This window comes from Brassica napus, chromosome C2 (genome assembly GCF_020379485.1).
Source record: "Brassica napus cultivar Da-Ae chromosome C2, Da-Ae, whole genome shotgun sequence".
Classification (NCBI taxonomy): Eukaryota; Viridiplantae; Streptophyta; class Magnoliopsida; order Brassicales; family Brassicaceae; genus Brassica; species Brassica napus.
In genome coordinates, this window is record NC_063445.1 from 18,837,267 (window position 1) to 18,981,445 (window position 144,179).

The 144,179-nt window shown below is 37.6% G+C and overlaps 9 protein-coding genes, 1 long non-coding RNA gene and 3 pseudogenes across 10 annotated transcripts; 7 read left to right on the forward strand and 6 right to left on the reverse strand.

The window, feature by feature from the left end:
* Positions 1 to 948: 948 nt before the first annotated feature.
* On the forward strand, positions 949 to 1,324 carry LOC106356114. Its single transcript, XR_001271976.3, has 3 exons — positions 949 to 987; positions 1,062 to 1,146; positions 1,223 to 1,324. It is a non-coding gene; the product is annotated as an uncharacterized LOC106356114 (long non-coding RNA).
* Positions 1,325 to 1,471: 147 nt separating this feature from the next.
* On the forward strand, positions 1,472 to 3,960 carry LOC106354932 (annotated as a pseudogene).
* A 4,166-nt stretch (positions 3,961 to 8,126) lies between these two features.
* LOC106354930 (glutathione S-transferase T2-like) lies at positions 8,127 to 8,996 on the reverse strand. The gene is made up of 2 exons (XM_013794969.2): positions 8,464 to 8,996; positions 8,127 to 8,373 (listed from the first exon to the last, which is right to left on the reverse strand). The coding sequence occupies exons 1-2, from the start codon at positions 8,994 to 8,996 to the stop codon at positions 8,127 to 8,129; spliced, it is 780 nt and encodes a 259-aa protein (XP_013650423.2).
* A 15,066-nt stretch (positions 8,997 to 24,062) lies between these two features.
* Positions 24,063 to 25,820, forward strand: LOC106356113 (protein SOB FIVE-LIKE 2-like). Its single transcript, XM_013795944.3, has one exon. It carries the CDS (start codon positions 25,165 to 25,167, stop codon positions 25,594 to 25,596), a length of 432 nt encoding a protein of 143 aa, XP_013651398.1. The 5' UTR covers positions 24,063 to 25,164; the 3' UTR covers positions 25,597 to 25,820.
* Positions 25,821 to 44,158: 18,338 nt separating this feature from the next.
* BNAC02G18670D lies at positions 44,159 to 44,772 on the forward strand. Its single transcript, XM_013891587.3, has one exon. It carries the CDS (start codon positions 44,174 to 44,176, stop codon positions 44,612 to 44,614), a length of 441 nt encoding a protein of 146 aa, XP_013747041.1. The 5' UTR covers positions 44,159 to 44,173; the 3' UTR covers positions 44,615 to 44,772.
* LOC111205418 (phenylacetaldehyde reductase-like) lies at positions 44,765 to 47,720 on the reverse strand. The gene is made up of 4 exons (XM_048748805.1): positions 47,696 to 47,720; positions 47,081 to 47,435; positions 45,909 to 46,951; positions 44,765 to 44,975 (listed from the first exon to the last, which is right to left on the reverse strand). Exons 1-3 carry the CDS (start codon positions 47,718 to 47,720, stop codon positions 46,810 to 46,812), a joined length of 522 nt encoding a protein of 173 aa, XP_048604762.1. The 3' UTR covers positions 44,765 to 44,975; positions 45,909 to 46,809.
* LOC106420444 (phenylacetaldehyde reductase-like) lies at positions 44,765 to 66,293 on the reverse strand. Its single transcript, XM_022701199.2, has 7 exons — positions 66,118 to 66,293; positions 65,779 to 65,948; positions 65,414 to 65,605; positions 64,980 to 65,335; positions 63,810 to 64,852; positions 45,909 to 46,951; positions 44,765 to 44,975 (listed from the first exon to the last, which is right to left on the reverse strand). Exons 1-5 carry the CDS (start codon positions 66,233 to 66,235, stop codon positions 64,711 to 64,713), a joined length of 978 nt encoding a protein of 325 aa, XP_022556920.1. The 5' UTR covers positions 66,236 to 66,293; the 3' UTR covers positions 44,765 to 44,975; positions 45,909 to 46,951; positions 63,810 to 64,710.
* On the forward strand, positions 47,854 to 49,433 carry LOC111205776. The gene is made up of 2 exons (XM_022701979.1): positions 47,854 to 48,688; positions 48,772 to 49,433. Exons 1-2 carry the CDS (start codon positions 47,854 to 47,856, stop codon positions 49,431 to 49,433), a joined length of 1,497 nt encoding a protein of 498 aa, XP_022557700.1.
* A 12,217-nt stretch (positions 66,294 to 78,510) lies between the features above and the next one.
* On the reverse strand, positions 78,511 to 81,869 carry LOC111205209. The gene is made up of 3 exons (XM_048749272.1): positions 81,813 to 81,869; positions 81,431 to 81,528; positions 78,511 to 81,280 (listed from the first exon to the last, which is right to left on the reverse strand). Exon 3 carries the CDS (start codon positions 79,517 to 79,519, stop codon positions 78,950 to 78,952), a length of 570 nt encoding a protein of 189 aa, XP_048605229.1. The 5' UTR covers positions 79,520 to 81,280; positions 81,431 to 81,528; positions 81,813 to 81,869; the 3' UTR covers positions 78,511 to 78,949.
* Positions 81,870 to 95,502: 13,633 nt separating this feature from the next.
* Positions 95,503 to 96,003, forward strand: LOC106410168 (basic leucine zipper 8). Its single transcript, XM_013850658.3, has one exon. It carries the CDS (start codon positions 95,539 to 95,541, stop codon positions 95,899 to 95,901), a length of 363 nt encoding a protein of 120 aa, XP_013706112.2. The 5' UTR covers positions 95,503 to 95,538; the 3' UTR covers positions 95,902 to 96,003.
* A 20,403-nt stretch (positions 96,004 to 116,406) lies between these two features.
* Positions 116,407 to 125,754, forward strand: LOC106428528 (annotated as a pseudogene).
* Positions 125,755 to 125,895: 141 nt separating this feature from the next.
* LOC106428526 (putative defensin-like protein 263) lies at positions 125,896 to 127,512 on the reverse strand. Its single transcript, XM_013869281.3, has 2 exons — positions 126,331 to 127,512; positions 125,896 to 126,243 (listed from the first exon to the last, which is right to left on the reverse strand). The coding sequence occupies exons 1-2, from the start codon at positions 126,479 to 126,481 to the stop codon at positions 126,029 to 126,031; spliced, it is 366 nt and encodes a 121-aa protein (XP_013724735.2). The 5' UTR covers positions 126,482 to 127,512; the 3' UTR covers positions 125,896 to 126,028.
* A 216-nt stretch (positions 127,513 to 127,728) lies between these two features.
* Positions 127,729 to 131,731, reverse strand: LOC106428476 (annotated as a pseudogene).
* Positions 131,732 to 144,179: the final 12,448 nt, after the last annotated feature.

The following is a 144,179-nucleotide window of genomic DNA, read 5'->3' on the forward strand; positions in this document are numbered from 1 at the left end:
AAACATAATATCTTCAATGTCGTATCTTTAATGTACCTATTAAATATATAAACTGTAACCATAATTACACTAATTATAAGAATAGATTTGATTCCAACCAATTGATCAATTACTTCGGTAATTGATTTGCTTGCAGAAGAGGAAACAATAAATTTAAAATTTATAAGAATATAAAGATATAGAGATTCCAACCAATTGCCTATATTTGCGTATGATTTTCGCATAATAAGCTTCAAATTGAACATTAAAAAAGATAGAGAGATTTTTTTTAATCTTTTACCGACACAAACTTAAACAAAACAAAGAGTTAAATGTAATTTTTTTTGTTACACTTCCCGGAAAAAAACGGTTACAACGTGGGCTTTCATAATATGGCCTTTTAACATATTAATGTTATCGACATTTAATAATTATCTTGACGAAAAACAAAGACTATAAATAATTTATTATTAATAAAATTATGAAATTATTTACAATTTGATGACTAATTCATCGCCTTTTTTATATGTTAAAATTTTCATAGAAGTTTAAAAATCATTTTATTTTCTTTAAACATGTATAACTAATTTATAATCTTTTATGCCATACTAAGTCATAATATAATATTTCTTCATATTTTACATTAATAACCATTGTTTTTATATATCGTCTACAATTCTCTAATTACGTTAATTTGTTCAATTTTTTATATGATATCAAATATTCATCGTAAATAGATGGTTTAAGATGCCAAAAAAATTATTTACTTGGTGAATAAATACATCAAATATTACAAATACATTATTTAGTTAAATAAATAACCAAAAACCGAAAATTCAAATCCGCGCTGGCGCGCGGATCAGGGTCTATTTCATTATTAAAAAATCGAGACTTTGATTCTGTTTTTGCAGTTAATTTGTATTTACACCCCTGTGGTGGTTGTGTCATGCTGTTATTTCGCCATGTAGATGCTCGTTGCCTACTCCACCAATGCCTCATGATGAGAATGTATGATTATTACTCTCTTACTCTTTGTTTGGCAGGGCTGCTTGTAACCTGTTTAAGTTCTGGTCTTGTTGCAGTGGACTCCTTTTCAATATGTCATGGCAACGCCACTGCTTGTTGCTTTTGAGATCCTTCTCTTTCTACATCTTGAAGATAAATATGGTATTTTTTCCCACCATTTTACTAATACTCTTTAATCAAAGGGTGTATAAGAATGGTTTGTTTCCCTCTGTTGCAGATGACTTAAAGTTTGTCTTCTTACCCTTGCTTGCATTCGAGGTAGCTATCTTGGTATATAACGTCAGGTAAATCATCAAAGTTTTTAGGTTTTGGATTGTTCACTCTTCTTCCTATTCTTGATTGTTTTCATTTTTACCATTGTTGGCTTTGTTTACTTTTTTCCCTTTTAGTGATAACTGACATGCAACTTTTCCTGCAGAAAGTGCTTGACTTCCATGCCTAGAGATGAGGAATTTATGATTGATGAACCACTTCTCGTAAGTTGGTTATTCTCTAGAGATGAGGAAACTATGGGTGATGAACCACTTCTCGTAAGTTGGTTGTTCTCTATGAGCATTTTAAATATGATCACTTAATCGGATTCTGTCTACAAAATGTGGTTTCATTAGTTCTTTAACCTTTGTTAATTTGCTTCTTACATTGTTTATTTATTTTTGTAGTACACATGGGTTTCCATATGGATGGTTTCCTTCATTGCTGCCATAACCTTCACTCTTGTTAAATCACGTGGTATGTTGCACATTTTACTTCACTATTTAATTAGTTTATGATCTTCTAGCCTCCAAACGATACCCTGGAAGTGTTGCTGACGTTGCAATGTCTATAATTTTGTATACTTTTTCTTTATTTTGCAAAACAGATTGTTTTGTTTGTCATCTTTCTATCATGATATTACTGCCTAGTCTCAGTCTGTTTTTTTTTTCTGAATCTGTTATGTCCCGAGCTTTGTATAGGTGATCTAGTTGCGTTGGAATTGTGGGACTTATCTATAAACTTTGGGTAAACTAATTTTTTTCTTCTTGAAGTCTTTCTGAACTATCATCTTCTAGTAGTATGAACAATCTTCTTTCTTCTCAATCTACAGCATAGCAGAGTTATTTGGATTTCCTGTCACAAAATGGAGGAATCAGTCGATCCATAGGGATTCACATATACTTTTCTCATCGTCAGTGGGAGTAAGATATCGAAATGAGGACAGCAACAGAGAATGCGACATCCTTGATATTGGTGGATATGTAATGAAAATCCCATTCATTACCTTTCAAATCATCCTTTTCATGAGCTTAAAGGTACACATTTACAGAAACAAGTCCGTATCTTTTTGCACGTGTTTGAGCTAATTATCTTTTATCTAATTGCCCGGGAACATCCGCTTCTCCCAAGAACATTCCGATTGTAGTTCTGTTTGTACCTCTTTTTCTGCTACAAGGAGCTACGGTGCTTTTTGTTACATATACTTCGGTGGTGAAGTCTGTCTTGTGGATTTATAATGTTGGTGGTCCTTATGGAAGATATTTAGCGAGATCATTGGCTCGTGTATTCCTGAGATTCTTTCAACATTGTAAAAGGTAAAACAAACTGAGCAATGGGAATCTCTGGTGACAACAAGAAAAAAAAACTAATCATTCTCATTTGATAAATAACAGATTACTTGGCTGGTGGTCTATCGATAAAGAAAGTAAGGACTCCTTACTAAGGAGGAACAAGTTAGTCTCCACAGTGGAAAAGCTACCGGGTAAAGCTCTCATCATTTGGTAACATAACAGCTGGCTCCTTTCATGTGTACACTATGTTTTGCTATATATGTTTTCAGATGCAACACATTATCACCAGAGGCTGTGAAGAAAATGCCAAAGTCTCATCTTGTTGAAGAGGTAAACTGCACATTCTAAGTCACCGCCGTCTAATAGCACGTGCAAGTGGTGGAGCGGTGCCGAATCTAAATATTAAGAATTTTTCGAAAATAAATACATAAATTTGGACTAAATTTTTAGATACTCTTAAATTTATAGTTTATAATTTTAAAAAGAAGCCTCAAATATATATAGAAAACCAAATAACTTTTTAAAACTATTTTATTAGATTATTAAATGTATCGTTAGTATTTTTTAAACAAGGCCTAAAGATAATTTGAGACGGCTCTGTTCTAAGTCATGTCATTTTAAACATTCTGAAACCAAGCAAGATCTGGAATAAACTCCTCTCACCAGGTATGTAGACTAAAAGCTGCATTGAGTGAGCAAACAGATAGCAGCCAGCAGGAAAAGAATATTTGCAAAGTTTGCTTTGAGGATCCGGTCAACGTGGTTCTATTCCCATGTAGACATCACGTCCTCTGCAGGTAAACCAACATTCCTTATGTTTGCTTTCTTTTTCTCTGCCTCGCTTAAACCGCATTGTTTGCTCTTGGAAAATATCTTAAATGACATGTTTCAGTTATTTTATTTTTGTGAGAAAGGGTATGACATGTTTCAGTTATTGTCATTCCGAAAAGTTGTTTATCAAAATATCACTTGTTCAAACATGATTTTGTGTCGATATATTTTGTTATTTTTTATGCAAAATAACATGCATTATGCGGTTTGAACCGGGATTGTGACACAAACTAGCACATACCACCAATACTTTTAATGTATCCATTAGTCTTAAATAGTATTTTAATAATTATAAAAGTGTAGAGATTGTGATTTGCTAGATTTGCTATTTTACTTATCTTTTAACCATTTGTGTTTTCTTGAAATACCATCTTGTAAAATGTTCATGTCGTTTTTGTGTGTTTCAGCACGTGCTGCAGGAAATGCACGACATGTCCGATATGTCGTGTATTGATTACGCATCGTGTGCCTGTATACGATGTGTAGAGATTTCAGACGACCGTGATGAACATGTATAATACTTTCTTATGTCGTTTTTTGATTAAGCATCTTGTAATAATGATACGCCAACACATGATTACATCTAGCAAAAAATTAATGTGTTTCTTACTACATCAGTGAAATGATTGACATATATCAACTAAATATGGTTATGTAAGTAACATCACAGCCACATATTTTTGTCACATAAACTACATATTGAAACAGTGTATCAAACCAATGTACTGAACCGTGAACCCAGTTGCGCAATTTGTTCGACACACCTATCTAATTAATCGTGAACCTAATCTATAATCAAGCAAAAAAAAAAAGTTCTTCAAGACACTTCGATAAGCTAGAAGCATGGGGGGACAGAGGGGAAGAAGCTGACATCGAAGTCTAAACACATGTGAAGTACCTTCTTCCGCATGCACAGAATCTGAAAGATGAGATAAATTCTGTGGTAGTAAAACTCTTCTGTGTATTGACAGAATCTCGTGAAACCATTTTCGTTGTGAACATGAACATGTAGTTGTCGAGATCAATGAAAATATGAAAAATGAAAGATTTGGAGATATACTGAAGAGCAAGATGTGTATCTTGCGGACCAAACCATTGAAATCCAATTAGAAGTGAAGCTCGTGAAGTCTGTGAAAACCAAACCGAAGAATATTATATAAATTCCATTGCGACAAGGATTAGATTATTTAGATATATATCATAAGATTTAGATAAGTTCTATTGATACTTGAAATAAGTCTAAGTCTTGTGTTTATATGCAACTTCTTTTGTAAGTCATTAAAACATAACACACTGATAATATTCCTATTCTCTTTTTTTTTTTGGGTCAAACCCATGGATACCGAAGGCGTCCTTGGGGTGACCTCGTAGTTCCTAATAATATTCCTATTCTCCAAATTTACAAATCACCGTTGCTGAATTAAAAAGCTCAATTACTCATTTGATCAAAACAAAGGATAAGATTGAAGAAGATGAAGTTTTTTTTTTTTTTCTGTAACACGAAGAAGATGAAGTTATACTTCTGTCCACATGTGTAATCTCTACATGTTATAATTTTTTAACATGTCACATCTACACAGCTACACAACAACCAGCAGATATAATAAGCTATCAATTGTATTCCAAGACCTAAGCTTAATAGAGCAAAGACTTAGAGCAACTTTGTTGGAGGTTTATTGCTCTTAGGTTCTTAAAATACATTTATGTGTATATATATATTATATATGCATATATAATTGCGGAGTTTTAAGATTCGGTTGGGTTTTCCGTAAAGCTTAGAACCCCACAATTACATACGCATATATAATATATACATACACATAAATGTATTTTAAGAATCTAGGAACAAGAAACCTTCAATGAGGTTGCTCTTAGATCATAATTAACTCGGATTTCTTAGAGTGGAGTTTTTAACGGAAGTTAAAAAACTGTTTCTTAACTTCTATTAAAAACCCGATCCTAAAAACCTCGGGTTAATCTTACTCTTACATCTACTCGTTTATGCTACGATAGATTCATTGTAAGTTAAACCATGGAATGTCCATCACGGGCGCGGCTGCTCACTTTGCAAATAATCTTTTATATATGTAGATTTTATAAGACAATAAATCTGAAAAGCCTCTTTTTGTAGTTTAATAGTCAAATAATTGTGTTTCTGTCTTTTGATGTATATGTATAAAATAATAACCATACGCAAATTAATATCTCTTTCTTTCACTTTCTATCCAATTCCAACTAATTCTGTGGGAGCCCAAAATTGATCTATTAAATTAAATTAAGTTGGTTCTGATCATGGCCTAAATATTTAGAGCAGCATTATCAATGCCAACTCTTATCAAACATCTTAGAATATTTAATTAGTATTTTTAGTCTAAAAAGTTTTCTAAGATACTTAAGTAAAATACAACATTATCAATGAAACTTTTTAAAGGTTCTTAGGTATAAAATATTTTTTTTTATTAATAAGTAGTAATTAAGATGTATCTATTTATATTCAATACATTAAAAAGAGGAAAAAAAATTCATTTAATTAAAATTACAAACATTTTATTACATTCCATACATAAAAAAAAAAATTCATAAATCACACATTTTATTCAATTCATAAAAACTTTAAAATCATTGGTTATTTGGAAGATGTCGAAATTTAGCCCAAATATTTTCAATTAAATCGAATTTTAATTGTTCATGAGCTTGTCTGTTACGGACGCTCGATCGACGATCCATTGCAGTGCCGAGATTTGAATTCGGAGTAACGGTGAATGTATTCTCTTCCTCGCTTTCTTGAAATTCTCTCACGTTATACTGAGTGTATGTTGATCGTTCATCCTCGACAATCATATTATGGAGTATGATGCATGCTTTCATAATATTTGTTATTTTGTCTTTATCCCATAACTTGGATGGATTTTTCACTACGGCAAATCTAGATTGCAGATCTCCGAAGGCACGCTCGACATCTTTTCGAACAGCTTCTTGGGTTTTAGGAAATAACGAATGTTTCTCACTTTGTGGAAGTCGGATAGATTGAATAAAATTCGCCCATTTAGGATAAATACCATCAGTGAGATAATATGCCAAATGATATGGATTACCATTAACATAGAAGTTCACTTCTGGCGCAATTCCGTTAATAATGTCATCAAAAACGGGGGATCGATCAAGAATATTAAGATCGTTCATAGTACCTGGAGCTCCAAAAAACGCGTGCCATATCCAGAGGTCACTTGAAGCTACCGCCTCCAAAACAATTGTTGGTTTTTCGGTTCCTCGGGAATACATTCCTTTCCAAGCAGTGGGGCAATTCTTCCACTCCCAATGCATACAGTCGATGCTACCAATCATCCCCAGAAACCCACGTTGTTCTCCGATATAGAGAAGTCTTTGCAGATCCTCTTGTGTGGGTTGGCGTAGGTATTCATCACCAAATAAGCCGATTATTCCGGCGGTAAATTTGTGCAAAGATTTCCGAGCTGTCGTTTCAGCAAGTCGGACATACTCATCAAGTGAATCAGCTGCACCGCCATATGCTAACTGTCGTATTGCTGCAGTACATTTTTGTAGAGGTGTTAGACTAGACCGTCCGGTACAATCTGTTCCTTGTTGAAAATACGGTATGTTGGTTTCGAGAGGTTGCACAATACGCAGGAACAAAGATTTGTTCATTCGGAACCGTCGGCGGAATAACTCGGGATTGTAAGTTGGAGTCTCGCTAAAGTAATCATTTTAGAGCTTCTGGTGGCCGTCTTCTCGGAACCTCTCCATATAAATACGTTGCTTACGCTCTTTTGGTTCTTGAATAACATCAAAGTTTCCAACAAAATCTTCAACTAAGGAATCAATTTCATCATCATCATCATTGTGGTAGTGATAATGAGAAGAAGATGCCATAAGATTTTTTGTTTAAAATGAAATGTTGATGAAAGAGGAGAAGATTTTGATAAGAGAAAGGATGTCTTGAAATTTCAAACGATCTATCATATTTATAGGATCAAATAAGTGTATCTTGTGAATGTTATTCACGAGCATTGATGTGTGTCTTGTTCTCTTACACATCTGAATGTTATTCACGAGCATTGATAAGTGTATCTTGTGTCTTGTTTTCAACTTCACGGACCAAGCAGTGAAGTTGGTTTTGTTTTCAAGCTTCACGGATCCCATTGGAATTTTGTTTTGTTTTTTGAATTTTGTTTTGTTTATAAAAACATTAAGTTTAGACACTATGGTACATTTTGAGATTCATTTCAAGTTATAAATATGATCATCACCAGTTATTACAACACATAAGAAGAAACAAACTTGGGGGAATCCAAACTCCACCTCCGGTTGTGGAGGGTACGGTGCCGTGTCACCATATTTCAAACTCAACTCTTGTTGGTCAAGACGAATGAGGTCTTCAGCCTCGCTGAACTCAGAAGCATTATTACTAGAGTACTCCCCACCATACTCTGACGAACACGAAGGCTGGCTGTAACTATATCTCCCCATTTTTAAATAAACCTGCCAAGAATATTCATTTAAATACATTAGTCCTCTAAATTTTTGAAGGAAACATTCAAAGAAACAGAAAAACAATAATGCAAGCAGAAACATGTTTTTCATTACTACGAAACTGGAATACATTTGACATGGAAGCAGCAGAAATACAAGGTATTCATCAAAGTAGCAAGCAGAAACAGCAGAAACACAAGTTAAAACACAGAACATTTTTAGGAAACGGATACTTAATAATTTTAAAAGACATTTTCAGAAAAGCTGAGCGAGCAGCTTGTTCTTCACAACTTCCTCAGCCTCACTTAGTGTTCCTGGCTTAGTTAGGAGTGTGTCTAGAATGGCAAGCTTCGACAAATTCTCCTTCCTCATGAGATCATCCTTCTTCAACTCCATTACGGTTTTAATCTCATCAATGGATTTTAGTCCTTGAGTGTTATTCTTTCTAGCTTTAGCAGCCTTGCTACCCTCTGGACGCACCTCTTGATCACCAACAGTGGCGCTTGATGTTTACGAACATTCCTCTCCAGCCTTTCGCTTTCCACTCCCACTAGGTTTAGGAGTGTTAAGACTGAGCCACTTCTCCTCAAACCTTAACAAACACAACGCATGCTCCAGATTGAATTTCCTTTGATGATTAGCGAAGTAAATATCATAAGCCGCCTTGAGGACATCAGTCTCGCTCTGACCAGAACTGATGTGTCTCTCTGCAGCCGCGTAAGCACCACAGAATTTGTTGGTGTAGTCATTAATCTTCTGCCACCTCTGCTTAAGATTGAGCCACTCTCTAGGTTCACCACTCGCTTTCGCATGTGGGCTAGATGCATAAAACTCCGCTACACGTTTCCAGAACGTCCCAGATTTTTGTTCATTTCCAACTACAACATCCTTAGATGTGTTGAGCCACGCACTTATTACAATCTCGTCATCAGCTGGAGTCCATTGCCTTCTCTCCTTAGAGGCAACTGATGCGTTTTCACGTTGAGCTGGAGCCTCTGGTGCTTGTGAACTAAAAGGAGGCATCTCCGATCCTCCTCCAAAGTTTTGACTCGGACGATAACTTCCATACTGGAAGTTTTGACTAGGGGAGTCACTATATGGATTCGAAGGATTCTTTGAATCCATAGCGAGGAGAATGAGAGGATTATAAAAGACAGAAAGAGAAACAAGAGAGAAATAAGAGATAAAGAGATTACTATGACAAGAATTATAGCTTCTTGCCGTTATATAAAGAAAAAAGAGAGAAAGAGATCATAAAGAGCTTTAAAGAAAGACCTAACCATCAATTACTATGGTCTAATCAATAGTTATTACAACACTTAAAAGCCATCAAAACAATAAATCATCTGACTAAATATTTTCATTTGGTTAGAAACAAAATACACTCAAGTTACAATGAGCAAACAATAAACTTATATACTCCTTACAGACTGGTTACTCGTTCGAAACTAACTACAACAGTTATAACAACGTCTCCCTTAAATGTCCACACCAGTTTTTTCTAAAATTTCCACACTCGTAAATTCAATGATGAAGACAATGTAATTTAAACAACATGTTATGCCAGCTTTTACCGAATACACTTCACTAATCAATCAAGTATACATTCACAATGTTAAACAAACACAGATCCATCGAGTTTAAATCCAAAATTTATTCTAAAATACACGCATCAATGGACTTTACAATCAGACACAGATCAGGTCACAATCAAATTCCTCGCCAACCAATCCATCACAACCTATACAGACAATCATTCAGAAACTCTATACACACGAACTATACAACCAAACATTCAGAAACAAACCAATCAATTCGAACAAACCAAGTAAATCGTTTCCTCTAATTCGCAGACCTTAACATAGAGACAGATGATTAACAGATATAGAAGACAAACCTGGTATCGTTCGATTCGGAAGACGACGGCGAGATCCTTCTGGAATCGGTGAGAATAGACGACGGTGGCCGAAAACTACCGGCGAGAGAGAGAGAGAATAGTGAGACGATGCAAACCCAGATCAAATACCACGCATGCAAAAGGGAATCGAACCAAAAAAAAATTAGATCCACAAAACAAACCGATAATTGAAAAAAAAACCCAGAGAAGGAACACGAACCTGCTGGATATTCGATGCGGTGGTAGAGCTTTGGATTGAACGGTGAATCCGTGTGGTTTGCGACGCGGCTTCACTCCTCGTGTAATCGCCTTCGACGGAGAGAGAGAGAGAGAGAGAGAGAGAGAGAGAGAGAGAGAGAGAGAGAGAGAGAGAGAGAGAGAGAGAGAGAGAGAGAGAGAGAGAGAGAGAGAGAGAGAGAGAGAGAGAGAGAGAGAGAGAGAGAGAGAGAGAGAGAAGAGAGAGAGAGAGAGAGAGAGAGAGAGAGAGAGAGAGAGAGAGAATGGTTCGAGACCGAATGACCTCTTCTCTCTACCGCTTCGTATCTCCTATCACAACTCGCCACGTGACACAAGCACCACCACCAAAAACTTCTTACGTAAAAATCGATTCCACTAATTAACTCATTTTTTGATTTAAATTTGGCCCAAATAAATTATAAGAATTGGGCTAAGAAGCCCGATAATGATGCTCTTAATTAAGTGAGTTCTTATGGCCTAAACTAAGACACGATATTCACTATTCCACCAGATTTGAATTGAATTAATTAGTCAAATCTGAATGTCCCCGAAGATGTAAATGGAAAATGCTGATAATTACATCTCCTACCAAAACTGTAGATCTCAGCGATGGAAGATAATAATCCAAAATCAACGGTTGAGATGAAATTAGAATTAGTAAAGTTGGGATGAGATGAGGTTTGGGTCCATGCTTAGCCAGTGACACTGATGGAGGGCTGACCTTTCTTCGTTTTTTTAATCGCGAGTCTTCTTCCAATTTGCATTTCATCTCCAAATTGTTGAAAGCGCTACGTTAAAGACGCCCTACCCCGGACGATGTTTTTCTATGTGCATGGACCTTTTCTTATTCTGCAAATAATTAAAAAAAAAAGTTCGTGTAAATATTAAATTTTATACCAAAATTTTAAACTTTTAACAACAGTTACAGAGAATACTAGTAGCAGAAAACATCCAAAAAAAAAACATTAGAGGATCAAAGGACATAACATTAACATTTAAATACAAGCACACAAAACACTCGCAGAAGGATAGTCTGGTCGAGACCGTAGCATTGCCTAATAGGTTCGGAGCCTTTGATAAAATATAGACCACGCTAGGTAGAAATCGGCTTGCACAAACCGCTACTCCAAAAGATTGACACTGACCCCACGCAGCTTTGCATAGACCGGCCGAGGAAACCGATCCATCAACCACCACCGGTAGAGGAGACTGAGACACGAGCTAAGAACTTCCACTTGCATCGAGCACACTAGAGTGCCAATCCGGCCTGATGCCACTGACCACCAAAGTCACACTTATTACGCTCGACTTCAAAACATAATGCCCGTAGATGCAAGAAGACATGGAGCGATGAGAGCAACATCCTGAGCTGTTCGCCCAAACCTACAATATAGAGATAAGATCAGTCCTCCACTGGAGACCAAGTGATCCGACAATGGAGCTGGGATGACCAACCAACACACGAGTCTCCTTCAAGGAAACACAGCTTCGAGACTCAAACGGAGGTCTGACACCTTGCCTCGAGCTCACATCGAGAACCGATGGAAGCTCTACAAAGCCTCGTGAGAGAGACAACAACAGAGGAGAACTCTAAGAACTCCGAAGAGCCGGAAAGGAAGAGGCACCACACCAAGCAGACGCCATGCAACAAAACAAGAGCGGCGAGAAACATGAAGACAAAGCATTAGCGACTACCGAAGAGTTCTAGGCGCAAGTCATAGACGGCCAAGCCCAGAAACAACCCGACGACCGCACACAACAACTGCCGCGGGACGAAAACCAGAACAAGCGCGCTTCAAGAAAGAGCTCCAAAGTACCACTTAGCCGGATGAAGAAGGATGAGAGCCTCACTGGACCCAAAGCGAAGACAGAGCTCTGACGACACCGGACCGCTCCTGTCCAAATCAATAGCTTGAACGGCAAGACCACCAGATCTGAAAGGAGGAGCCTTGCAACCACGTTCACGCGCTGTTACTGCCGGTCGGGGACCAGATCGAGAAAACTGAAAACCTTATCCAATCACCGCCCTAAAAACCAACTCCGTTCATCCACATCCTACCCCACTCGCCAACACACTAGAACGGAACCCACCAACCGCAGACACAATGAACCGTGCCGGAGAACCTAACCAGAACATCAAGCAAGAGGACGGAGAAAAATAAGATAAAAGAAACATAGAATAATACAAAGAGGAAAAAGATAGGAGAGGGGTTCCGGCGACCACGCACACCACCGCCAGTCGCGGAAGCTGGAGGAGACGTCAACGAGAAAGGAGCTTTGAGAAAAGAGGATGGAGAAAAGTTTCAAGAAAGAGAGAGCAACATGCTCTAAATAATTAAATTCATTTGTTCAATTATTATTTTTTTCTTTTTGAAAAGGCTTTATTTGTTCAATTATTGTCGTTCCCTAATTTCTAACGACTTTTATAAAAACTTTTTCAGTGTTTATTGTTTTTTTGTATTTTCTTTCGCTTATACAAAAAAAACTATTATATTTTGAAGTGTCAAAAATAGTTAAAACAAATATAATGCCTTTGATCAAATATAATGCTTATCTTAAGAAAATATACACTGAAGTAATTAATTTATCAAATTTATAGGGAGATCATGTGACCCTAGTTCAATCTTGCTTATTCCCATTTTATATATAGTAGATTGTGATGGGTACGTAACCGAAATATTTAGCTCTATATATATATATAAAGGTGATATTAGAGAACTACACATGAATAGACATTAATGGTTTTGTTTATACACATTAGGACCCATGTAGACTAAAATGTCCTTGCTTTCGGTCCTTGCTTTCAGATGAAAGCTTCAGTGTTCTACACTGACACAAACATGGAAAAATAAAGTGTGACAGGTTTGTGGAAGCGTGATCTAGGTTGTGAGAGACTTACATGTGAAGACACATTTTGTCTTTTCTTTACTCACAAAGACACATTGCGTCTTTAACACACTTTATGTGTAGGGCCTTCCCATTTTGAGACAAAAATGCCCCTTCTTGAAGCTAACGAGAAATTTGTTTGTTTTAAAAAAATAAACCAAACATAACTTGGACATTTCTTGTTGTTTGCAATAAATGAACATTAATTTCACGGATAATCTATTGGTGGATATATGTTTTGGTAGACAAAAATCATGTGGATGTGTTTATGGTGGACAAATTGTGGTGGATAGGAAAATCATGTTAGAGTTCAGATTTAATGTGGATACGTTATCGTGGACATCGTATATTGGATTTACGAGCCTAAGTATCATGTACAAAATATTGAACAAATTGATATGGAAAAATGTTCTCCCAACACAATGTGCCTCTAAAGGTAATTGGTAACGTAGACAGTGTCTTAGGGGGTAAAATTTTCTATGATTTTGATTATTTTGTTTCTTAAGTGCAGATGGCTGAGATGTGTTTGGTGATATGTAGAGAATGAGTCTGTAGTTCCTGAGGTAAATGGAAGTTCATTGTGGACAAAAAAAACGATGCGTGGATGGGAGATGCGTGGATGGGAGATGCGTGGACGGGAGATGCGTGGACGGGAGACGCGTGGACATGAGATGCGTGGACGGGAGACGCGTGGACATGAGATACGTGGACGGGAGACGCGTGGAGCCACTTACACCACCACCGTAACTACCTTCACGTCTTACCCCACAACCTCCATAACCACCACCGCCTCCACTGCGGTATCCATCGCTTCCTCCACCGTATCCACCACCATCTCCTCCACTCGAGTAGCCACCTACACCAACCACCACCATTGTATCCACACTCACGTTACATACAGACAGAATCAAGTGGTTTAAGAAACGGGAGCTAACCTTCCATTTGGATTTTATCTGTCCAGATTTCCGAGGCTTGGATACAGAGATCGCTCACGATGGAAACGCGAAAACCCAAATACAGATTCGTAGAACAGGTGAGCAATGGAAGAGACGTGGGTTCCGAAAGTCGATATTTGGATCCAATTTCACGTTTTGATTTTTGGATCTAGAAACAATCGAGGGAGAAAGAAATTAGGGTTCATCTCACCGGCGATGGATTTGTGAAGAAAGAAGAAGAGATAAGGTTTTGTAAAAAAGTTAAAAAGTTATTGATTTTGTAAAAAGATAAAAATCAGATTTCGGTTTTGGTTAGGAATCTCTTTGGTTAGTTGAGTTGGGTAACGAATTTGGTTAGTAGGATGAGATGTCTAGTTATTTGAAGTCTCTCCTTGGTTGAAGGTCATCTTAGTAAAACTAACATGATAAAGTGTGCCCGGTAAACAATGTGTCCTTTAGTGATATTGTAAATGAACTTGTGTATCCGAGGGTAAATATTTCCAAATTCTTACTACAACACCCCACCTCCATACCCGTTTTTAATGTTATATATGCTTTCTCCCACTTGATTTTGCTTAGTTGTAACTCAGTGTTCTTTTAATTATATAAAAAGAATTCCAAATGAGTGTAAAAAGTGAACGCCAACCCATCACATAAACAAGAAATTGAAACTAATTTACTATCTCTGGTTTTTCTTTTACTTTAAGAATAAAAGGTTTTAAATGACAATCAATAAATCCTGTTACCTTACCTTGAATGCAAAAGAAAACAACTCTCTCTACTTTGGGAGAGAGAGGAGACTGGAGAGCCAAAAGGCTGCAACACTTTTTATGACCAAGACAGGACTGAGAAGTGAGAAGGAAGACGAGTATTAAAGGAATGAGGAAGAGGAACAGCTCCCAGCCTGATTAAGAAAATGAGTTCCATATTCCTTCTTGTAATTGTTGAGTGGCTCTCATCTTATTTCCACCTCAAAAAGCTGAATTTTTTTTTATTGTGGGATAGATTGCAGCTCAGTGAATTAACCAAAGAGAGAGAGAGGAGTAAAAACTAGTAAATGTATGTGTGACACCCGTCACTTTCGAAATAGTAAAAATACTTCGATAAATACAAATATCTTAAATATCCATATCTAAATATTTGAAAGTCCACATCCACGCATGAATTCCATAATATAAAATAAAATCCGAAACATAAGGTACGACATAAACCGAGAATCCAAAATACGAAATACCATAACGATAAAAGTCCAAAGGCCTAGAGGCCCGATAACGATAAAATCAATAAAATGATAGAAGCCCAAAAGCCCAATAGCACCGGTCCGAAAAATCACTCCTGCTCATCGGTCTCACCTGAAAGGGGGAAATAAGGAGGGGTGAGCGACAGGGGAATCGCCCAGTGAGGTATGGGATGCTAAACCGCAAACCACTGACTCAGTTCATAGCACTACAACTATGTAGGCCTAGCTCTAGCATGAGACAATCACGGTGCCTATTACACCACACAGAACAATCACATATGTCTAGTGGACTAGACATGATACAACCAATGCGATAATAGCATATCACATTTCCTCATAAGGATAAAAATATATATAACTCTACAGGCGTCGCTAGCACAGTAGTCCACACTGCACCCCGCAAATCTCTAAGGCGTCGTAAGTACAAACGTCTCTGTACCCCCGCAAATCTCCACAAACATGGCAGCCAGTGCAAACGTCTCTGCACCCCGCAAAACTCCTCAAACATAGGCAGCCAGTGCAAACGTCTCTGCACCCCGCAAATCTCCAAAACATGGACTCGCATATATATACATATATATAACAATTCTTAACATCAATCATTTCAATCAACCGTTGAATCCTCTATTATCCTATTTCCGGTTTAACAATCAATAATAATAATAAACAAGCAAGACTCTCAAACAGACTCGATTCACAGAGACGGATCATGTTTCGAAACTAAACTTTCCATAACGGTAGTACTAAACTAGCTCGGGATTTAACGGAGTAGCCCTCACCTTAGCAATGAAGAGAAGTGGTATATATGAACTCCAGCTGCTCAAATGGACTCCAAATCTGAAATCAGATCGAAATTTCGAGTCAGAACGCCTTTCGAACGGTTTAAAACGGGTATTTACGGAAAAGTCAACCCGCTGGTCAAAGATTAATTATTTAATTAATTAATTAATTAATTAATTAATTATTTAATTAATTAATCCGGTTTATCCTAACCGATTTCCAATTGATTTAAACCGACCGGTTTAGCCTAACCGAATTGAAATCAATTCAAACCGGCTAACCAACCGGTTAACCGAGTCAACCGAGTTGACTCACCGGGTCGACTCGGCCGAGTTAGCGAGTCGCCGGCGAGTCACCGGTGTCGGTCACCGGCGGCGACGGCGGAGATCCGGCGGTGGCTTACCGGAAAGTTGGCCGGCGGCGACGGCGGAGCTGCGGCGGAGAACGGTGGTCCGGCGGCGGCGCTGCGGCGGAGGACGGTGGTCCGACGGCGGCGCGTGGAACTCACGCGCGCAGAGGCGAATCTTCGGGGGGCGCGTACGGCTTCGTCCAGGCTCCGATCGCGACGCGGTTGGTGTCTACGGCTTCGTCTTGACGAGAGGAACACGATGATGGCCTTGGATGCACGAGATTCACTACGGTTAGAAAGTTATGATCGATTTACTAAAACGACCGAAACATAACTCAAAACATGGCGGTTTCCGGTTACCTCGAGCTGCGGTTGATGGTGATGACGAGCTTGATGACGTCCTGGCGTGCGGTGGCTCCGGCGAGGACTCTTGGTGAGCTTCTTCCTTCCTCTCTCTCTCTCTCTCTCTCTCTCTCTCTCTCTCTCTCTCTCTCTCTCTCTCTCTCTCTCTCTCTCTCTCTTTAAAGAAAAATGACTTGACCCTTGGGCAAAGCCTAGGGTTGGGGTCATTACAATTCTCCCCTACTTACAAGGAATTCGTCCCCGAATTCAATTCATAAGTTGTCATGTCCAATGTCAACCCGGAAAAGCTCCGGATAATCAATCCTCATCTGGGGCTCGGACTCCCAAGTTTCTTCCTGAATACCATCTCTCTCCCAACGAACTTTGACCAACATAGTCATCATACCATCATCTGCTTTCACTTGGCGATCCAATAGCTCTACTGGCTGACACGGCGCACGCAAATTCCTACCAAGGTCACTGGGCGGCTGCTGCAAAATGAGCTCTGGTTCTCTCACGACTTTCCTCAAAACCGAAACATGAAACACGTCATGGAAATCTGATAACTCTTCGGATAAATCCAATCGGTAAGCAACTGCTCCAATTCGCTCCAAAATGGGATATGGTCCCATATATCTCGGTTTAAGCTTCTTCAGCTTCCGAGTCTTAGATCCTCCCTGAAATGTCCTCATTTTCAGGTATACCAGGTCGCCAACCTGGAACTCCAAATCTTTACGCCGCTTATCTGCATAACTCTTCTGACGGTCATGGGCTTCCCTAAGCCGCATCTTAAGCATCTCAACCTGCTCAACTGTCTCTTGAACCATTGCAGGTTCTATCTCACGTCGCTCCCCCACTTCGGTCCAACAAAGCGGTGTGCGACAAGGCCTACCATAAAGAGCCTCATATGGTGCCATCTTAATGCTCGAGTGATAACTATTATTGTAGGCGAACTCCGTTAGGGGTAGGTACTTTGCCCAACTCCCTTCCCAATCCAAAACACAAGCTCTAAGCATATCCTCCAAAGTCTGAATCGTCCTCTCTGACTGACCGTCTGTCTGCGGGTGATAAGCCGTACTCATATGCACTTTCGTCCCAAGCGCCTTCTGGAAGGCTCTCCAAAATTCGGACGTAAACTTTGTATCTCGATCTGATACAATGCTGACAGGAACTCCATGCAATCTCACAATCTCGCTGATGTAAGTCTGTGCTAACTGATCAGCTTGTCCGTCTTCTTAATAGCTAGAAAATGGGCTGACTTGGTAAGTCTATCCACGATTACCCAGATGGCATTCTTTCCTCCTAAGGTGGTTGGCAACCCCGTCACAAAATCCATAGTTACCATGTCCCATTTCCACTCTGGCAATGGCAGGTTCTGCAATAACCCGCTAGGCACCTGATGCTCGGCCTTGACCATCTGACACGTCTGACACTGCGATATAAATGAAGCAACATCCCTCTTCATGCCAAGCCAATGATAATAACGCTTGAGATCCTTGTACATCTTGGTGTTTCCTGGATGAATAGAGAAACGCGAGTGGTGTGCCTGCTGCAAGATTTCCTTTTTTAACAACTCATCATTAGGCACACAAACCCGGTTCCGATACATGAACATCCCACTCGAAGCTGTATGATATCCAATACTCTCAATCTCGATCTGCTTACACAAAGCCTTATCAGCATCCTGAGCCTTACGCACTTTCCATAACAAATCTGCTTGCTCCACAGCCTCGAGGCCAACTGCCTCACCTTCCACGGTAGTGGCACACAATTTGAGACTAGCAAGTGTCCTAGTAAACTCTTGAACCTCCTTGGTTCCTGAAACATCGCTCCTGCGCCTGCTCAAGGCATCTGCTACTTGATTAGCTTTTCCCGGATGATAAGCAATATCCAGGTTGTAGTCTGCTAACAACTCGACCCACCTACGCTGCCTCAAATTCAAATCCGCCTGAGTGAAGATATATTTCAAACTCTTATGGTCCGTGAAGATCTTCACCTTCTCCCCATATAAATATGATCTCCAGATCTTCAGTGCAAATACAACTGCTGCTAACTCTAAATCATGCGTAGGATAGTTGACCTCGTGAGGCCTCAACTGACGTGATGCATATGCAATGACCTGACCTTCCTGCATCAATACACATCCTAAACCAGTGCCTGACGCATCAGTGTAAACCTCATATGGTATCCCTGGCCTCGGGAGTACCAAAACGGGCGCATGGGTCAGCTGTCGCTTTAACTCAGTGAAACTCCTCGAGCAATCGTCTGACCAATCAAACTTGACGTCTTTGCCCGTCAGCTTCGTCATTGGCTTTGCAATGCTAGCAAAACTCTTGACGTACTTCCTGTAGTACCCCGCCAAACCGAGAAAACTGCGGATCTCCGTAGCATTCTTTGGCGTCGGCCACTCTGAAATGGCGGTAATCTTCTCCTGATCTACGGCAACTCCTGCTTCTGAAATCACATGGCCCAAAAATCCAATCTTCCTCTGCCAAAAGCTACACTTACTCAGCTTGGCAAACAACTGGTGTTCCCGAAGCTTATCCAGCACAACCCTCAAATGCTCAGCATGCTCTTCTCTACTCCGAGAATAAACCAAAATGTCGTCGATGAAAACGATCACACACTTATCCAAGTGCTCCCGAAACACATCATTCATAAGCTTCATGAACGCTGCCGGTGCGTTCGTCAATCCAAATGGCATCACCACAAACTCATAATGCCCATAGCGTGTACGGAAGGCCGTCTTCCGCACATCTCCATCAGCTATCGCAATCTGGTGGTATCCCGATGCCAAGTCAATCTTAGAGAACCAAGAAGCTCCCTGCAACTGGTCCAACAACTCGTCAATACGCGGAAGCGGATACTTATTCTTGATGGTCACTTTGTTCAGACCTCTATAGTCGATACAAAGTCTGAAACTCCCATCTTTCTTTTTCACGAACAACACTGGTGCTCCCCACGGTGAAGTACTCGGCCTGATAAATCCCTTATCTGATAACTCTTCCAACTGTTTCTTCAATTCCGCCATCTCAGCTGGTGCAAGGCGGTATGGGGCTCGTGAAACTGGTGTTGCTCCTGGCTCCACCTCGATCGCAAGAACGTCTGCTCTAGCTGGTGGCGGCCCTTTTAAAGCCTCAAAAACGTCTTCGTACTCGAAAACCACTGGAATGTCATGCAGCTCCTGCTGACCATCCTCCTTAACCATCGAAATGGTCGCCAAAAATCCTTCTGCTCCTCTCTCCAGTAGCTCATCTGCGCGCAACATGGAGACAATGGAAATTCCATGGTGCGTCTTAATCCCCTGGAATATGATCTTCCCTTCTGCTCTGGGGATATGGACTCTCGCTCTCGGACAATCCAGTACTACTTGATGTCGTGACAACCAATCCATTCCAAGTATAACATCGTAGCAGCTCATCTCCAGTTCCGTCAAATCTCCGAGCAACTCAACTCCTCCAAGAATAACTGGTACATTGCGATGGACGCCGACTGCTCCCAATCTCTCCGTGCCGGCAGTCTGAATCTTCTTAGCCTTCGGTTCGAATACACCCCGAAAAGGCCAAGACTGGGCTAAGCGTGGACTCACAAAACTATGAGAGGCTCCCGTGTCGAATAAGGTGTGAGCTGACTTTCCTCCAACCAAAACCGATCCTACACAAGATTTTGCTAACTACACATGGCATCCACAAACCAAATTACTCAAACACAACAAGTATGAAAAAGTCACATACCCGCTATCGGCTCAGCTCCCTGGGGATCTCCAACTGCAAAGACACGTGGAGCGATGGCTAGACGCTTCGGTGGTGGTGGAAGTGCCGCATTGCCTCTCCTCGGACAATCTCTGTAGATGTGACCCGGCTGGTTGCAGCCGTAACAGTTCCTCGTTGCCACTGCTGGTGCTACTGCTGCTGCTGGTGTTGCAACCTGAGTTCGTGGTGGCTTCCTACAGTTCTTCGCAAGATGCCCAAACTGATCGCAATTATAGCACTGGAAACATTCCCCAAAATGGTGGCGACGACAACGCCCACAACGGGGTGCTCCAGTCTGCTCCCAAGGCCTCTTCTGCGACCCCGAAGCCCCTCCTGCCTTAGGCTGAACTGCTTTGGAGAACTTCTGCTCCTCACCCATACATTTCTCCTGCACAGCCGCCTTCTCTACCAGATCCTCCAAACTGGTGTAGGTAACCACACTGCACCTACCACGAAGCTCTACTCGCATCCCATCTAAGAACCTCCTGATCAGATCCTCCTCATCTATGTTGTTACCCACAAATCTGCGGAGCTGGTTAAACTCCCGCTCATACTCCCTGACAGACTTTGCACCCTGTCTCAAATGCTCGAAATCATTCTTCTTCTCATGCAAAGCTTCCCTCGGAAAATACTTCTTGTTGAACGCGTAAAGAAAATCATCATATGTCAGCTCGCCACGGTGCATCAATCTCACTCCATCCCACCAGATTGATGCATCTCCGCGCAAATACAACTCAGCGATGTTTAGCTTGAGCCTTGGTGGGCACGAGATGGTCTTCAAACACTTATCCAAATTGTGCTTCCAATCGTGAGCAACTGTAGGTTCCGTCGTTCCAGTGAAATGCTCCAAGCTCACATACTTCATCTGTCCCAACACCCTGATAAATGTCTCATCAACCTCGGGCACCTGAACTGGGAAAGCAGGTGGCGGCGGTGGAACCTGAAAAACTCCTGGAACCGGCTGAACAGGAACCTGAGGGTACTGCTGGACTGGAGCCGGCTGATGTGGAACCTGATGATAATGCTGAACCTGAACTGGTGGAGCCTGCTGCATGCGAATCTGCGGACCCTGCTGTACTGCAGCCATCTGTCTGGCAACCTCCTGAGCAGCTATTCGGGCAGCCTCCTGGGCAGCTTGCTGGACTGTCTCCTGTGCAGCCTGCCTAGCCGCATCCTGAACCATCTGTCTCAAAGCATCCTGATCAATAGGCGGAGCCGCCTGCTGCGGAACTGCGGGCTGGACATGCTCATCCTCAGCCTCTCTAGCAACTCTGGCAGTCTGAGTACGAACAACTCTCTTCCTGGGCGCCATCTGAAAGAAAAGCGAAAAAATTAACTTATGCCGATCTGTGGATACCAACATTTAAGAAGGAGTGATACCGAACGGAAAGGTGCTATTTATTTTTATTTTCAAAGTTCCCAGATCCCTGAAAATATTTTGAAATCGTTTAAAACCGTCAAAACCGAATAAAACCAGGTCTCCAAAAATCGCCATCCCGGGTCGGAGCCGGGACGGAACCCGCTCTGATACCAAATTGTGACACCCGTCACTTTCGAAATAGTAAAAATACTTCGATAAATACAAATATCTTAAATATCCATATATAAATATTTGAAAGTCCACATCCACGCATGAATTCCATAATATAAAATAAAATCCGAAACATAAGGTACGACATAAACCGAGAATCCAAAATACGAAATACCATAACGATAAAAGTCCAAAGGCCTAGAGGCCCGATAACGATAAAATCGATAAAACGATAGAAGCCCAAAAGCCCAATAGCACCGGTCCGAAAAATCACTCCTGCTCATCGGTCTCACCTGAAAGGGGGAAATAAGGAGGGGTGAGCGACAGGGGAATCGCCCAGTGAGGTATGGGATGCTAAACCGCAAACCACTGACTCAGTTCATAGCACTACAACTATGTAGGCCTAGCTCTAGCATGAGACAATCACGGTGCCTATTACACCACACAGAACAATCACATATGTCTAGTGGACTAGACATGATACAACCAATGCGATAATAGCATATCACATTTCCTCATAAGGATAAAAATATATATAACTCTACAGGCGTCGCTAGCACAGTAGTCCACACTGCACCCCGCAAATCTCTAAGGCGTCGTAAGTACAAACGTCTCTGTACCCCCGCAAATCTCCACAAACATGGCAGCCAGTGCAAACGTCTCTGCACCCCGCAAAACTCCTCAAACATAGGCAGCCAGTGCAAACGTCTCTGCACCCCGCAAATCTCCAAAACATGGACTCGCATATATATACATATATATAACAATTCTTAACATCAATCATTTCAATCAACCGTTGAATCCTCTATTATCCTATTTCCGGTTTAACAATCAATAATAATAATAAACAAGCAAGACTCTCAAACAGACTCGATTCACAGAGACGGATCATGTTTCGAAACTAAACTTTCCATAACGGTAGTACTAAACTAGCTCGGGATTTAACGGAGTAGCCCTCACCTTAGCAATGAAGAGAAGTGGTATATATGAACTCCAGCTGCTCAAATGGACTCCAAATCTGAAATCAGATCGAAATTTCGAGTCAGAACGCCTTTCGAACGGTTTAAAACGGGTATTTACGGAAAAGTCAACCCGCTGGTCAAAGATTAATTATTTAATTAATTAATTAATTAATTAATTAATTATTTAATTAATTAATCCGGTTTATCCTAACCGATTTCCAATTGATTTAAACCGACCGGTTTAGCCTAACCGAATTGAAATCAATTCAAACCGGCTAACCAACCGGTTAACCGAGTCAACCGAGTTGACTCACCGGGTCGACTCGGCCGAGTTAGCGAGTCGCCGGCGAGTCACCGGTGTCGGTCACCGGCGGCGACGGCGGAGATCCGGCGGTGGCCTACCGGAAAGTTGGCCGGCGGCGATGGCGGAGCTGCGGCGGAGAACGGTGGTCCGGCGGCGGCGCTGCGGCGGAGGACGGTGGTCCGACGGCGGCGCGTGGAACTCACGCGCGCGCAGAGGCGAATCTTCGGGGGGCGCGTACGGCTTCGTCCAGGCTCCGATCGCGACGCGGTTGGTGTCTACGGCTTCGTCTTGACGAGAGGAACACGATGATGGCCTTGGATGCACGAGATTCACTACGGTTAGAAAGTTATGATCGATTTACTAAAACGACCGAAACATAACTCAAAACATGGCGGTTTCCGGTTACCTCGAGCTGCGGTTGATGGTGATGACGAGCTTGATGACGTCCTGGCGTGCGGTGGCTCCGGCGAGGACTCTTGGTGAGCTTCTTCCTTCCCTCTCTCTCTCTCTCTCTCTCTCTCTCTCTCTCTCTCTCTCTCTCTCTTTAAAGAAAAATGACTTGACCCTTGGGCAAAGCCTAGGGTTGGGGTCATTACAGTATGTCTATCTTATCATGTGGTTATCAGCAATAAAAAGAACATAAGAGACAAAAAAAGGCGAGTGTTAACCAATGAGCATTCTTACACAATACTTAATGAGAGAGCTCAGAACAAATTACTCTGGTTTGGTGGGAATTGATGTTTTCTATCTCATCTACGGTCAGTGTACGTTCGAAACGTGTTTTGGGAACTATACGATTCGATTCCCGATAGATATCTCTATAAATAAAAGTTGTAAAGCGAATTAAATTTTTATAGAAAGTGTACCATTTTTTATTTCAAGAACTCGCTTACTAACCTTTCTCCTTCGTATATACTCCCTCCGTTCCGTTTCTAAATGTAAGTAGCTTTAGCAAAAAAAATTTGTTTCACAATATAAGTAGTTTACATATTTCAATGCATCTTTTTCATTTATTGGATATTGTGTAACCAATGAAATAATGTTAGTTTTTTAATAATTGGTTGAATTAATTGGTTAAATGATATATTCTTTTAAATAACAATTTTCTAAATATTCGTGCGTTTAAACAAAACTACTTACATTTAGAAACAGAGGGAGTATATATGTACTAGGTGTTTTCCGAAATTTTTTAAATCTAACTTATATTTAAAAATAAATTTTATTAAATATTATAGATTTTACTATTTTATTATTAATATTTAATATATATTTGATATATATTAAATAAATTTGTATAAAACTAATAAAAATGATATAACATTGTATAATTATCAAAAATTTAGCATAAACAATATTTATAAAATTTGTATATAAAAAACTAATGATCTTACGATTAGATATTTAAATTTTTAAAAAATTGTATAAATTTTTGAAAGCTTTAGTAATACAAATTGTATAATTATACAAAAATAATAATATTTCAAAATTTGAAATGAGATATATGAATATATTTATTTTATAGATGATGTATGAGCTATTACCATATTTAAAAAAAGTTTACCAAAAAGAAATATCAATATTAAATGTAATATATGAATTATTACCATATTCTAATAAATTTGCCAAAAATATAAATCAACATTAAATGAAATTATACATGTCATATTTTTCCGGAAGCCATGTCATCAATTTCAGTAGTCATGTCATATTTGTTTTGTAAAATTGATTGTAGAGAGGACATGTGGCAAAATCACTTCGCAAATATAGTCTAGGGGATCTTAAAATGGCTTGTCTTGTAGTTCTTCAATTGAGAGAAAACAATGGTGTTAGAATTGCCATGTGGTGATACTCACTCCTCGTATTCAATTATATGAGTGATTCAATAGGCTCCAGCTTTTCTTGATTCTGAAACACAAGAAAGGGAAAAAAATCATACGCAAAACATTATTTATTGATGATTAAATGCAAAGCTAAAGACAGCAAGAGACACAAGGGTTATACCAGAGGGTAAAGAGATTGAAACAGGCTGAGGTACGTAAGTTTTATAAAAAAAAAGAAGAAGCTAAGTTTAACTTTTTATGTTGGCTATGGAGTCTCCAAGAATCCATGAAGGAGTTGCTGAGGAGAAGAGTAGTTGTGAATCAGGATGGACTATGTACATAGAAGACACCATCCATGGAAACCATCACTCTGAATTTGTCTATGAAGAATATGATGATGATGGTAATCATTTCTGTGTAAAAGATGTCGATGATGATAGTAGTGAAAATGGGAGCGATGACTCGATGACTTCTGATGCATCTTCATGGCCTAGCACTCAGCTTCCAAGGAAGACAAAGAATCATGCAGCTGCAAAGAAGAGTTATGCCAAACAAGTCAATCATCACACAAAGAATAAAGCTCGTGAAAAATCCACCGACCAAGAAGAAGAATCTGAGTTCAACGGTAGAACAAGAACCATTGCAGCTAGTCGTGTTCAAAGTAAAGGCAAGGTGAGAAAAAACAAATAAGACTCTAAATACTGGTTTTAAACTTCTATTGCTATATCCAATATTCTCTTTGGCTCAAGGGATATAACAATCTAGACCATGTAATTGTTACCTTCATTTGAAATTTATGTGTAATAGCCTTGTGTTCTATAACAGGATTATGTTTTTGGCTTAAAGCAAATCCCGTTCCTGTAACTTTATTTGCCTTGGAGCTATGCATGCTAATAATATCTACTTTTTCTGCACATACTCCGTTTTAACACTAACGAGAACAATTCAAGAATCAGTAGCCATTGAAAAGAAAATTATGTATACACATTACTCATCATTCAAACAGATTCAGATCCAAAAGATTGAGTTTCGCACTACAAGAAAACAGCGATATTCTGACGGACATTCCGACGGAAAATGAAATCCTCGGAATATATCGAGGAATTTCCGAGGAAATTCCGAGGAAACACAAAATTGGGTTTCCTCGGAATTTCCTCGGAATATACCGACGGGATTCCGAGGAAACTACAGTCCGTCGGAATATTCCGAGGAAATTCCGAGGAAAACTCTGTTCCTCGGAAAAAACCGATGAATTCCGAGGAAATATTATAGCCGTTGGAGAGCCGTTGGGGGATTTTACAAAATTCCGAGGAAATTCCGACGAACTAGTTTTGTCCGTCGGAATTCCGTCGGAATTTCCTCGGTATGTCGGCAGGATTTAAACTATAAATACAAGCACTCCTCTTCCTCTTCATTCACTTCATATCTTCATCCTCCCTCTTACTCTATTTACACACGAATTTGATTCATAAAAAATATGTCTTCTTCAAATTATTTTCGTTCTTGGATCGATCGACCTCATTTGGATCCGAACACGAGATTGCTTACGGAAGAATACCAACGAGGTATAACTGAATTCATGGGGTTAGTTCACCGACAACCGGAAGCAAAAACAGGTATGTTAAGATGTCCTTGCTCTAATTGTAAAAATAGAAAGGTTATTAAAGAGTGGGATGTTTGGACTCATCTATATTTGAGTGGGTTTACACGAAGTTACAAAATTTGGTATCATCATGGGGAAACTGATTATGAACATGGTAGTACTAGTGAACCTCAGCCAGCGGTTAGATTAGAAGAACCAATTAGAACGGATGTAGATTATGGTGTAGGTACTGAGCAGATGGTAAATGATCATTTTAGAGGGGAAGATTTACCCAATGCAGAAGCTAGGAGATTTTATGATATGTTGGATGCTGGAAAGCAACCATTGTACGAAGGTTGCAGAGATGGTCATTCAGCTTTATCATCTGCTACAAGATTGATGGGCATTAAAACAGATTATAATTTGGCTGAAGACTGTGTGGATGCGATTGCTGATTTTGTAAAAGGTATTCTACCCGAGGATAATGTAGCTCCTGGTTCATACTACGAGGTTCAGAAACTCGTAGCTGGTCTTGGTTTATCGTATCAGGTAATAGATGTATGCAGCGACAACTGCATGATTTATTGGAGGGTGGATGAACAGCGGGTTACATGCAAATTTTGTGGAAAGCCTCGTTATAAAGATACAATTGGAAGAGTTCCAGTGCCATATAAAAGGATGTGGTATTTACCTTTGACGGAAAGGTTGCAGAGGTTGTATCTGTCTGAACGCACAGCGCAACCAATGAGATGGCATGCGGAGCACTCAACAGATGGTGAGATCAGACATCCTTCAGATGCAAAAGCGTGGAAGCATTTCCAATCAAAGTATCCCGACTTTGCGTATGAGAGAAGAAATGTCTACCTTGGATTATGTACTGATGGTTTCAGTCCGTTTGGCAAGAGTGGAAGACAGTATTCTCTATGGCCCGTCATTCTTACACCATACAACCTCCCCCCAAACTTGTGCTTGCGACGAGAGTTTTTGTTTCTCTCGATTCTCGTTCCCGGACCAGAGCATCCTAAGAGATCACTTGATGTGTTTCTTCAGCCACTAATATATGAGTTGCAACAACTATGGGCTCAAGGTGCTGAAACATACGATGTTTCGTGTAAAGAAAACTTTCAAATGCGGGCAGTACTAATGTGGACAATAAGTGATTTTCCAGCATATGGTATGTTGTCTGGATGGACAACGCATGGAAGGCTATCATGTCCATATTGTCAAGATAACACTGATGCTTTCCAACTAAAGCACGGAAGGAAAACGTGTTGGTTTGACTGTCACAGGAGATTCCTACCACCTGATCATCCATATCGTAGGAGTAGGAATTTGTTTACGAAGAACAAGAGGGTGTTTGACAGTCCACCTCCGGAAATTTGTGGGAAAGATTTGAAGATACAACTAAGAGATTTTGGTGCAGAAAGGACGCCAGAAGTCGGTGGACATGAGCGTTTTCCGGTAGATGCTGTTGGAGAACTACATAACTGGCACAAAAAAAGTATTTTCTGGGATCTGCCATACTGGGAGGATCATCTGCTAAGGCATAATTTAGATGTCATGCATATTGAGAAGAACTTTTTTGACAATCTCATGAACACGATCCTTAATGTTCAAGGTAAAACAAAGGATAATTTGAAGTCAAGACTGGATTTAGTCGATATATGTGCTCGTTCAGAACTTCATGTTGATGAGAATGGTAGGGCTCCTTTTCCCATATACCGACTTGATGCAGCGGGAAAAGATGCGTTCTTTGATTGGATTTCAAACGATGTGGAATTTCCAGACGGTTACGCATCAAATTTGCGTAACTGTATCGACAGAAAGGAAGGAAAGTTTACTGGCTTGAAAAGCCACGATTGCCATGTAATGATGCAGCGCCTCCTTCCGTTCGCCTTCAAGGAAATATTACCACGAAATGTTCATGAAGCAATTGCAGGGATAAGTGGTTTCTTCCGCGATTTATGCACGAGATCAGTGACTCTTGAAGGTATTGAAAATTTGAAGACTAACATAGCCGTGATTCAGTGCAACCTTGAGAAGATATTTCCTCCCTCATTTTTTGATGTTATGGAGCATCTTGTTATTCACCTGGCAAGAGAATTGGAACTTGGTGGTCCTGTGCAGTATAGATGGATGTATCTGTATGAGCGGTATATGTTCCATTTGAAGAAGATGGTGAAAAATTTAAGTAGGGTGGAAGGTTCTATAGTCGCACAGATGATCAATGAAGAAACTTCAAACTTTGCCGAGTACTACTTTCCAGCAGAAGTTCAGACCAAAAACAGAAGACCTGCTCGGCATGATGATAGAGGCGAACGGGCAACATATCATGTTACGGTTCCAGACATTTTCACAGACGTTGGACGACTTAGCGGAAAACCAAAGGACCGTCGACTTACTGAGCAGGAGCGCAGTCATTTGCAAACATATTTGCTCACCAACTGCGAAGACGTTCTTCAATATGAGAGGTAAATAAATGAGCTTACAAATTTTATTTTAACAAGTTGAAATTTAAATCTTAATTAATTACATTATTGTCATCATATACAGGATTTTCATGGCAGAAAAGCGGTTCGAGTATAGATACGCCACAGAGGACGAACTAGAAGAAATGAAGCAGAGAGAATTTACTGGATGGATGTTTACTTATGTGAGTGCTTTAAACAAATTAAAATATATTTTATCACATATTTATACTAATTCACATTTATTGATATAATATATATATATGTGCTATTAATAGGTGTCTGCTGGTTTGGCCAGAGGTGAAACATTTGACGATTGGATACGTGAGATGGTCGTTGGACCAAACTTTGTTGTGAAGTCATATCCGAGATTTTGTACTCGAGGATATGCATTCACAACTCAGAAGAGGAGACGTTCGAGTACGACTTATGATGCTGGCGTTTGTTCTGCATCAGGAGATGATGTATACTACGGACACATACATGAGATTTTGGAAATCAAGTATTTGGGCATGGTTGGATTGCGCTGTACTGTTTTCTATTGTGATTGGCACGACAACACCCCAGATCGAGGTGTGAGAACAGATGCATTTGGTGTTACATCAGTAAATTCGAGGCGAAAGCTGCAATATTATGATCCTTTCATTCTTGCTTCCCAGGCCGATCAGGTAATTAAATGTTAATTATTCAGAATGATTCATCATCATGTGTATTAATTTATAATTTTTCTAAATGTTACAGGTTTGTTATATCAAGTACCCCCGGGTAAGGAACAGAGATGATCCATGGGTTACTGTTACAAGACTCAACCCGAGAGGCCGAGTTCAGGGAAGTTCTGAGCTGGAAGACCCACTACAACCAAGCACATCCGGCAACTGTAGTGCAGCAGAAGATTTAGCTGGAGTTGGCCTTGTAGTCGATTTAACCGACTTTGGAGAGGAAGCCGTCGTTCACGTAGAGGATGAACCAGTAATTGGAGAGTTTCACCAAGATCCAGATTCAGATTCATCTGGTGATGATGACTCGGAAACAGACTACCATTGAACTTATTTTTTTTTTTTTTTTAAGAAATACCGAGGAAATTTCGAGGAACACTTGATATAACCTCTTTCCTTGGATAATAGTTATTTGGTTTATCTAGCAAGGCAAAGCTGAATACGAATTAAAAGCTACACAAAACACAACCAAATAAAACAAAGAAACCATGTAAAAGAAATACGAACTCATAATTAAGAAACCTAAAAAAAAACTCAGTTCAAAATTAACAGAAAATAAGACCATAAAACGTTAGAATAGAAAAGAAAATAAAATAGCCGGTGATAGCTCCTACTCCTCGTCTCCTGCTCCAGATGTTCCTGCATCGTTGGGTCTCTTGGACCTCTTTCTTACCCTGTGTGTACCACTCGAACCCGAACCAGAGCTGGATGGAGAGTTGTCCCGATGAACTACATCATCCTTTTGGCAACGACACGGCCTGATACGTGAAATGGCAGCCCAGATCTTGTGTAGCATGTCGTTGTTTGTCTTTATGCTCTGATCTCTCCAATGTTGTTGCTGGCGCGAAGTGGCGTTCGGTGGAAGCTCTTGCAGCTTGTACTGGCTGGAGTCTGATGGGAGTAGCTGATGGGGTTGTGAATCATCTGGAATGGCTTGTGCAGCCTCATCTTGTCCTTCTTCATCAACCACGCCCTTGCCTTTGGTCTGATATTTTGGCGTGAAGAAGGATGGCTTGTCTACTAGTGCGGTAGCAGGGGGTAGAAACTCAACTGCAGCCTCTGAAAGTAGAGCAGTCAGGCCGATCTGAGGCAGGTGGCAGTAGAGTGTTTTCTTCGCTCGGTCCTGGAATACGTAGACGTAAGGACCATCCCGATCGATCCTCGAGTGGGGACCAGCTATGAACTCCTTACTTACTAGAGAAATGACATCCAGGTAGTTCCAAGCAATGTTGTTCGATCTGTCCAGTGCTACCTGGTGGTTCTCACAGTCTACACCCACATGTCTAAGGATCCGAGTAATCACTGCACCAAATCCACATGCATTGCTCTTGGATTTGGTTACTTTCCCCTTGTATCCTGCTAAGTTTGCGGCCAGCACCGCTCCCATGTTGAAGGCAGTAGCAGGTGGGAATGTAGAGTTTCCAAATGCCGGTAGCAAATGCCTCACACCTTGGTACAGGAGGCACAACTCCCATTGCGTGACTGATGCGGCTGTGGTTGTCCCGTATAGCAATGAGCCAATGAGGCGTGTCGCATATCTCAGTACTGGGCTCCGGATAAGTGACTCCTTTGCCTGAGAAGATCTATAAACCCCTGTGCCAATCGTTTCCCAGAAGTTCAACAGCTCTGAAGTCCAATAAAGACCATATGTCCTCTCCCCCGCACTCAATCCAAATAGTCCGCAGAGGTCTGTGAAAGATACCTCATAGTATACTTTCTGCACTACGAATGCCAGAAAACCTTCCTGATGGCTATCATCGGGACGGGTGACGTATGCGGATGCTATGAACTGGCGTACCAACTCCGGATAAGTGGGTTCCTTGAGGTTGCATAGTTGGCCTAGACCCATGTTCTGGAACAGTCCTTCAATGTCTGCTTTGATTCCCAATATTGTCATCGTCTCAGGACATGCTAGTTGTGTAGCCGGAACGGCTACCTTCTTCATGTTGTTGTAGTGGGTGGTATCAGACTTATCCCACTTCTTTGGCCTTTGCTTCTCCAGCTGTGACGAACCCGCTTCTTGTGTGTTTTTCTTTGCTGATGTTTTCGTGCGCTTCATTCTCTACAAAATAGAATCATTGCTCTCAACATGGTTATAATCAATTAAGAAGGCAAAGCTGAACATGAAAATGAAAAGCAAAATCGAGTTGTGATAAAAAAAAACGAAATTGAAAAAAATTCTCTATCCCTAAATCATCTCAAATCATGTTCCAAACTCGTTGATCACAGACAATTGTGTTCTATTCCATGTTTAAACATCTGTTTCATGCATATTTGATCAAGGAATCAACACGGAAATAAGAAATTCACAAAACCCAAAAAATTGCTCAAGAACACGATTTCAGAATGTGGAGATTCGCGGAGTATACCTGTCTTAGGGTGAAGACGAGTGTAGGAATCAGGTAGAGCTCGAAAAATCAAGTGGAATAGAGCCCAAAATTGTTCAAATCGGATGATTATAGAGAGAGAAAGGGGGGGGCGAATTATAGGGGAAATCGGAGGGGATGAGAGTTCTAAGGTTTAGATCCAAAAAAGGTCGGGTTTTGCCTTATAATTCTGTTTTCCGAACACGCATCGATCGATGCGTTTTGTTTCTATAACGCATCGATCGATCACATTCTTACGGCCCGGGCCATCTTGGTAATCGATCGATGCGTTTTTGTTCTATAACGCATCGATCGATGCGTTTTTAAAAAACATACAAGATTTTCCGAGGAAATTCCGAGGAACAATTCAGATTGTCGATCGATCGATGGGATACTCTCATCGATCGATCACAATCTTACGGCCCGGTCCATCCTAGTAATCGATCGATGCGTTTGTGTTCTATAACGCATCGATCGATGCATTTTTAAAAAAACATACAAGATTTTCCGACGAAATTCCGAGGAACAATTCAGATTGTCGATAGATCGATGGGTTACTCTCATCGATCGATCACAATCTTACGGCCCGTAAATCCTAGTAATCGATCGATGCGTTTTTGTTCTATAACGCATCGATCGATGCATTTTTAAAAAAACATACAAGATTTTCCGATGAAATTCCGAGGAACAATTCAGATTGTCGATAGATCGATGGGTTAATCTCATCGATCGATCACAATCTTACGGCCCGGTCCATCCTAGTAATCGATCGATGCGTTTTTGTTCTATAACGCATCGATCGATGCATTTTTAAAAAAACATACAAGATTTTCCGAGGAAATTCCGAGGAACAATTCAGATTGTCGATAGATCGATGGGATACTCTCATCGATCGATCACAATCTTACGGCCCGGGCCATCTTAGTAATCGATCGATTTGTTTTTGTTCAAAAACGCATCGATCGATGCGTTTTTTTAAAAAAAATTACGTTTTGAAACCCCAAACACTAGTTCGTCGGAATTTCCTCGGAATATTCCGAGGAAATTTCGAGGAAGAAGAGGGTTTCCTCGGAGTTCCCTCGGAATAATCCGAGGAAATTCCGAGGAAATAGGGTTTTTAAACCGAAAACAACGTTTTGCCGTTTGAATAACACCTATATAACCCTTATTAAGTGTCTTACGTTCATTATGAAGTCAAAAATTTGTTCCTTACCGTATAATTAACACTTTTCCGATTGTATGAACGAAATCTCGCAACATAAGAGAAACACTTATACCTTTTAACGAACGGTAAAGGGAATACTTTCAATTAGTTTTGAAATTTGTTATTTCATGGTTTATGCTCATGTATACAAAGAATCCTCAATGGTATGCATTACAATTGTATAAGAAATGAAATACGGCAAAAAAAATTGATGTTTTGAAACCCCAAACACTAGTTCCTCGGTATTTCCTCGGAATATTCCGAGGAAATTCCGACGGATATTTTACTATCTGTCGGAATTTCCTCGGAATATTTTCATTTTACCGGGCAAATATTTCGCGAAAATTGAAATTAGAATTCCGACGGAATTCCGACGGATAATGTCCGTCGGACCCTAGGTTTTATAACCACGAGCCCCTTCTTCTTCCCCATTTCTCTCTTCTTCCTCTGCGCGACTCCTCTCTTTCTCTCCGGCGATTTCCCCCTGAAATCCGACGATATCTCCGGCGATCTCCCTCTTCTCTTACACAAATCATGTAAGGACCCTATCCCACTCTCTTAGGTTCTATTTGTTAGGTTTTTGTGTAGTTTTGATAGATTTTTGTTAGGGTGATTGGTTAGGATTGTGATTTGGTTGTATAATAGGTTTAGAATTGTGATTTGGTTGAATAATTTGTTTTGTTGAATTGATTTAGAATTTTTTTTAATTTTTTTATTTTTTGTATTTATAAAATCATTTTTGTATATAAAATCGATTTTTGTATTTTACAAAACGATTTTTCTATATAAATTCGATTTTTTGGATTTTACAAAAAAAATTTCTATATAAATTCGATTTTTTGGATTTTACAAAACATTTAATTATTAAACAATTTTTATTTATTAAAACTATTTTTGTTTATTAGAACTATTTTTATATATTTATTAAAAAATTTAATATATATAAATCTTTTTCTGTGATTAAATTATTTGGGATTTTTTTTAATAAAAAAATTAATTTATATATTTCTGTATTTATTAAAATATTTTTTTTAATTTACAGGTCTCATGATGATCAGACCCGGCCTCGACAGCGTCGTGGTCGTGGTGGTACGGGGAGCCAGTCTCGGGATTCCAGCCATTTTCAGGATTCCCCTTCGCCCCACAGCTCCAACCATACATCTCCCTCTGCTGCACCCGCTCATGCTCCTCTCGCTCCCGCTGCTGCATCCGCTCCTGTTCCTCCGGGTCCTCCGGGAGTGATGAGGGTTGCGGAGTTGGTTCAACAGCCCGGTCGTGACCATCTTCCGTATCTCACTCCGTATCCACATGGACGGGGTCAAACATGGTAATTAAACATTTTTTTTCTTTAAATTTGGATTCATTATTAACCGTTTGTTCTTTTAATAAGGTTCAACCGATCCGGGAACGGGATCAGCGCATGGATCAACCGTATGATGTACTCGGCCCTCGACAGTGGACATCCGACTTTCACTCACTTCCCAACCGACAAGCAGGTTCTGTGGTTTCGTCAGTTTGCGGTAAGTATTCTAATTTTTTACTTATATTTTTAATCTTTAATATAAATTTTCTACTAATTGTGTTTTTTTTTCAGCAAGAGTTCAACTGGAATTCCGATGAGACGCTCTTTATCTATCACCACTTCGTCCATAAAGTAATGGACAACTATGGGAAGCAGATCCACGAGTGGAAGAAGAAGTGGGAAATCAATAAGGTTCGATTTAATTTATTAAACAATTTTTTAATTTATTAAACTATTTTTTAATTTATTAAACTTTTTCTTTTTTTTTTAATTAAAAGGTCCCAAAGTCGATGAACGATACGGTCTGGAAGGAGTTGTGTGCGCATTGGGATAAGGAGGAGACGAAAGAAACTTCTTCCACCAACTCCACCAACCGCAGGAGCGACCGTAAAGGGAAGGGCATCTACAAGCATAACTTGGGTGCTCAATCTATTGCCACTCTCGGAGATCGCATGGTAAGTTCAACCGCTTTTTCTTCAATTATTTGAGTTTCAGAATTTAAATTTATTGTGCATTTCTTCTAATTTCTAATGTTTCTTTAATTTTATGTTTTTTTTCAAGGCGGAAGAAAATGATGGCGAGCCGGTCGATGATCTCGCCCTAATGAGGAGGGCGTATACCAACAAGAAGACCGGCCAGATTGATGACGGTCTTGTGAGGGACGTGGTCGACCTGGTCCAAACTCAGGTGGTAGACGAAGTGTCTCAGCTTCAAACCGAGGATGACGCTTCGACGGCTTCGACCAACTTGTCCCGGTTTCGAATCAACGAAATCGTTGAATCCGTAAGTTTTTTTTTTTTTAAGTTCAATTCATTTATTTCTTGGTTTAAATTTCTAAATTTGGCTTTTTTCTATTCAGTCGGTTCCAAAGAAGAAGGGACGTTTGTTCGGTTTGGGTCGTCGCACCCGGTCGGTTCCTCCTTCTTCTGCACCACCGCCCTTTGTTGATCCAGAAGTACTTACGGCTCAGTTGAAGGACAAAGATGATCGAATATCTTTGTTGGAGACCCAGATGGCGGCTCAACAGGCGGGCTATGAGGCACAGAGGAGGCTGAACCAGCAAATGATGGAGATGATGCAGAGGATGTGCCCGAACGAGGTGTTCCCGGACGTGCCAGACCCGTAGTTTTTTTTTCCCCAATCTCGGAATGTTTTATTTTTATTTGTGAAACTTTGAATATTAATTAGTATGATTTCAATTTTACTTTTAATTTCATATTTTCGAATTTAAATTTCAGAAATTTTATTTTTTCAAAAAAATTAATATTTTTTACATTTCGAGGAAATTAATTATATTTTTCACTACATCGATCGATGCGTTTTTGAACAAAAACGCATCGATCGATCCGTTTTTTTTAAAAATATTGCGAGGGACATTTCCCTCGGAGTTTTCCGAGGGACAACTCCCTCGGAAAATTCCGAGGAACGGATCCCTCGGAATATACCGAGGGAACAGTTCCTCGGAATAAACCGAGGAAAAAGTCCGTCGGTATACTCCTATCGATCGATGTATATATGTCCAAACACGCATCGATCGATGAACTTCCGAGGAATTATCCCGACGAAGTTCTACCTCGGTATATTCCGAGGACTTTTCCGACAAACAAGGGATCCTCGGAATTTCCTCGGAAATTTATTTCCTCGGAATTCCGTCGGAAAATTCCGAGGGATTTCAGAAGAAAAAAGAAATTCCGAGGAATTATTTCCGACGACGTATTTCGTCGGAATTGCGTCGGAATAACGATATTCCGACGAAATTCCGACGATTTTTTCCCTCAGAATCCTTGATGTTTTATTGTAGTGTCGGATAAAACAAAGAGTTTGATGACAAAACAGGAGTTTTTAAGGTTTTTACCATTTTGTTCAATAGTTGTGGCCCCAAAGTTAGCTAATACACCATAGCTTTGCCTGTTAACAGAGAGTTGCTGCTTTCAATGCCTTCACATGATTCTTTTTTTTAAGAGCAAATTTCAATCATTCAAGATATGTCATTATCTACTTTTATAAAACTTTTCATAACCAAAAATTCATATAATACTATTTCACATCAGGAAAAAAGTTAGACAAAATGAAAACTGTTTGTGATATTCTTCTCCAGCTTTTCAGCACAGTAAGAACCATGTAGCTTCTGCCTGTTCACAACAATGAATAGAAATTGCATCTATCAGGGAAAGAATCTCCAAGAAAAAAGATGATGAAGAATTACTACATCATAGATTTAACTGAGAGCCAAAAGATCAATAACTTGAGATAACGTAGTACATCATGGAAAGTCAAAGTTGGTAACATGTATCAGTATACAGTTAGTCTACGAAAATGACTGAAAATATTTTAACTTATTGAGGGAGATTGAACTGGGAGCAGAAAACAACAAAGATTTTAGCTGGCAGCTTGCTAGGAGAGGACCGCCTTCACGTAGATGTGATTCTCAGGTCACTTTCGACGTTGTAATCTCAAATCCACCATGCACGTGCAGAAGCAATAAACAGGTAGATGATAATGAAATAAGGGTCGTCCAATCTAATTCTATGACCCACAAAATTGTGAGAGAATATGACTCAGTAAATGCACAACACGTTGGACCTGGTCTACCAATTTCAATTTGAGGAAGACGGTATAACAAAACGAGCAAAGGCCAAGAACCAAGCATTTCTGCTAAACACATGGCCTATGCACACGTTCCATTCGTAATCGAAAATGACATTCAAGGATCATTAAGAAGAGCTTCAGTGACATACCGCATTGGGTGGAAAAATAACATGAAAAAACTAAAATTAACTGTTGATATGCTTTTGATCTGATATTATTCCCTTGCAGTAGCCGGAGTTTCACTGACGGCATGTTCGTTTGTCCAGATGATGGATAGAGATGAGAATTGTGTTTATTTGGTGTTAAAATGGATATCATCCAAATCATCAATCCAGATGAATTTTAAAACTTTAGTCTAAAATAAGACTCATTCAAATTGTTCATTTAGATGAATTTAATTGGTACATGGACGGAGATAAACATGTCCACAATAATAAATGACTAATATACCATTTTGTATCCAAGTTCAAAAGATTTATAGTATTCTATCAAAATCGTAAAATACCCATTTTCGTCAAAACACACAAAAATACATTTTTTTGTCAAAACCACAAAAACATATTTTCTGCCAACATCATAAAAACGCAATTTTTTGGTAAAATCACAAAAATACATTTTTCTACCAAAACATATTTTTCCGCCAAACCATAAAAACATATTTTTTGCCAAAATCGCAAAAACACATTTTACGCTAAAAATCGCAAAAACGCATTTCCCGCCAAAACCGAAAAATACACTTTTCTGGCAAAACCACAATAACATATCTTCTGCCAAAATCGAAAAACACATTTTTCGCTAAAATCTCAAAACGCATTTTCTGCCAAAACCACAAAATGCACTTTTCCGCTAAACCCGCAAAAATATATTATCCCGCCAAAACCGTTAAAATGCATTTTTCAAAAGGCATTTTTCCGCCATTCGCAAAACCGCACTTTCCCGCCAAAATCGCAAAAAAAAATATTTTTTCCACCAAAATCGCAAAAACACATTTTCTTGGCAAAACCGTAAAAACATGTTTTCATGCAAAAAACCACATTCCCGTATTTTCCCGCCAAAACTGCAAAATTCATTTTCCAACAAAACCACAAAATAACTTTTTCGTTAAAATCGCAAAATCAAATTTCTCGAGTTAAATCGTGAATATGTATTTTTCGCTAAAACCACAAAATTATGTTTTCCACCAAAAGCATATTTTAAAATAATTATGTTTTAGACAATTAATAAAAATTGAAACGATCAGCCCCTAACTATGCCGTGATTTTCAGTTGAACTAGTTTAATCATTTTTACTATAGATCTGCGAATATTAGCTTTAAGTTTGTTGAATCGAGATATTCGTATATATCTTGTGTTTATCGTTGAATAATGCCTTGAATCTGTTGGGCCTTAGTCTTTTGAGGCCCACTAGTGCTAGGGTTTTCTGGGACACAACTATATATATCTTGTGCCTCCTCTAAACCTAGTTAGCAGCCGTAGAGAAACTATATCTGATCTTCTTGTAGACAGATCTCTGTAATTCCTCCATCAATAAAATCTCTCTTTGCCCGTGGACGTAGCCGTTAGGGATGAACCACGTTAAATCTCTGTGTCTTTCTTTATTGTTTATCCATATTTTAATCTCTATCTACTCACATCCGTCACAACAAACTGGAATCAGAGCTTCGGGTTGAATCTGGTGAGAAGATGTCTGGGATGAATATGAAGATCGACAAGTTTACTGGAAGGAACTGTTTCAGTCTCTGGCAAATCAAGATGAAGGCGTTGATGAAGCAACAAGGTCTTTGGGCACCGTTGTCAGGGAAGAAGGTTGAACCTGTTACTACTGAGATGGAGGTTACTGAAGAGAAGGCGTATTCAACAATTTTGTTGTGTCTGGCAGATGAGATCATCATCGAAGTTTCCGGTGTTGATGTTGCAGCTGATTTGTGGTCGAAGTTAGAGAGTCTATACTTGACGAAGTCTCTGACTAAGAAGCTACTTCTGAAACAACGTCTTTTCGCTCTGAGGATGCAAGAAGGTACACAACTCCAAGATCATCTTGACAGTCTAAATTCCATCTTGTTGGATCTGAGGAATATTGATGTTAAGGTGGAAGATGAGGATGCATCACTGATTTTGTTGGTATCACTACCAAACTCCTATGAGAACTTTGTTCAGTCATTCATAGGGAGTAAGGATACAGTGAGTTTGGAGGAAGTCAAGCCAGCACTTCATAGCAGGGAGTTGTGACACAAGGCATCCGGTTCTGGTACAGACGATCAAGCTTCTGGGTTGTTTGTAGGTGGTGGAAAGAACTTTGGAAAATGCAAGAAGTCGAAAGACAAAAGGTCATTTTCAAAGGGTCCCAAACCAATTGATATTTGTAATTACTGCAAAGAGAAAGGACATTGGAAATCTGATTGTCCTAAGAAGAAGAAGTAGACTGGTTCCGCTGCGGTAGCCGAGAATGAGGCTAAATCTGATGAAGATATTGCGCTGGTTGCTCATGGAAAAACACATCCTAGAGATGTGTGGGTCCTGGACACAGGCGCATCTTATCATATGTGTCCAAGGAGAGAATGGTTCTCAGAGTATGAGGCAGTGACTGATGGCAAGATCAAGATGGCGAATGACTTTGCTTGCGATATTGCAGGAATCAGTTCTATTAAGCTCAGGACACATGATGATAGAGTCTGCACGTTGACTGGAGTTAGACATGTTCCATCAATGTCCAAGAACTTGATCTCAGCTAGTCTTTTGGATAGCAGAGGTTTCAAGTATTCAGGTGGAGATGGAGTTCTGAGTGTCTACAGGGGTTTAGATGTGATTCTCAGAGGTTTCATTCATGGTACTTTGTATTTGCTGGAAGGTTCTACGGTTTCAAGTTCAGCAAATGTTGCATCTCTAGAGGTTCGCAAGGAAGATATGGATAAGTTGTGGCATATGAGGCTTGGACATATGGGCGAGCGTGGGATGCAGATTCTGTCAAAGCAGGATCTTCTTTGTTGTCATAAGACCAAGAACCTTGAGTTCTGTGAGCACTGTGTGTTTGGGAAGCTGCACAGAAAGAAGTTTCCTAAGGTTGTTCATAAAACAAAAGGCACGCTGGATTACATCCATTCAGATTGTTGGGGTCCCTCCAAGGTGGAGTCGCTGAAGGGTCACAGGTATTTTGTGTCCATGATTGATGACTATTCGTGGATAACATTCATGAAGCACAAAAGTGAAGCTTTCAACAGCTTCAAGGAGTGGAAGATACTGGTGGAGAATCAAACTGAGAAGAAGATTAAGAGGCTTCGTACTGATAATGGTCTGGTATTCTATTCAACAAAGTTCAATCTGTTTTGTAAGGATGCAGAGATTGCTAGGCATCATACAATCAGGTATACACCACAACAGAATGGTGTAGCAGAGAGAATGAACCAGACATTGCTGGAGAGAGCGAGGTGCATGCTTTCTAATGCTGGTTTAGAGAAGAGGTTTTGGGCTGAGGCAGTGAAAACGGCTTGTTATTTGATCAATCTTGGACTGCATACAGGGATCGAGTGTCGAATACCTAATGAGGTATGGTCAGGCAGATCTGCTGATTATTCTATTCTGAGAGTTTTTGGTTGCACGGTTTACTATCATGTTAATGAAGGAAAGCTGGAACCAAGAGCGAAGAAGGGAGTGTTTATGGGCTATGGAGATGGTGTAAAGGGATACAGAGTTTGGTCTCCATCTGAGAAACGGGTTGTTATGAACAGGAACGTTGTGTTTGATGAGAGTTCTATGTTCAAAGTTTCAGCTGAGTCCATTTCAGAAGCAGAGCAGGAGGATGTTGACAAGCAGGTGGAGCTGTAGAAAGTGCAGTCAGACTACCCAGGATCAACCGATCTAGTGTCAGGGAGCGATCGATCTACGCCATACACAGGATTGGGCGATGGTAGAGATCTCCGATCGATGTCCGACAACACGAGATCGATCGATCCTCAGGAAGAGAGCGAGCGATCGATGTCTGATGAGAAGCCTCAATCTTCCAATTCTGGAAATCAATGTATTGGGTCTGAAAAACGCAGTATTGCTAAAGACAGACCAAGAAGAGTTGATGTTAGGCCACCAGAGAGATATCGGTTTGAAGATATGGTGGGTTATGCACTACAAGTTGCAGAGGAAGTGGACACTTACGAGCCGTCTACTTACAGAGAAGCCATTTCAAGTTATGCATCTGAGAAATGGTATGCTTCAATGGGAAATGAGATGGAATCTCATGAAAAGAATCACACATGGGATCTGGTCACACTACCACCTGGGAGAAAAGTTGTGACTTGCAAGTGGATTTATAAGCTAAAAGAAGGTCATTCACCAGAAGAGGGAGTCAAGTATAAATCTCGAGTTGTTGCTAGAGGTTTCAGTCAAAGAGAAGGCGTGGACTACAATGAGATATTCTCACCCAAGGCCAGACACACCTCTATCAGAGTGCTATTGGCGATAGTAGCACGTCGGGATCTGGAGTTGGAGCAACTTGATGTGAAGACTGCTTTTCTTCATGGAGAGCTTGAGGAAGAGATCTATATGACTCAGCCTGAGGGTTTTCTATTTTCTTGTAAAGAAGATCATGTGTGCAAGTTGAGGAAGTCGCTGTATGGACTTAAGCAGTCTCCTAGACAGTGGTACAAGAGGTTTGACAGCTATATGGTCAAGTTGGGCTACGACATGAGTCCTTATGACTGTTGTGTCTACATGAGCAAGGTGGAAGATGAGTCGTATATCTACCTGGTGCTGTATGTAGACGACATGCTGATAGCTGCCAAGAAGAAGTGTTATGTTCAGAAGCTGAAAGAACTACTGAGTTCTGAGTTTGAGATGAAAGATTTGGGTGTTGCGAGGAAGATTCTAGGAATGGAGATCTTCAGGGATAGGACGAAGAAGAAACTGTTCTTGTCACAAAAGGCCTACATTGAAAAGGCCTTGACAAGATTCGGGATGCTTAATGTTAAGCCTATCGATACTCCATGTGTTGCAAATTTTCATCCTACCATGAGTGATGAAATATTTGAAGGGAAAATCGATTATATGTCACGTGTTCCTTATGCTAGTGCTGTATGAAGTTTGACGTATGCTATGGTTTGTACAAGGCCAGATCTTGCACACGCAGTCAGTGTTGTGAGTAGGTTCATGGTTCAGCCGCGAAAGGAGCATTGGATCGCTGTGAAGAGGATATTCCAGTACCCTAAGGGTACATCTGATATTGGTCTTGTCTATGGAGACAAGGATCCGAGACTGGTTACTGGGTATTCTGATTCGGATTATGCAGGAGATGTGGACAACAGGAGATCTATGACTGGTTACGTATTTACTTTGGGTGGTTCTGTTGTGAGCTGGAAGGCGACTTTGCAGTCAGCAGTGACTTTGTCTACAACTGAGGCAGAGTATATGGCATTGACAGAAGCTGCTAAGGAGGCAATATGGTTGAGAGGATTGGTCAGTGATCTTGGTCTTCATCATGATCAGGCTACTGTGTTCTGTTATAGCTTAAGTGCTATCTGCTTAGCCAAGGATCAGGTTCATAATGAGAGAACCAAGCATATCGATGTAAGATACCATTTTCTGAGAGATGAGAAGATTGAAGTGAAGAAGGTAGGAACAACTGATAATCCTGCGGATATGTTCACTAAGCCGGTTCCTCATAGCAAGTTCAAGCATTGTCTTGATTTGCTAAACAACTCAAGCTGTTAAATCTGGCCCTGGTGGGCGTTTGGCCCTGAGGGGCATCTGGCTCGAAGAGAGCATCTGGCCCAAGTTAGAGCATTTGGCTCTGATGAGCATCTGGTCCGACGGGACATCTGACATCTGAGTTCGACGGAACATCTGAGCAAAGAGAGAGTCTGGTACATTTGTATTCTGAGCACGGAGAAGTGCATTCTGGTACATCTGATTATGCAGGATTCAAGTCAAGGTGGAGATTTGTTGAATAATGCCTTGAATCTGTTGGGCTTTAGTCTTTTGAGGTCCACTAGTGCTAGGGTTTTCTGGGACACAACTATATATATCTTGTGCCTCTTCTAAACCTAGTTAGTAGCCGACACCATTGATCATGGTGTCTAATAAGTTATACCTACTATTGGATTTGAACCAATGTAGAGAAACTAGATCTGATCTTTTTGTAGATATATCTCTGTAATTCCTCCATCAATAAAATTTTTCTTTGTCCGTGGACGTAACCGTTAGGGGTAAACCACGTTAAATCTCTGTGTCTTTCTTTATTGTTTATCCATCTGTTAATCTCTGTCTTTTGACGTCCGTCACAACATTTATATAATCATAATGCATCCGAACATTCAGCTCTCAATTAATAAAATCTAACATAGCCTATATCGATGAACTAATATGAATGGCTATACTCTTGTTTATTTAATTGCTCCCGCCCTATTTTTTTATTTTCCAGCATCATTAATAAGACTAACCTTCTTTCTTTTTTTAAATAAAAACTATTGTATGTTCGAGAATTCTATAATCATAAGAGAAGAGTTATGAAGCCCATTTTACATAGATCTACACTGGATACATGAACAAACTTCTCCTCACTATTCAACATATGTGTTTTCTCGTGAACAAGACCAAAGGAATTCATTGAGTCTCGAACACTAATAACTATAAATTTTATAAATATAAGATATAAAAATTTGAAGACAATTCAGTATGCCAAATATCCTTAGTTTCCTTCCAAAACAAGCTCCGTTGCCCAGATTTTCGGCTCCTTTCACTGCCTAATGACAAAAGCATGACACAGCATATTGACAAGTCTATATAAAAGCCACTGATCCTTTTCAGCCTACAAACTATCAACACAGAAAGCCAAAATGGCAGAACTCAAATGGATGTGTCTTTCCTTCTCAGTATCTCTTTTGCTGAGCTTAGCAGTTGGATCCCATGACATAGACTCTCAGAAATGGTCTGTTGGAAATCACTTTGGTTACGATGGAGGCTTTTGTCTTCCTGGTCTCTGCATTAGAGGAGCCGGTGGCAGCAGAGTCAATTTTGGCCGTGGTGGTCGCGGCAGAATTCGATACAATGGTAGCAGGGACAGGACTGGTTTCAGAGAGACCATGTACTGCAAACCGCTGACTTGCTGGTCTGGATCATGCGATGCACTCCATTTGCATTTAGACAAAGGGCTGTATGAATCTCTCGTAAACAAGAACGCAGCTGTTGATTACAACATCCCCGAGACGTTCAAACACAATAACGTCAACAATAATTATGATGTGCAAGAAGCTGCAATGACACCACAATCTAACTAGCTAATGAAGTTTTTAGTCTTTTGTCGTTTGGTTTTGTAATAATTAACATAATTAATCTCAATAAATCTCATCAGACTGAGATGTTGTTATCACAGTGGAATAGTTTACTCGTGTAAACAGAAAGAAATAATAAACTAGTAGAAAACAAAATTTACTCATCAAGTTTTATTTATTTAATTACGTAAATCACACGTTACATTTCTAGAGATGTTCTAACTTAGTAATTGTCGAAAAAAAACTTATTTGTAATTTTTATTTATAATTTGGATTACAATTTTTGTTCTGCATTTCACGTACAAGCAGAACTAGAGAAGAAGCTTCTGTGCAAATTTCTTCTTTTCTCCCCTTTCAATCTGGTTTTCTGAAAATGCAGAGAATAATAATCAAACGTTGCTATTGTTATTTTTAATTAAGTATGTGAATTTTCATTATACAATAACTATTGATTTACGAATCTTTTAATTCTTGTAGGACAATGAAAAATAATTACTCACAAAAGAACAATTTCCAATGAATGCAGCAGTTGTTTGAGAGAGCTAAGCCTAGGCATTTCGGGTATCGGTTCGGTTCGGTTCGGTTCGGGTATTTCGGGTTTCGGATAGTTCAGATAGAGGCTAGAAGATCCATTTAGTACTTGATTTGTTTTCGGTTCGGTTCGGATAGTAAATGTAGGAACCGGAAAATATTCAAAAAAGTTCGGTTCTCATTTGGATCCGGTTCGGGTTCGGATAGTTCGGGTAATTCGGATAATTTGGATACAATATCGGTTATTTAGGGTAAAATATCAAATAATTAGAATGATTTAGATAAAATATTTGGATTTTCTGGACTACTTTGGATATTTCAGATAAAACTATCCGGATAGTTTCAGATACTTTCCGATAGTTTGGATACTTTATAATAATTTAGTTATCCTCAACTATTTTCAGAAAATTTTAATAGAATTTTAAATTAAAAATATATATTTAGTGATGTTATATGTATATATAATTAATATTTTTATATATTCGGGTACCCGTTCGGTTTTCGGTTCGGTTCCGGTTCGGTTATTTCGGATATAAAAATATAGGAACCATTCGGGTATTTGAGTGTATTGGTCCGGTTCCGATTTTGGGTATTTCGGTTCGGTTCTTCGGTTCCGGTTATTTTGTCCAGGCCTAGAGAGAGCTATTTTTTTTTGAACTTAGGCCTAGAGAGAGCTATTACAATACTTAAATTACATAAGCAGTTCTTTTATTGTATTAACAACTGGAAAAGCATGGAAGGAAGGGTGTATAAAAGGAATATCTCTTACGTATGTTTATCCCCGGCGAGAACTTAAAAGGGAGGGGTTAGAAGGAGCCTCTCTGACATGGTGGATGAAAACGACAGAGCAGAGGACAGAGGCGATGATAGCAAAGATACCAAATCCAATCATCAGAGAGAAACCAGCGACGATCAGATCCATCGCTGTCTGAATGCTTATTATCCCCATCAACTTTAGACTCCCAGCTGCGAATAGTTTTCTTACAAGTTTGAAATGGTATGGATCTTGAAAAAGAAACCAGAAGAGAGGGTTGAAACTTCAAACAGAATGTATTGCATTGCCTTGGGAACGGCGAAACTCGCATTTGCCACGTTACTTGATAACCTCGAGCTCACGACACCTCAACAATTTATTCAATTAAAATAAGAGCAAAACAAGTGCCTTCATCCAATAAGATCTAAAATGTAATAAACACGAAAAATACAAGAAAAGAATTATATAAAATAGATTAATTAAAATTCGGATAGAGATCACGACACAAAAAATTAGAATAGCAAAAACAGAAACTCTAATAAGAGTGTCATTAAGTTTTCCAAATTTAAATGGAGTATTAATTTTTAAATATGGGTACAAACAATTTATTAATATTTTATTGGTATTTTGAAAAATTGGAAAACTTACTAAAGTCTCTTCTTTTAGAAAATTTAATATTAATTTTAATAATTAATTTATTAAAAATATTAATAAAAATATTGACATATATTTTTTAAAATACAGTTTTGTGTTGAGAAGTTCGGATTAAAAAGATTGGGGATGGCACAAGACACGAGTAAATAACATAGTTTTGGGGCAATACGATTGTTTATATCTTTATTTTTAAGACAAATTACTTATTCATGTCACTGTAATAGTGAAATCAATAATAAGTACAATAAAACAACAAAGAGAATCACAGAAGACATTTCTCCTTCAGACTGAAAACAGTGTCTCTAAGGCTTGTTTCTGTAGGAGTGAATTCAATTCCCAAACTCCTCACTTTCTCAACAGACACCTTGTATGTCACTAAATCAAGGTCAATGTCTTCATTGTTCCTAAAATAAAAAAAATAAAAAATATTAATTGTTGATTTGTAGAATTTTAAAACATAATTGTACTTATTGAGATGTTCAAAAAAAAAAATTGTACTTATTGAGTAAGAGTTAAAAGCAAAGCAAACTCACTTATCATCACCAATGCACAAATAAGGAACGAACTCGCGCAAAATTTTCTCAATGTCTTTTAATGTCGCAATGACCGGACCATCAATGATATATCTACCATTGGCTGATGGAGTCTCAAGTGCCTTGATATGAGCTAAAGAAACATCTCTCACGTCCACAAACCTATAACTTTTGCTCATAAAAGGATCCTTACCCTTTGTTAGTTCAACAACCACGCCTACAGAGAAATTAAGAGTTGGCTGCAAGATTGGTCCTATTACAATTCCTGGATTCATTACGATTAAGTCCATTTCATTGGCATTGGCAAACTTACATGCTTCATCTTCATCCCCATAATCAGTGTTTTTGCACTCCCCTTAAAATAAGGTCTCTATATTGTATTTCATAGATTGTTCCCTATAGGCGATTTCCGGTGAAGCCCAAGGGGCCGGTTATTTCTTTTTTTAAAAAAACTTCTCCTTCCCTCGCTTAGAGTGGATCTCCAATTACCAGCCTTAGTGACGGTCTCTTCTTTTGGGAAGTCTCAATTTGCCATTATTTCGTTACCCTTTTTCCCCTTTCCTCTGATTCTAGTTTCCTTAAAATTTCCAGAAAATTACCTTTCTCAATTCCTACCTCCCCGAGCTTTTCCTTTTAGCATGATTTCTCAGAAAATTATGGCCGAATTTTGTGGTATTAGAGGCACATTCGCCTTAATTACTCTCGACCTATTACCAAAAGTTTCGCAACTCTAGTTATCTACCGGCGCCAGAATTTCCAACTTTCGTGAAGAAATGGCTGATCTTTTGCAGAAAGCTATCCAGACTATGTCCTTGGATGAGGAGGAGCCTTTGACCCTGCCTGATAGCCCAAGATACCGAGCTTTTGATGAAAACGAGACAAGCTTACTGGGAAGATTACTGAAACCTGACTGCCAATCGATGGCAAAGATGATAGAGTACATGCCGACGGCGTGGAGGGTGTATGGACGAGTCCGTGGAATTGCTCTGTCGCGGGATAGGTTCCAGTTCATTTTCCAACGAGAAGAAGATCTGGTTACGGTGTTGAATGATAGGCCATGGTCTTATAATCACTGGGCGATGGTTTTGGAGCGTTGGATAGCAAACCCACCTGGGGATTTCTTGCAGTCTATGTTTCTCTGGATTCATATCAAGCACATACCGGTTAATTTCTTCACGGTTGAGACTATGCACAAGCTCGCATCTGTGGTGGGGAAAGTAGAGAAGGTGGCCTATGACCCTAAGGTATCCCATACAACGGATTACATAAGGGCGCTAGTCTTGTTTGATACAAAGAACCCAACGAAATCTGCACGAAAGCTCACTGTCAAAGGAGGGACAGTGACCATTGAATTTGAGTATGAGAAGATCCACAAGCGCTGCTTTCACTATCTTCGCTTAACTCATGAGAAAATCAAATGTCCTTTTATACAAAAGGGAACCAACGGAGTGCAGAAAGTAGTAGAGGCTCCGAGGATGGAACAGAGGGGTCCAATTGTATCGGACCCGTTGAGTGGACCTCCTGGTTTCCCAGTGATGTTCCCAGAGCTTTCTGGTGAAGACCGTAAGATGGCGATGCTTTATATATCCCATGCTGACCCGACTGAGCGTATGGCCAGGATCGAACGTGTCAAACAAGGAATTGAAGAGAATCTAGCTTCTTCATCTTCCACCTCACCCGCATCACAAAAGAACTTGATAAGGGCAAGGGACATGCTCTCTCATACACTGAGATGCTTTATATATCCCATGCTGACCCGACTGAGCGTATGGCCAGGATCGAACGTGTCAAACAAGGAATTGAAGAGAATCTAGCTTCTTCATCTGTTCACCTCACCCGCATCACAAAAGAACTTGATAAGGGCAAGGGACATGCTCTCTCATACACTGAGCTGCTAGAAGCACATCATTGCAACAAAACCCTCCAAATTGCTGCTCCAGCAACATACATAGGTGATACGAATGAGGAAGTATCGGAGTCCTCTGGCTCGATGCTCTCTGCTTACTCTTCTCCCATTAACCCCTCGGGTTTTCAGCTTGGCCCTTCTACGGAAGGGAGTGTCACCGGAAATGTTGGAGTAACCATGTCACAAAGGAGACGTCCACACTCCTGGAAGCAAAGGGCTGCAGGCAAACCTCTGAAATTGACTGCCCCCCAAGTTTCTCCAGACGAACCCGAGCTGATGTCAAGCTCAAAACGGAAGGCTATCTCATCCTTATCTTCTACAGAGAACAGAAACAAAAAACTTTCAGAACCTACGGTGGCTTCCAGTCTGAAGCCGCTGCCTCCCCAATTAGCATCTGGAGCTGGAAATGTCAAGGGGCTGGTAGCCCGGAGAGAGTTCAACGGTTGAGGAATATTCGGAGAAAATATTTCCCTGACCTTTTGTTTTTGATGGAAACGAAACAAAAATTTAAGTTTATGGATGATCTTCGTCTGGAGTTGGGTTATGATAAGATGGTGACAGTGGAACCAGTGGGACGTAGTGGTGGTTTGGCTCTACTATGGAAGAATTGTTATGAGGTCGAAATCCTATCAAGTAGTAGCAGGATTATCGACGCTAGAGTAAAGGTGGGATCGTTGTCTTTCTATGTCTCTTGCGTATATGGAGACCCGATCAGAGAGAAGCGAAAGTTGGTGTGGGACAGCTGGATGTCCATTGGGATCACGAGGAACGATCCTTGGTTACTTCTTGGTGATTTTAACGAACTGATGAGTAATGCTGAGAAGGAAGGTGGTGCAACAAGACCGGAGGCTACTTTTTGGGACTTTCGTAACTTTGCTCTCTCTTGCAAAGTTTGAGAAGTGAGAAGTTCAGGTAACTCACTTTCCTGGGCGGGCTGGAGGGAAAAGACCAATGGTGTGGGTCAGAAAGACAAAGTCTGGGTCCAATGCCGACTTGATAGAAGCTTTGGGAATGATGGGTGGTTTAAATTATTTCCAAAAGCTAACACAGAGTATATGCGCATGTATGCTTCAGACCACATACCTATTAATGTCAGATTTGCTCTGGAAGGGGAGGATCGCGGCTGTGGAAGGTTCTATTTTGATCAGAGAATGATTGGGAAGGAGGGTTTTGAAGAAGCTGTCATAAGAGGTTGGAACATGGCAAACCTGACTGGAGAAACCCACATAATGGACCGCATTGCTAGCTGCAGGAGGGAACTAGCTAGATGGAAACGAGGTCCCAACACTAATGCCCGCAGCAACGTTGAGATTGCTAAGCGTTTTCCCGATCACCTTACTATGAAGAATCTTAAGGATGAGTTAGCTGAAGCTCACCGACAAAAAGAGCTGTTTTAGCGTCAAAAAAGTCGTGAGCTGTGGTTGAAAGAAGGAGGCAAGAATACGACTTTTTTCCACAACAGCGTCAAAGTGCGTCGAATTCATAATAAAGTTCTCATGCTTCAGGACGATGATGGAACGACATTCTTCTCAGAAGGATCTAAAGGACATCTTGCTGCAGAGTACTTTACGGAACTTTTCATGAGCTCTAACCCCCACGATCTGGAGTCCTTATTTGATGGCTTTGAGGGCAGAGTTTCTACGGAGATGAATGAGATGCTTACGAAAGAAGTTACTGAGGAGGAAATCAGAGTGGATGCTTTCAATGTTAGGGGATCTAGTGCCCTCGGGGAAGATGGCTTAACAGGAACCTTTTACAAAATATTCTGGCATGTGGTTGGTCCCTTTGTAGTAGCAGAAGTCCGTAGTTTCTTTTATTCTGCACTGTTACCAGCCGGTTGAAACCATACTCAGCTCTGCTTACTGCCAAAGGTCTAGAAACCAACAAGGATGTCTGATATGAGATCCATCAGTCTATGCTCTGTTCAGTACAAAATTGTTTCGAAGATTCAGTGCCATCGTTTGAAAACTGTAATGCCAGAGATCATCTCAGAGACACAAGGCGCCTTCGTATCTGGACGTCGCATCTCAGATAATATCACTGTGGCACATGAGATGGTTCACGGACTCAGTGTGGGAACCGAAATTCACACTGTCGATTTCCGTTTAAATAAGGAAAGTTAGGAAAACCCTAATTTCCCAGAGGTCCCGGATATCTGTTAAACCACACGCCAAGCAATCAGAACACGCAATTAAAGACGAAAAGAAATAAGAAATCGTAAAAGAGAGCAAAAAAAGTTTTATTCCGAATCCGCGTATGAGCGTTACAACAAGGTAGAAGCCTTGGCCACGAGAGTTGTCGGCGAGATTCCTAGTTCTAACAACCTAAGATTGCAAAACCTACTTGAGTCGCAGCTCAAAATAACAAAAACGGAAAGTTGCATAATTGCTCTAAGTGCTAAGTTTTCTCTCCAAAATTCCCTCCCCATGCCTCTCGCCTAGGACCCCTTATATACTGGCTCCAAGGTCGGTTTACGCCTTTCCTCTTCTGCCCTTAAGCCGCCATAGCATAAAAATGGAGATATTCCATTTTTTCCGATCTTCGTAATTATCTTCAATATTTCGTATTTATCCGCGGAAACTTGACATTTATCTTCCCTTGTGGACCAAGCGTAAACCGACATGCGGTTTACGGGATGTTGGTTAAGAAATCATACGTTGGGCCTCGAGTCGTGTCTTAGGTCCCTTTGGGCCGTCTTTCGACTCGAAGCGTTTATTACGGCTTCTTTCGATAAAGAATGAACTTTTTGCGGTTTTTACGGTAAAGTTTGATTGATAACTTAGAAATGGCGGGGAACGTGAGATGGGTTCGCTACGGTATTCGGGAGATAGCATCGAAGGGTAGACGAGAATGCATGGACTGATATCGTATCGATGTTTCGGAAGAGCTTGGTCACTACTTAGCGACCGAGCTTGTGGTTCGAGCTCAATCGCTACGTAGCGACCGAGCTCCGGATCGAGCTCGGTCGTGGGCTTTTGGCTGTTATGTAGTGACTGAGCTTTGGCTCGAACTTTGTTGCTACGTAGCGACCCAGCGGAGCACGCGTTTGGTCACTGCGTAACGATCCTTTTCGAGTTCTTGTCCGATGATTCGCGTTTCTTCCGAAAAGGTTTTTCGTAAAGAAGAATCTATTTCGAAAGTATACTTGTCGAAGAATTTTTCTATGTTTTTTCTTCTTCGGAAATTTGGACGTTAACTTCGTCGTAACTGTTTTCGACCCCAACACTCAGAACGAATGAGGCTATTGGGAAGAAATACATGGCCTTAAAGACTGATATGTCAAAGGCTTATGATAGGGTGGAATGGTCCTTCTTGGAGATGCTACTGGAAAAGATTGGTTTTAACAGAAAGTGAGTTAGCTGGGTGATGTCTTGCGTCAGCACTGTCTCTTATACGGTTCTGTTCAACGGTCAGACACATGGGTTCATCAAGCCTGAAAGAGGGATTCGCCAAGGTGATCCCATGTCTCCATTCCTCTTTATACTGTGTTCTGAGGCCTTAGTACATGTCCTCAACCAATCCTAGATGAAGGGTGATCTACATGGTATTAAGCTTGGACCACAAGGACCAGCAGTCCATCATCTTTTATTTGCGGATGATAGCCTTCTGATGTGTAAGGCTTCTAAAGAGGAGAGTGCAGTCATTGTAGATTGCCTTAGGCGCTGTGGTGAAGCTTCTGGACAGGTGATAAATAAGCTGAAATCATTTATCATCTTTGGTGCAAAGATACCAGAACAAGACCGGGCTGAGATCAAGCAAATCTTGGAGATAGACAAAGAGGGAGGAGATGGAACCTATCTAGGACTACCTGAATGCTTTCAAGGGTCAAAGATCGAGCTGCTGAACTTTATACGAGAAAAGCTTCATGGGAGATTGAATGGTGGGTATGCAAAAGCTCTCTCGCAAGGAGGAAAGGAAATCCTAATAAAATCCATTGCACTAGCTCTCCCGGTTTATGCCATGTCTGTATTCAAACTGCCTAAAGATCTCTGTGATAGACTAACAAGCGCGATGGTTGAATATTGGTGGAGCAGTGGTTCAAACCGAAAGAAAATCTCATGGGTAGCTTGGCAGAAACTTTGTAAAAGTAAAGAGGAAGGAGGCTTAAGTTTTCATGATATCAGCAGATTCAATCAGTCCTTACTTGCTAAACATGCATGGCGCATTCGTATGAATCCTGATTCGCTTGTTGCCAAAGTTTTAAAAAGCAAATATTTGAAGAATGGATCCTTCATGGAGTGTGGACTAGGGTCACGACCCTCCTTTGCTTGGAGAAGCATTCTCCACGGACGAGAATTGCTAGAGAAGGGTTTGATTAAAAGAGTAGGAGATGCCACTACCACACAGGTCTGGACAGAAAACTGGATCATGGGTCCGCTCCCAAGACCACCAATGTACCGTATGGATGCTACAGTTGATCTCACACTTAGGGTATCGAACCTCCTTATTCCGAATAAAAATCTTTGGGATACGTCCAAGGTGAGGAGATTTTTTGTTGAAGAGGACGCCAACATCATTGTACACATGAGAGTGGAAAGGTTTCAACCTGATGCTGTGTCGTGGGGGCTTACAAGTCATGGTAATTATTCCTCCCAATCTGGTTACAAACTTACAAAGACTATCATCAACCTGAACTCTCCACACCCCACCGGCTTACCTCCTATGGAAAAAACTGCTGTGGAGAAGTATATGGAAGCTCCAGACTACACCTAAGATAAGACACTTTGTGTGGAGGGCTCTGGCTGGAGCATTAGCCGTCTCTGATCAGTTACGTTCACGTGGATTACAAGTTGATGCTACATGTAAGGTATGCGGTGTGGGACGTGAAACAATATGCCACACTCTTTTCTCTTGCACAGCAGCTCAAGACGTTTGGAGAACAGCAAACCTTCCTATGCCTCCTCTTGGCTTGTCTACGAACTCTGTGTTTCTATACCTGCATCACCTGGTTGCTTGCACGAAGAACAAGGACACGCCATCAAAGCTCAAGCAGAGCATACCATGGATCTTGTGGCATATCTGGAAAGCAAGAAATGGTCTATTATTTGAGAAAATCCGTCTCTCTCCATTTTCTATTGTCAACAAGGCTGAGGAGGAAGCTTGTTCCTGGTTCACTGCTAACCACTCAGATCAGAATGCACCACAAAACCATCACTTCGATACCCCTCACCCTATCGTATGGCAAGCTCCTCCATCAGGTATGATCAAATGCAATATTGGTGTATTGTGGGTGAATGGGTCAGTGAATTGCGGAGTCTCCTGGATCACTCGTGACACAAGAGGAAGGGTTCTCATGCACAGCCGACGTTCATACTCTGACATACACTCACGTGAAGAGGCTGAGCTATATGCTATCTTATGGGCAGTAGAGAGTATGCAATCATTACGACTAGAGAATATAATTTTCGAGGCGTCTTTTAATTACGCTAGACACTGCTTATTTCGTGGGGATGGTCAGGTATATTGTGGGAACCGAAATTCGCACTGTCGATTTCCGTTTAAATTAGGAAAGTTAAGAAAACCCTAATTTTCCAGAGGTCTCGGATATCTGTTAAACCACACGCCAAGCAATCAGAACACACGATTAAAGACCGAAAGAAATAAGAAATCGTAAAAGAGAGCAAAAGGAGTTTTATTCCGAATCCGCGTATGAGCGTTACAACAAGGTAGAAGCCCTGGCTACGAGAGCTGTCGGCGAGATTCCTAGTTCTAACAACCTAAGACTGCAAAACCTAGTTGAGTCGCAGCTCGAAATAACAAAAACGGAAAGTTGCCTAATTGCTCTAAGTGCTAAGTTTGTTCTGAGAAAAATTCTCTCCCATGCCTCTCGCCTAGGACCCCTTATATACTTGCTCGCCTAGGACCCCTTATATACTGGCTCCAAGGTCGGTTTACGCCTTTCCTCTTCTGTCCTTAAGCCGCCATAGCATAAAAATGGAGATATTCCATTTTTTCCAATCTTCGTAATTATCTTCAAAATTTCGTATTTATCTGCGGAAACTTGACATTTATCTTCCCTTGCGGACCAAGCGTAAACCGACATGCGGTTTTCGGGCTGTTGGTTAAGAAATCGTAAGTTGGGCCTCGAGTCGTGTCTTAGGTCCCTTTGGGCCGTCTTTCGACTCGAAGCGTTTATTACGGCTCATTCCGATAAAGAATGATCTTTCCGCGGTTTTACGGTAAAGTTTGATTGATAACTTAGAAATGGCGGAGAACGTGAGATGGGTTCGCTATGGTATTCGGGAGATAGCATCGAAGGATAGACGAGAATGCATGGACTGATGTCGTATTGACGTTTCGGAAGAGCTCGGTCGCTAAGTAGCGACCGAACTTTGGTTCGAGCTCGGTCGCTACGTAGCGACCGAGCGGAATGGGCGTTTGGTCGCTATGTAGCGACTGAGCTTTGGCTCGAACTCGGTCGCTACGTAGCGACCGAGCGGAGTACGCGTTTGGTTGCTGCGTAACGATCCTTCTCGAGCTCTTGTCCGATGATTCGCGTTTCTTCCGCAAAGGTTTTTCGTAAAGAAGAATCTATTTCGAAAAAATATTTGTCGAAGAATTTTTCTACGTTTTTCTTCTTCAGGGATTTGGACGTTAACTTCGTCGTAACCGTTTTTGACCCCAACAGTTAGCCCCTCAGCACATTGGGAACGTGGATTTCGAGCGAGGTCCCAATGCGTGGTATGGCGAGTTGGGACGAGATTGGTGTATTTGAGCGAAGTTCGTGTCCAAAAATCCGCAAGTAAATAGTAATTCCTCATCCCTATAAGAAGGGAGGTAACTTCTTCATAACCTTCACACTTACTCATTCTCATAGAGAGGTTTTTCTTGAAAAGTTCTTTCTCTTTCTCTCTGTCATTTCCTCCTTGATTTTAAAGAAAAAAAAACACGAGATGTCGAGTAAGAAGAGGAGTTCGAAGAAAGGGTCTTTGCCCGCGAATGTTTCTAAAGAGCTTCGAGTGCCGAAGATGGAATTCGTTCCTCATTCGGTAGACCCTGCCGAGAACGAGGCATGGTGGGTGGCGTGTTACGGTTCGATCACGCCTCCCATAGAAAAATCGTTCCCGGTCATGAACCATCGCCCGGTGGAGGCAAGTGCGCCGAGTAGGAGCACTAGCGGATTTCTCGAGGTCATGCGGTCGTTCTACCATATTTCGGACGCGGTGGAATTCAGGGTTCCTTGTCAAGGAGAGTGCGCTAGTAGTCCCCCGGAGGGCTTCTTTACTTGTTACGAGGCATTTGTAGTGCATTGCTGTTTATGGTTTCCGATCCCCGAGATTATCGTCCGTGTGTTAGATCGCTTCGGGGTGGCGATAAGCCAACTGAATCCTCTTGGCATCCAGCACCTCATAGGGATCCTAGTCCTGAGCTACGAGCATGGTCTTTTGCTCACCGTTGATCACTTCGAAGCGCTTCTTCGATTACAGATCATCAGGGAAACAGACACATACAGGCTGGTTCCTCGGAACTTCATGTCAGTGGTAAAGGGGTTCACTTCTACCTTCAACTCGTGGAGGAAGTTTTTCTTCTTCGTTCGTGTAGACACAGCGTCCGTTGAGGAGAGTTGTATCCCACTGTTTCGGAGGTTGCCGAACGATCGTCCCTTTATCAACCATCTTGCTCCATTTCCTGAGGACATTATTGCGATGAGGGATCTGCTCAGGAATGGTCCTTTTTTATGGACTTCTTTTACGCCGAAGAGAGTTCGAAAGACGTTGAGGTTTGTGCATCTTGGTTCTGCTTTGGGCGGAGAAACAAGGAGTGATTCTGAGCCTGAAGACCAAGGTCCCAACGCTGGTCCCAACGCCGCTCCCACTGTTGTGTCGGTCTTCGAAGGGGAAAGATATTGATATCGGCGACCTGGAGTTTTCAGTGGATGATTGCATGCTTCCAGGATGGGATCCGAACCTTGCTTTTGGCGATGAAAGTGGTACGAGCGAGGTCCCTATTCGGGACTTCGATGATTTCTTCGCTGGTCTTCCGTCGGGCTTTGACGCTCCCCAGGCCACGAGCGAGTCAGGGAGGCCGAAAGTTGTTGCGGAAGGATCTCGCATCATTAACGGGGTATAAATTTTAAGAATGCTGACGATCGTAATTATTATTTTTTTCTTATAACGTGTCAATCGGTTTTACAGTGTTTGAACTTGCTCGGATCGGCCATTGAGGCGAGCCATAGAGAGGCCATGATCTATCGCTTTAAAGCGGAGAAGGCGGAAAAGGATCTTGCTCGCATGCGAGACGAGATGTTGGCGCGAGACGCCCAACTCGTTCGTGATCATGCCAGGGCTGTTCGCAGGGCGGAACGGAAGGGCAAGAGGGAAATTGTCGAGGTGATGAAGACTCGCGCTTCTCAATTCCAGGTTGAGTACGGGAATCTTAAGGGTGCTTTCAACTCGCTGGGCGACTTCCGTGAGTGTCGCGGCTCTATCCGGAGCCTTTGGAAGACGCAGGAAGATGACTACGTTTTCGAGAGAGAGATGGAGTTAGTGAAGGGTGGCATGAAGGATCATGCTCACGCTGAGGCGACCATTACTTCGATCAATGGAAAGATCCAAGGATTCTGGGATCCCATCCCGGTTTCCCTAACACCGTAGAAACTACGACTGATTTTGCCGGTGACGACGAGGAAGTGAACTTTCCCACAGATGCATTCAGAGCTTCCTTGTCCGGGAGTTTTAACTTTGACCTGTGAGCGTTTTCACGGGAAGGAGTTTTTCCCTTTATCTTGTTGTTAGCGGCCGAGTGTGGCCTTTGTTCATATATGTCTGGCCGAGTGTGGCCTTGAACTCCTAACGCTATGCGGTTTATATAATGGATGTCTGTTTGGGTTACTTTGTTTAGAGTGGGTTTGAAGTGAACATGAGTTGTCGTCTCATATTTATCTTCGTTGAGGCGTTCAATCTGTTATTTCGTTTGAGACGTGAGTTTTCGTAAAAATTATTTACGATTTTTCGGGAACGTTGAGTTATGAACGAAGAGACATGTTTTAGGAATCTCATATCGTTTAGATATCATGTCTTTGAGATGTTCGAGACCAATGCGATGGGTTTAGGGCAAGACCTAGGTTTACTCTCGGTTTTAAGGTTTGTGCGGCTATCGGTCTTCCTGTTGCAAATTCTACCTGATTCGTACCGATTTAAAGTCCGAGATAGGTTCTCGTCTTATACGACTTGTATGGTACGAATCGAGCATCTTTCCAGAGACAATTTTTAAGCCAACTAGAAGTGCTAGACCAAAATTTCGGATTTTTTTTGTAGCGCGCTTTCGTCCTTGTGTTGGACGTTTGAAGATCAAAAGAGTGATCATGTTGCGTTTGTTTAAGACGACTGATGTGTTCGTCGGGGCCAATCGACGAACGGAGTGTAAGATTTGTAGTGGTCGCGTTCGGACAATTTGTTCGTATCATCTCGATTTTTAACTTGGCGACGTCTCGCAGTTATTTCGAAGACTATACGTATATTGCTGAAGTGAGATTTTTTTTGTGATTTTGTCTTGAAAAGAGCGACGCATATTTCGTAAAAAGTTTCGAAATCTTGATAGAATTCGATTACAATAACGCATCTTTTTCTATGTGGGAGTATACGAGTATACGCACCCACTCACCCCCCTTTTTGGAGAGGGGGATAGCTGAACTCGTCCTTCGACGAGCTGCCTACGTACCCCTTTCGAGGATCAAGCCATCTCGTAGTTTTGTTTTATGCCGCGAGCATTTTTACTCAGCGGTTGTCACCGTGCTGACCGCCTTGATCGAGATGATCATGGCAGGGTCAGTGTTCTCTTTCGGATGTTCCGGTTGAATTTTGATGTCGGCTCTGGTCTCGTGTTGAGTTTCGACACCCGAAGCGTCTGCGTCGGCAGACGATGTGAAATCGTCTTTTCTCGAAACGTTGTTGGTCGAAGATTTATCGATCTTCGTGCGTTTGCGATTTGCCGTTGCAGAGGCTGACATCTTTCTTAACTTGTGTTCTGCGAGGAAGCACAGTCGCGACTGTTTCTGACATCCCCAGATAGCTGCGACTCCGTTTGGGGTCAGGAATTTGACGCCCAGGTGGTACATCGATGGAACGGCTTGCATAGCGTTGAGCCACGGGGTTCCCATGATCACGTTATAGATGGCAGGATGATCGACTACCGCGAACTCTACGATTTTTGTGACCTCCTTGGCCATGACAGGTAGCTGAATTGATCTGAGGGTCATCGATACTTCGCCATAAAAGCCTATGAGCGGTTTCGGAGTTGGAGTTACTTCTCCGAGTTCAATGCTCATCCGATTAAGAGTGTCGCGGAAGATTACAATTACCGTGCTCCCTGTGTCAATGAGTACTCTTCCGAGTTCCAAGTCTCGTATGACGAGGTCTATGACGAGCAGATCGCAGTGAGGCTGATCGATCCCGCTGGCTTCCTCCTTTGTGAAGGTGATTGAGCAGTTCTGATCATCTTTGGTAGGACACCATGTAGGCCAGTTTGCGCTCGACTCCGCCTTCCGCTGGTAAGCCTTGATGGCGGAGACCGTATCATTGCAGAATTGCGATCCTCCGATGATCATGTTGAATCTACGAAGATTGTTATCGTTCCCCTTGTCGTCTGGCCTCCTGCCGTGTTTATCCCCGGATTGGTTTCTTTGGGGAGATTTCTCCACGGGGAGATTTCTGTCCGGCTTCGGGGGGCGATCGATCTCGAGGATGAGATCTTTCACGCTGGTTACTTCCGAGAGTTCTCCGGCAAGTAGCTTCGCGGCCAGCCTCGCTCCCAAGACCTTGCAGTTAGTCGTGGAGTGTCCTCGGGATTGGTGGAACTCGCAGAAGGTGTTTTCATCATATCCTTGGTTGCGAGTCCACGTATTACCCGTGGTTCGGCCCTGGTCTGAGCCGATCGCGTAATTATGTGCTCCTTGGAGTTCTTCCCCCTCGTGATGGACATACTTGCCGTTACGAGGGTTCTTCTTCCTTGTTTTCGGGTCTACATCTTTCGAGGACGATCTCGCCGACTTATGCTTATGCGATAAGATTTTCGTTTCTTCCTCGATCATGATGTAGTCTGTCGCCTTGTGGAGGGCGTCTTAGATCGTCCGCGATTTTTCGAGGGATATCCATTTTTTGAATTTCGACTTGTACCAGAGCGCCTTTCTGAGCGCGTCGATGGCCACCTTGTCGCTTATCCCGCTGACCCTGGACATCACCAACTTGAACCTGCTGATGAACTCGCGGAGGGGTTCCTCCTCCCTCTGGGTCAGACTCCAGAGATTGACATCGGAAGTTTCTCTATCGATGAACATGGAGTATTGCTTGAGAAATTCTGATGCGATTTGTCGGAAACTCCCGATAGAGTTTCGTTTAAGGCGCGCGAACCATTCGAGGGCTGCTCCTTCTAGATTTTCGACGAACAGGCGGCAGTAGCCGGCATCTCTCTCGCCGTCCTTCAGCCTCGCTCTTCCCATCGTGATGTGGAAAGCCTGAAGGTGCGCTCTCGGATCGGTTGTACCATCATATTTTGGTACTTTGATTATTCCTGGATCGGATACCCTCGTATCTGAGATGCGAGCGGTGAAAGGGGTCTTCCGAGCCCCTTCCAGCAATCTGTCGATCTCGGGGGCCGCGCTGGTAGCATGATGGATTTGAGATTTTACGGCTCTTACTTCTGCCGCAGTCTTGGTGATATAGTCGCGAAGATCGCGTATATCCGACGTCTCGTCAGCAGTTTTCCGTGCTTGTCGGCGTTTACTGCGAGTGAGCTCGGTTAGTTTTTCCGCCAGCTCTTCCTGTTCGTTCCAATAGAGGATTTCCTCCTCTTCTGTCATTGGTTTGTCGAACGGAGAGCTTTCCCGAGTGAATCGGCTTCTGGTCCTTCTTGGATGTCTGTCGGTGTCCTCATCGGTATTTTTGGAGACATCGCTAGGATCCAGGTAGACTTGCTCGACTCCGTTGTCCCCTGAAGCCTTCGCGGGAGGCGGAGGGCTTTCGGAGTTTCCCCTTTCGACGGGAGACTTCTCGCTAGGGTTTTGACCCGAAGGTCATTCCTGGGCGGCTCCAGGCCTATTGAGTGATGTCGCAAAGTCGAGTCTTTTTCCACAGACTTTAGTGGTTCCACGGGGGCGGATTGCTCGAGTCCTTGCCGTTAAATTTTCAACTTGTTTGGTCAAGGTGCTCACGAGCTTATCCTGTTCTTCCGACCTTTTTTTGTAGGTGGCGAACATCTTTGAACTCCTCGAGTGCCGCGGCGTTGGCTGGTGTGTTGGCCGCGGATATGTTTGCTGCGGGAGTGTGGAGATCAGTGCTGCTGCCTCCGTTGAGAGGAGTCTGCACGTTATCCGTGTCATCAGTTGACATGTCTGGTTGAGCGCGATGTGGTTGAGAGTTAGATTGATCCATGTATCCCCCTCCTTCTAGCGCCAAACTGTGGAAACCGAAATTCGCACTGTCGATTTCCGTTTAAATTAGGAAAGTTAGGAAAACCCTAATTTCCGAGAGGTCCCAAATATCTGTTAAACCACACGCCAAGCAATCAGAACACGCGATTAAAGACCGAAAGAAATAAGAAATAGTAAAAGAGAGCAAAAGGAGTTTTATTCCGAATCCGCGTATGAGCGTTACAACAAGGTAGAAGCCCTGGCTACGAGAGCTGTCGGCGAGATTCCTAGTTCTAACAACCTAAGACTGCAAAACCTAGTTGAGCCGCAGCTCGAAATAACAAAAACGGAAAGTTTCCTAATTGCTCTAAGTGCTAAGTTTGTTCTGAGAAAAGTCCTCTCCCATGCCTCTCGCCTAGGACCCCTTATATAATGGCTCCAAGGTCGGTTTACGCCTTTCCTCTTCTGCCCTTAAGCCGCCATAGCATAAAAATGGAGATATTCCATTTTTTCCGATTTTCGTAATTATCTTCAAAATTTCGTATTTATCAGCGGAAGCTTGACATTTATCTTCCCTTGCGGACCAAGCGTAAACCGACATGCGGTTTACGGGCTGTTGGTTAAGAAATCGTAAGTTGGGCCTCGAGTCGTGTCTTAAGTCCCTTTGGGCCGTCTTTCGACTCGAAACATTTATTACGGCTTCTTTCAATAAGGAATGATATATCCGCGGTTTTTACGGTAAAGTTTGATTGATAACTTAGAAATGGCGGGGAACGTGAGATGGGTTCGCTACGGTATTCGGGAGATAGCATCGAAGGGTAGACGAGAATGCATGGACTGATGTCGTATCAACGTTCCAGAAGAGCTCGGTCGCTACGGCTACGTAGCGACCGAGCGGAATGGGCGTTTGGCCGCTATGTAGCGACTGAGCTTTGGCTCGAACTCGGTCGCTACGTAGCGACCGAGCGGAGCACGCGTTTGGTCGCTGCGTAACGATCCTTCTCGAGCTCTTGTCCGATGATTCGCGCTTCTTCCGCAAAGGTTTTTCGTAAAGAAGAATCTATTTCGAAAAAATATTTGTCGAAGAATTTTTCTACGTTTTTCTTCTTCGGGGATTTGGACGTTAACTTCGTCGTAACCGTTTTTGACCCCAACATATATGCTCCTGAATTCTCTCGAATCACAAACACCATCATTGCAAAATTACAGTTAATGACTGCTTGGAGATTAGAATATACCCTCCCGGCCAGAAACTCTATAGCTTCACGAATTGCGGTGAGTGTGACCTCGGAACACCGTTACCAATCCTATGTTGCAACAGGAGGCCCTGCTTGGCTCCATCAGGCGATAGCAGGAGAAGCCTAAACTCTGTCTTCATCATGCTACTAGTACCCACTCTACTATAGGTTACGACTTTCTTGTGGGTTCTCGCTCTGTTTCCTCTGTTGCTTTTAACGTTTTTTTTCCCTACTGGGTTGCTTGTTGTCTTTTAATTTGCTTGCCTTTCGCATGGTGTTTGAGCACCAATGCTATCCTTTGTACCATGGCCGTTTGGCTTATTACTTTCAATGGAAGTTATCAGTGTTAAGAAAAAGAAATGCAGAGAATAATAATCAAACGTTATTATACAATAACTATTGATTTGCGAATCTTTTAATTCTTGTAGGACAATGAAAAATAATTACTCACAAAAGAACAATTTGCAATGAATGCAGCAGTTGTTTGAGAGAGCTAGACCTGGGCATTTCGGGTATCGGTTCGGTTCGGTTCGGGTATTTTGGGTTTCGGATAATTCGGATAGAGGCTAGAAGATCCATTTAGTACTTGATCTATTTTCGGTTTGGTTCGGTTCGGTTCGGATAGGAAATGTAAGAACCGGAAAATATCCGAAAAAATTTCGGTTCTCATTTGGATCCGGTTCGGGTTCGGATTGTTCGGGTAATTCGGATAATTTGGATAAAATATCGGTTATTTAGGGTAAAATATCAAATAATTAGGATGATTTAGATAAAAAAATTGGATATTTCAGATTACTTTGGATAATTCGGATAAAACTATCCGGATAGTTTCAGATACTTTCGGGTAGTTTGGATACTTTATAATAATTTAGTTATCCTCAACTATTTCAGATACTTTTAATAGAATTTTAAATTAAAAATATATATTTAGTGATGTTATATGTATATATAATTAATATTTTTATATATTCGGGTACCCGTTCGGTTTTCGGTTTGGTTCTGGTTCGGTTCGGTTATTTCAGATATAAAAATATAGGAATCGTTCGGATATTTGAGGGTATTGGTCCGGTTCTGGTTTCAGGTATCTCGGTTCGGTTTCGGTTCGGTTCTTCGGTTCTGGTTATTTTGCCTAGGCCTAGAGAGAGCTATTACAATACTAAATTACATGAGCAGTTCTTTTATTGTATTAACAACTGGAAAAGCATGGAAGGAAGGGTGTATAAAAGGAATATCTCTTACGTATGTTTATCCCCGGCGAGAACTTAAAAGGGAGGGGTTAGAAGGAACCTCTCTGACATGGTGGATGAAAACGACAGAGCAGAGGACAGAGGCGATGATAGCAAAGATACCAAATCCAATCATCAGAGAGAAACCAGCGACGATCAGATCCATCGCTGTCTGAATGCTTATTATCCCCATCAACTTTAGACTCCCAGCTGCGAATAGTTTTCTTACAAGTTTGAAATGGTATGGATCTTGAAAAAGAAACCAGAAGAGAGGGTTGAAACTTCAAACAGAATGTATTGCATTGCCTTGGGAACGGCGAAACTCGCATTTGCCACGTTACTTGATAACCTCGAGCTCACGACACCTCAACAATTTATTCAATTAAAATAAGAGCAAAACAAGTGCCTTCATCCAATAAGATCTAAAATGTAATAAACACGAAAAATAGAAGAAAAGAATTATATAAAATAGATTAATTAAAATTCGGATAGAGATCACGACACAAAAAATTAGAATAGCAAAAACAGAAACTCTAATAAGATTGTCATTAAGTTTTCCAAATTTAAATGGAGTATTAATTTTTAAATATGAGTACAAAAAATTTATTAATATTTTATTGGTATTTTGAAAAATTGGAACACTTACTAAAGTCTCTTCTTTTAGAAAATTTGATATTAATTTTAATAATTAATTTATTAAAAATATTAATAAAAATTTTAATATATATTTTTTAAAATACAGTTTTGTGTTGAGAAGTTCGGATTAAAAAGATTGGGGATGGCACAAGACACCAGTAAATAACATAGTTTTGGGGCAATGCGATTGTTTATATCTTTATTTTTAAAACAAATTACTTATTCATGTCACTGTAATAGTGAAATCAATAATAAGTACAATAAAACAACGAAGAGAATCACAGAAGACATTTCTCCTGCAGACTGAAAACAGTGTCTCTAAGGCTTGTTTCTGTAGGAGTGAATTCAATTCCCAAAGTCTTCACTTTCTCAACAGACACCTTGTATGTCACTAAATCAAGATCAATGTCTTCATTGTTCCTAAATTAAAAATAAAAAAAAATATTAATTGTTGAGTTGTAGAATTTTAAAACATAATTGTACTTATTGAGATGTTCAAAAAAAAATTGTACTTATTGAGTAAGAGTTAAAACCAAAGCAAACTCACTTATCATCACCAATGCACAAATCAGGAACGAACTCGCGCAAAACTTTCTCAATGTCTTTTAATGTCGCAATGACCGGACCATCAATGATATATCTACCATTGGCTGATGGAGTCTCAAGTGCCTTGATATGAGCTAAAGAAACATCTCTCACGTCCACAAACCTATAACTTTTGCTCATAAAAGGATCCTTACCCTTTGTAAGTTCAACAACCACGGCTACGGAGAAATTAAGAGTTGGCTGCAAGATTGGTCCAATTACAAGTCCTGGATTCATTACGATTAAGTCCATTTCATTGGCCTTGGCAAACTTACATGCTTCATCTTCGGCCAAAGTCTTCGAGAGTGCATACCATTGCTGAAAATAAATAAATAATTATTATTATAATGCGAGTTCTTATGAACTTATTGATGTGTTATAAAACTATTTAAAGACCTTTCTCTGCTCACAAAAACTTGGATCAGAGAACATGGTTTCATCTACTACGCCGTTTGGTCCAGTGGGGGACGCATGAGCAATGACGGCAGCCATGGACGATGTTAAGATGACCCTTTTGACAGAAGACATTTTGACACAAGTCTTTAGGACGTTTAAAGTACCCTTGACTGCTGGTTCGATCAGCTCAGCCTGTAAAATCAAGAGTAGTGGTTAACTCATGTAAACCAATTGGCTATATATGACTGGATTAAATCATATCATATATTTCATGCCCTCTCTAATTTCATATGGGGGTCACTAAACTGATCAAGTAAACTAGTAAGGATTATGTTGGTAAGAACAAAGTGACATCATTGACGAACCTGAGGATCCTCGGCAGTGAGCAAAACCGGTGAAGCGGTATGGAAGACAGCTTCACATCCATCGATTGCATGCTCGAAAGAGCCTTCTTCTAAAAGATTTGCTTTGAATAAGCTGAGTCTTTCTTCTGCACCATCAAGTGCGAGAAGATGTTCCGTTTTCTTTTGATCATCTGCAGAAAACACACATATTAGTCATAGTGCACTTCAAGATATATATAGCTTCTCTAGTTCTACTCTTCGTTCACTTGGGTTATGATATATATATCGTACCACCTATATGATATCTCTATCGGTATATTGTAAAAAATATTTAATTTAGATAAAGGAAGAGAAACAAACTTGGGTCACGAACGGTGGCCCTAACGGTGTAGCCACGTTGAAGCAATAGCTTAACAATCCAAGACGCTATATACCCGGAAGCTCCAGTGACGCAGACCACCTTTCCTTCGACGTTCATTTTCTTCTCTTCTAATGCAACTGTAAGGATGAGAGTTTTGGAATAGTTTTGGAATGTGAATTTATATTAGTTCTGGTCAAATACATATGAAGAAACATTTAACAGATTAGATAGTATTTACCTCTATTCAAAGTCAATATCTTACATTAATTGATTCTCTAAATATACCACAAGATTACATCTTTCTGGTATCTCATATTGTGTGTCACTTTTTAATATAATCTTCTGTATATAGCTCTTAATTATTCTTGAAATCTTGACTATTGAATTTAAAATATATCTGTGGGAATTAATATAAGGATGGGAGTGTCAGATTGTGATTTTATATTTTAGTATTTATCTCTATTCAAAGTCAATATATTACATTAATGGATTCTCTAAAAATACCACAATATTACATCTTTTGGTATCTCATATTTTGACGCTAGTTACTTTTGTAATCCTATGTATATAATAACTCTTAATTATTCTTTTTGACTTTTGAATTAAAAATAAATCATTTATAGCCATTAATATAATTGCTTTCTAATTTTTTTATGTAATATACAGAATTCATTGTTTAAGAAAACACAAACAAAATGTCGTGGCAAGGGAGAAGAAGAAAAAGAAAATTGGCAGTGACGGTTAGATGCCGTCTAGATCGTGCTTTAGCGAATGAAGAATGTCACACTTTATTCTCATGTTCTTTTACAGAGTATCTTGGAATGGTGGCATCTGATCATCGGCCAGTGGTGGCTTATCTTGAGGATAAAGTTACGAGGAGGAAAGGACAATTTCGGTTTGATAAGAGGTGGAATGGACAGGCGGGCCTCATGGAATCAATTACATGAGGTTGGATAGACTATAACGAAGGAGGAGTTGAAGAGAGAACAAATAATATAGTGAAAAAAATTAGTAATTGTCGTCATGAAATTGCTAAATGGCGGAAAGATAATCCTCCTTATGGAAAGAAAAAAAATAAACGAACTACAACAAGCTCTTGAGGAGGTACAAACAGATAATACTAGGTCTCAGGAGGATATTCTGGAGGTATCTAGGAAATTACAAGATGCATATAAGAATGAGGAAGAGTACTGGCACCAGAAAAGCCGGAACATGTGGTATGCATCTGGGGATCTTAATACAAAATTTTATCATGCTTTAACAAGGCAAAGACGGATTCGCAATAGAATTGTTGGATTACATGATGTGGATGGGAATTGGATTAGAGGGGAAAATGGTGTGGAAAAAGTGGCAATAAATTATTTTGAGTATCAATTTAGTACCACTTCCCATCGGAATTTGATAGTTTTTCTACAGAGGTTACACCGGCCATTACTCCTCAGATGAATCAACACTTGTTGAGACTAGCGACGGAGGAGGAGGTCAAAAATGCTTTGTTTATGATGCATCCAGAAAATGCGCCAGGGCCGGACGGCATGACAACTCTTTTTTCCAACACTCCTGGCATATTATAAAGAATGATTTAGTGGAGATGGTGAATAATTTTTAGGTCTCGGGAGATATGAATACACGATTAAATATTACTAACATATGTATGATTCCAAAAACAAAGAGACCTACGAGGATGACGGAATTGAGGTCAATTAGTCTATGTAATGTAGGCTATAAAATTATTTCGAAGGTTTTATGTCAGCGATTAAAAATCTATCTTCCATTGCTTATTTCAAAAACTCAATCGGCATTCGTGGCAGGAAGGTTGATCTCTGATAATATCCTTATCGCTCAGGAAATGTTTCATGGATTACGGACCAATAAAGCATGTCAAGAAATGTATATGGCAATCAAAACGGATATGAGTAAAGCGTATGATAGAGTGGAATGAGACTTTATTAAGGTCTTATTACAGAAGTTAGGATTTGACCTTCATTGGGTCAAATTAATGATGGAATGTATATCATCGGTTCAATACATGGTTCTAATAAATGGTCAACCACGCGGTCTCATTGTTCCCCATAGGGGCTTATGGCAAGGAGATCATTTATCGCCTTATTTATTTATTTTATGTACTGAGGCTCTAATTGCAAATATAAAAAAGGCAGAGAGGGGCCAACAATTAACGGGGATGAAGGTAGCGAGAGCTTGTCCGGCGATATCACATTTGCTTTTTGCGGATGATAGCCTCTTCTTTTGTAAAGCTCAAAAAGAAGAGTGTCAAATCATTTTTCGGATTTTAAAAGAGTATGAGGCAGTTTCAGGACAGTTAATTAATAAATTTTGATAAGTCTTCAATTCAATTTGGACATAAGATTGAAGAGTCTGTTAGACAAGAATTAAGGGACATCTTGGACATTCAGAATCTTGGAAGAATGGGATCTTACCTTGGACTGCTGGAAAATATGGGGGGCTCAAAGATTCAAGTTTTTAGTTTTGTACAAGACCGGTTAAATAATAGAGTTAATGGGTGGACTTTTAGGTTTTTCACAAAATGAGGAAAGGAAGTGATTATTAAATCAGTAATTACAGCATTACCAAATCATACGATGTCATGCTATCGATTACTGAAGGCAACTGTAAAGAAGCTGACGAGTGCGGTTTCACAATTCTGGTGGAGTCCAGGGGGAAGCACTAGAGGCATGCATTGGAAATCATGGGACAAAGTATGCGCAGAAAAGGATAAAGGAGGTTTGGGATTCAAGGACATCACTGATTTTAATACGGCGATGGTTGGTAAACAGTTATGGCGACTGATTGAAAAGCCCAACACTTTATTTTCTCGAGTTTTCAAAGGTTGGTATTATAGGAATGCTTCACCCTTGGAACCGATTCGTTCATATTCTCCGTCTTATGGCTGGCGGAGTATTATTTCTGCTAGATCTCTGGTAAGCAAAGGACTAATCAAATGGGTGGGATCAGGATCTTCTATCTCTGTATGGAATGATCTTTGGCTCCCAGCCACTCGCCCGAGACAAGCTAATAAAAATCAATACAAATTACATCCGGACCTTAAAGTCGAGTCTCTCATTGACTCTACCTCGCGTACTTGGAATTTGGAGGCAATTCGGGTTTTGGTGGATCCCCAACACGCGAAACTTATAGAAAGCATCCCTTTGAGCATGACTCAGCGGATAGATAGAGATGGATGACACTTTACAAAAAATGGGAAATATTCGGTCAAGTCAGGATATCATGTAGAGCGGATTTATCCAGATAGAGAAATATCACCTTTACTGATTGGCCCCACAGTTGACGTTTTGAAGGCTTACTGTTGGAAAATACGGTGTCCACCAAAGTTGAAACATTTTCTATGGTAATTAGTGACAGGGTGTATAGCAGTGCGGAAGAATTTACACGCAAGGGGGATTCAAGGGGATAATTGTTGTGTAAGAAGTGGAGCTCATGAGGAATCAATTAATCATGTGTTTTTTGAATGTACTCCAGCTCTCCAGGTTTGGGCTCTCTCGAAGATACCATCAAATCCAACTTTTTTTTCCAACAAGTGCCCTCTTCACAAATATGGATCATCTATTTTGGAGAGTCCTTCCGCAGATGGAGGATCACCAGTTTGCTTGGATAATTTGGTATATCTGGAAAGCTAGGAATAATAAAGTTTTCAGTAATTTGGACATGGATCCTATGAATACACTTAAATTGGCAGAAACGGAATCGACACTGTGGGCTGAAGCACAAGTATTACATAATCAGAGAATGGCTCCACAAATAAACACGATATTACCGTCAATTCCAGGAAGATAGTGCTTTCCAGATGGCTCGTGGAAAGAGGGTTCTAGTTTTTCAGGACAAGGTTGGCTTAGCACTTTGGAAGGTTTTGATGGATTGTTGGGGGCAAGGAATGTTAGGGCTAGTCTCTCGCCTCTTCATGCGGAGATGGAAGCGTTACTATGGCAATGGAATGCATGAGGAATTTATGTCAATTTCAGGTTACGTTTGCAACAAATTGTTCTCAATTGGTGAAGATGGTTTCGGAACCAGAGGAGTGGCCAGCTTTTACAAGTTATTTGGAAGATATCAAGATCCTGAAAGAGTGCTTCACCCGATCAGAGTTTATCTATGTACCACGGACGCAAAACTCAAAGGCGGATAGTCTAGCATGCAGTGCTAGGAAGCAATCGTCTTTTGTCGTTCACATGGATGCAGATCATCCAGTTTGGTTTACAGAGTTAATATGAGTCTGTATAGTTGATGATAAAAAAAACGAAAAAAAGAGAAAATACAAACAATAATCAAATACTATAGAAAATGTGTATTTAAAAAAAACCTTAGTAATAAAATATACTCGCTGAAAAGATCTCCCATCAACAAGAATATGAGTCAGCTTGGAGATCGCAGATGCGGAAAGCCGACACCAGAAGAGGTGTGTTCCATGCTTGTTCAGTTCATCAAAAACAGAACAAATGTCTGGTTCAGCTGATCAACAAAAGAACAAATGTCTGGTTGATAAGATAAGCCACTGAGCTGAGGGTTGCGAGTAAGTAGTCACTACAAGAAAACACATCATATTTTGACCACATTTCTGACCAGCTAAAATGGTTAAAAGTAATTATAATCTTATTCTGACTACTTTGTGATGACTTAGAAAAATGGTTAAAAAATGATTAGAATTTTTTAACCAAAACATATAGTCAAAAAATGCTCAGAAAATATATTATATTTTGACCATATTTCTGACCAATAGAAAATGTCAGAAATTGTTATGACCTTATTTTGACCAAGTCGTGATGAATAAGAAAACTAGTCAGAAAATGGTTAGGATTTTTTAACCAAAAAACATAGTCAAAAAGTGATCAGAAAATTATGACCACATTCTTACCATTTTCTGATGATATCTTTTATTTGACCTAGATCTCAAATCTTCTTTTCTCATTTTCATCAATCCTGTTTGCTCCTCAAACGGCACCATTAAGCCTCTTCTTCATTTTTTGTTCTACTGATTTTCTCTTAGTTTGACAGATTCCTTCACATCCCTTCTCTATTTGTCTCAATTTTTATCTTCTTTTTCTCTGCTATTCCATCACCATAACCTCTCTTTCCATCATTGCAGATCATGTTTAAGAAGAATAGTGTTGCTGCTATCATTGTCCATCTCAACCTAGCTTCAGTCATCGCTCCTCTACTCCTTGCAAGGACGTTAGATCCATATTTTGTGTTTCAGTGAATAATATTTAGTGTCATGTTGGGTATGGGTCTGACCCTCCCAAAAGGTCCACATAATGATTGTCCTAACACATGATCAAAACAGATGAGCTCGGCTCGTCGACTCGCGAGCTAGTAGTCGACTCGACTTCGGACTACTTTTAACCGGCAGAGCGAACAACCGTAAGTCTTCGGCTCGACGACTCGGTACAGCGGCCCGACGCCTCGGCCCAATCGTTGAGAAGGCCCGTTAGGTCAAGTCGATTTGGTCAACAGAAGACCGTCTATAAGAGGAAGAGGAGAGACAACGATGAAAGGATCCACAAATTACCACACACTTACTTTCGGCTATAAACTAGGGTTTTAAATCTTATTCTCGCCGACTTGTATTCTCCGGCAAATTAGCTTTCGCCGGTTCATTTCCTTGTTTTCCCCTCCTTGTAACACGACTGAGCGTTCACTTGATCTAATAAAACACGTCTTTGTCTTGACCCACCGACGAGAACTCGTCATTTGCTCTTTACTAGTTTATCGACAGTCTCGGTTCAAACAGTTGGCGCCCACCGTGGGACAGACAGAGTAGCGTCAGCAAAAGATCATGGCTCGATTTGATTCGCCGTCCGACGACGAGCCACCTACGACTGAAGGCGCTCCGACAGCAGCGGCCTTCGCAGACACCATACTCGAGAGGATGGCGCAGCAAGACGCCGTCCAGAAGGCAACGAACGAGCAGCTCGCCGCCATCTTGGCTCCCTTGGCCGGAAACTCAGGAGATCCGGCCTCGACGGTCCGAAAACAGCTGTTCGACACTTACCGAACAGTCGGCGCAGAAAACACGACGAACACAAACGCCGCCCAGGCTCAAACACCCGGTGGCGTAGATCTCGTTACCGTCCGGGAAATCGTTGAGCTTATGCAGTCGTTCTTGGACATGAAAGACCGAATGCTTGAAGGACCTACTTCGGCGCCGTTGATTGAACGCGTCCTCGCCGAAACCCTAAAAACCCCCTTTTCCCAGCGAATCACTGACGTACGGTACCGACCAGCCGAGAAAATCCGCCTTCCGACTTTTGTCGGAAAGGCAGACCCGACTGACCATATCACCGCATTCAACATCGCGATGGGTCGAACTAACTTTTCTGATGAGGAAAGAGACGCTGGCTATTGTCAGCTCTTCGTCGAGAGTCTTCAAGGACCAGCCCTTGGATGGTTCACAGGATTGGAACGAGACTCCATCAACAACTTTCACGACCTAACATCCGCATTCCTCAAGCAGTACATCATGTTTACGAGACAAGGAGCGACCCTATCCAACCTTTGGAACCTATCTCAGGGAGCGAACCAAAGCCTCCGCGACTTCATGGAGAAGTTCAAAATTGTCGCTTCGAAGGTACATATCCCAGACAGCATCGCCGTTGACACGTTGATGAATACTCTCTACCTCAAGTCCCTGTTTCGCGAGGATCTCTACAGAAACCCCACCAAGTCGCTTCAAGATGCTATCGCGAGGTCGAACAACTTCATCCGAATGGAAGAAGACACAGCAGCGATACTCAAGAAAATGAATGCGGCCGCAAAACCGACGACTGCTCCAAAAGCTCCTGAGGCACGCCAAGAACCCCGACAGCACGCCACAGGCAGCAAATCTAATCAGCAGAAAAGCTTTGTCTATGTCGTCGAAGATAAAAACCCGCCCCCGGGATCGACTGTCGTTGTGCGCGAGAAAGGTTGGAACGTCTGGGAGAACGACGAGAAGCCGCAAACTTCTTCGGCGCCTTCAACTTCGAATCCTGGCACGACTGAGCCAAACCTGTGGTGCAGTTACCATAAGTCCAAGGCACACGACACAAGAAACTGCAGGCATCTGGTCGATGCCCTTTTCTCATCTTACGAAAACGGAACAGCCAACGTCGAGCTCCCCAAGCCTAGGCAAAACAACACCAAGAGCTGGAGCAAAAACAAAGAAAAGAAGGCTCAGAAAAGTCAAGACAAGGCCGGAGCCCGACCCAAACGCGCAGAGGATGACAAGCCAGAAGAGCAAGACGAAGACGAGGGAGAAGCACAAGTCGAAGAAGAGCAACCTCGTAATCGTCGACGCGTCAAAGTTATCCTCGCACGACCAAGTTCCTCCTCGGATGAAGAAGAGGAGAGCAAAGTCTGCGATTGGCACGAACGCTCCAACAAGCGACCAAGTGAAAACGGCAGACCGGAAGAGTCGAATGACTTGAGAAACAAGCTCAGGTGAAAGTCGCAGACAATCGACCGTGTGCACGACTCTATTGTTCAATCATCGAAGAGTCCAAGGCTAAAAGAGTCAAAGACTCCATTGTTCAACCCCAGCTCAAGCCCCGAGTCTTCGACCTTCGTGATCAGCTAAACTCAAAATCAGAAGACCTCAGGATCAAGCTCAACCGGCCTAAACGTTCCGACTTACAACGAAAGTTGGAGGAAACGAAAGCCAGGAAAAGCGATAAACATGAGCCAATCATCGAAGACTCGCCTAAAGACCTGAGGGTCCAACTGCAAAATAGACGGATCGAGCGCGTTCCCTTCTTAAATGTAATTATGGGAGGCTCGCCACCTTGCGGCAACTCGGTTCGATCGATCAAGGACCATCGACGACAGGCAATAACCTCAAAGAAATGGCCATCGAAACGTGAGAATGATCTCTCGATCACTTTATCACCTGACGATGCCATCGACGTCCATCTACCTCATAACAACCCCCTACTCATCAAAGTAGGACTCGTAAAGTGTGACGTCGCCAAAGTTTTGTTCGATACTGGCAGTTCGGTTGATCTGATCTTTCGCGATACACTCGATAAGATGGGAGTCGACCTGCGCGCTTCCTTACGGGATTCAACGGAGCTTCCGAGACGATGATCGGAATAATCATGCTTCTGGTCTACGCATGCGGAGTAACACGCATGGCAAGTTTTCCATTATCCGAACAAAGGCTCCATATAACGCGATCCTCGGAACCCCCTGGTTACATCCGATCAAGGCAATATCATCGACGTATCATCAGTGCGTGAAGTTTCCTGGACTGAACGATCAAATACAGACTCTTCACGGGAATCAGCAGCCCGCTCGTGACCTACTGATTGCAACAGTGAAGATGCAACAGTCGACTCCTCGCATCAACGCGATAGCAAAGCAAATCCAACCTTAAAAAGACGAGATTCTAGAAGTGACGATCTATGACTCCGACCAAAGCAAAATAGTCCTAGTCGGCGCTTTCCTCACCAACGAGATGCAACGCACGATCATCGACTTCCTGAAGCAGAACGCATCAACATTCGCTTGGACAACGTCATATATGAAGGGAATAAGTCCCGCCATAACATCCCACGAGTTGAATGTAGATCCAACCATCAAGCTTATTCGCCAAAAGAGACGCAAGCTTGGCCCTGAACGAAGCAAGGCCGTCAACGAAGAAGTCGATCGAATGCTCGCAGCCGGTTCAATCGCCGAGGTGCGATACCCGGAGTGGTTGCCTAACCCGGTCGTCGTCAAGAAGAAGAACGGAAAGTGGCGTGTCTGCGTCGAATTCACCGATCTGAACAAGGCTTGCCCCAAAGACAGTTACCCGCTTCCGCATATCGATAGATTAGTCGAATCGACTGCTGGAAACGAGCTCTTGACCTTCACGGACGCATTCTCGGGTTACAATCAGATCATGATGCACCCAGACGATCGAGAGAAAACAGTATTCATCACCGATAGAGGGACGTACTTCTACAAAGTGATGCCATTCGGTCTTAAGAATGTCGGTGCGACCTATCAACGACTCGTCAATCGAATGTTCGCCGATAAACTGGGGAACACAATGGAGGTCTACATCGACGACATGCTGGTTAAGTCACTCCGCGCGGCAGATCATCTAAATCATCTAAAAGAGTGCTTTAAAACGCTGAATGAGTACGGAATGAAACTCAACCCTGCAGAATGCACCTTCGGCGTCACTTCAGACGAGTTCTTGGGATACATTGTCACCCAGCGAGGGAAAAAGGTGAATCCTAAGCAGATCACCGCCATACTTGACCTTCCCAGCCCAAAAAACAGCAGAGAGGTTCAGCGGCTCACGGGGAGGGATTGCAGCATTGAACTGCTTCATCTCGAGGTCCACGGATAAATGCCTCCCCTTTTACGAGCTACTGCGTGGAAACAAGCGTTTCGTCTGGGACGTGAAGTGCGAAGAGGCGTTCAGACAACTCAAACAGTATCTAACGACTCCTCCCATGCTATCGAAACCAGAAGCCGGTGATACACTCTCCCTTTATATCACAGTATCCTCCACCGTGGTCAGCAGCGTCCTCGAGAAGATGGTTCTTGCAGTATCCTCAGCAGAAGCCCATCTTCTACACGAGCAAGCGAATGACCAACCCAGAAACACGATACCCCACCCTCGAGAAGATGGCTCTTGCAGTTATCACGTCATCGAGGAAGCTGCGTCCTTACTTCCAATCGCATACAATCGAAGTACTAACAAATCAACCGCTCTGCACAGTAATGCAAAACACCAACCAGTCCGGACGATTATCGAAGTGGGCTCAGTGAGCACGACATTGTGTTCAAAAATCGAACAGCGGCAAAATCCCAAGTCCTCGCTGACTTCCTGATCGAGCTCGCACCAGAGCTAGAGCAAGACCTAATCCTTCCAAGTTAGAATTGGATACTTCACGTCGACGGATCGTCAACAAACAAAGGATCAGGAGCAGGAGTCCAACTACAGTCTCCAACAGGCGAGCTAATCAGACAGTCGTTCAGTTTCGGCTTCACCGCTTCAAACAATGAAGCAGAATACGTGTCATTGATCGCAGGACTACGAGTCTCTAAGGCAGCCAAAGCAAAACGCCTCAGTGCATACTGAGACTCACAACTCGTTACCAGTCAGTTTAGCGGCAACTACGATGCTCGTAACGAACGAATGGACGCGTACCTTAAAGTCGTTCAAACATTCGCTAAGGACTTCGAATTCTTCGAACTCACCAAAGTCCCCAGAGGAGAGAACGTGTGCGCCAACGCCCTCGCTGCCTTGGGTAGCAGGCTGCGCGATCAGGTGAAATGGACCATCCCCATCCACAAGATCGACAAACCAAGCATCGAGCTCCCGCCTAGCGAAGCGACCGTCGTAGAACCCATAACCGAAGCCATCCCCATGGATGAGGACCCCACAGCAGAACAAGTTGAAGCTACCGACTGGAGGACATAATTAATCAACTATCTGGTCGATGGAAAGCTACCTTCCGAGAAATGGATTGCAAGACGACTCAAGACAAGGAGTGCCCACTACGTCGTCTTGGATGGAGAACTCCATCGATGGACCACAACCAAAGTACTCTTTAAGTGCATCAACGGCGAAGAAACGCATCTTGTCATGGCCGAAACGTATGAAGGCGCTGCAGAAAATCACTCCGGAGGTCGAGCACTCGCTTTAAAAGTCAAAAGCCTCGGCTTTTACGGGCCAACAATGAACGCGGATTGCGAGGCATACACTCAAAGATGCGACCAATGCCAGCGACACACTTCGACAGTCCATTCCCCGACAGAGCTGCTACGGACGATGACGACACCATACCCTTTTATGCGATGGGGAATGGACATAATCGGCCCTATGCCAAGCTCTCGACAGAAACGCTTCGCCCTGGTGCTAACTGACTACTTTACAAAGTGGATCGAGGCGGAAGCTTTTGCCAGAATAACAGAAAAAGAAGTTCAACGGTTCGTGTGGAAAAACATCATCTGTCGCCACGGCCTACCTTACGAAATAGTTACTGACAATGGCTCCCAATTCATATCGAACAAGTTTCGAGAGTTCTGCGAAAGATGGAGAATCCAACTCAACACATCGAGTCCGTAGTACCCGCAGCGCAATGGTCAAGCTGAGGCATTTAACAAGATCATAATCGACGGGTTAAAGAAACGCCTCGACTTGAAAAAAGGATGCTGGGCCGATGAACTCGACTGTGTTCTTTGGTCGCATAGAACGATTCCTCGAGGAGCAACGAAATCAACTCCTTTCTCAATGGCCCACGGAGTCGAAGCTATGGCTCCCGCCAAAGTGAACGTAACCAGTCTACGTCGGTCAAAAATGCCACAGAACGTTGAGCTTAATAGCGACATGCTGCTCGATGCTTTGGACGCTATCGAAGAACGACGCGACCAAGCCTTGCTCCGCTTCCAGAACTATCAGCATCAGATCGAGAGCTATTACAACAAGAAGGTCAAGTCTCGACCTCTCGAACTGGGCGATATTGTACTCCGTAAAGTGTTCGAAAAAACTAAGGAGCTGAACGCAGGCAAGCTTGGAACTAACTGGGAAGGACCGTACAAGATCGCCCAAGTCATTAAACCAGGAGTCTATCGACTCGAGACATCAACAGGCAAACCTGTTCCCAGAGCATGGAACTCCATGCATCTCCGAAGATACTACTCTTGAAAAACGTATCTAACGATCGAGCAACTGCCAGTTTTGCTCGATCAGACCTCAAAACCAACGAGTGAATGACAATCAGTCACTTTCACTCACAAAAAAAGAAAAAAAAAACTAGTGAATGCGCATCATCCAATGCCACTTTCGCTCATCAAAAAGGAACTACGAATGGATTGATCCTCTCCCAGAGGTACGTAGGCAGCCTTAACCGGTCCAGCTATAACCAAAAAATCAAAACAAATCCCCTCGACGAGAGGAAGTGCGAATTTTTTTGGCGATGCTTACGCACGAGCACAGCCCTGTCTCTCGGACGAACGTACTAGCACTCGCACCCACTAACGAGCATGTCCTGATCAGACACGTGCTCGGGGGACTTCCGGTTGTATCACGGCCCCAGCCGATACGATCGAGACGACGGCTTTCAATCATCTTATGATCCTTTAAAGTCAGGTTCGGCCAACCTCATATTCTAGGATTACATTGAGATCGGTTGAGAACCGCTGTCGCTCGAAAAACAAACGATTCTCTTCGAAATCGGAAACTCGAACTGACGGCACAACGCGTCAAAACTCGATAAACCATCTGATCAGCCTTGAGTGTTACTTCGAGATGCCGACCATATTGCCATATTAAAATCGTCAAAATCTAAAGTCAGAAACAAAATTCGACGACTCGTCAAAAGACCTTTGGAAATTCCGAGTCCAAGAAGCCTCATTTCACAACTAAGGCAAACTTCGTTTGAAAAAGTTCTTAAGTCCAAAAAAAGTCATAAGGCTTACTGAAGGTTCAAAACAAAGAACAAAGCCACAAAACAAAGAGGTTCGGAGTTACAACAACACAAGACCTCGAAGGGCCAAAAGACAAAACAACTAAGAAAGATTACAACAAACATAAAGAGTCAGCCCTCGCCCCGGCCAGGATCGTCCACTGAAAGTCGAGGAACCGGATAAAGAACATTCTCGACAACTCCCACGTCAGAAATGGGTGGGTCAGCCACCAGTGACCTGCTTTCAGGTACCTCGGGGACTTGGGCAATCGCGTCCTCGCTCCCTCGCTCCCCCCCTCTCAACTGATGATGCATTCAAATCTTCCCCTACTCCGGGAGGTGCTCCGTTGCTGGACTCGTTCTGGCCGCTTCTTTCGATCGAAGAATCAGACAACTCGACCAGGTCATCAAGACCGGGTCACGTTTCTCTTCCTTCGGCGGGGAGGACCGGATCTGCGTCGCCAGGACCGACCTCTCGAGCTGGTGCTTCTTCATCAACAATAGAGCTTGCTCCTAAGGGAGCTGAACCAGGATCACTCGAAGGAAGTACGGGAGGAACTGTCGATCCCTCGACCAACGGAACCGCCAACCTCTCAGATGACGGCTCGCCTTGCGAGCTGCTTGGAGTCTGAAGGGTAGCAGCGGTTCCGGCATCGATTAAACCAGCGTTCGACCCATACGGATCGATCACCGCTAGGAAGTTCTCGTTGAGGAACTTAGACGCTAGAGCGAGAGGAGACATGCAGAGATACTCTACAAGGATTTCACCCACATCTAGGCGAACGGCATTTTCACCATACTCTTTTTCCGACCCGGCGAACAGATCGATCGACTCCTGAGGGATGTCGATCCCATTCTCCTTAAGCGCCTCAAGACATTTCTTCATCCCGAATGCTTGACTGTAGAGACACCTCGCGGTGTCGAAATCATCACGACGAGCCTCCCGCTCGCGAATGTTGTTGAAGCGCCTATTGCAGTTCGCGACCATCTCAATCTGAACGCAGACCCTCTCAAGGGTAACCTCGTAGCTTCGGGAGTCCCTCAACTGGTTGATCTCCTTCAGATGCCTTAAGACCGTAGCAGCCTTCTCCTTCTCCCAAGCGGCCTTCTCTTCCTCAAGAGAGGCTTTCTCTCGCTCAAGAACTCTGATCTTCTCGCCAGCAGTCTTGAATTTGCCCTTCAGCTCTCCAAACTTCTCCGTGAACTTCGCCTTCTGGGCCTTCTTCTCTGCGAGTAGTCGACTCTGCTCTGCCTCAGCCTTCTCGATCACTGCTTTGAACTCACTGGTTTTACAGTTAAGAGCTGAGTCCTTCACTCGCACGAGCCTTTCAGTGTTCTTCAACTTGGAGATAGTTTCTTTCAAGGTCGTGTCGTACAGCTCAATGACGTAATTCACACTACCATCACTCTGCGTAAAAAAAGATTGAGAGTCAGGACCAGAAGCATTAAAAAGACAGAAGGAGGAAAGCAACCCTTACCAGAACCTTGGTCCTTCCCGCATCGACATAAGCGTCCTTGAAAATAAGGTCTTTAACCGGCGGCATATCATTCGCACCTCCTCGGATTTGGCGAACTAACTCGGCGCATTCCTCTGGGGCGTAGGCGAGCGGTGTGTCACCGTCGTATTTGAACTCCACGTAATCAAGGAACTTGACGGGACCTTTCTTTCGAGTAGAGCTGCCTCCGGGAGCCGACGGCGTAGAGCGAGAAGTGGTGGCAGTGATCGATTGAGAAACTCCTGCTTCGCGCCTCCCTTCGGGCGTCTTAGAATGGTCTCGACCGTCGGAACCTCGATCAACAGATGGTTCCCTTCTCCCCCTTTCCAAGGGAACGACCGGAATACTGCTCAACCCGTCATCAGTCAAAGCCGCGTTACCACGACTCGACTCTTCGTGAACCACGAGCTCTCACTACAAAAAAATTAACATATTGTGACAAAAAAATTGGTCACAATAAAAGTATTTTCGTCACAATAATGATATTGTGACAAATTAGTGACCAAATGTTAATGGTTACAATACCGTCGTAACAAATTTTTTTACGTAACAAAAATGTCACAAGTTTTGTGACAAATATATTCGGTAACCAATTTGTTACATTTAGTGACAGAACGAAAGCGTCGTAATAGTGTCATGATTACTTACTAACCAAATTGTCTCAGACAGTCGTAATTTGTAACAAATACAGCGTACCAATTTTGTATCTCACTGTTACAAAAAATATGTAACAAAACGCTACTTTGTGACCATACATTTTAATGCTTTTATATGCCGTAATTTAATTATAAAATATACAATTAAAAAATAAAATCAAATGTACATATAAATTAAATTTAAAAATAATAAAAAAAATCTATTTATTTTTCGAATAATATTTTGTAATACAAATAAATAAAATTAATTAAATAATTAAAATTAAAGATAAAAAGAAAACAATAAATCAATACATCTAATTCTGTCGTCTCGGCCGTACCGGCCAACACCACCGCTGTTGCAGATCATTGATGCTGCGTTTTCCACCACCATCACATTCGAAGGTAGAACACTTGATTAGCTGTGGCAGACCAATATATCATCCCAAACAATCTGAAATTTCTTGCCGAGCAGGGCGGTCATCTTAGAATAGTAATAATGTGCAAATTGTGTCTCAGCAAAAGATCGTAGTTTTTATGGATCCTTATCAAACAGTGAGAGATGTGCTTCCAGCGTTCGTATTGTAGCCTCAGATCAATTCTCATCTTGGTATTTGACTGTTGAAAGGCTTACCAGAATTGCGTCTGCAACAATTTAAAAAATTATATTAAAATTTCTCAGTCTGCAATATTCAAACCTAATCATTCTCGCAGCATAACTACGTTATCACAATAGAACTACTTTTAAAGATAAATAAATCTTCTCACCAGGAAATTCAAGCGTGGTGAAACTGAGATAAAGTAACGACAATAGAACATGAACTTGTGTTTCCACTGGTTTAGATTCTTCATCTCGCTGAATTGACCTGGTATGAAAGGTCCATATATCTAAATAAACAAAACAATTTAAAGAGCAAAAATGTAGAAAATCAAAGTATCAAACTATGCTCGGCTGAGAAGAATCAAAAACTGGAATCGATTCACTTTTCTCATCTCAAAATTCAAAGTAAACTGAAATTGGCAGGAAAATCTCTAATATTACGTAAAACAAAAGGATCTAACTGCTATCAAAGTAAGCTGAGTCGACATGCAAATGTCTGCATCGAACACAACAAAACGAAGATTAACATTGGATGCGAAGATCTCTTACCACTGCTGGAGAGATTGAAGAAACACATCTCCTCTTCTAACCACTGCCGGAAATTCTTATATGCAACTGAACAAGACTGAAAAATTAAGAAACGAGATACGATCTAAGAACGAAACCGAAGGAAAAGAGAGAGAGATAATGGAGGCAAATTAAACAAGAAAAATTAGAAGTTATTGTAAGTGTAATTAGGGTTTTAGGATATATTTGTGGCGGCGGGTTACACACTTAAATCGGGGGAACAAAAAAAAATTCAGTCAAAATTTTATGGCCATACTTTTATTTTAGCAATTGTGATATATAATAAAAGTGACAAATTGTATTACCCATTCACTATTTGAATAAAATCTATCTTTGTTGTCAAAAAAGGGTGACAAATTGTGATTAGTTGTGAATTGTGATATTTAGACATATAACATGAATAAATTTTAAACCAAATAATATTTATTTATTTTTCCTTTAAATTTTCAAATTTCTATTATTTATATTTAAAAACTGGTGTAAATTTTAGATTTTGAAGTTTTTATATAATCAGGGTTACATTTTAGTATATTTAAAATTTATTGTTTATAACTTAGGGTTAGATTTGAGTTTAGATAGTTCAAGATCTATATATTGGTTTTATTTATGTACAAGTAATAGGCATATTTTATTTTATGGTTTATGATTTAAATCTAATGCCTAAGAATTTAAAGTTAAAGGTTTAGAATTTTTAATTTAGAAATTGGAATACATAGTTTGGGTTTTGATTAAGGTTTGAAGATTAAAGTAAAATTTTGAAAATAACATATGAAAAATTAGAATTCTTTTGTAAACGTTGAATCTTAGCTTTGGATCAATGTATTAAAGTAATTACTTTTTCTGTTTATAGCTTAGGGTTTCAAAACTTTTATTTGGGGTTTAGAGTTTTGATTAAACAATTAGTTAGTAACGATAAGTCTTTCTATTGTCACAAATTGAAACTCGGGAGTCTGCCACAAATTCGTTACGGATGCAACAATAACTACAGTCACAAGTTTGTCACACTTATTACGTCTCCTATTTTTGTCACACTTTTGTAATTATTTGTGACCAAAATTGGTTACGCCATAATCCGTCAAAACATTGTGACAAACAAGCTACTAATTTGTGATATAAAAAAGTAGTCACAAAATTGTCTCTAATACATCACAAATTTGTTACGGATAATTATAGTCTTAAAATTTCGTCACAATAAGCTAATTTTCTTGTAGTGTCTCGATTATCTGCCCCGACACTCGGCACCGGGTCCTTTTCGGCAGGCTTCTTCTTCTTATCCTTCTTCTTCTTCTTTTGGGGAGGTTCATCCTGACGAACCTCGGCAGCAATTTCCAATGAACCCCCCTGAACCACAGTGATAGATGCGTCAATAGCCGGTCTCTTCTTTCCTTTCTTCTTAGTCCGCGCCGACTCGTCGACTTCTGGCACCAAACTTTCCCTTGAAGGTTCGGAACCGACAGGGTCAGGAACCGGCGATGGTCGAATGACCGCAGGAGGAGACTCCCTGCGATCAACTCCGTCAGGAGTCCTCGACGGCACGTCACTAGACGAGCCACTCAATCTTTTCCCGATGATTGCACTTAAGTCTGGAAGTGCCTTCATCTCTCTTGCAGTGGTGATTTTTCTCTGTTCCGCTCTCGTGAATAACGAAAACCGATGTTTGCGACCAGTCACTAGTGGCAAAAGATCAGATCTCCAATCCTCTGCAAAAGATCGATAAGTAAGAACGATGAAATAACAAAGAAACGCGAGTGAAATAAGAGAAAACTCACTTCGCGAGATCCTGTCGATGACTCGCCGAATCCTTTCCACAGTAATGTCATCCTAACTTTCTTGAGCGAGCAGTGCGACAGCCCGAGCGTTCTCTATAAATTCTTCGGGATAAGCCGCTGTATCTGGATGATCAACTGCATTCAAAAGAAAACTAGTAAGATCAGGGAAGCAATCAATTGTGAGTTATCAACAACAATCTACCAAGTTCAGAGTTCCATAAAAAATGAAAGGTGTCGCCGGGCGGCTCCCCGAAAGCAAACTCATCCGACTTGACGTAGAAATAAAAACGCTGCCAGTTGTTCGTCCTGTTGGGATGCCCGACGATAACGTTGTAGTTCGGCCTCATTTGGATCGAGTACAACCCTTCCCCCATCGACTTAAGATACGTCAACTCCTCGAAGGCTCGAACATTCATCGACACGTCGATCTCAGCCGCCATCACTAACAATGCTACCGGGAGATGAAACGAACCATTTAAGAACTGACTTATCACCGCATCACGACGCCTCACGTAAGACGTGATGAGCCTAGGGATCGTTAACCAAAGCCTGGTCTCATTCTGAAAATAGGATTCATAAACACATTGGAATCCCACCGGGGGTGACCATGGCCTCTGGGTCTTAGTTGGAATCAGAAAAGTCACCCCGACTCCAACACAGAATCTTCACGCTACTTGGAGTCGAACGAGTCGCCTCAACATTCTCCCACGATTGTCCCTCCACGACCGGAGGACGTAACAGCCCTGGTGCCAACGCCGGGAGATCTTCGAAAATCCCCTCAGGATGATAGCAGCATGGAACAAAATCAGGAGGAGAAATCTCTCCATCGTGGGCTCCGCCTCGACTATCTCTCGCACAATCTTGCACGACCGACTCAACGGTCGCCCTTTCCTCGCGAATTAGACACGCCGACTCGGCGACCAGGACCCGCTGGGACGTATCCATATTCGTCGTATCCATCATGGCCTCACGATGAATCGCCTCAAAATCAGAAGGCAGGGTCGAGTCGATGACTCGTAAGGGGCTCGTCTCCGTCGCCACAGCCTTCCCTTTCTGTTCCTTGGAAAGCCTACCGCCCGACGACATGGCAAGTTTCTAGGAATCTATGACTAAAAAGGGGTAGAGAGAGAAGCAGAGAGAAAGAGAGAGAAAGTACCTGAGTCGGGTGAAGAATGAAGAAAATGAGAGGCGAGAGGGGTATTTATAAGGAGAGACTGCGCACCCTGAGGCGTCATCATTAGACCTAGATGGGCCTATGTAGGCCCATTTAGGCGCGTGAAATTCACCAGATCTCGCGACAGTTCGACTTCTCGTGGTAAACCGAAACCGGTTTAGACCAAATCCAACGATTGCAACCAAAGCCAAAGGAAACCGCCGGTTCGAACCAATCCAATGAAACTGCAAGTCACGAGCAAGCGAGTCGTCCGTGTAGTCGAGGAGTCAAGCGGGATCGCGGGTCCAGAACAATTATCTTGTAAACCCTACTTCCAAATTCGCTGAGTCGGCTACGCTACTCACCAGGGAACTGGGGGGACTTACTGTTGGGTATGGGCCTGACACTCCCAAAAGGCCCACATGATGATTGTCCTGACACATGTTCAAAACAGATGAGCTTGGCTCGTCGACTCGCGAGCCAGTAGTCGACTCGACTTCGGACTACTTTTAGCCGGCAGAGCGAACGACCGTAAGTCTTTGGCTCGACGACTCGGTTCAGCAGCCCGACACCTCGGCCTAATCGTCGAGAAAGCCCGTTAGGTCAAGTCGAATTAGGTCAAAAGAAGACCGTCTATAAAAGGAGGAGGAGAGACAACGATGAAAGGATCCGCAAATTACCACACACTTACTTTCGGCAAGAAACTAGGGTTTTACATCTTATTCTCGCCGACTTGTATTCTCCGGTAAATTAGCTTTCGCCGGTTCATTTCCTTGTTTTCCCTTCCTTGTAACACGACTGAGCATTCACTTGATCTAATAAAACACGTCTTTGTCTTGACCCACCGACAAGAACTCGTCCTTTTCTATCGACAGTCTCGGTTCAAACATGTCGTATAGAGATCCGAACTTGATTACCAAAACTTGGATTACAGTTTTTTAGTTTTCGCTTCTTTTTTTTTGTTTTCTAGTTTTCTTCCTAATTGGTTTAGATTTTTAATTGGAGAAGCTCAAGCATGAAGATTTGTTTAAGTGTTTAGAAAGCGTTACCAAAAAAGATAAAGAATAGTTATTAAGTGTGACATTTTAAACTAGTTAGTCATCACTCATTTTATCCTTTTTTCAGAACAAAACTAGGAATGGATCTGCTGAGACAACAAAGATAGACAAGATGAAGAAGAACAAGGGAATTAAGAAATGACGGACATGACGAATGCCCTTTTGTTTCATTTTTAGCTCTGTTTTTCAATATATGTATTCCTTTTTTTTGGCACCCAATATATGTATTCTTATGTTGCTAAACATCAATTGCTATGTTTCAAATAACAGTTAATTATAACATATTCATCATTAAAAGTTTCATAATGCTATTATAATTATTATGTATTTAAATTACTAATTTGATAAATTATTAAATAGTATTTTAAAATCAACAAAAAAAGTGGCCAAAAATTTGTCAGAAAATGGATAATTGTTTTTGACCATTTCGTGATGTTTATTTTTTTGACGACATTTCTGACCATTAATGTGGTCAAATATTTTTGGCCATTTTCTGACCGTATTCAATTTCTGACAGAGCTTTTTGACAATTTTATGTGTTCATAAAATGGTCAAAATAGAGTGTTTTGACCATTTTCTAATAAAATTAAAGGTCAGAAATTAAACTATTTCTTGTAGTGAGTAAGTTGTAAAAGAGAACAAGAAACTTCGAAAAGAAAGCTCATTATTGGTGAAATTTGGGCTTATAAATAGTTTTTTTTTTAATGCAGAGAGGCAGGGTCGGCTCTAAGATTTAGCGGACCATAGCGATTTATTAAAGATAGCAACTAAAATGTTTTTTTCTACAAATTTCAGGACTTAAAAGAATTTTTTTTAGCTTATATCTACGTATTTTTTTCAAAATTTTTGAGAGCCTAAAATCAATGCTTCATCCGGAATTGCCCAAAATTAACCGTATAGAAGGGGTATCCTGCAACTCGTAAACTTCTTCTTAAGGTCTGTTTTCTAAGACGAGCGGATACAATATTTAGTAACCGAACCTACGAAATAATCAAATATATGTTACCAACAATATATTTATTGGATTCTAAATAAAGTGATGAATCAATAGGTCCATCAATAGGTCCATATCCCCTATATATTATTTGTGAAACATTACAACTTTTTTTTGTAGCCACGTGTCATCACTATGATGATTCTTAGAATTATTAGAGAAATATGTTGGTCCATCTAATTATATAATAAGTTTTTTATTAAACTAACCATAAATTCATTATTAATGACATTTATTATTTCCTCAAATAAAGATTACGGAATTGCCTAATGTGGCTAAAGTATATATGACAATTAATGATTTTGAATAATAAAGATCTGATAAAAAATAATGTACCTTCTATCAAATTTGTTTAATTTTAAACTATTAAAATAATTTAAAAAAATCACAATAACCATATTATAAAAATTTAAATTTTTCTGTATATGTTATATTTTGAATTTTTAAAAACGACTATAAATTACTAAAACTGTTAAAAGTCTCACATTCAAATTTTCCGATCCATGTTTTAAAATTTTTGTTATGACAAAATACAAATGATTACAAAATCATATAAATAAAAGTCTAATTTAACTAATCATTAAGATTTAAAATATATATGTGTATATATCATTCTAAATTAAACTATAAACCATATTGAATAAATAAATATTTTAATTTCAACATTTACTTTGAATAATTGTTTTTGATAAAAGTTTTAAACTAACATTGATAAATTTTCTTAAATTATAAATTACTAAAATTATTAATCCCACAATGAAAATTTTGTTATCAGTAATTTAAAGTTTTTGCTATTAAAAATACACGTGATCAAAAAACATATGAGTAGAATGCATCATTTAATAGACAATAATATTAAAAATATTCTAATTAAAATATGTAAAATTTAATATAGTTTTAAGGAAATTGTCAAAATAAAAAAAAATATACATATAAAAATCATGATTTTTGTTAACTGGGCGGATCATTATTTATATGATATCGCACAAGAAATTTTTTTTTCTGTTTTTACAATTATCTAATTAACTCTATATACTCATTTTTTTATATTTTTATATGATATCACACATTCGTAAAAAAAAGATAGTTTAAGATGCAAAAAAAATATTTACTTAATGAATATAATATGAATGAATATTACAAATACATCATTTAATAAAATAAATAATTAAAAACTGAAAATTCATACCTGCGCTGGCGGGATCAGGGTCTAGTTATATTTAATGGACAAAGAAACTAACTCATTTAGGAGTAAGCACCTCTGCCATTTTTTGTTTCACATGATATGGTATATTTTAACTTTTGAGCCATACATGACATTTGTTATTTCCAATATGCTAACATTGGGATAATAACAGTAACCAAATCAATATCGTGTGTACCTGTTCTTCTAGAAAATATGTTCCTAACATAAAGTAATGCATGCCTTATTAAGATTCTCGAGAAATTATCATATATGCTGCAAGGGTTGGAATCGTCAGCCGTTGGCAAGCAGAAAATAATAAGAGTGTCGACATGATGATGCTTGCAAGAAGAAAAGAGTGGGTATATTATGACACCAATCCCAACTACGGTCACTTAGCCAGCAAGATGGGATCAGAATATCTAGCGAAACTGCTCTCTAAGACCACTTCCATCCATGGTTCTTAGTTGGAGTTCTCTGACACAGAAATATTAAAAATAAAAGAATAATAGGAAAGAGAAAATAAAGAAGTTCTAAAACTAGTATTGCAAGAACCGATTATAAAACAGTAAGTTCATATGTTTATCAATCAATGGTCAATTGGCATTTTGAATTTTAAATTTAAATACATAACTAACTTAAATTAAAAATACAATTATTTAATTAATAAGAACCTCAATTTAACATCCTCACTGATGGAGGTGCTCTAAGGTGGTCAACCAAAGCTTGAAATGTTTAATATTTTAGTTATATACTTTTAATCTGATTGATACTGAGTTTTCATATGGTATTTATTTTTAATTCTCAGCACTTTAACCATTATCTAGTATATAGGTATGACATCTCACCATTTTTAACTAGCAGACTCACTATTTACAACGTTTAATTTGCATAGTGGCTCGGCAGTTTTTCCATCCATACTAACAAATTTCAATTACAACAACATACAATATGTGAGTCCAAACTGTTTTAATTCATTACAACATTCGTGGTAACGGAAATCTTTAAGCTAGCAAGTTTTAGTTCATCTGAAAATCCTTGAAGAATCTGCAAAATCTTTTAAGCTAGTGATTTGTATAACCAAAAACACATCAACCCAGAACATACAATGGATTGGAGAAAAAGATAGGCAGTTCCAGAAACTGGCGCTAGAAGTTAGTTAGAGGCAATGAAACGCAACATTAACGTCAACAACATCCTTTTAAGTTACAGAAGGATGTTCCATGGAAAAGCAAAGAATCACCTTATATTATAAGAATTTTACAATATTCTATCTCTTTTTTTTTTATCAAACCACATTCTGTTCATGTGATTTTATAGAAACATAATAATTCTTTCTACAATTAACTATTTTTTCAGCGTCCTTCATTTTTGATCTCAGTCCTATCTTAACGCAGAGAGAGCCATCGAGAAGCTGAAGCTACTGAATGAGGTTTTGGTTGTTGCAGAAGAGAACGTGGTGAAGCGTCAAGAGCTCATCAAGTCATCATGTGATTCTTAAAAAGATATCTTCTTATTACCTTGTTAACGCAAGCTCCTAGAAGCTTTGGTTGGAGCTTGAGCAGCCATTGATGTTGCATCAAGTTTAGTAATGGTGTTTAGAAGATTCTAACTTCCAACTCAAACTCACGATGCCATAGCTTCGATAACTGTATTCTCAGACGCTGATTGGGTCATGCGGCGGAGTCTTAGAACATGTATTAAGAATCTGTTTGGTTCCGATGGAGTAACCAGAAGCAGCGAAGCCGGAGAGAGTTGCAGGAGGAAGAATAGTGTTTCCATGTCGGTCAAGGCTGGTCTCCATTTTCCCCTCGGTCGTATCACTCGTAATTTGAAGAAGTATGTGATCATGTATGGCTCCGGTGCTCCCGTATACCTCGCCGCTATTCTCAGGTACCTCCACCATGAGGGTTAGAAATTCTCTCTGTGATTAACTGTTTCTCGATTTGCATTCTCTAATGGTTCTTCGTAAATGAAATGAGGGTTAGAAATTCTACTTTAATCGATAGATCTGCTCTTCCCGTCCAGGAGAAACATGTCACATACAAACAGACTTAGGCGGTGTTGGTAGAGCGACCAGCTTTGAAGTCGGCGATCAGAAGGGAAGAGGTTGCCATGGCTGGAGAATGGTTCTCTAAGGATTAAGAATGATTGAGAGAGGGTGAAAGTGATGCTCATTAACAAATCAGACTCCATTATTTTATAGTTGTATAATTGAAATTATGGAGAAAATATGTGTTGTATTGAATCGACGTAGCGGAAGACTTGTATCATTGGCGTTAATGAGAAAGTTAAATACTTTGATTGAATGCTGACCTAAACCTTTCCAATGGCAAACCGTCCAGAAGAGAACATTGATCGTCAACAACGACGCTACATGAAGAATGATTGATATGGGCCCTTTGAGAGGAATTTATGCTTAGGTCCAATTAACTGAGATAGACAATCTAGTTTTAGGCTAAGGAGCTCATATGTAACCCGATTTACCATATTATTTGGTGGTTTGGAGTATGCCACGTGTCACTCTGACGTGGATGCTGATGTGTCTCAACAGGAGAGGAAAAAAAACCTTTTTATATATATAGATAGGTAGATAATAATAAAGGTTGTGAAGAATTTACCAAAAACATATGAAGAATTATGTTCCGAAAAAAGTTGTGAACGTTTGTTCGACCAATCGCCCAACGTGGGGACCTCATTTCTTGGATAGGTTCTGCCTTTTAGCCTTTGTTATGTATTTCTATGAACTTAAATTTTATTTTGAATGTTTGTAACTTGAACAACGTACAACTCCTTAAAGTGTTGGAGTTGTTTTGGATGTTTGTAACTTGAAACTCTTGTCTTTTTATGATCTCCTAATCGTTTTAGTTGTTCCAATTTATATATCCAATATAATTTGGATCAGATTCAAATGACAAATCTCCTTCCCAACAGCGCTAGCATCAATAAATGGAAACCAAATTGTGAAATCGATATACATAACAATCGCTATAAAATCGCAAGACAGTCGTAAATTCGTCACTAAGCCGTCATTCATCAGTCGTAAAATATGTCGCATATCAATTGGGAAAACGGCTTATTCATGTCCACACTACGAAGGCGGAGAAAATACATACCCAAATATATTAATGTGCCAAAAATTCTTAAATTAAATAAGAATTTGATAAAGCATGCCTATAGATAAACTCATAATAAATAGATAAAGCATGCCTATAGCCGGTTATATGATGATTTGGACTACTTTTTTATTTTAAATTTTTGTAGTTTAGTCCCTATAATTCTGTTTTTTTGTTAATATGCTTTAAATACTTAAATAATCAAATTTATTGTATTTATATTTTTAATTTGAAAAGTACAATTTTATTTTTTTGACAAGATTTAAATACTAAATTTAACTATTTAGCAGAAATTTATATAGTTATCATAAATAAAATATTAATTAATTGAGTTATTAAAGTATGTTATCTACCTTATTAAAACATGATCATTAATTATAAATAATCTTACTCATATGTAATATTTACAAGAAATACCACTCAATTTATATTTATATAAGATTTTCCTTAAAAATATAGTCATTCAAATTTTAATCAACATAACTAAAAATAGTCTTTAGAAATTTGATTTTACAGTAGAGATCTTTAATAATATTACCTTTACTTAATAAAAAAAGAATGAATAGTTAACCAAATAATTGATTTTGCGCTAGGTTAGGGTCAAGCGCACGTGTTACGCCTAGCGTAATTAACATTGGTTTTGATAACTACAAACAAAAATTACAAATTTTTAATTTTTAATTTTATTTATATTATATATATCATGCAAGCACATAATAAAATTTATAATTAAAATAACCTATGAAAATATAGAAAATTAATTTATAAACTTTAAGAACTTTAGTGAGATTAAATTAGGCTTTAAATTATAATAATGTTTTATGTTGTTTTCTATTGATTAAAAGTTTTTTTTGTTCTAAACTTACTTTTTGATGTTAAACTAGTGTTGTTTACTATTTTTCTATATTATAAAACGCTCATTACATTAATCAAATATATAATGGAAAAGATAGCTTAGCTCATTCGATCACAACTATCGCAATTAGGCATCACGAATTAAACTTACTGTTTTTCTCTATATATAATATATTCATTTACTTAATCAAATATAATGGAAAGGATAGCTTAGCTCATTCGACCACAACTATCGCAATTAAACTTACTATCTTTCTCGATTAGTATTATAAAACATTCATTAAATTAATCAAATAAAATGGAAAAGATAGCTTAGCTCATTCGATCACAACTATCACAATTATGCACCACGAATTAAAGTTGTAAATCTCTCATTTGTCAACTATTTAACACTAAAACGTCTGGAAGAAAGTCACTTTATGCCACATTATTACCCACAAATTTCAGTAACCATTGGGTGCGTCTACGAGTTGCTGCCTCTTACGTTTCTTTCTTAGAGTAATGCTAATTAACAATATTTTTACTTGTCATGGGTAATGGTCCCCTTCATTCATCCATTTTAGTGCTTAATGACTCATCAAGCTCACGGCTAATACTTAGTTTGTTTTCTTCGTATTATGTTTTCCTTCTCATTTGAAAGCAAGATCGATGCACATCGGTACTATTTTCTGGTGACTTATTTGGCAGATATTTTAAATTTATAGCAAAATTGGAAAAATGTGATAAAAATAAGTGATTCATTTCTTCGCTGTGATATGAAAAGATAGTGTTCTATCAGGTAAAATCATATGGTATTTTTTTACAAAGTTTATGTTATTTAAAACAAACAACACACGATATGTGATTCGATTTATTTATAATTTTTTCCATCCGTAGATTTTGCAAATAAGAAGGTATGATTTATTTGTATAGTGTATAAGTTCTTAAATCTATTCAGATTACAACAGTCAAGTTTATTTTTAAATTTCGACCTATATATAAAATGGCTAGGAATACAATTTGATTTGACTTGATCGCGTGGTTGATGAGGCTTTATCACAAGTTCCCAACAAATGAGAAGGATTATATTAAGATTTACGGTGTACACCAGTTAAGCCTCGTGAATTAGTTATTACCCTCATTTCATTCATCTATGAATCAGAATGCATCTCGTCAATACCAAGCCACAAAGAACACATAACAAATTTTCTCCTTATAGTTGGTTTTAAAACTTTCCGTGTGCAAACCCAAATTCATTGTCTACCTTCGGAACCTTGGGTCATCGAGTTACACTTGCAAACTTGCCTGCCCTGTCAGATGAGCGGAAGCAGAGCAGGATGGTATTGAACCGCGAGTCGTCTGGGACAACCGGCAACACCTAAGCAAGTTGTGTTGTTGTGATGGTCTTTGTGAAGATAATTAAGAGAAGTGACATATCTATATATATCATCTAAGTGAATTTATCTTTTTTTGTCATACATCTAAAAATAATTTAAGAATTAACCTTGCTTGAGTTTAGAAAATCTAGAATCAGTGATATCAGAAGTCATTTTAGGTATTGTGTGTGAGTAAGGACAAAACAGAAGGTGGTGATTACAGAATCAATAACAAGTTTTTCAAATCTCCCAAATAATACACTAGCCATCTGACAAAGGTGGAACCCACAAACCGAAAAACTGGCGTAATGATCCATTGACGATAGGCGGTTGGAATGTTACACTGTGGTCCATGGTTGTTCACCTCATCGATGATAATAAATATATTGTAAAATCTCTCTACAAGGGCGTGATTGGTGAACAAATAGCATAACTAGGTGGAAATAATAAGAAAAAAATGAAAAGTGGAGAAAATATGTTACTCTTGTTTCCACTTCATTTTAAGTAGAGAGATGGTTATAACTAAGCTTCAAGCTTTTGCTTGGACGATAAAAACGCCTCAGAAAATATGTCATCTTATATAGCAATTGATAACAGGTTATGTGGCAGTAACGAGAAATTTGATACGGTGTAATATGAGATGCGATAAATATTGCCCGCGATGTGGAGAACCAGAAGAGTCGGTTACTCATACCATCTTTGAATGTCCACCGGCACTACAAGTTTGGTCCCTATCAGCAACACCAACAAATCCAAGTATCTTTCTGGTGCCGAGTGTTTATGCTAATATAGACTATCTATTATGGAGAAAGAACATCATTGTCGAGCCATAATTAGATTTAGGGGGATAAACAGGGATCCACTAGAGCTAGTTCGTTATGTAGAAAGTGAGTGTCAAGCCAGGTTCAACGCAAACAAGATGGTGCCACCTGTTCCACAAGATCACATTATTGAGGAACCCCAAGTCTTAAGCTTGGGTAATATATGTATGATAGATGGGTCTTGAACATCTACATCACAATTCAGTGGATGTGGATGGGTTTTGATGGACAGCTTGGGAAAGGTTCAACTTATGGGGACACGAAATTACCCACGGCGAGAGTCTTCCTTGCATTCAGAAGTGGAAGCAATATGATGGACGATTGAGAGTATGCTCCAGCATTCAATATGTCAGAGCTTCGGGACAAATTGCAAGGATTTGATCGCCATGATTAAGGAGCCTCATGGTTGGCCAAGTTTTGCAACAGAATTGGAGAGGATAGAGACTCTGCAAATATGTTTTCGACGTCAAGATCATTTATATTTTACGAGCACAAAATCATATTTCGGACTCTTTAGCTAGGAATGCGAAGTCTTTTTATAGAGATCTAGGTTTTATTGGTTGTTTTATTCCGATCTGGTTATCTAGACCACCTCAAGTTTGAGTAGTAGAATAGCATTTAATTATAAAAAAATAGAGAGATGGTTCATCAAAACCAAGACATTTTTCTCTTAGTTTGCATTTTCACATAATTGGCGAAAAAGTTTGAATGAGAGTAAAAGTCAAATCTAGAGTAAGTTTTACGGCCAACAGTCACACCTTCGGTTGTCAACTATCTAACACTAGAAATGGCATAGGGAATAAAGTCACTTTATGCTACATTATTAGTTTATTGCCACAAATTTCAAAAACCATTGGATTTTTAATTAAAACATGCCCTTATTAAAAAGTAGATATGGTAGGAAGGTTCCTCGATAAGAAACATGGTGCGTTTACGAGTTGCTGCCTCTCACACTTTCTTCCTTATAATAATTAATAAAATTGAACTTTGATTGTCCCGTAATAGTTCCTTTTATTACCCTCTACCTTCAGTGCTTTGTTACTCATCAAGCTCATGAGTAGAACTTGTCTAAAACTTCGTTCTATCCTTTACTATTCAAGTGCTATTCTCTTTAAACTATTCAAATGGCAACAATCAAATCAGTTTCTAAATTCAGTAGACATATAAATGACTAAGATGTACAATTTGATGTACAATAACATTATTGCGTGAGTGATGAAACTTTATCACCACCAATGAGATATATATTATATACAAAAAAAAAGCCTTGTGGATTAGTAGTTATCAATGTGAGGTCACTAACCACAATTTATTCATCTATAAGAACCCAACTAGAGTCTAGAGTACATCACATTAGTACCATCATACTTAAGTCACGAGCGAACACAAAATATTTTCTCTAATATGGATGGTTTTGTCTATAACCTTCCGGGCGCAAACCCTAATCAACAGTTCTTTAATAACCAAGTTCCACTTGTAAACTTGCCTGCCACGTCAGATGAGTCTAACCGGAGTGCAGAGGATGATGAGAAGAAGCGGAGGAGGAAGGTTTCGAACCGGGAATCAGCTCGGAGATCGCGTATGCGGAAAAGGCGACACCTGAACGAGTTGTGGTCCATGCTTGTTCATCTCATCAACGAGAACAAATGCCTGTTCGATGAGCTAAGCCGAGCCAATGAGGGCTACGAGAATGTTGTTGAAGAAAACAAGAAACTTCGGGAAGAAAATTCCAAGTTGAGAAAGATGATTGGTGAGATAGGTTTCTAATGTAGAGAGCGATCAGATTCTGGACCTTTTGATCGACTCGTAGTCGTGTTGTTTACATCTTTTTAATGAAGATCAGCGAATACAAAATATTTCGTAATCAAATTAAACTTACGAATGCTTTCTTTAATAAGGGAATATAAATGTATGGACAACTATCCTAAAATATTTTATAAAAAATGACTAAAATAGATTTCTTTAAAGATGAAAAAACTAAGAGAAATTGCACCCCATACCTTAAACTTTTACCCTAATTAATAATATACCCTAAATCCCCTAATGTTATGCCTTCCTCCACAGACACATAGTTGTCATATCTTTGGTATTTTCACTCTTTTCGGTATATTCAACCGATTGACTCAAAAACTAATATACCTTTAGTAAATAATATAATTAATTTAAATAAATATTTTTAATTTTCACCAAAAGATAAATAAATTTATTTAAAAATTTATTATTTTAAAATTTTAGATCTTAAATCCTAATCCTAGACACTAAAGTTTAATCCCCAAACCTTAAATCCCAACTTTCAAAAACAAACCTTAATTCTAAGCTAATTAACCCAATAGGTATATGTTTCTTTAAACTATTTAATTAATGCTATTTGAGCCCTTTGTCATTTTAAAAGTATTTTTGTGATAAAAACTTTCTTAAACTATGTAAAATGATACCCTAAATGACAAGGTGGGGGTTGCTAAGACTATTGTCGTTTTGGAAGAAGCTGAGCGCGGCCCTGTTTACACATGCTATTTCTGTGCATGTGTTTTAATTGTTTTTGATGTGTGACCCTCTTTTTGAGTTTTTCTTTGTTGGCGATGTGTGAATCAGTTAAAGTGGGATATTATTTCCACAGATCAAAAAGAATATCATCAGTGTTATAATTTCCTTTTCTAATCCTAAAATTTGGATCTTGATATATGCGATTAGAGTATTTCCGACTTCTTAGTCTTTGATTGGTATAGCATTAGCATTAGCATTATGATCTACATTATCCAATCAACAATTGTTAGAAAATCATATAAAGAAGCATTTACTAAAGGGCAAATCTCCAAAATAGCATCTTTCTAAGTTTATATCACAAAAATAGCACTCAAAAACTAAAAAGACCAAAATAGCACCTTTCTAAGTTTATCCTTTGAAAATTTTAATTTTTTTATTTTTCAAAATTTGAAATCTTATCCCCAAAACCTCATTTCTCAACTCTAAACTCTAAACCCTAAACTCTAAACCCTAAACCTTAAACTCTAAACCCTAAACCCTAAACCCTAAACTCTAAACCCTAAACCCTAAACCCTAAACCCTAAACCCTAAACTCTAAACCCTAAACCCTAAACTCTAAACCCTAAACCCTAAATCCTAAACCCCACCCTTTAACTCTAAACCTTAAGTTTGTGACTTTTGATAAAACATTAAGTGCTATTTTTGTGACTTTTGACCTTGAGTGCTAGTTTAAGAACAAAAACTTGACTTAGTGCTATTTTTGTCTTTTTCTCTTTACTAAATGTTAATGCTCTCCAAATGCTCTATGACCAATGCTTTCATATGAAGCTTTTAGAAGAGCATTTGCATTTAAAATTTATAAAATTAAAGAAAATATATAATTAATTCATTTATTTTATTTAATAATATCATAAAATTATTTTTATATCTAGAAAATAAAATTTTGATTTCTAAAATTAATTTACAATAAAAATATATTTTTTTTAAAAATAGTATTTGACATTTAAAATATAATTTAATTTATATAAATTAATTTATTTTAAATGTGAAATATTATTTTTAAAAATAGATATTTTAATTATAAAACTTATTTTAAAATAATATTTTTTGATATAAGCATAGTTTTAAAATTATTAAATAAAATAAATTAATTATATATCTTTTAAATTTTATATGTTAATATATTTATATATATATTAGAAATATATTCATTAAAAATAAATATATTATATATTATATACTGATTTTTTTAATAATTTTAAATAACATACTCGTACTGCTCTACCAATCATCTTATTAAACAGTTTAGCAAAAGCATACAGCTACTGCAGCATACTGCTCCTACAGCATACTGCTCCTACAGCATACTGCTCCTACAGCATACTGCTTCTATAGCATACTGCTACTGCTAATGCTAATGCTCTACCAATCAAAGCCTAATATTTTTTTTTACCTCAAAATTGAGTAACTCGATATTGAAACTGAAGTTGGGCTGTTCAGTGACCAGATGAGCTGTGTTCATGGTGGACCAAAAAAGAAGAGAGAAATGATTCCGGAATCGCCGCTGACTTTATCTTCTCCACAATGCAGACAGAAGAGAGAAATGAAGAAGCTTTTTGTATATCCATTAAATACTTGAATGTCTTGCAGATTCATATAATTGACTAATCTCACATAAAGCCTACCAAGAGCATCTTCAAAAGAACAAATTCAAACTTAACTTTAAATTTTTTATATTTTACATTATAATTCTTCTTATTATTGATAATAGTAAACAAAAATCATAAAACTTTTGTTTAGCAATAAAATATATAGTAAAAATATTATACACTTTATTAATTAGTAAGATAATACATTTTAACATCATATTACATGCATTTCAAAATTATAACAGAGTTTTTTTTTATTTTAATTTGCATATTAAAAGTTAAAAGTTGTTAAAATCTTGTACTTCCATTCTGGTGTAATAATTTGTTTTATATAATTTTGTGTTTTTGTATTTTTTTTCTTTATGATTTGTATTAAATATATATTGTAATATTTTTTGTATAATATTACAATTTACTGTAAATAAAATATTTACATAATGTAATTAAAACTATAAGGACTAAAATGATAACTATAAAGTTCATATAAATAATTTTTAAAACAGACAATTGTATAAGGACTTCAAATATAAAGTTTCTCTCTACAAAACTTCAAATTTTGAAGTTTTAAAATTGTTTTGGAGCATGCAAAACTTCATATTTGGAGTTTTGAAATTGATTTTAAAAATGCTCTACACAGGCAACAAATTGTGTGACTAATCCCACTCGCAACGGGTCTTCTTAGGCCAATTCCGCAGAACAAAGCTCAGTTTGCCATCTCTATATCCACCCATTGCTTTTTATCGTTTTCCAAAATCAAAATTTGGAATATAATTTTATAATGGTTACACGTTTAGAACATTTCCAATTCATTGTTAATTTTTTTTCTATAATAGTATTTAGAGTCAATTTCACTTCAACTCATCGTTATTTTTCATCTAAAATAAAGATTACTATTTTCCTCTTTATTTAAAGCATCTCTACTCCGATTTACTTTCTTCTCTATATTTGTTTTTATAAAATAGAAAACTGTAGTATATAGATGAATTTGTTCCAGTGTATATCTTTACAATAAAATCTCTATTATGGAAAAAAATATAGAGAAATGCTACTTTTTTTTCTAAAAAATAGAGGCAAAAAATAACATTTCTCAATATTTTTTTCTATATCGAGAAGAGCAATCCACTTCCATAATAGAATTCTTCTATTTTTAGTGGAAAATATGACAAATAGGGTTAACCATCTATTCTTCACTAGAAGTATCATATAGTAACAGTTGCACACCAACTTTCAATCTTGAATTAATTATACACATCATAATTATCTAGATCTGTTACCACATAATCATAAAAATACAAAAGCAATTCTGAAAAATTTAGAGTATCCGGATATGGATCCGTCGGATATGTGAATTTAGTATATCCGGGTCCGTATATCCAGAATCCAAATATCTGTGTAGATATTATACTACCGCGGGTATTCGGATCCAGATTCGAATCCGTAAAAATAATTAAGTTCTTTTAAAATACTAAAAATATTTCATAAATTAAATATATATATATATGTATATTTAATTTATGAAATATTTATATATATATATATATATATATATATATATATTTGTATATAATATTATAAAAATTAAAATATAATATTATAAGACTAATTTTATGTATAAATATTAACATATCGAAATATAATTATTAAAAAGAACTAAGGAAGGTTCTGAACCGCGATTCAACTCGGAGATCGTGTATGCGGAAAAGGCAACACCTGAACGAGTTGTGGTCCATGCTTGTTCATCTCATCAACGAGAAAAATGCCTCGTCGATGAGCTAAGCCGAGTCAATGAGGGCTACGAGATTGTTGTTGATGAGAACAAGAAACTTCGGGAAAGATGATTAGTAAGATAAGTTTCTAGTTTAAAAATATATATCAGATTCTGGACCTTTTGAATCTTGTGATTGACTCGTAGTCGTTTTGTTTTTGTCTTTTTAATGAAGATCGGCGAATACAAAATATATCGTAAGCAAACCTACGAAATAATCCAATGATTTCTTTAATAAGGGCGAAATAGATTTTGAATTAGTATTTTGAAGTTATTGTACTTTATTACATTACAAAAGAGTTATTCTTGGGTTCACCCCCTGGCCAATAGGATTTCATTATTTCAAATTCGATATCTTTAAAAAAAGGAAACAAAATATTATTAAGTTATATTGTGTTTTTTAAAATTAAAAAATTAAAAAAAAATAGCAGCTACAGAAAAAAGAATTAAAAATATCTTTTTAACGTCGTCAGCAAAACACTAAACTCTAAATCCTAATCCCTAAACCCTAAATCCTAAACCCTAAACCCTTGGGTAACCTACACCCTTGGGTAAACCCTAAACCCTTGGGTAAATTCTAAATCCTTGGGTAAACCCTAAACCCTTGGATAAATCCTAAACTCTAAATAAAAACACTAAACCCTAAAACTCTAAACCCTAAATCCTAAACCCTAAACCCTTGAGTGTTTTAGTGTTTAGTGATTTTGATTTAGAGTTTAAGATTTATCCTAGAGTTTGGGTTTACCCAAGGGTTTAGGAATTAGGATTTAGGGTTTAGAAATTAGGATTTAGGGTTTAGGGATTAGGATTTAGGGTTTAATGTTTTGCTGACGATGTTAAAAATATTTTTTTTTTGTAATTACTACTATTTTTTATTTATTTCTTTTTACCTTTTAATTTTAGAAAGATAATATAATTTGGGAATATTTTGTTTCTTTTTTTAAAAGATATAGAATATGAAATAACGCAATTCTATTGGTTGGTGAACCTAGAGGTTCACCCTAGGGGGTGAACCCAAGAATAAGTCATTACAAAATCATATGATATTACATGCGGGTTTTTCTTTAAATCTGAACGAGTTGTGGTCCATGCGATTTTTCTTTAAATTTTATATAAAGTTTATGAATTAGTATTTTGAAGTTATTGTACATTATTATATTACAAAATCATATGATATCGAAAAATAGAATTTGTTTAAATCATATAATTTATGAATTAATTTATTTAATATTTTTTAGGTACACTTTTATATAACTCTATTTTAGGCATAAACATATAACCAGACCCGAAAAACTTAATTGAAATTGACCTGGAAACATAGGTGCGGTTTGGGTCCAGATCTAGGGAAATGTACATATTCAATTTTTTTGGATCTGCGGATCTCTTTTTGAGTCAAGATCATATCTGAGACCTGATCGGGTACCCAAGTACCACAAATATTTTGTGTTTATTAGGTATGTTTGAGTATTTTAATTATATTTTTGGTATTACAAATAATTTTAAGTTTTGGGTTCAGGTTTTTTATTTTAGTTTTGGGTTTCACGTAAAATTTCAATTTAAAAAAAAATATTTTGGATATTTGGAAAAAAAAAAAAATTTTAATTCCTCGGATCAGATTTCAGATAAAATTATGGGTCTTTTGGGTATTTTAATATTTTGGTATTTTTAGGGTTTTCGGGATATTTCCGTGTATCAGTATTTCTTTGGGTTTTCAAGTATTTCAATTCTTTTTCCGGATCCTAAATACTAAAACCATTCCGGACCCATTATGTATCAAAAAATTAGAGGTAATTGAATTATGGTTTCGAACCAATCCGGACCCAAAAAGAACCAACATGAACTTGAACCAAAAATTTTCAAATACCTAGTTAAGTCAAAATCTTAAGAACCCAAAATGAACTGATTTTTATCCGACCCGAACCTGAGCCCAGACCTACGATGTCATTATATTTAGGAAAATTTTATGTTTACCACTTTTAAGTTACCACTTTTCATATTTACCACCACTAAATAAACATTTTCAAAAGTATATTCTTCGTTAACTAGCAAAAAACTTTTATGCCATTGTTCTTTATATATATAATAAATAAATATTTAAATAAATAAAAAATCTAAAAAATCTAAAAAAATAAAAAATAATTTTTTAACTTTTTCGAATTATACTATTTCGAAATTCAAACCCTAAACCCTAAAACTCAACTCTAAACCCTAAACCATCAATCCTAAACCCTATTTTCTTAAAAATACGAACCCTAAACTCTAAACCATCAATCCTACACCCTATTTTTTTTTGAAATACGAACCCTAAACCATGAAACATCAACTCTAAACCCTAAACACCGAAACATCAACTCTAAACCCTAAACCTTCAATTCTAAACCCTAAACTCCGAAACATCAACTCTAAACCCTAAACCCCGAAACATCAACTCTAAACCCTAAATCCTAAACCTTCAACTCTAAACCCTAAAACATCAACTCTAAACCCTAAACCCTAAACCATCAACACTAAACCCTAAACCCTAAAAAGTAAACTCTAAACCCTAAAATATTAACCCTAAACCCTAAAACATCAACTCTAAACCCTAAACCCTAAACCTTCAACTCTAACCCCTAAACGTAAACCCTAAACCCTAAAACCCTAGAGTTGATGTTTTAGGGTTTAGATTTGAAAGTTTAGGGTTTTAGGGTTTATGTTTAGGGTTTAAAGATGATGTTTTAGGGTTTAGATTTGAAGGTTTAGGGATTAGGGTTTAGGGTTTAGAGTTGATGTTTTGGGGTTTAGGATTTCGAGTTGATGTTTCATGGTTTATGGTTTAGAGTTGATGATTTAGGGTTTAGAGTTGAACTTTTAGATTAGTTAACCATATGTTTTTTTGTCAAAGTTAATCTAAGGGTTATAAATGTCTTTTATCTTTCATTAAAGATGAAGGTAAAAGTGGTTAGTGTAAACATTTAAAATAGTACTTTGAAAATTGTATTTTTGGCAATTTCCCATTATATTTTGTGTGTATTTTATTAAAGTAATATTTGTTAAGAGACTTTAACTTGACATATTTTTGGCTAATTTAATATTATAAATTTCTAAGGTTTTTAATAAGTCCAAACTTATTTTAAATAGGAAATTTTATTATAATTACTTTTTATAAAAAATCATTTAATGTAAAATATATAATTTTGTTTTTCACAGATGGTTTGATATCTTATATATTAAAACAGAAGTCATGACTTCTTTCATGTGCGATATTTTACTTTGGACCATTTTATAGGAAATCATCACGTTTAATTATCCTATCATTTAAAATGTAATCTTTTATTTGGACTATTCTTTAGAAATTTCATTCAGTGTATTTACATTAGTAGATACCAAAACACACAAATTCTAATTGCAATCACGAACCCCAAGGTAAATATGAACCTTAGCCCAAATACGTCTGATTCTTTCTTTGATTATTTGTAATTTGATTTTGGCAAACCCTATTTTCAATTTCTGGGTTGTTTACATAAACAGAAGAAAATGATATCTCAGTTCTCAGAAAAATAAACACAAGAAGTCATCAAGTAATCAACAACAAAAAGGTACACTCTCATAGTTTTTTCCCCGATCAAAACCTGTTATCTCATATACATCAGATATCCACAGCTCTTACATAGAGAATTAGCAAGATTTGTATCAGGTTTGCGTAAGATGAGAACAAATCCTAGAGAGATGCAGCCACAAGAGTAGTCAATAACGATATGGATGTATTCTCCAAAGCCTCTTACTTTTTGATTAAACGGCTTGAAATAGCTGAAGATGCAGCCAGAGGTCTAGTGAACCTATATATAACCCTAATATAAAATAATTCTTGAAGACTTAGTATGCATAATTCCATCTACATACATCTAAATGATGGAATAAAATGAATCGTTGGAGCTTGTGTTGGGTCTCGGCACATTCCTCATAGTCTCTTCTTCATACGCCAATGATCTCAACTTCAGATTTTTTATCATAAGAAATGGACTCATGCTGGTTAAGTAACAGAAGAATAATGTGAATATATATGTGCAGCTTCTTATCTGTGGTAGTGTATATGGGACTCATTATATTTAAAGCGGTGGAGGAATAGACAAACTTCAGCCCCTTACGAATTCAAAATAAAAGGTTGCAACCAAAGAAGAACCTGTTTAAAGCAGTCTTCAAAATCCTGCACCACCTTCATCTTCCCATGGAACACCTTCTCCAAAACCATCCAAGGGAAAGAGAAAAATAAATGATCGCAACTCTAAAAAACCTAGCAGCTCTGTTCAAAAGAAAGTGAAGGCTGAAAAATACAAACATGTGCTTCTGTTTTTTAGGTTCTAGAGTAATTACTTATGTTGTTAATGTATTTGATTTCGAGCATAGTTTTATTTGTCTCTAAAACTCTATTCTAATTTTTTTATTAAAAACCTAATGATTATGATATCTGAACCCAACTTTGGATAATCAATTTTTTTTACGGATCTTGAAGAACAAAAATGTTTTTTGTCAGAGAATGTTGGTTTACAAAACTGGACTTTACTGAACTAATTCTATTTTCTTAGAAAAAATATTACATCTTTTGTTTTAAGTCTTGTCTTAAACCAAGAGACAAAGTCCTCTGTAATGACTTGCTTTTTATCTATCAGAACAACGTGTATTTGTCTTCAAGCACAGGTCCAGCAGCAACCATGAGGTTCCACAACATAAATAAACATTCTAAAACCTAAAAAACAGAAGCAAGTATTTACAAATACATGTTTGGTTGCTAATGACTTTTATAGCAGATGGTGGGTTGTTTTATTTGTGTCACCTTTATTTTATTTTATTTCTGTATGAAAGTTGTGTTACCTTTAACTCATTCTTTATTTATAGTATGAAGAACAAAGAAACAAATAAATACATAACTAAAAAAGTTTAATTTAAAGAAATTAATATCTAAGTTAAATTGAATAGAATTTATCGTAAATATCTCATAATATAAGGTTTTTAGTAATTGTTCATGTTTTGTTAAAACAAATATCACTAATAATTTGAAACAATAAATTAAATTACTGCATTCAAACTACAAAATTGTTGTATTTGAAAATATTAAATTAAACTATTAAACGATCATCAATATGGTAAATGTTAAAACTATATACCACTAATCATGTAAATCAAATATTTATAAACAGAAAATAAAAATAACTACCCGCACGGTTGTGCGGGTCAAGATCTAGTACTAAGTTTAACATTACAAATATTTGAAACTATATAATGTAAGATGATATGGTATAATATGACGTATGATATATTTAACTTTTGAATGAGTTTTGAATTCTATTAAAGTTAATAAAATAATTGGATTTAAATAGCATATCTACAGTATACTTTTCTTTTGTTTAAAATATTTTCTAACAACAAATTTTATGTCTTGGTTCTTAAAAATAAGGTAAAATATAAGAATATTCAGTTTTTGATTTGCACATTTTCTTGAAGAATAGGAATTAAAATATTCGTTGTTAAAATAAGTTTAACTATTTCTAAAAAATACTTCCGGATTATTTCAAACTATTTAAATAGATCTCAAATCTTTCACATTGTTAAGATTTACCTAAAATTTGTATAGATATTATTTTAAAATATTAAATTTTCTATATGTTAAGATTGACGGTAAAATCATGTAGATATTATTCTTTATCAAAATGTGGTAAGTTATAATAAATACATTCGAATTTGGTTTTCCAGATTAATTTCGAAAAATAATAGGATAATATATATATATATATGTGTGTATGTATATATATATGTATGTATATATATCTTGTTTGTTGACATAGTGTTACAAAAAATAGTTTTAGAAGTTTAACAATATGTGAATTAAATTTTATAAGTTAAAAAGATTTCTTCTTTGGTAACACATAATTAAAATTTAGAAGTTTTTTTTTTGAAACTATAAAAAAAAAATTAGAAATTAAAAATATGTTTTGTTAGGTGGGGTTTATAAAAAGAAAGGTTATATGGTTGAGTCTGTATTATAGTTTATGAATATCTATGGAAATTTCATATATAATATGACCACGTACATTTATATTGTCAACGTATATAATTGTATAGATAGTAAATTTAGTTGGTTAAAATCACGTGTTGAATCATTAAACGGAAAATTAATATATTAAATATAACTTAATTACTGAAGAAACACAAGCCTTAAGATTGGATAACATGTGTATGGTGGATGGTTCATGGACATCCACAGATCAATTCAGCGGCATCGGATGGTTTTGGAAGGACAACACGGGGAAGATCGAACTTATGGAGACACGGAACTTAAGAAGGCGGGAGACAGCATTACACTCGGAACTGGAAGCGTTAAAATTGGCTTTGGAATGCATGTTTCACCATTCAAACTGTCAAAACTTTGGAACATATTGTAAGGATCTGATTGCGATGATAAAAGATCCCCAAGCATGGCCAAACTTTTCAACGAAGCTGGAAGTCATCCAACTCATCCTGATGTGTTATTCGGATTTCAAGATCACCTACGTGCCAAGAGCGCATAATGAAATTGCTGATTCTTTAGCTAGGAATGCTCGATCTTTTCACAGATCTCTTTGTTTTATTGGTTGTTCTATTCCGGTCTGGTTACCCAGACCACCTCATGTTTGAGTAATAGAATAGCCCTTTGTTGCCAAAAAAAAATATAGCTTAAATTTAAATAGGCAAAGATCAGTAAATACGTTGAAATAATATCTCAAAAAAGATCTTTTTTTTAAATAATATATAGATAATAAATAATTTAACAAATCTCCTAAATTCTTTCTATATTTAATTGAAAAGTCTTTTAATTGACTATTGCGTATGTGTCAATAATTGGTGAAATTTTGAAGAATTGTTATAATTTGAGTGGTAGATGATTTTAAATTTTAAATTATTTTAGTTATATCTAAAATAAAAAGGTAAATATATAACCAATTAATGTCATTTGCCAAATAGTCTAAATGATATTACAAATAATGGTATATGGTAACTACTTGTCAAAATTATAGAAAAATTAATAATGGTTGATTAATTTTTTTTAATTTACATATTATATAAAATAATGAATAGAATACAATTTATAGAAACGACATTATGATTTCATATTATTATATACAACATTATATTTGTATACAAAGTTAAGTGAGTTGATAGATAAGATATGTGATGATCACAAATTTTATCCTCGAATATATTAATTGAGAAGTCATTTAAATAATTTTTTATTACATGTCAACTATTGGTGACGTCTTGAAAAATTGTTATAATTATATTGCTCGATGATTTTTAATTTTACTTATTTTAATTAGATTTAAAATAAAAAGTAATTTTATTTATCTTACGTGTTAATTTTTATTTATTTCAAATTTTATAAATAATTATAGTATTTTAAAATCATGTGAAAATATATCACACATTTATTTGCTATATATTATTTGAAAAGCATTATATCATTTCAGCTATGACACATGACATCAATATAATGCTTTTAAAAGTTCATAGAAAATATGTTAGTCTATATAAATATATATTATACTTCTCATTAAATTAATTATAAAATTAATTAAAAGTGTAAAATTAATATTTTTATTTTTTTTCCTTAAATAAAAACTAATCATATATAAGCCAGAAATAAAAAAAATAAACAAATCTTAATTATAGATAATTTGATGTAATCATAATATATAATTTAAACCCTTCTTCTTATGTGTCAATCATTGGCGAAGTTTGAAAAATTATAATAATTTGACTGGTCGATGATTTTAAAATTTTATTTATTTTAGTTAGAACTAAATTAAAATGTAACTCTATAACCAATTAATATAACTTGCCAAATAATTTAAGGGGTTCTTTCAAAAATGACTCAAAATTTCAAGTCAATCACAAAAATAACTTATGTTTTTTTTTGAAACTTTGTTTTGTCCTATTCACCCTAGAAGTTCTAAGTATTCACGAAATTGCTTTTACTTTTTTTCTCGAAAATGAGGATTTTACCTTATCATCCTCTTCTTCACCAATTATTACAACTTTACCGTTGACATCAATACCTCAACCACCATGAACTACCAAATTGAGAGTGTTAATGCCATAAAGTTTCGATTTTTTTCTCATCATTTCTCATTTTATATCCACACAAACCACATATCTTACACTTTCTCTGAAAATTCATCAAAAAACTAAAGATTTTGATCACAAATTATGTAAGGTTCATAAGCTCACGATTCTTGGTGATTAACGAATAGGTAGCTGTTGTGGTGAAGTTTTGGGTGATTGGAGAAATCACGCAAGTCATCTCACAAGTTCAAGGTATGAAATCGCGAACTACATTTTATTTTTCAGATTTGTTCGACGAAAAAAACTTCTAAAGAGAAGACTTCTGGTCAATGCATAGGTTAGTTTTGCAATTGACTTTTTGTGTGTTCTAATACCTTTTGTGTGTTTTTAAGTTTTGGTCAAACATTTGCCCGCGAGAGATGACTTGTAGATAAGATTACTGATTGTAAACAAATATAGTAAAAATTAGGCATAAATAAAACGAATTTTTAATTTATTAAATCAGATAACTCATTGATATAGTTATCTAAAAATAAAAATCTATTTTAAAAGTATAAAGATAATTCCTATATATTTTGTGTTGTTATCTGTAAAGAATAGCTTTTAATATATTTTAAAAATAAAAAGATCATTTTATATTTTTCTTGTTGTTATAAAAATAACATATTTTAGTAATAATAAGCTGAACATTAAAACAGAACATATAATTACATATTAATCAAGTAAAAATGTTACTTTTAAATAGTTGAAAACAGAACATTAAGTAATTTCAAAACTTTATTTATCAATAATGGATATAGTATGAAAAGAAAATTTTAAATATTTATAACACATATAAGTTTTCAGAAAATTTAACCTAACAACAAACATATATATAATTTTGATGAATAACTTTTTAATATATAAATAATTTGATATTCGGTTTAAAATTTTGGGAACATAAATAACTAATCATGATAATTTTTTATTAGTAATGCATGTTCAAATAAGTAACTTAAAATGAATAAGCTCGCATGAACGGGAAAAAACATCTAGTTTGTACTGAGATGTATTGCAAATATATTATTATATGGTGGTATATATATATATATATATATATATATCTTATTTTATTTGCGTAAAAAGAGAGAATATACGTAAAATAAGAGTGATCATTATTGTTCTCTTTATTTTATGATCTTACACAAGCAAACATATATTTATAATGCTCTTAAGGTAGTGGTTGTACCGACTTTGGTACATATATATAATAATAATACTGAATGGCTAGTCATAATCTATATTTGATATTATGTTCTATCAAGAGTATCTTTAACACTTTATAATAGTACTGAAATCTTGTCATTTTCGCTTACGTTTTTTTTTATGTTGGTCTATGAAATGATAAAAATCATTTCGCTTTGTCGAAAACATTACAGTGTTCAAATTAACTGTTTCCGATTCAATGTGTGTATAAATTTTACGAAAAAAATAACGTGTTTTTTTTTATTTTTTAAGTAAAATTTCAACGACAACTCTGATTACGATGAAAGGAAAAATGTATCGGACAAAAATAACACGAGAACAAGATGAACGAAAGAATGGGCGATGAGCTCACACAAAGAGGAGAGAGAGGGAGCTCGGGGGGTCAATGAGCTTGTAGTGTAGTTGAGATTTTATAATATCAGAATGGAGCTAGAAATTATATTTTCAAAAACCCAAACTCTAATTGACTCCGAACCGAAACCGGTTGAAAACCCAGGCCTAATCTCAATACAATAATATCTCAACCACCGAAGGAGATAAAGGTAATCACAGCCATTTTTATATTTAATTTCATTTTTGGTCTTTTAAATAACTAACTAGATCTTGACCGGCACATCCGTGCAGGTTTTATTTTTCTATACTAAAATATTCTAATTTATATAATATTATTATGTAACAATTTTATTTTATATAATTCTTTTATTTTGTTAAATTATTATGGAATAATACTATTTTACATAATTTTATGTTTCATTTCTGAAATTTAGAATTTATATGCATAATTTTATGTTTCATTTCTAAAATTTAGAATTTATATGAAAATTAAATTAAACTAAAGCTATATAATAGAGAAGAATTTTATTGGGATATTATTAAAAGCAACAAAACTTTTTTTATTTTTTAAACTATAATATATTGTACCTGCAAAATAGTTTTCTAGTAAAATATCATATTTGAGAAATTGATTAAAATACACCAATTTAGATGGCATTTAAAAACAAGGAAAATTGCCAAAAAAAATCATTTTCAAAGTATAATTTTTTATGTTTACACTAACCATTTTTATCCTCATCTTTAATGAAGGGTAAAGTACATTTATAACTTTTTGATTAATTTTGACCAAAAAAAACATACGGTTAACTAATCTAAACTTAAAACATCAACTCTAAACCCTAAATCATAATTCTAAACCCTAAATCATAACTCTAAACCTTAAACCCCGAAACATCAATTCTAAACCCTAAACCCCGAAACATCAACTCTAAACCCCAAAACGTAAACCCTAAACCCTAAATCTAAACTTAAAACATCAATTTTAAACCTAAACCCTAAACTCCCAAAAACATCAACTCTAAACCCTAAACCCTAAACCTTCAAATCTAAACCCTAAAACATCAACTCTAAACCCTAAACGTAAACCCTAAACCCTAAATCTAAACTTGAAACATCAACTTTAAACCTTAAATCATCAACTCTAAACCCTAAACCATGAAACATCAACTCTAAACCCTAAACCTCGAAACATCAACTCTAAACCCTAAACTTTAAACCTTCAAATCTAAACCCTAAACCTTAAATCCTATATTTTTCTGAAATTCGAACCCTAAATCCTAAAACCCTAAACCTTCGAATCTAAACCCTAAAACATCAACTCTAAACCCTAAACGTAAACTCTAAATCCTAAAACCCTAAGCCTTCAAATCTAAACCCTAAAACATCAACTATAGGGTTTTAGGGTTTAGGGTTTAGGATTAAGGGTTTAGAGTTTAGGGTTTAGAGTTGAAGGTTTAGGGTTTAGGGTTTAGAGTTGATGTTTTAGGGTTTAGGGTGAATTTTTTAGGGTTTAGGGTTTAGAGTTTACTTTTAAGGGTTTAGGGTTTAATGTTGATAGTTTAGGGTTTAGTGTTGATGGTTTAGGGTTTAGGGTTTAGAGTAGATGTTTTCGAGTTTAGAGTTGAAGGTTTAGGGTTTAGGGTTTAGAGTTGAGGTTTCGAGGTTTAGGGTTTAAAGTTGATGTTTCAGGGTTTAGGGTTCGTATTTAAAAAAATAGGGTTTAGGATTGATGGTTTAGGGTTTAGGGTTCGTATTTCAAAAAAAAAGTAGGGTTTAGGATTGATGGTTTAGGGTTTAGAGTTGAGTTTTAGGGTTTAGGGTTTGAATTTCGAAATAGTATAATTCGAAAAAAAAATTAAAAAAATTATTTTTTATTTTTTTAGATTTTTATTTATTTAAATATTTATTTATTATATATATAAAGAATAAGGGTATAAGAGTCTTTTGCTTCTTAACGAAGAATGTATTTTTGAAAATGTCCCTTTAGTGGTGGTAAAAATGAAAAGTAGTAGCATGAAAGTGGTAAACACGTAATTTCCCCTAAGAACAACTCAATTAAAGATATCTTAATATTTGAGCTTAGGGTTTAACGATTATTGGATTTATTATTTCGGTAGTGAAATTGAGTTTATAAACTTCTGTAAATAATTCTTAGATTTATAAATGTTTTGGAAAGGTTAATTTTATCTTTTAATAATAAATTTAAGATATTTATGAAAATGATAATACTTTAAAAGTAAATTTGAAAATAGTATCAAATATGAAGTAAAATTAAATTTTGTTGGAATTATGTTATATACTGTACCATTAAACCAATTTGATAAATATGTGTTCTATTTATATAGAATAATGTTGGAATATTTTTTTTTTGACATATATAGATCATTCATGCTATTACATTAGAATGCATATACATGATAAAAGTGTGTTCATGTTTAATGTATTCATTTTGTATATATATTATTCATCCTTTTATGGTTAGAATAGAATATGTAAAACTTTATATATAGTGATTAACAAACTAATTTGGTATAGTTTAACTATTAAAATGAAATGATTTTTAACTCGATGGAATATATAAACGCTAATAATAGTTGACTAAATCTTTATATATACAATATTTAAAGAAGTTATATGTTGCATACATGAAGGGAGGGTGTAAATTAAAATTTAGTCATTAATAAGAATATTAGATTTGTGTTAAAAATTATTGACCTAAATTGTAAAGTTACATGATAAAATCATTTAAAATTGTGACCATTCAAACATAATTTAAATTAAAAAATCACACATGTAAAGTCATGATTTATGTGTTTAATAAATAAGATTTTTTTATTTTAAAATTTAAATAGAAAAAGATATTGCTTTCCAACAAAAATGTTTTAAAAATCTTTGTAAATTTTTTGAAAAGTAATAATTTGAAGTTGTTATTATCATTAAAATATTTTAGATAAATTTTTAAATCTCGTTTATAAATCAAAACTAAAATAAATTTAAATTTATGATTATATTTTATGATAAATAAAATTTAAGTTAAAAAAATTTGGAAATAAATTTTAAAATGATTCTGAAAAGATTTTTAAAAGATTTTGTTACAATTTTCATAAATAAATATTTATTTTGTTTCAAATAAAAATAAAGATATTAAAAGATATTATAATGAAATTATGTACATCTAATAAACTTTGTAAATAATGGTCCAACTTAAAATATCACACATGAAATGAAGTTGTGACTTCTATTTTAATAGAATAGATAATTTTTCATTTTTTGTCAACTATTTTATTTAAATAAAATGTCAAATTGCAAAAAAGTTTAGAATATAATAGAAATAAAACCAAATAATTATAATAAACTAAAAAGAAAAAACTTTTCATATATCAATAATTTTCATTAATTAAAGTATACATTAAATAAAACCTTGATTGACAAATCATTTGCAAAAGCATTATGTTTTTTTATTTTCCAATCAATATTAAATGAAAAAAAAACATTAAAAATACAAATGTTCTCCAAATTTTTTTTGAGAAATTCTCTACCATATCCCTTTCTAAGTTTTTGTCACAAAAATTGCCATCAATGAAAAAAATGACCAAAATAAGTTTTATTAAAGGGTAAAAATGACCAAAATATGTATTTTTACCCTAGGGTTAACTAATCTAGATTAACTAATATCAATAATTTTTATTAATTAAAGTATACATTAAATAAAACCTTGATTGACAAATCATTTGCAAAAGCATTATGTTTTTTTATTTTCCAATCAATATTAAATGAAAAAAAAACATTAAAAATACAAATGTTCTCCAAATTTTTTTGAGAAATTCTCTACCATATCCCTTTCTAAGTTTTTGTCACAAAAATTGCCATCAATGAAAAAAATGACCAAAATAAGTTTTATTAAAGGGTAAAAATGACCAAAATATGTATTTTTACCCTAGGGTTAACTAATCTAGACTTAGAGTTAGACTTAGACTTAGGGTTTAGAGTTAAGGAGTAGGGTTTTGGGATAGAATTTCAAATTTTAAAAAATAAAAAAATAAATAATTAATATTAAAATTTTCAAAAAGACTATTCGAGAGAATTGCCATTTTTTAAGGGAATTACATTTACCACTTTCATGGTACCATTATTTAACTTTACCACTACTAAAAAGACATTTTCAAAAATATTTTCTTCATTGAGAGGCAAAAAACTTTTATACCCTTGTTCTCTATATATATAATAAATAATTATTTAAATAAACAAATAATAATAATAATAATAATTTTTTTATGTTTCCTAGTTATACTTTTTCAAATTCGGACTTTTTATAATTTATTTTTGAATTTCTAGTTTCGATTTTTTTTTCAAATTTTTTTTGAAAATCGAAAATTATGTTTGAAACTATTTAAAAAAAATAAATTTAAGTATTTATTTATATATTTATTAGAATCATAAATTTCACATTCTAAAAATCCTATTTCATCCCTCAACTGTAAACTCTAAGTTTATATTAGTTAATCCTTGGTATTTAAATGTCTTTTAACATTTATTAAAAATGAAGATAAAAAGATTAGTGTAAACATGAAAAATGGTACTACGAATGTGATAATTACGGTAATTACTAATATTTTTCTCAATATTCTTATATGAAGCTTTTGGTAGAGAATTTGCATCTATAATAGATAAAAGATTTAAAATAATTTTATATAATTATGCTTATATCCAAAAAAAAAAAAGAAATTGCCAAAAATATCATTTTTGAAGTACCACTTTTCATATTTACACTAACCATTTTTACCCTCATCTTTAATAAAGGATAAAAGACATTTATAACCTTTTGATTAACTTTGACAAAAAAGTAAATGGTTAACTAATCAAAACTTAAAACATCAACACTAAACCCTAAAACATCAACTCTAAACCCTAAACCCTAAACCCTAAACCTTCAAATCTAAACCCTAAAATATCAACTCTAAACCTTAAACGTAAACCTTAAACCCTAAATCTAAACTTTAAATATCAACTTTAAACCATAAAACATCAACTCTAAACCCTAAACCATAAAACATCAACTTTATACCCTAAACCCTAAACCCTAAACCTTCAAATCTAAACCCTAAAACATCAACTCTAAAACCTAAACGTAAACCCTAAACCCTATATTTTTTCGGAAATTTGAATCCTAAACCCTAAAACCCTAAACCTTCATATCTAAACCCTAAGCCATCAACTCTAAACCCTAAATGTAAACCCTAAACCCTAAAACCCAAAACCTTCAAATCTAAACCTTAAACAATCAACTCTAGGGTTTTAGGGTTTAGGGTTTAGAATTTAGGGTTTAGGGTTTAGGGTTTAGGGTTTAGGGTTTAGAGTTGAAGGTATAGGGTTTAAGGTTTAGAGTTGATGTTTTAGGGTTTAGGGTTAATATTTTAGGGTTTAGGGTTTACATTTTAGGGTTTAGGGTTTAGTATTGATAATTTAGGGTTTAGTGTTGATGGTTTAGGGTTTAGGGTTTAGAGTTGATGTTTTAGGGTTTAGAGTTGAATGTTTAGGGTTTAGAGTTGATGTTTCGGGGTTTAAGGTTTAGAGTTGATGTTTCAAGGTTTAGGGTTCGTATTTCAGAAAAAATAAAGTTTAGGATTGATGGTTTAGGGTTTAGGGTTCAGGTTCGTATTTCAAGAAAAAATAGGATTTAGGATTGATGGTTTAGGGTTTAAAGTTCAGGTTCGTATTTCAAAAAAAAATTAGGGTTTAGGATTGAGGGTTTAGGGTTTAGAGTTAAGTTTTAGTGTTTAGGGTTTGAATTTTGAAATAGTATAGTTAGAAAAAAAGTTAAAAAAATATTTTTTATTTATTTAAATATTTATTTATTATATATATAAAGAACAATGCGGTAAAAGTCTTTTGCTACTTAAAGAAAAAAATATTTTTGAAAATGTCCTTTTAGCGCCGGTAAAAATTAAAAGTGGTAGTATAAAAGCGGTAAACATATAATTTTCCAAAAAAAAAATTTATTTTAAAAATTAAAAATACAGTTTAAATATTTTAACTTTTTAAAATGAATATACTTTACATTTAAACTATAATTATACTATTTTCAATAAAAAAGTATAATAAGATCATTTTATAAGTTCATTTACATGTTATAATTAATTAATTATTTAAAACCGTATGTATTTGTCACTTCTTTTTATATATTTGTCTTATTTTATTTGCATTTAGTTATTAAGCAAATTAATATATTCATAAGAAAACATATTTGAATTTATGCTAAATTCTGATTTTGTATTTAATTTATTCTAAATTTTTATTTTGTATTGTCACTTCTTATTTAGTATTTAATTTATGCTAAATTTTGATACGTCTTTCAAAGGTAGATATTCTTTTACCAACATTTTTTATGCTTATTCATTTTATAAACGATAATTGAATATATTAATGTATAATCATATTTCAAACTAATTTCAAAATTAATGAAAATATTTAAATTCAATTTCGAAAATGAAGATCTTGTAAAAATCTTTTAAAACAGATTTGTTAGAATTTTAAAATAAATATATTTATATTTAAAATTAAAGATGTCAAAATATATTATGATTAAAGTATTTTAAGGATTCTATGTATTATAATTTTCGTAAAATATAAAATATATTTAATAAGATTTTTAATTGAATGTCCAAATTAAAAAGCTGTACATGAAAGAAATGACGAATTCTATTTTAATATATTAGATACTGCTGCTTTAGTATCAGCTCAACCAATCAAGTGTATTATCCTCCTCCTCTCTGTTTCGAACTTCAAAACCAAATAACATCCTCCTCCAACTTCACACAGCTTACAGCTAAGAAACAATGCCACCTCCATGCTATTCGCTCCTACTCTCGAATCCTCCGATTCTACCTTCGCTTATTCCTCCGGGCTACACGTACTCCTTCACACGTGGACCACAACGCTTCTCCTCCTCCTCCTTGCCCCACTCTCTTCATGGAATCGGAAGAAACATCGAGGTTCGTTTCGTTCGTTTGGTTATGATCTTTGTGTTACTCAAATTGAATTCGAATTTTTATTTTTATTTTTATTTGATTCCAGGTCGCCGAAGGAGTACAATTCGATGGGACGATTGCGAGTAGTAGTAGAGAGGATGTGAATCATGAGAATGAGGAGGATTTGATGGTCCAAGTGTGTGTGACTCGTACGTTGCCTCCAGCTTTGACTCTTGAGCTTGGACTCGAGAGACTCATCGAAGCTGTTGACCAACTCAAAGCTAATCCTCCAAAGTCCTCTACTGGCGTCTTGCGGTTTCAAGTACGGTTTGCTTTTTTTTTGTTTTTGTGAATGTTTTTCTGTTTTTTTTTTTTGGTTCGGGCCGAAACCATAATCCTCCAGACCAGACCTGAAATTAACAGCATGTAATATTTGTAGGTGGCTGTGCCGCCGAGGGCAAAGGCTTTGTTCTGGTTCTGCTCTCAACCTGTGTCTTCCGGTGTATTCCCTGTGTTTTTCCTCTCCAAAGATGATACTCTGGAGGACCCTTGTTATAAATCTCTCTATGTAAAGGAACCTCATGGGATTTTTGGTATTGGAGACGCACTCTCTTTCCTTCATCACTCCAAGGCTGGTCAGACCACCATCAAAACGTATTCTTCCTTTTCGGTCCTTACTTTGTTCACAACACTAGAACAAGATCAATATAGGATTCTTTCTCTTTTTCTGTAGATTTCTCTCAGATGAATCAGGTATGGTGAAGGCTTATGGTTTTCCTGATATTGATTTCAACGGAAACTCTAGTGTACATAGCAAGGATGGCTCTTCTTACTTCTTCGTTCCTCAGGTTGAATTTGTCATCAAGCTCTTGACTTGCATCTTTTTTTCTTTCTTTTTTTTTTTGTATTGATGAAGTGGTTGAAGCAAGCTTTCTTATATTGTACATGGTCTGCTTTTGACAGATAGAGTTAGATGAGCACGACGAGATCTCCATATTAGCAGTTACGCTGGCATGGAACGATTCTCTATCTTACAGATTTGAGCAAGCAATTAGTTCATATGAGAAATCAGTTTTTCAGGTATGCTGCCATTTAATTTCTTCTTAGTATCCAAACCACCATGCTGCGTATCCTTTACGACAGGACACTAAACAAGTATGCAAAACTGTTAATCTAATGGGAAGTATATACTTGAAGTGCAGATTTTTTTTTAACTTGTGTCAGTCAAATGGAAAGTTAATATTTTTTAGCTATTGCTGTGTCTTGTTTTCATGTTAATCTTGCTTCATTTTCATGCAGGTTTCTTGTCATGTCTGCCCCAATTTAGAGGATCATTGGTTCAAACATCTAAAAAGTTCTCTTGCAAAGTTGGCTGTAAAAGAGATTCATCCAATAACTTTGGTTTTTCTCCCTAACTCTTAAGTAGCTAGACAAGATGCAAGGATATATATATATATATATATATATATATATATATGTGATATTTTGTTCATTATCAAACTGTTTCCTGCACAAATGTTACATTCCTGATTTTCAGAGAGCCACTTAAACACTATTTGACGAAGTTTCTTATAATATTGTTTTACGCGTTTGGCCCACATGGATAGTACTTTTCTGAACTGAGCATGTAAACTTAGTTTCGACCTCATGCCAGTCATTCTTATGTTTATTTTGTAGGAGCATATGGAGTTTGCAACATTTTCTAGGAGAGATCATGGTGACGCCAATGAACTGGTATCATCTTTACCCTGGTATTTTGGAATTTAATTATCGTCTCTGAAGCTTGTCCGTTGGAATTTCTTCTCTTTGGTCCATATGGATATATTTCTCTACTGTTTGATTTGCCAGCTTTTGTTGCAGAAAAGTATACAATCATCATGTCAGTTCCATTGCAAGCTTTCACCTGAAGTTGTTTTATCAAACAACATGGTACGTAGATATATAATTATGGCCTTTTTCTTTAGATTGTTAGGATGCTTTTTGTATGACTAGTGATTTTGAAAAGACTGTTCATCATGCCTTCATGGTAATGTTACGTTCCGATTAGAAAATCACGGCATGCATGTTGTGAGAGAGTGCACTTCGGCCTGTCTCGGAAGTGGACGAATCAGCAGTGTAGTTCAAACTATAAAGTATTCTAAATATTGTAAAACGATGTTATAGAGATGCTGGGACAGTGGCTTAGAAGGACTCTAAAGTTTTGAACCTTGCGGCTGTTTAGCTATCATGAATTTTAAAGAAACACAAATAATTAGAGGGTGCACTGGAATTTCCGAAATTTTGGATGGTGTGACTTTAAGTTTTTTTTTTCCTTTGTTTTGTTTTGTTTTGCAATCAGCTGCATCAGGAGGCTGAAGTGAGCAACTTGTTGAAAGATCAGGCTAATATCAATGCTGTATGGGCATCAGCTATAATTGAAGAATGCACTCGTCTTGGTTTGACGGTGAGCTGAACTTTTCAACCATCTGATAGAATCTCAAATTTGGATGTATTTTGTCATAACGTACTGCCACAGTACTTTTGTGTAGCTCCTGGATCAAGGTCCTCCCATCTTGCAATTGCTGCTGCTAACCACCCCCTTACAACGTGTCTTGCATGCTTTGACGAACGATCTCTTGCCTTTCACGCCATTGGGTATGCTAAAGGATCCCTTAAACCGGCTGTCATTATAACATCATCAGGAACTGCCGTTTCAAATCTTCTTCCAGCGGTCAGACTTTTGTACTTATTTATGCTTCACCAAATACATTTGCGGTCTCTTCTTACATGATATTTGTTTTATGATATTTTTACAAATACAGGTGGTTGAAGCCAGTGAGGATTTCTTGCCTCTGCTACTACTTACTGCAGATCGTCCCCCTGAACTTCAGGGAGTTGGCGCAAATCAAGCTATAAATCAAGTAAGGTCAAGATATGACATTTCTTCGAAACTATACACACTTGTTGTTTCGTTTCGTTTCTATATCCTACAAAAAAAAAAAATTGATGTTTCTTTTTCCTGTGTAACAGATAAACCACTTTGGTTCGTTCGTCAGATTCTTCTTCAATCTCCCTCCTCCAACTGATCTTATACCAGTCCGGATGGTCCTTACTACCGTAGACTCTGCTCTACACTGGGCAACAGGTTCTGCTTGTGGACCAGTACATCTGAATTGTCCTTTTAGAGACCCACTTGACAGTAGTCCAACAAATTGGTCATTCAACTGCTTAAATGGATTAGACACGTGGATGTCCAATGCTGAACCATTCACAAAATATTTTCAAGTACAAAGCCTCAAGGGCAATGGTAAAACAAGTGGCCAAATTACTGAGGTTTTACAAGTAATCAAAGAGGCTAAGAAGGGCCTTCTTCTTATCGGTGCAATCCATACGGAGGATGAAATTTGGGCTTCTCTTCTCTTGGCTAAAGAACTGATGTGGCCGGTTGTTGCAGATGTCTTGTCTGGTGTACGGCTGCGCAAGCTTTCTAAACCTTTTCTTGAGAAGTGGACCCCTGTTTTTATTGATCATCTTGATCATGCCCTGCTTTCGGATTCTGTTAGGAATTTGATAGAGTTTGACGTTGTTATCCAGGTAAATAATTTTCTCATTCTATAATTGTTACTTCATGCATCTAGACTAAGTATTGAAGATGATAGATGGAGGTACAAAGATACTGTTATTTATTCAAAATAGTAGTCGGGGGTTTTGAACGCCTTGAAGGAAGTTCCAACTAATGATAAGGAAGTGTGAAGCATAACTAGATCAACGACGTGCATCTCATATTAGGGTTCTCTTTTTAACACTTCAAACCGATATTTCAGTGAGTAGATAGTAATTATGTTGAGTTGTACAGTGTACTAACTCAGTTTGTAATATGAATCATGAATAGATTGGAAGTCGGATAACAAGTAAAAGAGTTTCTCAGGTGCTTGAGAAATGCTTTCCGTTTGCATACATTTTGGTTGATAAGCATCCATGCCGACATGACCCATCACACTTGGTCACTCACAGGGTCCAAAGCAATATTGTTCAGTTTGCTGATTGTGTGCTTAAATCTATATTTCCATGGAGGAGAAGCAAATTAGATGGTCATCTACAGGCATTGAATGGCGCTGTATGTCCTCCAGACAATTCTTTTAATCAAATACTGCTTTTAATAATAATTCATTATTATTTTATGCAGATTGCCCGAGAAATTTCATTTCAATTAGCAGCTGAGTGCTCCCTGACCGAACCTTATGTTGCACATATGCTTTCCAAAGCACTGACTTCTAAATCAGCTCTTTTCATCGGAAATAGTATGCCAATAAGGGATGTGGATATGTATGGATGTAGTTCGGGAAACTATTATTCTCACGTGGTAGATATGATGTTAAGTGTAGAATCACCATGTCAATGGATACAAGTAACTGGAAATAGAGGAGCTAGTGGCATTGATGGCTTGCTCAGCACGGCCACTGGCTTTGCTGTAGGATGCAAGAAGAGAGTAAGATTCTTTTTCGATTGCGTCACATTTCTTCTGCGTGTTATGATGACTATGCACAGAGCCGGGATTCTTCTGTTACATTAGGGATCTTTTAATTGTTTATTCTTCTGTTCATTAGCTATGAAATCCCTAATGGAACTCTTAGTTTTATGTGTGAAGTGAAAGAAAAACAGAAATGGTTTTCTTATCAGTCAAACAAATGTATATCAGGTTGTCTGTGTGGTGGGAGATATCTCTTTCCTTCATGATACAAATGGATTGGCGATTTTGAAGCAGAGGTATCCCATTTACTCTTATTGTATTCTTTTAATCTCACTTAAAATATGCCAGCCATGATTTTAAGTCAATTTGAGGATCTAATATCTGACTTAATAGGATTGCGAGGAAACCAATGACAGTTCTCGTGATAAACAACCGTGGAGGTGGAATCTTCCGACTTCTTCCTATAGCAAAGAGAACAGAGCCTAGCGTGTTGAATCAATATTTCTATACATCACATGACATTTCCATTAAGAACTTGTGCTTGGCACATGGGTAAGAAACATACTGACATATTCTACTCCGTTTTTCTTTCCCGCTTTGATATAACTTCAATGTGCTCTGGTTTTCACAATCTAGGTTTTTGAAGAAAAAATAATGGATAATTTTTTTTAGATTGGTAGCTTAGATGGTCATTTGAATTTGTTCACTGTAGTCTATAGTCGAGTTGGTTCTTCATGATTTATGATATACCCTTATAATAATAAATAACTAAGCCAACTTGTTAGATATGCAGTGTGAAGTATGTACATGTTGGGAGAAAAAGTGAACTTGAGGAAACCCTATTGGAACCCAGCCTGGAAGAGATGGACTGTATTGTGGAGGTTGAAAGCTCTATTGATGCTAACGCGCTCGTTCATAGGTTGTTTGGGCTTCTTCGTTTTTAAAGATTTTATAATGTCCCCACTTTCTTGTGCTCTTTGTTGACATTGAGTACTCGTTCACAGTACTTTGGAGAGTTTTGCACGCCAAGCTGCAAATAAATCCTTGGGTATTATCTTGGCCAGTTCACTTCTTCATCCAATGATCGACAACGTACTTCTTTTCCAAGTCTCTGGAATACAATATTCGCGGTACAGGTAAGAATTGTCCAAAACTATATCTGAATATTTACCCTTCTCTTTCTCTTATTCTAAGAAAAACTTTATTTTCAGAGTCAGACTGTGTGACAGACCTACAATATATTCTGGTGAATCCTCTCATTTCCATCGAGAAGGGTTCATACTCTCCCTGACTTTGGAGGATGGAAGCGTTGGCTGCGGAGAGGTTGCCTATTTTATTCTATTATTTTTCATCACTAACTATTACAGTTGTTCTTCTTCTCCGAAGTCCCACTGCCAGAGTAATAATATCTTGCATATGCCACTGGGAATCATGATCACGTATTGTGTTTCATGAGAGCAGGTTGCACCTTTGGACAGTAGTAGGGAGAACTTAATGGATGTGGAGGGGCAGCTTCAGTTGATTCTTCATCTTATGAAAGGTGCTAAACTCAGTCACATGCTTCCTTTGTTAAATGGCTCGTTTTCTTCCTGGATTCGGAGTGAACTTGGAATCACTGTAAGTTTCCCTAGCCTTAGTAAAAAAATTGCAAAGTAAATAAACAGATTCTGTTGAGCAAGAACCAATGCTACTTCTTCATTCTTTTCTCAATCGTGCTAGGCGCAAAAATTGAAGGCTTGTCAATTTACTTCTTTATTTTTCAGGCATCATCAATTTTCCCAAGTGTCAGATGTGGTCTAGAAATGGCTCTTCTGAATGCAATGGCAGTAAGACATGATTCTAGTTTGTTGGGGATACTTCATTGTCAGAAAGAAGAAATTGGTTCTGTTCAGCCACACTCTGTTCCAATATGTGCCCTTGTTGATTGTGAAGGTACTCCATCAGAGGTCGCATACGTTGCTAGAAAACTTGTTGAAGAAGGGTTCAGTGCTATTAAACTTAAAGTAAGCCAACTTTGTTTAAGCATATAAACAAAGTCATCAAGAGTAAAGATAGCTGGATTTGTTTTCTTAATGCTGGTTCTTAGTAGTTTTTTCTTGCATAGGTAGTTGACTTTCACACTCGTCATTACTGACTGAAGGACAAACCTGCCTAAAATGACAGGTTGCTCGTCGAGTGAACTCCGTTCAAGATGCTTTAGTTCTGCAAGAAGTAAGGAGAGTCGTTGGCGATCAAATCGAACTCCGTGCAGATGCTAACTGTCGCTGGACTTTTGAAGAGGCCATAACTTTTGGTTTATTGGTGAAAAAGTGCAATCTACAATATATTGAGGTCTGGTACAGTAGATGTTTTGCACTCTAATTTTTGTTATGAAGTAACTTATTTTTTCTTTCCTAATATAAATTCAGTGAAGAAACTTTTGTATATCTCAGGAACCTGTCCAGAATAAAGATGATCTTATAAGGTTTTGTGAAGAAAGTGGATTACCAGTGGCACTTGATGAGACTCTTGATGATTTTAAGGAATGTCCTCTGCGCATGCTTTCCAAATATACCCATCCTGGAGTAGTTGCTGTTGTAAGCCACTGGTCATTCTTTTACAACCTCCTTTACATGAGCCTGAGATTTCCAAAACAGATATTTATCCTTGCATGCTAACTTCTTCTTTCATCAACTCATCGTGGCTCTCTTCTTTGATTGATTTGGAGATGAGTTTTAGTTTTTTTTTTGTTGTTGTTAGGATCAATAACATATCATCTTTAAACTGTCGGCTTTACCTTTTTTCTTGAAAACCAATTAGTGTTGACTTTGTTTTATCATCTTTGATATTCATAGGTTATCAAACCAAGTGTTGTGGGAGGGTTTGAGAATGCAGCACTGATTGCTCGCTGGGCACAGCAGCATGGAAAGATGGCTGTTATAAGTGCCGCATACGAAAGTGGCCTAGGTTTGTCAGCATATATTTTGTTTGCATCGTATTTGGAGACGCTGAACGTCAAAACATTTAGAGAGAGAAAGCAAGGGATGGCCTCTCTTGTGGCCCATGGTCTTGGAACCTACAAATGGCTTAACGAAGACGTAATGATGAATAATAGTCTAGGGATATCTCGTAGTCCGTACAGTGGATTTATCGAAGGATCTGTTGCTGATGCTAGCAAAAATCTAAGGGATGTTAAGATAAACAACGATGTTATTGTTAGAACCAGTAAAGGAGCTCTTGTCCGGACGTATGAACTGAGGGTAGATGTAGATGGTTTCTCTCATTTTATAAGAATCCACGAGGTTGGGCAGAATGTAAAAGTAAGTTTCTTCCCATGTTTATGATTTTGTATGTCTGAAGCTAAAAAGACATAAGCATGTTGTTCTTGGTTAAAAAATTTCAGGGAAGTGTAATGTTGTTTCTTCATGGGTTTCTTGGAACTGGTGAAGAATGGATCCCCATCATGAAGGGTATCTCAGGATCTGCAAGATGCATTTCAGTTGATATTCCTGGTCATGGAAGCTCAAGGGTACAAAGTCATGCTAGTGAGACCCAGAAGACCCCTCCTTACTCGATGGAGATGATAGCGGAAGCACTGTATAAGTTGATGGAGCAAATTACTCCTGGGAAAGTTACAATAGTTGGATATTCCATGGGAGGAAGAATAGCACTGTACACGGCTTTGAGGTTTAGCAACAAGGTGGGCTGGTGGTTCCCTTTTGTCTAAAAGTTCAACATTGTTATAATAATGTGTGTAATGAAATTTTGGGGTGATGTTCTAAAAGATTGAAGGAGCTGTTATTGTGTCGGGGAGCCCCGGGATCAAGGATCCAGTGTCAAGGACAGTTCAAAGGGCAACAGATGATTCTAAAGCACGAATGATGGTTGACCATGGACTAGAAATCTTTCTAGAGAACTGGTACAATAGAGGCTTGTGGAAAAGGTAACTTTTTTTTTGCTATTTGATGTTTCGTTATTTGGACTTGAGTTCATTACTCATATGAGTTGATTTTTGCTATGAATAGTTTGAGAAGTCATCCCCATTTTAGAAAAATAGTTGCAAGCCGCTTGATACATGATGATGTCCTTAGTGTAGCAAAGCTCCTCTCAGATCTGAGCACCGGGAGACAGCCGTAAGTTCATCTTTGAAACTTTCTTTATTCAAAAGCGATGATCTTTGATGATGATCTTATGTCCTTTTAGGTCATTGTGGGAAGAGTTGGCGTTTTGTGATACAAATGTCTCGCTTGTTTATGGAGAGAAAGATGTAAAATTCAAGAAAATTGCTACTAGGATGTACGTTGAGATGAGTAAAAGCAACAAGGGCGAAAACTATATTATTGAGACGGTTGAAATCCCAGAGACTGGTCATGCTGTTCATCTTGAGAGCCCTCTGCTCTTGATCCTCGCTCTTAGAAAGTTCTTAACAAGAGTGCGCAAAAACTCTGCAGAGACAGCTTTCTCAGAAGCTCTTGTTAGCACTTAAAGAAACATAAGCAAACTCTGCTGAAATCTGAGAAATGCATCAGATTTTGGATAATAAAGACATTATTTTGATCATGATTGGACCTGTCTCAGGCATGAACTAAATTGATTTAAATAATCATATATATTTTGTTTTGAATTTGTGTATTCCTCCGCTGTCTAATAAAGTAGAACTTATGATGGTTCTCTGGTTGTTCTCTTGCTATCTCTCATGTTCAAAGAAAGCAAATATCACATAAGCTTAGAAGACACGCTAGTATTAACCAAACTTCAGGTGAAGATGATTTAATGATCAGCAAAACATTCTACTGTAAGATCTTTGCTGTATAGTTTACCTCCCCAAAGGAGGCCTCAAAACAGTATTTGAAGAACACTAAATCACTTTTACACCAATAAACATCAATCTCTTCTTCTTAGCTGTCTTAAAATTAGATAATATATTATGGTGGTTTCCAGTCTCTTAACGCTCACAGAAACAGGTTCCAAAGCTGCAGTTTACAATCTTGAAGCCTTTAGGACAGTACTTGATGCATTCATTGTCTCTACGGCAAGACACATCAGTCTCGTAACTGTCCATTATAGGTGCTTCACAGTTCTCCTTTCCATCAGGACATTTTCCACAGAGGCAATTCACTTCTTCCTTGGCCATCTCTCTCGCATCAACCAAAGAAGAACCTTTATCACAAACACACCACAAACTTTATAACAAGATCAAATCAAGAACTCTGTAGCATAGAGAAACTTATCATAGAAGAAGCATACAAAATGCTATGACTGAGATGGTGAAGAGGAAGACAAACTTGAGAGACGTTTTCTCCATTGCTAATTGTATAACCTCAAAACTTTTTTGTTTGTTTGTTTCTTTTGATTGTGTAAGTGTTAAATTGGGTTGTCTTCTTTTATAGAAAAACATTAAAAGGAAATAAATATTTTATCTGGAAGTTTTAAGACAAAGACAAAGCTAAACCCAAAATATATATAAGCCAAAAAAGAAGCATACAAAAAGTGCTATCTGGGGGAGAACAAGAAGACAAGCTTGAGAGACGTTTTCTCCATTACTAATTGTAATCTCAGAATCTTTTTCTTGTTTATTTTTATTTTACAAGTGGTGATGAAGAGAAAAATCTGGTTGCCTTCTTTAGTAGAAGGAAGATAAAAAAGGGATCAAATCTTTTGTCTGATGAAAGTCATACCAAGTTCAGTCAGATACTATTTGGCTACACATTGTTTTGTTCCTACTTGAGATTTGATCATTTTAGGAAATCACTTTATAAATGTTGATTTTATTTTTGTAGAGGGAAATAAGGCTACAGTCGAGAATCTTGAGATTCATTGCATGAAGTAAATACAAGAGACAATGAGTATTCAATACACAATGTGGTTACAAACCAATCACTTTGACTATGAGGCACACTAGTACACATCATAAGATTTTTGCTCTTATAAGATACTTAATAAGAGTGCGCAAAGTTTATGCAGAGGCAGAGCTTTCTCAGAAGCTCTTGTTAGAACTTAAAACAATATTTAGAACATGAGAACTTGTTGGCCTTTAGTACTCAATTATTTCAAATTCCAGTTGTAATGAATACTATTTGCAGAGATATGGTTTCAAGAAGAACAATAAATTGACGGCAAAATTGTTTTATCTATACTTTTTTTTTTATCTATTGTTCCTCTCTGTCTTTAAAGTAGAAATTATTGTGGTTTCCAATCTCTTAGCATTCACAGAAACAGGTTCCAAAATTACAGTTAACAATCTTGCAGCCTTTAGGACAGTACTTAATGCATTCATTGTCTCTACGGCAAGATGCATTAGTCTCGTAAGTGTCCGTTATAGGTGCTACCGGCGGCAAGCAGTTCACCTCTTCCTTCGCCATCTCTCTTGAATCACCTAAATACGAACCTACACACCATAGAACATTAGTAATCGATACAAAACCAAAGCAACAATTATATAACAAAGAAGAACTGATCATAGTCATATAGAAGAAGAAGCATACAAAAGACTATGATAGTGAGGGAGAACAGGAAGAGAAGCTTGAGAGACATTTTTTCCATTGCTAATTGCAATCTCAGAATCTTTTCTCAGTAAATTGTTTATAGTGCAAGACTGCAAGTGATGAGGAAAGAAGTCATATTGTCTTCTTATATAGAAGAAAGTTAAACGGTAAAAAATATTTTTTATAAAGTTTTACCAAATTGAGTCGGATACTATTTGATTGCACAGATTGTACATTGAGCATTTACAACCAAATATACAATTGGCTAATGATATTTCCAAGAGACAAATTTTTCAAACTGATTTTTTTTTTCTAGTAAAAAACGCCAAAGCAAAGAATGAAAGAAAGCACAAAAGCTAAGGCCAAAACTAGTATGCGTCTCAAGTTGGGTGCTCTTCTGATCTCAGTGTTCATGCTACTCTTTTCAGAGGCATAGTGATCCTCCGGTTCAACGTCAGTTTCTGGTTCTTCCCTTGTTCTCTCATCCTCCTGTTTAAAGAGAGCAAGACACACATAAGATTAGTACAAGAGAGACAATGATATACTAAGAACATCGCGTTTTTATAATGAATACCTGCCTGCAGACTTTCAGCATTAAAAGGTAGCTCTTTGTCCCCAGCATAAGTTTTATTTCTTTGGAATTTACTTCCCATTGAGCATTGATTCACTCTCAGCTTTTCATTTTCCTTAGCCAAAGAATATAGCTGCAAAAAAGGATTAATGGTTGGTTGGCTTTTGTGTCACCTTTGCTTGTTACAAAGAAAAATATTAGGCAGATAGCACAAAGTACCTGTTCTTGTATACGTTCCCTTTCACTGGATAACTGCATCACCATATCCATCAAAAGCTTGTTCCTCACAGTTATTTCTTGTGCATTTTTCTCTTTCTCATCGTTAGCTAGTTCCAATGATGCTTCCAAGGATTTGGCTCTTTGCCTCAAAAGAATCACTTCTTTGTTAAGTACAGAGTTAGCTGTAGAAACCACAACGCATTTCTCCTCAACTGTCTCCGTTCTACTCTCAGCTTTTGAGGCTTTAGATTTCAAATCTTCGATCAAAGTCTCCATATCCCATATCGCCGTATACAACATGTTCTGCTGTTCTTGACTTGCTTCTGATGATACCTTGGACTTTTGTAATTGGAATTCTAATTCCCTGAGCTGCTTCTCGATTGAGCTCACCTTCTTTGTCTTTTTGTCATCAGCATCTTTGAGAAAATTTAGCTCCTCTGTTAGTTCAAGATTTGCAGCATCTACCTCTTTAATCTTGGCTTCTCCACTCTCAGCTCTGCTTTCAGCCTCGAAAAGGCTTTCTTTGATGGACTCATTCGCATCCTCCGTTTCAGCAAGATGTAACAGAACTTCTTGTTTAGAGGCATTGACACTCTTCAGCTCAGTCTCGGTCTTTTCGAGTTTTTCTTCAGCTGACTTCACTTGTTCCCTTAAAGTGAGTACTTCTGAAACCATTTCTCGATTTTCCGCAATTGTTCCCTCAAGCTTTTGCACCAAAAGATCTTTCCCTTCGAGCTGTACAGTGAGATCTTCAAGCTTAGCCTTGAGTTCTGACTCTCGTTGTGCTGAACCATTCTGACTCAACTTGATAATCTGAAGACGGCCAACAAGCTCCTTTGAGATACCCATAAGCACCTCTGAAGAGTTTTCTGCTTCTAGAAACTGTCCCCATATAAACTCTGATGCTTCTTCCATCCTAGAAGATACCTCCTCTGTGTAGTGTAGCTTGAGTTTCAGCTCTTCTTCGTTTTGCTGGAACTCTATTAGCTTCTTCTCGAGCTCTAACTCTCTTGCTAATGACTTCTCAAGCATCCTCAGAGCATTTTTATGCCGTAGATCCGATGGTCTCAGCACATACTTCTGCCTTAAATATTGACCACTTCCAAAATACCCCACTGACTCCGTTTTCACCTGCCAACATGTTTGAATTCAATGCACAAAACACTTTAACACAACCATATATTTTCTCTGTTTCATAATATGTGTCGTTTAAGGTTTTTGCACGTAGATTAAGAAAATTGACAATTTTTCAGTTTTACTCCTATTTAATACTCTTTTTTTTTTTGCTAAGATGCACTATTTTATTTGATTTTGTTAATTGATATATTAAAAATATAAGGATAAATGCTGGAAAATTTATTTAATACTCCCTCCGTTCCATAATATAAGATGTTTTGGAGAAGTTTTGATGTTTCAAAATATAAGATATTTTGATATTTTTAAGGTACTTTAACTTTATTGAAAATTGGTTAACCGATAACATTTTACTACATTATGTATGATTGGTTAACTTATTTTCATTTTATATTATTAATGACATTATCTTCTAAAAAAGTAAGTTTCTTAATTCTTGTGCATTCATGTAAAACATCTTATATTATGAAACAGAGGGAGTAGTATGCATTGGAAATGTAAAATAACACTTTTAATGAAACAAAAATTTAAAACTAAAATGACACTTACTATGAACTAGAGGGAGTATGATCAATGCTTACTTGAGCCATTTCTTATGTAATGAAGCGTTCTTCGAAGCTGAGCTAACTGCAGAGTGATCTCTGAGACTTGTCCCCTAGACTGCTTCAAGGATTCTGCAGATTCACCCAACTTGCCTTCCATGAAGATAGAGTTTGGGTGTTTGCAAATAGATAACTTATAAGAAGTGTCAACTATTTGGGCTTCCAGCTCATCCAAAACCTCGTCCACCTCCTTCACCTCAGACTCCAATATACCGCATAGCAGATCAAACGTCAAAGCTTTCTCAAAGGAAGCTGCAGAGGAATCAAGTGTCCCCACCCCTTCAAGATCATTATCCCAAGCCAAAAGGTGCATAAGAAGAACATGCAGATTCAGCAGTTTTTCACTAGTATAAGCCGAGTCCATCTCTAGCTTTGTCAGCAATCCTTCTATCCCTTGCTCCTCCTCACTTCTACTAGACGAGGAGGCTTCACCGTGATTATACACATCTTCCTGAACGATTTCCTCCATCTTTGGCCTGGAGAATCAAATTTTCAAAGCTTCACTACGAAAAAGGAAACATTCTAACCCAATATATGGAAACCAAAATGAGTTTGTGACTATGAATGAATTTGTAAAGGTAAGGGCACAGTCTTTCCAATGGAGTTATCTTCTCCTAAGCAAGTACAATAACCTCTCTCTCACTACAATGGTACTCAATATTAATGTCACAATGGACACAATAATAGTTATGTTTCCTCAGATAGAAAAATGCCTGCTTTGGACAAAAACCATATGCAAAGAGAACCCAACTTGTCAGACAGTGTAATGTAGCTACAATTCTGGTAAGACTTAACATTTAAGGAGATCCATCAACAAATGTTACTAACTTACTACTACAAAGATTCAAACTTTACCATTGAAAGATCAAAATTCAACAAGCGAGAAACAAAAAAAAAATCAAGAAACAGAAATGGTCGGTTCCATTCACTTGGAACAGACAAGACAGAAGATTCCGACAAGTCAAATAGGATCTGGAAAGAAAGTAACCTTACCGATGAAACTCTGCACGAGCTTTATCGAATAAACAGAGAGGTTTCTCCGTCGACGGACTCGAGTTTGGGGTTGGTTTCCAAGAGTACGAGAATGATAATGCTAAAATGCGCCGGGGTTGTTTACAAGTCAGCTAACAATGCAGAAAGCGCGCGCATGATAGTTTTGTAGGCTTGGATCGGAGTCGTGCGCACGTTAGCCGAGGGCTTTTTGTGGTGGACGTTGTACTTGTATTATGTTAGAGGAGAGGAGAGGAGAGGAGAGGAGAGGAGAGGAGAGGAGAGGAAGAAACCACTTTTGGTTACAGCCAAAAAGGACTAAAATTGACAAAAATATATTCTCTACTGATATATACTATATCGTTAGACAGTTTAATGTAAATGTTTCAAAACTTTTTAAATATTCAAAAAAATTAGTTGAGCATATATTTTGGTCTTTAATGTGTAGATAAAAATGATACATTCACATTTAAGATTACTAGGTCATTTTCCGCGCGCATCTTTAAATTTTACAAACACTTTATCGTCTAACAAATACTACCTCCGTTCTCGAAAGTAAGATGTTTTAGATTTTTTTCTTGTTCCACAAAGATAGATTTTCTATATTGTTAAGGTACTTTTTTATACTTTTGAGGAACATTAATTGAGAATATTTGAATTGATTAAATTTCATTGGTGGAAAGTTATTGGAAAATGTATAATAAAGTAAAAAATAAATTAAATTATAAACATTTATTAAATTCTTAATAAGCGTGCATACTCTAAAAAATCTTAATTTCAGGAATTACTTTCAGGAACAGAGAGAGTATATTAAGAAGGAGGATGACATGCACTGATTTTGGTTGTTTAAATGTTGCATGTTAATTGATTTTGACTTTTTCTAAATTGTAATAAGATTGTGTTTTCTAGTTTTTCAAAATACTAAAACTGAGTTTCGAATACATAGACAGTTTGGAAGACGTCAAAATCTTGCTTTAGGTTAGGTTTTCTTAAAAATCACGCTCTGAATTGTATTTGTGCTATTTTGCTCAAACTCATGCATTAAACTTGACTCTTATCCTGCTTCATAAGTCTTTGATGGTTTTTAATTATTATTATGGTGACAAAGTAAAACTGTATTATCAATGGTAAAGCGAGCATCATCGTCCTTGTACATAAAAAGTTTTAATCATAATGTATTATATTTTTTCATCTTTATATATTCAATGAATAATATTTTTCATCACGATAAATTTATATTTCGAATTATTTATGCTTTAAAACAGCTCTCTGAGCATAGATGATGATTGTTCCCATAGTGAAAACTTTACAGTCGTTGACATATAATATAATTTTATATAAGATGGAACATATGTTAGAGATGTAAGAGTTATTTTTTGCTTGTATATGTTTTAAAGCAGGTCAATTATGAACTTTTTTGTAGCTTCTGGATTTTGATTAATAATTCTCTGCATCATGCGTATTTTTAAAACTACATATGCTTTGGCTTACATGATTAATTAATCTTTTTTGTTTGGGTAAATTGGGGATATTGTTACCAGAAAGGTAGGTGATGTGAACTTATATGTTAAATACAAATGACATGAAAATGTATACATACTATAATTTAGAAATATTAGATGGATTTGAAAAAATATTTTTTTTTATTGACAACCATTTTTTCTATGAAACGTGGAATTGGTTCTTATATTTACTTAAAGTTGCATAATAATTTTTCGTCTGATTTATGAAATTGGAAATTAAATTTTGTATAAATACCAATTTTAAAAGTAATGTGATTCATAAAATTTTATTCAGTCAGCCAAATTTATATCAAAACAAAACATATTTCCACAAACATAATGATACATATCTTATATCACTTTTTAAAAACCATATTCTGGTATCAGTAAATAATAGAAAGAACATTGTTTCTAAATCATTTTTGGAACATGTATTTCACTTGGATTTGGTTTGCTTATTCATTACATAAACAACCAACAACTCAGTCAGAGGCGAGATAACATTGAACTGTAACCACACCATCTTAAGCTACTGATGGAGATTGAAACATTCCCATCTTCCTTGCATATGAAAACAACCGGTCCGTCTTCAGCCATTGTACACTCGTTGCAGACTCTAGACTTTACGTAGAAACAAATGCTATAAGCCACTAAATTACGAATAAGATCACTGCACAAGTCTGAGCAACAAAGGCTTTAGCTCCGGGTGCTCCTAGAGAGATAGGAGTGTGTTTACCTGATGATCCACAACTGTAGAAACCTTCAGCTGTTGTTATCTACACGATCTTCCTAATACCATGTCAGAGCTTTTTATTCTATTTTTCAATCCCAATTTTAGGCACGACAATCTCTAGTTGGACCACCTTTATTCCCTGAGCCATCACCAGCTTGGCCTTTGCCTTAAGTAACCACGTCTCACAACACCTCCATGTTGGCTTTGGCTGCCACTAAGTATGATATAGTTAGATGATTAAAACCGCTAGTGACCTCAGTCAATAACACTTACATTGGTAGGCTTCTCATATAAGAAGTTGTGTCACTTCCTAGACTTCTCACATAAGGAGCTTGCAGTGCATAGATGCGATAATGACAAATTTGTTGGCCCATGGAACCAAATCACAGTTTCCATCACTTCTTTGACCACCACCATTCCTTCCCCATATCTCATCCTCGACAGGGAGATGCAGAAACGCTGCTGCTGACTGCGCGGCAGTAAGATGGAGCCATGCGTTTGCTCCAAATCAATGTGTACCATTCCCAAACTGCACATAGATTAAATGCTCAGAAACTATACACAATCCACACTGCACATAGTCCTTTCAAATGAGGTCCACAACCTTAAGTTTCATCACTGGCAAATTAGAAATATCAAGTGCAAAAGTGTGATTATAATTTTTTGGGGCGTAATCAATTATGCTCAGAAATATTATACAATTAAAATAAATTTGCTATCACCTTACAACAAAGACCACGCCATATTTGTCCATCTGAGAGAGAGTCGTTTCAACTTTTGATCTGAATGGAAGTGCAAACTTGATAGCAGCTATCTATTATGAAAGAAGTGGAGATGTGACACTTCGAGTACACCATGATCCACCAGAAATACATTATGAAGGTTTTGCCCCATCACAATACTTCGTTGGGTTTCTCAGCCCTTTTTAGATCTATCCCAAAATAGGAACCTGATTTTTTTTTTTATGTTTTAGACAGCTGAAAACACAAGCCTACGTATTTATAGGAATGTAGGTGAATCTGGAAATCCTATTTTAAATATCTTCGACGATTCTCTCATGTCCTCTTCCAATAAAACGTTTTATACCCTGCACATTAGAGGATTTTTAAATCTTAAAATTTTCCTAACTAAAATTTGAACAAAACAGAAAAAGCTGAGTACAAAACCTTCTTTCTTTTGCCCTTCTGGTTGTTGTATGAAGCACCTTTAACCTTACCATATTAGGTTTCACCAGGCTAACCAAGTGCTCACATTCTTCATTTTTATTTCAAATTTATGGAGGCAGAGTAAGCCTCGGACCATAACGTGGCCGTGGAGAGTGAAGTGGCTTGAGAGAAGCGGTTGTAGGTCATGGATCCAATTTTGGTTGAGAAGAGCGGTGGTTCAGTTGTGTGAAGGGTTGTTTTATAACAATTGCTGAGATGAAGCTGAAATCTAACCAAAATGATACCAAAATGCTCTTTTCAGTTGATACTGTAAATCAATATGCCCAGATGTTAATGGAGGAAGAAAATAAAAATGGTATATGAAATCATCTACACACAGAGTTCCGAGGCGACATACATTTTTTTCAAAAGAGAAACTTGAGGCCTCACCCTGATACATGTTGCTTCCCACTGATAAGCCAAAATGACAACAATTTCATAATCTTGATCCCCAATTCAAAACAACACAAAAATCTACAGCATACCCAAAAGTATTCTGCAAAAGAAAGACAGTGACCTTATGAGCATCAAAATTGGTGTACCGATGAGCAGTTACGTTAGACAACACAAAGCCCTATGACCTGAGAAAATTGTAGACATGTCATCGGTTACTTCTGCTCCAATCTCTGCCACAAAGACACAAACACAACTGCTAACAGAAAAAAATATTTATTTTGTTCTTTAAATGTAACACATGAAAATGCAAAACAAAAAATCCAGATTTGGTAACTACCCGCAAAGTAGAATAGGCATTAGAGCGAGATAGACTTCCTTCGGATAAGATTAAAACGTACTGAAGAATCTTATAAACCTGTCTAAACCAGAAAAAAAAATCTTGTTCAACAGACGCAAATCATCAACAATGAGTGAATGATTGGTACAACAAAGATTTAAGACTGAAAAATTAAAGCTGCTACAATCTTACTATAGACAGTGTAGAATCATGAGGAAAGATCAAATGAGTGTCGACGATCAAAACTTATTGATGGGCATATCATACTGAAAGTAAGGAGGATCTGATTCAACATGTAGCAATTGCAGGACTCAGCCACTACAATCGTTGAAAAGCACACCTCTCGAGTTCACAACTCTAAAGTAATCCTTAGGAAGAGCCGTAAGCAAACTTAAATACCAATCACATGAGAGAAGAAACACACATTAGTCCATCTTTTGATTAAAGAATGAAGCGAGTAAGAATATGAAGCCTAGAAGCTTCACAAAAATTCAAAGAAATAAGTACCATCACTAAGATTGTTGGTACGGCCAAACTTGTGACTGAGATAACCAGTTTCCCCAAGTCTCTTCGCGTACAGATGAGGAAGCTCTTCGTTCCCAACCCAAAACTCTTAAATAATCACTACAACAGAGGAATCAAAAACAAAGTCTATGAAGGATATTTGTGGAACAACCTGCAAACATTTGTCATATTTAAAAATCGAATCTCCAAATAACGATATATCATCATATCCACAGAAGAGATTTCAAAGTATTCAGGTGAAGACGAAGATTACAGAGCAACCGAGACGGTGGAGACGAAGTGGAAGAGTCGGGTGTTGCTTTGAAGTAATTCTCGACAAAGATATGGTATCAATTAATATATAAGGAGAAAGAGAGGGAGGCGGAATGAAACAATTAAGAAGAGAGGAGCAAACCGTAACAGAGTTACAGAGAAATCAGGTGAAGACGAAGTGGAAGAGTCAGAAGATGAACTCTCTACACTTCAGACGAAATTAGGGCTTAGGCTAGACTCGGTTTGAATTGGGCCAGTTTCGGGCTTCACTCGACATAAGCGAAAATGATGTGGCGATTTAAAGCTTTATGATTGGATGATTTAATTAAACGACGTGGCATGTCTCTCCTTTGAGCATATCTCTCTTTTACTTATTGTAGGATGATTTCATTCATAAGTAGTGCTTTTTGTGTTTATAATGCAAAATTTTAGTATAATTTATATAAGTTCTGTTAAGTACAATTTTAATACTGAGGAGTTATTGCAGTTTATGGTTGAAATGGCATGTGTGTGTTTTAATTTACTAAAACTATAATCCCCGCCACATCTAGGATGTATCGCTCTAATCCCAGTTGAGATGTGTGCGTTGGATATGCCGCTGCAGCTAGAGGTGCATAAGTAGGTATGCCTGATGATGATGGACATAAGCAGTGTTCCACTGATGTGATCGTGAAGGAGCGGCTTGGAAAGTTTGAGGCGGTGCAGGTGTTAATGCTTGTGATGGGCGGGGGTACCACTGATGTTATTGTGCAGGAGCTTGTGACCAAGTATGAAATTGTGCGTCATTGTTAGTTTTCGTCCATTTCATCCTATCTGAAGCGAGAGTCTCATCTGCCCCCACGCTTTTTCGGCTCCTCTGAACTGATCCGGCAAGGCAAAAAAAGTTTATAATGCAGATCTTCAGCTTTTTCAATGGAAGCATTATCTCCAAAACGGCCCAGGTACGCTATGTATTTTATCGATATATTTTCTCTCTCAGCTTAACTTGCAGAGTTCTGTATATCTGCAGCATTTAAATTTATAAAATTTTCAATAAGTGCTTAAATTTATCAAGGTTTCTTGGAAGTGGCAGAATAAAATCCAAAAACAACACTTCTTGGATCAATTGTTTTGACTTCATCAGTTAACACGAGCCCGATTAATCATTGGTCTTGTCACTACTGGGAAATTAGTTGGGCATCGGCCCAGATATTTAAAAAAAACATAATTTTTTGTTGATGTGATATCATTTATAGTATGATTTTTTATGATTATATAGTATATTTAAAATAAACAAAGTAGAGTAATTATTATTTTCCAGCTTAATTACTCCATTTTCCACCAATCAAAAATAGTAAATGTATAGTAAAATTATCCTTTACCTTAAACAAAAGAAAAAAATGTATTCTCAGTTTCACTTTATTATTTCCTTCATTTCCTATTTTTATTTTCCACATTTTTACTCTAATAAATACTAATCAGAGCCATATATAGTATCAGGTTTAGTAAAGTTTAGACTATGTGTTTCTAATTAAAATGAAAAATATGTCAAATGTACGAGATTTTGATCAAATTGGATTAAGATCGTATAATTGATATCGAACATCGACTGATAGAAGAGATCCACTATAATTCAGATTCCACCAACCATCAACTGATAGAAGGTCATTTCCCGCATGTGGCAATACTTGAACAAAAGAGAAGGAATAGAGAACATTCCATAAGAAATGTCTCGTACACCGTGAAATATCCTGAAGACGTCAGTCATGGCCTGTTAGACACAGCCGGAAGAAGTAACATTGTCTCTAAAGGGATCTCAAGTTACTCTCTCAACTCCTGGAATGATTTCACTGTATTAGCTGTTTTTGGAGCCGAAAACACCAGAAGAGAAGTGACCAAACGGCTTTGATTCCTGGAACTTCTTACGGGAATCGAAAAACCACTGACACACCTGATAGGCGCCGGAGCAGGGGGTGGAACCTTGGCTCTGGAAGACTGGAACTCCTAGAGGTTTGGGGACCACCAGAAAAAGGAAGAAATACAATGGCGAGACAAACTAACGGACCATCAGAAGACGAAGTCAAGGTCATCCTTGAGTTTCTTCTGATAAGAAGTGCCATCGATAAAAGAAGAAGAAAAATGAATGAGTAAGAAAAATACTGAAGAAGAAGATGAATTTATGAGGTAAAGAAGATGGGAATCGTAAATATTGAAAAAACACTAGAAGAAAACGCATAGATAACGACGACGGTTTTCGTAGTTAATTCGTCCTAAAATAGGGTTTACGACGAAGTAACTACGAAACCCGTTTCCTCGTTGTAACGTATATTTCCTTGCTAATTCGTCGTAAACTTACGAGGAAATAACTCGCCGTAAAGTGGTATCAGTAGTTTCGTCGTAAAAGACACGTAAACACTATTTTCGTAAAACGTAAACAGTTTCCTCGTAAACTACACATAATATATTTCTTCGTAAAGTACACGTAAATTATTTCCTCGTAAAGTGCACGTAAACATTTCCTCGTAAAGTGGATGTTAAATTTCGTCGTTATTTACACGTAACGTTTACGAGGAATCTCTGTGCCTTTCGTAGTAAATTCCTCGGTAATATTTATTCAGTTTCTTCGTTAGGTTGACACAATTTAGCTACGAATTTGCTTCGATTCTTTATTTTTTACACAAAAAAAATATAATGAAATAAAAAAAAATTTAAATTATTTCAAAAATATTAAAAACGCAAATAATAAATCCATACGAAAATATTTTATAAATATTTAAATTTCAAATTTAATGTAATACAATAAAAAGATGAAAAAAAACCTAAGGGTTGTTGTTGTTGTTGTTATGCATTTCCTCGAAGAGGTCTTGACTCCTCCTATGTACTTCTTCCTCATCTTCTTGTGTGCGGGATGGCTCTGGAACGGGATTATTAATTAACATTTAAAAACCATCTTCCTATATTATCAACAAATTCCATAAACCTATCTACAAATTATTCCCTACACTAACCACCTAATCAATACTAATTTCCCTAAACTAACCACCTAAGCTAAATTAGAGAGGAAGTAGAGAGGAATACCTTACTAGGATAATGAGAGGAAATGACTACGAAATGAGAAAGTGATTCGGTTCGGGTATATATACAGACTTACATTTCGTCGTAAAATCCTCGTAACTTTACGACGAATTAGAATGACCCGCGTTTTATTTTACTACGAATTAGCAAGGCCCGTGTTTTTGTTTACGATGATTTTACGACGAAAAGTTTTTCTTTTTTAATTTTCGTCGTAAAGCCCACGTAAATTTACGAGGAATTAGCAAGGCCCATGTTTTTTTACGACGAATTACAAAGACCCGTGTTTTAATTTACGACGATTTTACGACGAAAAGTGTTTCAATTTACAAAAAAAAACCTGAAGGAAGGCACCGGCATCATAACAGTCTTATCAATCCCAAATAGCATTTGAAACTGATCAGAACTGTCCTAGTGACAATGCACGCCCTTCAGGTTTTTTCAAACTATTGTTTAGTTTTTTTGTGTGCAAGTTTTGAATGGGAGGGATGTGCTTATTTATAGAAGTAGTTGTACTCGTAAAGTCCTCGTAAATTAACGAAGAAATAACAAGGCCCGTGTTTTTGTTGCGAGGAAATAACAAGTCTCGTGTTTTCAATTTCGTCGTAAAATCGTCGAAATATTACGAGGAAATAGCAAGGCCCGTGTTTTTTTACGACAAATTAGCAAGGCCCGTGTTTTTAATTTACGACGATTTTACGACGAAAAGTGTTTCAATTTACAACAAAAAACTGGAGGAAGACACGAGCACTAGAACAGTACTTATCAATTCCAAATAGCATTTGAAACTGATCAAAAATGTTCTAGTGACTGTGCACTGCTTTCAGGCTTTTTAAAACTATGGATTAGTTTTTTTTGGGTCGAAGTTTAGAATGTGAGGGGTGTGCTTATTTATAGAAGTAGTTGTAGTCGTAAAATCCACGTTATTTAACGAGGAGATAACAAAGCCCGTGTTTTCATTTTCGTCGTAAAATAACGAGGAAATAACAAGGCCCGTGCTTTTATTTACGAGGAAATAACAAGGCCCGTGTTTTTTTACGAGGATTTTACGAGGAAGGTATGCAAATCCCTATCACCCGAAACCACAAACTCCAAATTCCTTAACTTCATCTAACACTCAATCTCTTCTTTCTAAACCCCAAACCACCAATTGAGTTACACAAAATCAAATTATATAATTTAATTTTCATGATTAAACAAACTAAACACATGCATTAACTCTAAAAATAAATCATATTTAAGAAAATTACATCATCATTCGGATACATCATTGACATTCTCGTCATCACTAGAAACATCATCATTTTCATTAAACTCGTCTTCAACAGCTTCATCTGTCGTATCGTTGGGAAGATCTTCATATTCACGATTATGTGGATCAATAAGAAGGATGTCATGAGTTTGTTGTTCAGGTTCCTCGACTTCATTGATGTGTTCTTCTTGCAATGGTTGTTCTTCTCCACCGATTATTCGTCCACGAGGTGTAACTTTGACAACGGCAAACCAATTGATTCTTGATTCTCTCATCCGAGGGTATGGAAGGAAGCTGACTTGGTATGCTTGTGAAGCTAATATGAAAGGCTCGAATTTATTGTACATTCGTCCACCATTGACATTAACTACACCGAATTTGTTAAATCGAACACCTCGGTTGACGACGGGGTCGAACCAGTCACATTTGAAGAGGACACATTTCAGCTTCAATAAACCAGGGAATTCCACTTCAATAATCTCTTGCAAGATCCCGTAGAAATATGTTTCGCCTTTCACACATATTCCATAATTACTTGTCGCTTGATGTCTTAGCAATATTCTCGCCCACTTATTTAAACGCTTTCTTTTACTCTTTTCATGTATTGAACAATATTGGTCAAGCCGGTACTTTTATGGCCACAAAGCCATAGTAAAGCGATCATGTGTTTTGTTGGACCCAATTTCGGTCAATGTGTAAATGGGCCACGATTAACTGAATAGGCCGCGAAAAGTTAAAGCTTACAGCGAGCAGTCGAGCTCTAAACGGAGACTTCAAAGATCCAGAGATCGCGGAACTATTGCTGAGATCGCGGAGCAGTTGCGAACATCATGAGAGCAGCATGTTATAAGAAGAAGTCGACGCATAAGGAAGAGACACGTTGAAAACCCTAGAGAGAGCTACACCCACACTTCGACCTTGTTTTCATCCATCTTTAGATCTTTTCTCTTAAAGCGATCTCGTTGTAACATCCGGTCTTGTTTTACTCATTGTATTCGATCTTATTCATCAGTAAAGTCCATTTTTGCCTACCGGAAACTGATTATATCATTGTGTTCTAAAGATATTGTTGCCTACATCATTTATCTTTTCCTTATTAAACTTCCGATCACTATCAAATTCTTAGTGTAGATTTTAGGATCTACATATTTTTTGAAAGATGAAGGAGAAAAAAAAAACGTAAAATGATTGCGGTCTTGAGATGGTCAAGATTATCTTAAGCCTTTGCCTTTAGGCAAGGAGAAACATGTCAATTAGTGTACTATCCATAAAAGTAATGCTTTCATGTTCTTGTCACATTTGTCTCTTACTATGCCGTATTCACTCGAAATGAAAAATTATCCAAATAACAGTTTGACAATGACTATTGATAATCCTTTGTCAAAGTAGTATAAAAAATGTCAATTTAATCTTCGGTGATCATGAAACAAAAAAATGCAAGTGAATGCTTAATTTAAGTGTAATCAAGGTAGTTAAATGATTTCAATTTAAGAATCAAACAAACAAGAACAATATCTAAAGCTTTCAAATCATGATAAGGTAAAATCTATGGGCTTAAGACAATTGATCCATGGCAATTAGTTTCTAAGTCAAAATGTTAACTTTAAGTATTCATAAGTTCCTACAGGTTTAGAACACTAATAAAGATCAATCATTTTCCAAGGTAGAGATCTATATGTAATCATGAACTAAACATCAATTTCCGTTGGTTTAAATCATTCAAACATGTATTACATTCAAGTCTACTAACCATTTAGCAATTCTAACATCAAATATCTTTAGTTATTCAAGTTATAACAATATCAAAATGAGAGTGATCAAGTCCAATCAAGAATTAAAGACACTTAATATGCAAGAAACATGTAGATCTAACAATAAACACTTTTACTCTTCACTAATCACCCTAGATCTACCTAACCCATGGATTCAAAAGTAGTCTAATCACTAATTTCCATATTTAACTTTAAACCCATGATAGATTCAAGACTAATTATGTCAAGAAATGAGATAAATTCAGATTAACTCAAGAAAGAAATATTAGATTGATAAAGGCTCAAGCTTTCACCAAAGTAGTAGAATATTTTTGGGAGAAAACATAATAAGTCCACATTTTAGGTTTAAGATGTACTTATAGGACTTCTAAAAACCTAGTGAGCCCAATCAACAAGTTTGAAAAAGCCCAACAAAACATAAAAATTCGACCAAGTGGAAAATGCCGCATGGGTTAGTTAAATCACTACGGTAGGTCGCTCTGCTTCACAGCGGTTCTCCTCCCCGCTCTGGATGGTCGCTCCAGCATTTGCTCGATACTCCAAATATTGCGCGCGGCTGATGCACCTCGTTCCAGCTCGTCTCTCTGGCTCTTGAAAGTTGTCGAGGATGGTGACTTGTCCAGAGCGGGTGCTCGGCCCGCAACAGCACCTCACTTCGCTTTCATCTCGTCTGCTGCGTTAGGTCGATGAGGATCCACTTTGATGCCCAACTTGCCCAATGATCATTTTCTACTCTTTTTTGAACCCAAATGTTTCCACATATTTCCAAGAATTCCAAAAAAATATTCCAGCATCTAACAAGGACTTCAAATGAAACCTAAGAATGCCTAATTTCTAATCTAAATGATCAAAAGGTATAAGAATGAATGATCAATGCAAATATGCAAGATATCACAGTTTTTAACATAATCCAAATAACATAGCTAGAACATTATTTTGCATCTACAAGTTCTTATTTTAAACTATTTCGAATTACAGAAGAATTCGTTTCAGTTTTTCGATCACCATACCATACCAGAATCAAACCGTAAACATGATTTAAATCTACTTAATAGTGTTTTAGAATTAAATTACTTCTATAATTATTTAAAACCTTTCTAATAAATTTGGTATAAAATTTAATAGTGATTGAATTTGAACTTCGCTTGATAAAAATACATATTACTGGATTTATAATTAACAACTGGTTTTAGAGAAATTAAATTTAGTATGTTTTTGATTAAATATTTAGTATATTTTCAACTTAATTGGTAATATTTCATTCGTATATAAATGATTGATGTTTTAGATATTGTTTTTGTACTTAAAATTTGATATTTAAAAATATTTGTAATTCACTCATTTAAAAAATTAAGATATAAAATATAATGGTGTAGCTGTACGGCTATCCAAAAGTAATAAATAGAAATTTTATTTAACATTTTAACATGTGTAAAAAGTGTAAAACATCAATATATACGGAAAATAGGTTTAAAAATTCAAAATAATACTCCATCCGTTTCAAAATGATACATATATTAACTATTTCACACAGATTAATAAAACATATTAAATTTTAATATTTAATACATAGTTTTCTGTGATTATCTATTTTTTTATAATTTTAAACTAATAAAAATTCAGAAAATGCAATTAATTTTTTTTTGAAGTTTACAATTAATCATTATTAGTTGATAAAATGTGCATTGAAAATTAAAAAAAAATATGTATCATTTTGAAACAATTTTTTTTTAGAATATGTATTTTTTAAATTTGAAAATACCAACCAAAATTTGAAACAGAAAAATTATTGTCACAAAGTACAAAAAAAAAGAAAAAAAAAGAAAGAGTATTGTCACATGTGGTGATGATGGGTGGAGTTTTAGTTGGTAAAAATAAATATATCAACTCAAATAATTTCAAGTTCTTACATGGCATCTTACATTATTGTAACTAGAAAAAGAGTCGGTACATAGTAGCAATAAACAAACGAAAGAGATTGACTATTAATATTAATACTGCTGCATAGGTTAAACTATCGGACAAAAAAAAGAAAAAGAGATTATAAAGTGAAGGTGTGGGTTGGAGATT

Coding starts and splice junctions, on each gene's coding strand:
- LOC106354930 (XM_013794969.2), bottom strand. CDS start 8,996: ATGGATTCAAAGAATCCTTCGAATCCATATAGTGACTCCCCTAGTCAA. Junction 8,374..8,463: donor CATGCGTTGTGTTTGTTAAG/GTTTGAGGAGAA, acceptor GTAAACATCAAG/CGCCACTGTTGGTGATCAAG.
- LOC111205209 (XM_048749272.1), bottom strand. CDS start 79,519: ATGGTCGCGAACTGCAATAGGCGCTTCAACAACATTCGCGAGCGGGAG.
- LOC106428526 (XM_013869281.3), bottom strand. CDS start 126,481: ATGTTTTTCTATAAAAGAAGACAACCCAATTTAACACTTACACAATCA. Junction 126,244..126,330: donor CATCTCAGTCATAGCATTTT/GTATGCTTCTTC, acceptor TTTGTGATAAAG/GTTCTTCTTTGGTTGATGCG.
- LOC106420444 (XM_022701199.2), bottom strand. CDS start 66,235: ATGAACGTCGAAGGAAAGGTGGTCTGCGTCACTGGAGCTTCCGGGTAT. Junction 65,949..66,117: donor GGCCACCGTTCGTGACCCAA/GTTTGTTTCTCT, acceptor TGTTTTCTGCAG/ATGATCAAAAGAAAACGGAA. Junction 65,606..65,778: donor TCACTGCCGAGGATCCTCAG/GTTCGTCAATGA, acceptor TTGATTTTACAG/GCTGAGCTGATCGAACCAGC.
- LOC111205418 (XM_048748805.1), bottom strand. CDS start 47,720: ATGCTAAAAGGAAAAGCTCGGGGAG. Junction 47,436..47,695: donor AAAAGGAAAAGCTCGGGGAG/GTAGGAATTGAG, acceptor CCTTATTTTAAG/GGGAGTGCAAAAACACTGAT. Junction 46,952..47,080: donor TTGTGCATTGGTGATGATAA/GTGAGTTTGCTT, acceptor TTTTTATTTTAG/GAACAATGAAGACATTGACC.
- LOC106356113 (XM_013795944.3), top strand. CDS start 25,165: ATGTTGGCTATGGAGTCTCCAAGAATCCATGAAGGAGTTGCTGAGGAG.
- LOC106410168 (XM_013850658.3), top strand. CDS start 95,539: ATGGATGGTTTTGTCTATAACCTTCCGGGCGCAAACCCTAATCAACAG.
- BNAC02G18670D (XM_013891587.3), top strand. CDS start 44,174: ATGGCAGAACTCAAATGGATGTGTCTTTCCTTCTCAGTATCTCTTTTG.
- LOC111205776 (XM_022701979.1), top strand. CDS start 47,854: ATGGCTGATCTTTTGCAGAAAGCTATCCAGACTATGTCCTTGGATGAG. Junction 48,689..48,771: donor CCATGCTGACCCGACTGAGC/GTATGGCCAGGA, acceptor GCATCACAAAAG/AACTTGATAAGGGCAAGGGA.